Below are 125,557 nucleotides of genomic sequence, written 5' to 3'. Positions count from 1 at the left end.
CTTGGCAGTACATGTTAGTGAGATACTCTCCTAATCACCAGAAAAAATTTGGTTTCTCTCATTTGGAGATGGAGGCAGCTTTCCATCAGATCTATTTGATTACTTTAGTTTGATTTTGTTTGTCTGGTGTCTTCAGTTGAAGACACTCCAGCCATGACAATCTAAAAACAAGCATGGCATCTTTCTGTCTTAACAAATGCAGGTAAGATTACAAACAGAATCATCTGAAGCAAAGCCAAGATAAACAAATAACAATAGTGGCAGTGTGCAAGTGGGAGACAGAAATAATGAACACTTATCCTCAGTAGTTATCAGAGTTAAGGAGGCTGGAACATTTCCTTGTGTAGGAGATTCACCTGATACAGGGTTCTGTTAAATGTGTTCCCAGATATTTTGTCTTTTAACATTTGCTCTCATTGGCTGCATCCCTGTAAAATGTAAGCTTTACATTTTATTTTAACTGAGATGCTGTTAAAGTTATGTATGTGCTTTTTATTTTTTTAGCATGGTCGTGGTTTTATTTTCCTGTTTTGTTTCCCTTAAAGGAAAGGTCCTAATACATCATTCACCATCATACACTAGAGGGTTAAAATTTTGGAAACATTAATTACAACACCTTTCACTATTAGACAGGTAGGATCATCATCTTACACTCACCTGCAACGTCTTCCATAAAATATTGGCTTTATTCTGTTTCAGTGTTATTCTACTATTGGATATTCCCTTTCAAACCCTCATATAAACATACCTAACCCCCAGCACGGTCAGTCTTTGACTGCCTACAATGTGGATGACATTTAATGAACTTCCAGGAATTGTAGGCCATTATTCAACCACAACCACATCTGTAGCTGAAAGAACAGCACAGACCCTCTGAAACAAACTCAGAAACTCCTCTTACAAAAACTTTTACAGCACTGTTGTTGTTATTGGGTAACACTCAATGGAGCAATATTATATAAAAGAGCACTAATGTATTTACTGTCATTCCTGAGGTTTCATCTCACTGTCCTCCTTCCAAAAGTGTTCATAACACTGAGTTTCATGACTAAAAAGCCACCAAGAAACTCCAAGTACCATTCATGCTTTAACGAGTGAGTGAGCTAGTTCACACTGGTGGCTTTCCATTAGGGATGAGTGCTGCTCTGTCAGAACAACCAGCATAGAAATCCCTCCAAGTGTAACTTCACTGCAAGAGTCCTTAGCCCAGGATCTTTGACAGCTTGTCACCTACTTGAGACACTGTACTTCCCTTGTCTAGAAATAAAACTAAAGAGACTTTTCATAGAACAGAAGACAAAAGGACAGGCAGCCAATCAATAACATTGCTTAATAACTCACAGACCTGGGTCCCTGAAGGGTACAAAAGGCAATTCCAAAGTCAGCATGTGGTCACCCAGCACAAAGAACCCAGGAAACCTGATGACTCCCAAAGTGGCATCCTTTGTCCTCAGTTGCACCACAAGTAATCCTGGTTGGACTAGCCAGACATACACATCTTAGTCCTTGTTAAAATGCAGGTATGGAAAACAGGTATTAAAGACTGACTGAATGAAATTTGCAGGAGAGTAAGCATGACTGACTGAAATCAGTTTTGTTCAAAATAAAATCATCTTCCTCTTCTATACAATCTCAAATTTAGCTTTGCTATGTTCATTTTACATCAGTAGCTGCTCACAGATGATTTTTAAAAAAATTCAAGAAAACTTTAAAGTGTGTGCTTACAGAAGAATGTCAAAGGAGAGAGAGTTATTTAGGGAAGTGAGGACATGGCAGGCTTGCAATGGCTTGTCTTTTTGAGGCAATACTTTTTTCCTCTTTTGCCCAAGCACACTTACAATTTCTGCTGTTACACCAATAACTTCTTATTTCACAGTTCATAAAGAAGAAATAACTGTTAAAACAAGTTGGTTTCTCAAAACTAGCCCTGAGTATGAAATTACAGGAAATGTCCTAAACATTTGTGTGCAGTGACACATGCACTGCTCTACTAATATGAGCAACCTGAACAGAGAGAGAGCCAGGAAAATGAGTATTCCTGTTTACCTGTATTTGTGAGGCTTAGAAACCTGATTTCAAATATGGAACAGAAACTGCAAGGCTTAAAGCCCTGAAGATTTCAAGGCTTCTCAGAAAGTATTTTACATTGAATGGAAAGAAATCAATTGCAATAGTCAATGTTATTGTTACTACCAACAGCAGCAGTTTTAAAATGGTGGGGTATTTGGTACCAGTGACCAGTTCTTCTGTTTGTAGCCACTGGGTCATGCCAATGGTTATACTGCTAAATGCAAAGGATAAACTACTGCAGTATCATTTATAAAGATATTTGCTAAAAAAAAATTCCAAAGGGAAACATTTTTATAGGACAAAAGGTTTGACAGCAAAGTAGTGGGATGAGACTAAGACACACAACTTATAAATCATAGCACCTATCTTGCCAGTTTGCCCAGCTGAATGAATCACTACTACAGATACTAAGTTTTAGGGGAAAAAAAATGTTTAAAAAAAAGTGTTTAAGGTAAGCTGATAGAGTTCTGGATATTCTTGCTATGAAATTATTATGTTTTCAGGGACACAAAATGGATAGTATCAAAGCCATAACATGTGACCTACATATGCCCTTTCTCCTTTTTCACAGTTGCAAGTGGCTTCAGACTTTCAAAAGTAAATCCTGTCCAAAATAGTAAGCTTCTGCTGTTGAACCTGCCTCATGGTTCCAAGAGAGCTGCCACTATTCTCTTACAATGGGAAGCATTTATCTTCTTGTTAGGGAAGTTTCACTTGCCCAAAAGAAACAGACAAGGCAGTGAAACTCAACTCTCCAAAATGAAAATATAGGCTGATTTCTTTTCTTGGAAATAATCCTCAGGAAGTGCCTTTGTTTGATTGTCATGTTTCCAGTCTCTCCCCAAATCTTTTTCACTCTTACTCCAGACTAATAGATTGAGTCTAGTGTGGGACCTAAATGGATTATACTCTAATTTAGCCATAGTCATGCATTCCACACTGACCAAAACTTTCTTCCTGGAGGAACTCAAAGCAAGCACGGGCAGTGCTCATAGCTAAGCAAGATGCCAGGTCACTGGTAGTCAGAAATGTCTTCAGTCTGATTTGAAACTGAGCAAAGTTGTGTGGCTGTGAGTAAAGATGAGCTACAGAGGCAGCTCCAATGTACAATGCTGGGTTCTGCAGAACAGGTTTGGGTAGGTCAAGTTAATTCTATGCCAGTGACTAGGGAGAAAACCTCCTCCAAACCATGACACAGTGTTTGTAGCCGAGTATGCTGTGGGCAGGACCTGTTTCTTGGCACTCATATATTCCAAAGAATTCTCTTTCAGAGCCAGCATTAGACACAATTACCCACTGTGGAACACATAGTGACCTCCTAACTATCTCATTACAGCCCTTCTAAATCTGTAAGTGCCTGTCTGATCGCCCCTGCTGGAAGAAAACAGAATAAGGGAAGAGATGGAGATGCACAGTAGAGCTGCAGGAGAAAAGGGACAGTGGTGTGACAGAGCTGTGGAGAGCAACCACTGCTTCTGGGAGAGGTATTCCCTATGCCACAGTAGCTGCCCTCCTGGCAGGGTGTGCCCTGCTTGGCTGCAAGAGCAACCATCGGGACTTTCCAAAACTCTGACGCAAAAAACCCCGACGGATTTGCTGACTCCCCAGCAGCCTCTGTCCTGGCAGTTTCCTGCAGATTGCTGGAGTCTCAGCACTCCACTGCCAAGGGAGCTGGAGAATTGTGGAACTTTTCCTAAAACTTCCTAGTTATGCTAGTGTGCAGCGCTACCTGATTTCCTACTGAAAGAAGAGAAGGCCTAGCCTGGAGTCAAAGGCTCTGCTGACAGAGATGCAAGCACTTGGTCCCAGGTGAAGTCTTGCTTTAAATTCTCAGCACATATTCAGCATTGCCAAAATTCCATAGCTATTCTAGCAGTGCTGTTGCTGTGTCCAAGGTCACACAACAAACAAGATTTGGAGGCTGGAACAGTCACTTATTACACCAGCACTCACAACTGCAAAACATGGAAAAGCTAAAGGCACATTGTGATTTCTTACACAAGGTTTCTAACTGTTTTAGAGACTATTTTAAATTTCAGTGAAGTCATTGAAATACAGTGTTTATATATATGCTGATTCTTTGATTCTTGAGTATGTTGTTACTCACTATCTCCTCCCTTTTCTTCCTTGATTTGGTCCTTGATTCTCTTAAAACTTCCCTTTCCTTTATGCCACATCCTTTTTCTCTCTCTCATACTCATATCCCTCCCCTCCATCCCCAGGCCAGGCATTCCCCCAATACCTCCTTCTGATGAAATTTCCTCAGATTTCATTCTCCTCTTCCTCAGTTTTACTTGTCTTCCACTCAAATAAGTACCAAACCATCATTCTAGTTCTGTTTTCTCCATCTTTAGGTCACCTTTAGTTTCCTTCATTATTTTAATTTTCTCCTCTTGTAGGGGAATATTTCTTCCATGAATAAGATACTGGAATGTCTGGTTTTTTTATTCTTCCCCATAGCTTAACTTTCTATCTTTAATTTTTCTATTTCTCTTTTATCTCAAATTTATCAACTTTCATCTTCCTCTCCACTTCCAGCTTTGTTCCATCCCAATTCCCAATCTCCTTAATTCTGTTCCTTAGTCTTTCACAATTGTTTGGCACCTCTCTAATAACAATATTTTCTTCCATCTCAAGCAATTGTTTCCTTTGCCTTTCCATCTATTGCAGCATTTTCCTCGTGGTTACCAGCTTTCTGATATTTACAAACCCTGTGCCAGTTCATTTGATACACTCCAATCCTCTCCTTTAACATTATGGAATTCACACATCAGCTTGTTGTGCAACTTCTCTTCACCCGATTTCCAATACACTCATTTTATTCATCCACACAGCTAAATATCTTGTCCAGGCTTGTTATTTTATATCTTCTCCTGACATAATTCCTTTGTACAGGATGAACAAACGTTGTCTTGTGGGCTAAGCTGAGCAAGTGCTGAACTAACAAACAAAAATGGCATTGATAGAAAATAGATCACAAAATACTAAAAAAACATTGTCACCAATTGACTTATAGTGCATTTTCCTTACAGGATGATGTTTCAATTCTCTTTCATTTATACCACAAAAGCATACAGAAGAAACTGAATGAGTTTCAGAAAGTCATTCAAACTATGGTACCAGATTGAAAAGAGACTGGACAGTCGGACATTATATAATTTGGAGGAATATAATAACACAAGACATGATATTATAGAGAAATACAAAGTACTGAACAATAAAGTGAAGCAAAGCCTTGGGTACCTTTTAATCCTGACAATGTAAAAACCAGTGGATCTTAAATGAAGAAAGGGAATGTTTAGAACATTATTTACACAACTCATAATTAGCATGTGAAACACATTGCTCTAAGGTATGAAAAACCTATGAACTCTAATGGATTCTAAAAAGGAGGTGGCTTTTCTCTGCACACACACAAAAAAAACCACATGGCTATTTTCAGGTCAGTTCTGTAACTTCCCTCTTTTGGGAACAAGTGACCAAATGACTGAAGGTGGAACAGAATTTTCCTTCACAAGATAATGGAGAAATATTGCTGTGGGGTTTCCAGGCTTGTGAACTGGCTTGCACTGGACAGACACAGTGCTAACCTCCCTCTTTCTACACAAAATATTTTATCACTCCTTTGAAAGGAGCAGTTCTTAAGGTGAATGTGACATGCAGTCTGCAGGCTGGTGTGTCACATTAGTTGGGAAATTGGTGATGCTTCACCAGAGGACACAATGTGAAGTGTATTCACTGTGGGCAAGTCAGCACCAGCAATGGGGCAAAGCCAAGGCAAAGGAGCCTGGATCAGCTCTGGATGCAGAATGCTTCACTGCCCTGCTGAGGTGCTCACTACCCCATGCAGTTCAGCACTAGGTGCCTACAATAAGCAATGAGGGGGAAAGTGTCACTGTCACAGCTTTGACATCAAAATCAATGCCCCAAGGGCAGATCAACTGCATTCATTTGTTATCCCTGACAAATATGCATTCAGGCTATTCTTAATCTCCATGGAAAAAAAAATTAACATTTTGACAACCTACCCAGAGGGTCTAGCTAAACACTTTTCTTCACTGCAAACATTTTTATGTTTCAGTTCAGTGTCTTCAGTCAAAGACTGAAATTTTTAAGACCATGACTCCTCAGTTGGCCTCCTCTTTCTATAACCACTTTTCATCTTTTTCAAAAATAATCATATCTCTGCAGTTCTCTCTGTTTTACACTGATCCAGTGTGATCCTTCTATTTTTTTAAGCCTTTCATTCTCTGTAGTCTTGACATTATCCAGCTGAGATTAGCCCTGGGCTAATATAATGCTTCAGCTGAACAACATTAACAACAGAAAAGAGCATATTTAAAATGTCAATGCTCCAAGGCAGCTTTTAATGGCACTTCAGCCACTGCCATTCCAGTTTGATGGTGATCCATTGAAGCAATGCAGCATTTGTTTTTTTAACAAGAAGTTATGCAGTTAACTAATAGAAATCTTATGTAATCAGTGTTTCCAAAGTGTACTTATGAAAATACCCCGTGGGATCTTGTTGCAAATCCAAGTCAGCATGTGGTGATAGATGACACTTCTTTCTTCTCCTCTGATGGGCTCAGCTGACTTCTTGGCATGTCTTAGCTGGCTGTTATTCATCTAGATGCTGAGAAGTTCATCTCTTTCAGTGTTTTCCAGGAATTTGAATCAAACTAGTTGATGTCAACAGTAATTTCTCAGCTCTTTTTCATGCCTCTTGCCCCATTTTATACATAGATACTGTGCTTGCCCCTTTCTGATCTTATGAAATTTTCACCCTTCAAGTTCTTCAAGGTAAGCACTAACATTCCTGAGATTGCTTCAGTCTCTTCTCATCATTGTAGATAAGCAAGATGAAGTAATAATGAAGGGGCAAAATGCCTGTGTAAGTGTAAGGAAACAGAAGTTCCTGGATGTGGAGGGCAGAAGAAGAAAAAGACATCTGTGATCAATTTGTTAGCACTGACATGGAAAATGAAGGATTAGCCTGAAACAAAAAGAAATATTATGAAGCCATTCTGACAAATTCATTTTCTTTGCACCTATAGAATTTCCTGTATGTGCCAATGAAGATATTTTAACATTTACTGTCCTCTCTCTAGAGTCAGAAACCAGATGAGTAACCACGATCGAAACACAAATTGAGGTCATAATTTGTACTTGCCCCAAAATGAGTGTTTTATTTTATGGGGATGAAGTTTCTCTCCATGAAGGGAGAGTTACCACTCAAGATCCACTCATCAAAGCTATTAAATGCTCAGTGGTTTGTCAAGTTACTACTAGACATTCACAGCACTCATACCATTAGTATAATTCACAGAGACTCTAAGGAGGGGCTGAAACAAAAGCATTACTGTGGTGATCCCCAAAAAAGGACCAATGAGGCAAATGAAAAGTTCTGGGGTTTTTTTCCAGACTTATGAGTACACTCATAGGGAGGGGACCATATGAATTTGATTATGAATATACACTTTTATTGCATGAATACTCAACTTTGGATCATACTGGGAAGAGATATTAATTTATACTGACTCAAAAAACATCCCTTGCCGAGTGATGCATCACTGCATGTGAAATTCTGGATTCCAGGTATGCAATTAAATGCTCTGCTTTTCTAAGCATCTCATCAACCTTCTGGATAAATGGCCTGAATTGCACAAGTCCAATGTCTTAAAGCCCATGAGCTAATATAGGGTTACTAGGAAGTTTACATGACCACTGGTATGACTTACTTGTCTCACTCACCTAATGTGAATTATAATTGGTTTGAACATAAGGAGAGGCCTAAAGTTTTCCCTATAAATGCTGCAACACAGCCAGAGCTTCCAGTCTTATCATATAGGTCTACAGTTGCTCACAGCAATACAAAGTCCAAGGCACAGAGGAGCAAAGAAGCATGGCTGGTAAGTTAAAACAAAAAAAAAATCTTTTTGTTCATGTGGAATGGGAAAGTGAATAATGTACCGTGTGTTAGCTTTCTCTGTGGGGTTGTTTCGTGAAGGGCTCTGAACTGTTGAAGTACAAAACATTTTGAGAATTATGCACATGTTGTTTCAGTGTTTTTCTTTCCTGAATTTTACAAAAGACACAAACAAGCAAAATAAGAGAATCCATCCATTGCTGTACTGAAGTTAAATATTAAAAATATTATAAAATTGTAGAGTAAAAGAAGTTTTGGCAAACTGCAAACTTTATTTTAGCATGAAATTTAAGGAATCAAAGAGTAGGTCACGTATGAATGAGTCTTGTGTTAATGGAAATACTTATGCAAAGGATACACTACAGATTAAATTTCTTCCTGCAGGTCCAGAGCCAGAAATTCCATTTTAACTATTTTTTAAAATTAGTGTGAAAGGCAAAGGCACTTTAAGATGCAAACACACTTTAAGATGCAAACACAGCAAGCAGAAGTCCACCAGTGAAGTCTTAAGAGGAAGGAAATTAAACCAATACCTTTTAGTAAGATTGGACATGTACTCACTTAGGCTTGGCACTTGCTGGCACCTCTATAAAAATGTATGGAATCACAGAATAGTGTGAGTTGGAAGGGATATTTAAAAGCCATCTGCTCCAGCTCCCCTGCCATGAGCAGGGACATCTGCAACTAGATCAGGTTGCTCAGGGCCCCCTCCACCCTGACCTTGCATTTTTCCAGCAATGGGGCATTTACCACCTCCCTGAGCAACCTGTGCCAGTGCCTCCCCACCCTCTGTGTTAAAAACTTCTTTCTTGTATCTAATCTAATCAGAGTTCTTCAGTTTAAAGCCATTACCCATGTCCTATTGCAGCTGGACCTGCTAAAATTTTGTTCTAAATTTTCTTCTAGGTTTCCTTCATAAATACATAAAATGAGTCCTGAGTTTAAGATGATGTTACTTTACCAATTCTAGGCAGAGCACATGCTGTGCTGGCTTTATGTGACTTAGGCTTGCAAAGCTCAGGAAATTAATAAAAAACAACCATCCACAGATCAGGGGACTGAGTGCAGAAATTACAAGCATTGTTTTCCCCTCACGCAGTTTAAGAGAGGCACAGTTACCCCATTCTCACAGTTCTAGCAGAAATGATTGCACAAACTCTTAGAACACAAGTGTTTGTCCATGTATCTATTATTTTAAATAATTCCTATTATTGTTTGACTTTTTGCCAGCATCCCTCACAGGATCTGCTGTTTGCCTAGCCTGATGGTGGTTAATTAATGACTATCTCAGTGCAGCTGCTAAGTGTGATATCATCTATATGTTTACTTGTTTAGGAGCAGAACTGAGGCTAGGAGGGAACTGGGTCCATGCAATCGGCACAGGGCTGTAGATTTCTTCATAAATCTCCTCCTCTGAAAACAGTTTAAATGGCAAAACATAATTTAATAGGTGAAGCTGAAATATTTGGCTGAGTAGAAAAATCCTTCATTTTAACAAAAGAACTATGCAGTAAGGTGGACAGTTAAAACGTTCAATGGGAGAAAAAACACACAAACCAGTTGCTTCTGCATTGTAACACTTCCTTTTAAGCAATGATTTGCCAATAACTTAGAACATTTTAGCAGGGCTCTCTCTCAAAACTTCCCCTTGAAATTTCAGACAGCCATCTATCCTTCTCAATGGCAATTTTCTTACTGCATGAAACTCAAGAAGCATTTAATACAGCATTTAACAAACAAACAGATATTTGCTGATCAAGATCAGCACTTGCTTGTGAAATACCCAGGATCCAAGAAATACTCAAGCCCAGGCTAAGCTGGAGATGTCAGAACTGCACAAAGATGCTTCTCATGGTAGCATGCACAATTTTTTATGTAAAAATACTGTGATGGTTTGTGTACACTGAGCTGTTTTCACTCTTTCTCTTCCTCTCTCCCTACTCCTCCCATGCCCCTGACACACATCCTGTAGACAGACACACCTTTTTCCCCAGAAAATCTTTATGCATATGTGGGCCAGTCTCTAAAGAACCTGCTTCAACAGAATCCAGAAGGTGTTGCATAAAGAAAAGAGAAAACCACCTAAAAGGTTCCTATAAGTCTGCCTGATTTTTAAAGGACTTTGATAGTCTGCAGCACCACCATTGCTACTAAGGATTTAACAACTTGTAATCTCACACTGAAATAATTGTCTCAGCTTTTTTCTGTCACTTTTAAGCTTCATTACAATTAGGGCATGAGTTACACCTGCAAGCATCCTGTTTGTGCATTAGCATTGGGAGCGTCTGCCCGCAGAACGGGACAGGATTGGATTCTCAGAGACAGGAGCAGAGCAGGGCACTGATGGGAGCCTGCACAGGGCTGTTCTTGGATGATCAGTGTGCAGCAGTAACTGGAAGTTAAAACTCCCAAATAATATCTTTATTCCATTCCAATGGAAGACATAGGTGCATAACTGGGAGAGGTAGGGAAATCTATTTAAATCTCCTAGGCTGTACATAATGAGTGCTGTGTGACTGTGTGGGAGCTGTCAGGAGAGCCCAGCACAGGTTCATCCCAGCCTGTGCACTGGCAGTTTGGTTTATTCCTGTCTCCTGGTCCCATGGGAGTTTTTGAAGGTCACGTACCAGTGCATGTCACTATGATGTCACTGTCAGCCTCCCTTCTGAACAAGCCATCTCATCTAGAATGAGATCTCAGCAGGAGATCTGAGCCCAGCTAACAGGAAACCCTTCTTACACAGACAATTTGGAAGGTGATTGTGCCAAGTTCTGCTGTCTTCAAAGGATGTCTGCAGTCAGGGACTTCAGGAAGGCTTCAGGCTGCAGAAGGCTGCAAGCTTCCATTCCACATGCCCCTGCTATTAAGGCATGTGAGTGGAAGAGGGAGACAGAAAATGAGAATATGTCTTGGACAATCTGTCAGGCTCAGAAGAGATCTTGGCCAAATATTTTTCCATATGGACCTGACCATTCTCTGTATGGTGGTTGTAGACCTGAAAAAAAAGTGCTGATGTCAGTCAGTCCACACCAGTGTCCCAGGCATCCAGGTCTCTCCCTAGTGTGGGTCACAAATAAAGCAAGCTGTAGAAAACCACTTGAATTCCTGTATCTAGAATGGCAAGAGTGGGGATTACTGGTGGAATTTCTTGCTTAATTATTAAAAAATGGGATGTGATAAGAGATATAATAGCCCAGGCTTCTCAGGATACTGAATCACAGAATCAGAATCATTTAGGTTGAGAAAGACCTGTAAGATCATCAAGTCCACTGAGGCGGTCCCAGTGAGTCATGGCCACGTGCTTCCAGCATAATTCTGTAGGGATGTGTTAAAGAAGAGCTCTGCTCAGAGAGAATATAAGAGCAGATAGGCTATTATAGGTACTAATTTCCCATCCTGAACAAAAGCACAATTAATAATAGGTGACATTTCATAAAATTCAAGTATCACCGAGGATTCACAGAGAGTTGGTGTGAAAGAAAGCATTGGAAAGAAGGAAGAAAGAGTTTACTGGGGGGAATTTGTCTGTTAACAAATATGTCCTTTGCTGTTCAGTGCTGAAACTCTTAGTCCTATATGTTCATTTCTTTAACAGTTACTGAGGTGAGGGGAAAAATCTGAGTATTACTGGAAAAGGATGTTATGAATCATATGACTGGACCAGTCAGCAAAAGATGATTCTGATATAACTTCTTCTGGATATATGAAACAATATGCTAAGGTGATTCACAGCTTCAATTTTCTGAGGTCCAAAAGAGTCTTCTCTTGCTATCCACAGAGTTTCAAGCACCTGTCTGTGCAGTCCCTACATTTACAGCCACCATTCAAGCTCTGCAAACCCTCCTTGGCCAGGAAGCTGCCTGGCTCAGATGCATTGTGCTTGACTGACTGCATGTTCTGACTAGTGCTAATATTTCTTATTAATTTAACTCTCATTCTCAACCTTTGCCCATAATCTTTAATCCAAAGGTCCAGGATGTATCATACATCTGTTTTACAAACAAAGCACACCAGAGGCCTGCAAGGCAACTTAGGCAGAGCTGGGAATAAACACCAGAAGCTCACACAACAGCCACAACTTGTTCTTCCTGACATATTGTCTGCCAGCATAAATGGACTGTTGTTCTTTCTCTTTCAACAGTAACTAACCTTCCTATCAAAGAAAAATGGTTTGCTGTGTCCAGAATAGGCTGAAATCCTAAATTTATTCTGAATTTTTTTTGTTTGACATTTAACAATATTTAAAAATATGGATAGGAGAGTATGTCTTAACATCAAAAAACTCTGACCAAATTCCAAGATATTTTAAATATAAGAATCAGTATTATCACTTTAAAATCACAGTTGGGCTTATAGTTATAAAATTATGGTCACTTTAAGATTAATATAATTAATGAACAGAGAGTCAAAGTAGCAGCCTGAATTATAGCAAGTTAAAAACTTTAACAAACTCTAACTATTTATAAGAAACATTAATAAAACCTGTCTATGTATATGAAACGGGTTTAGCAAGTTCCAATTCTCGATTTTCCAAACATGATCCAAACCAGAAAACAGAACAATTTGGCTACTAAATACTGAGCCTAGCCAACTAAAATGATGAATTTGGGAATGTGCCAATCCAGCATGATGAGTATCACTGAGAGGCATCTGTAAGATGTGCATTGAGTTCATCAAAGTTTACAGGTAGTTTCATGAAAGTATCAGAATTAGTGTATCTCCTTCTTAACACAAAGTGTAGCCACCTGCAAAGCATAAGCAAAATTCACTCTCCTTGAAGTTAAGTGGAAGATTTTTGTGCATAAATTGGCTTAGCATGGTCAGAGGTGTCTTATGAAAAATAGTAGATCACCAGCTGAAAGCAGTGATACATATTTTATCACAAATCACAAATATACACAATATACAAGTCACTGTAGTGCATCCTGCAAATATGACATGGAGTGCTTGTCTATTGAACAGGGTTAAACAGCAATTATGTGATAAATGAAAAATTGGTTCTTTAAATTTGGCCCAGATTGGAACTGGGGCAGAGACAGCAGCTTGGTCATTGTTTTGTAATTACTACAATGCAGGAAGAGGAAAAAAAGCAGCTCCAAAACAATAGATTTAGGGATTAATTTAAAGAGAAAGTCCCTGTAAATACTGCTCATGACGTATTTAAAATTATTTTGCAAGGAGTTATGCTATCCCTAGAACTTTAGCATTATAACAGAAAGAAAAGCAGCTAAATGCTGAAGTTCTTGTAACTTTAAATAAATTAAGAAAGTCTTAACGAGTGGCCAGACTGTTAGGAATTACTATTGGCCAAGCTTCAGATGTTAAGTTGCAAGGAAACAAGATGAGGACGTGAGACTGAGAGAGGGAAAAAGAAATGAATGAAAAATGAATCCTCAAACCGTGCTGGTCTGCTCAAGGCTGGGGGCAAAGACAGCTACTCATGCTCCACCTCCAGAAGAAATATTGCAAACAGACTTTAGAGAAGTGAAAGGCAGCAGTCACTCCTTGAGGCAGCAGAAGTAGAGGAGGCTGTTCAGAGGAAGCTCCAGCAGCTGCAGAGGACACATTGATCAGATATGGGCCAAGGTGAGCCAGGGGAAAGCCCATCCTGTGATGCTCTTTGTTACTTTCCCACATCCATACTTGGTGTTCAGCTCTGTAATGGACACTGAGAAGTCACTACTTCTCTAAGGAGTTTTGATCCAAGAAAAAAATAGTAAGAGAAAATTCTTCCATCAAAAGTCAGGAGAAGGTTTTCCACAGGAATTGTATTTTTTCACTTATTGTGTGCATGGGCAAAGCAAGCTTACCAGAATGAGATTTGGCAGTACAGGTGTGTTTACTGATATTAAAATGTTGTATTTTGCAAATAGGAAGGGAAAATCTGCAGCAATTTGAAGCTGTCAGAAATGTGCAAATGACAGACTGGCAGATCTGATATAAGAGAAAGAAGAAAACAGAACTTTGGGAATGTATCATTGCAAAGGCTGAAGAAGGCTACAATGAGCAGAGAAGGCTGAAGCTAAGACAAAGAGGATACAAAAATTGGGAGGGTTTGGGTTTTTTTTGGCAGTTTCTTTGTTGCTGTGGTGGATTGTCTGCTCACATGCTAATATTTATAGATATAAATTACTAAACAGACCAATTTAATAATTGGTATAAATGCTTTCATGTTGCTTTTCCACCTCCTGCCTTTCTAAAGGCAAAACTCCCTGAGCCCTCAGCTCATTCTACAATGGATATGCTTCACTGCTAAGTTTCTGAGGATTTTTTTAATAGTAGGTATGTTCCTGAAATAATCATTTGTGCTTCTCACCTCAATACTGTAAAAAAACCATGTTCCTCTACATTTGGACTAACTGCATTGCTAAAACTACCAACATAGTTATTTCAAGGCTTGTCTAAACTTGATAAATTTAAGATCATGCTGTAAAAAAGTCTTTACATTAAGAAATCTGGTTGAACATAGGATAATGATTTTTTTACTCAATAATGGCACGGGGTAACAATTTTCCACTCCTAAGCACCACACTCTTACTCTTTCCTATTCTCCCTCTTTGCAGAGGAAGAAAAAAATCTTTTTCTTCTGCACTTATGCACTTCATTTAAACTATCTCCTACTGGAAATCTTTCCATAGGCTCTGGTGATGTCAGATCCAAGCCAATCTTGGATGTTTATTCTCTGACCCATGACTGAAGCCACAGGTCTCATGCAGGAGCATTCCACAGCATATTTTAGGAGTATTCTCTCTCAAATTCTGCCTTCTCTCCCACTGCCAAATGACAGCCCAGTGTCCACCAACATATTCCTGTTAGGTGCTTCCAACAGTGGCAGCTGTGTGACACAAAATTGGGCTAGAGACCACATCAAGGCTTAAAATACACAAGCGTTTTTCAGCTCAGTCAGGTTTCTTTATTTCTCATTCAGAGGCAGCAAGGCTGTGCCTCTGTTAGGGTGACACCATCTCAGAATGGTAGAATTAATTGAGTTCAGCCAGATTTTTATCTGAGTAACTCACAAATATTCAGTTCTTTCAGATTTCTCTCCTCTTAGGTGCCCTTCTGATTTTTCCTCAGTACAGGATATACTACTGCTTCTATATTTAATTATGCAGATAACCTCTAACAGCCTTTGCAAGATGAAGTCTCTTAAAAAAAATGCTCGCATATAAATTATTTCTAACTTTGGTGGAAGCCTCACATGGCTACCAGTTACCTGTAGAAAGTAATAAGCAATTCTTCAGAGTGTGTTTGTGCTCCTTCCTCTTTGGATGTACCCTCAAGCTTTTTTGCTCTTCTCATTTTTTTCATAGCTGCAACGCAGCCAAGTACCAACTGGCATCTGAAAGAAAATGCAAGAGAACACCACACAAGTAAATTTTCTAGTGAAGAACTGATTGTGAGGAGAGGACAGGCCTTCACTATCACCTTCAATGGAACAGAACGGCCTGAGCAAAACTTAATATTCATTACAGAAACAGGTATGGCCCCCAGGTTCCTTCACAGAGAGAGTAATGCTGCCCCAGGACATTATTCTGGCCCAATATGCACTACAGAGCAGCAAGAGAATAGAGCCAATGTGCTCATTCACAAAGCCATGGAGCTGTGTGAGGTGTTTGATGTGTTACTCCCACCTCAGCCAGCAGCCACAGCTTCCTTCAGCTGCCAATATACGGCACAAATTCACCTGAGGGGAGGGTTGGGAGGGTTACATCCCTGCTGGATGTTGATGACTAAATTGCTATTTCAGCATGACATGGGGAAAAAAATGTTATTTGTTTTTCTTGAAAGGTCCAAAACCCTCAAAGGCAACCAAGACCCTGGCCACATTTGATATCTCCAGCACAGTGAGCAAGGAGGGCTGGAGTGCAGTTCTGCAGTCCAGCAGTTCCAGCTCTGTGAGCATCTCCATTTCCAGCCCACAGAATGCTGTCATTGGACGCTACAGGCTGAGTGTTCAAAGTGGCACCTCCTCTCCAGCAAGTCTTGGCACTTTTGTTTTGCTTTTTAACCCTTGGTCTTCAGGTATGAATATGTCGAATTTCCTCTAAAGACCTAAGTTGCTTTTAGCCTCATTAATATTTGCAGCTTCTCCATTTGATCAATACTGTAATATAGCAGCTGAAAATTGACAACATAATGTATCAGTGACCTAAAAAGGTGTCTAACAACTTCTTAGGATCTCTGGTGCACCAAATCAGCTCTGTAGCATGTACATCCTGGAGAGCTCATTGCTCTTAAAGATAAGGTTCTGCTTTTGACAAAGCTTCCCTACTTCTGCACGAGTTTAGAATAGTGTATCTGGCATCTGTAGAACCAAGAAAAGAGTAATATTTACTATTTTCTCGGATTTGGCAGTGTCATACCTCTGTCTTCACCCAGACACCTCCCTCCCCTTTCTCTAATTGCAGAAGATCCTGAGTTTCAAGATCTGTTTACAGCAGCAAGAACAGTAAAGGGTGGAGATCTGCAAGCACCCTTATAGATGGAGAGCAAGACTCCTGAGGTTTTGTTTTGTTTTGCCTGCCATATTTATACATCTCTCTGTTTTTGGTTTCTCAGGTGATGATGTGTTCATGCCTAACAATGCTGAGTGTGAGGAATATGTGCTAGAAGAGTTTGGCATCATTTTTGCAGGCAATAAAAACCATATCAACAGCTTTGGATGGAACTTTGGCCAGGTAAATGTAGCACTGAAAAACCAGACATTGTTTTTACATGAACTGGGTCATTTGCTTTTTCCAGTTCATTGCATACATCTCTGAAGAGCAAGACTCTGGTGTTGCAATCAGCACTTGTGCCAAGCCCTGTTTCACTGATCAATATGAGGATTTATAAATTACTAGTCCCTGTTCTGCCTTGGAAGAGCAGCCAGCAGAGACATTCATATTTTTACTAACACTACAGAGCCTTACCTTAGTAAAGCACTATAGAAATGCTGAGAGGCCTCAAGCCCACAGATTCCAAGTTTTGAAAAGTTCTGTGAGTTCTGATCATTGGAGTTTGTTGTGGCCAAATTTTTATATGGCAACCCCTGGCTGAGCTCTGCAGCCAATCAATAGGTGATTAAAAAACCCCATGCAACACTGATATGGCTCTCTGCATCTTGATTTTTAGCAATCTGTGTTTCCAAAACACTGATTTATTTCTGTACCACAGTTTCAAGGAGACATCCTCAGTATTTGCCTATCCATCCTGGACAGAAGCTTGTACTACCGCCAGGATCCTGTCACGGATGTGTCTCACCGACACGACCCCAGGTACCTGGGCCGTGTCCTCAGTGCCATGGTAAGCAGCACGTTCCAAAACTGCAAATTACTAAGTGTCCTTTAAAAGCAGACAGTGAAAGTAAATATGAAGCCATTTCACAGAGAATTTCAGGCCACTGTATGCACCAGACAATATGGTGGTGAAATATGGGCTACATGGTCATTTGATCTGAGCCTGCCAGATTTATCTCCTCTGGATAGTTCTGATGCTTATCACTTTGATATCCAGCAGTCAAACTGAAAGTGTGAGACAGGGGTGGTTGAGAGACCAGCTCTCTGGAGGACTTTAGTCCAATCCCCCATTTGAAGTAGAACTGGGTACTAGATCAGCTCAGCCATGGATTTGCCAGGCTGCTTTGAAACTCTCCAAGGAAGGAGGTTTTGTGGCTTCTGTGGGTGACCAATCCAGAGCTGCCCCACCCTCCAAATGAGGAATTTGAGGAATATCTTTTGTCAAATAGGATTTTCCCAAGCTACAGCCTTCTGCTGCTACGTCTTGGTATATAAAAGAAAAAGGCTAGTTAGAACACACATTTAAATGGTTGTAAGCTGGTTTCACATTCTCCCCACCCTCCTTAACCAGACGGAGCTAAGCCAGTGTTCTCAACTTCTCCCTGTAGATTGAGTGCTGCAGGACCCTTGACCATCTTGCAGCCCTCCCTCCTGGGTCCTCTTTGGTGTCTCAACATCCCCTTGAACAAACCCAAAACTAGAGACAGGACTCCTGTAACAGCCTTGCCAGGGATAATTAAAGAGGGTTAACAACCTCCCCTTGTCACACTTGTCCCAGTGCAGCCCACTGTGAGCTTTCCCTTTTTGATGAGAGAGCACTGATGGCTCAAATTCAATATGACATTTGCTGTAACTCCCAGGGCCCTTTCAGACAGGTTGTAAACTCTTAATTTACCTCATCATAAATTTAGTGAATATCTTCTCAGGTCAACGCCAATGATGACCAAGGGGTGGTGCTAGGAAACTGGAGTGGAAAATACGAGGGTGGTAAAAATCCCACCAGCTGGACAGGAAGTGGTGAAATCCTGCAAAGCTGGAAGAAATCAGGATTCAAACCTGTAAAATATGGACAGTGTTGGGTTTTTGCAGCAGTATTGACTACAGGTATGTTGTATGTCACACACATGACTGACATTGCACATTATTAGTGCTATTAAAAGAAGCACTAATAATCCTTCCTATATGGAAGCCTTTAAAGACATTACTATGCTATATGAAACCTGCAGGAAAGTTGCTTTCTGACTGTGGTTTTCTCTTCACTCTTTAGTGCTTAGATGCCTGGGGATTCCCACCCGTACAATTACAAACTTCAGTTCTGCCCATGATGCAGATGGAAATCTCCGTGTGGATGAGTATTATGATGCAGATGGAAATCATTTGGAGAGGGGAGCTGACAGTGTGTGGTAAGGCTCAATATTTAATAGTAGAGCTTACAATGCCTATAGTGTCTCCAGGTGCAGTGCATGCATTCTAATGACAAATGCTTTATCTTCTTAAAATTGCCTTAAGAACTACTACACACAGAGAGAAGACCAATAGAAAATATTAAAAAATAATACTACAAGACTTGGTGTCTTGTAGTATTATTTTTGTGTGACTTGAGAAAGTGTGACTCTCAAGAGTGATGTGAGAAAGTCACTCTTTCTCAGTTAAACAAAAAATTGTGACACTAATTACAACAGCTAATTGAAGCCAGGGCAGGCAAAATTACACTTATGATGCCACAGATGACTGAAAAATTGCAATATTGCCCTGGATGTATCAAACAGTGGGGACTTAACCTAGTTTGAAACTATTCTTCAAAACCAATTCATGTTAAACTGTAAGATTGCAACAGAACCAATGCAGTGGCATCATTTGCAGTGAAATTAATGTAACTACTGCCTTTATTAAGCAACAAATGCAGTTCAAACACGTTTGCCTTCAGCAAAGAGCAGAAGTAGTCCCTCAGTTTTTGTCTTGTTTACTCCCCTTCTTGTTCTGGACCCTTTCTATCTGCAAGTGACATGTATAACTGCAGCAGAAGGAAACCTAAACCTGAAACTAAGGAAGTGCATGGGCTCAAAGCTTTTGGAGAAGAATGGGCTCAAGGCATTTTGTATAACGTCACAAATTTGTTTTCTGCCCTTGAACCTGTATATTTATTCCACAATGCAATTTTAAGCACCTTTCTAGTTAAAGTAGTGAGGATAAGGGTACAAGTGGTGAGTATCAGATAAGAGCTGTACAAATAAAGGCATTTAATCCATGTAACTAAGATGGCTAATTAAAGGAGGTGGACAGGAATCCATAAATACGTACTAGTAGCTCACTTTGTTCATTCTTGCACACAGGAATTTCCATGTCTGGAATGAAAGCTGGTTTACACGAAATGACTTGGGCCCCTCATACAGTGGGTGGCAAATTCTGGATGCAACTCCCCAAGAAGAAAGTGGAGGTACATAAATTTTATTTCAGGAATAATGTTGAAAATTTACAAAGTCAGTTGCTTTTAGAGAGAAGGCAAAAAGAGTAAAATAATTGTAAAAACAATTTGTCAACCTGCTCAGAAATAGTTGCAGAAGAAAATACTTCATTGGTTGCATTAGAAAAACTTCAGATCATCTGTGGATGTCAAGAAAGAAACCAGAATGCCAGGAGCAGATTTTACAGGAATTCCTATATTTCCAATGCAGGCATCAAATGCTATTGAAAGTTAAGGCATAATACAAATCAAGTGTACTTTCAGAATAAACACAAGATATATTGATGACTGAGGGTTTAATTGGATGAAAGGGCTTGAATGGGACAGCAGCACTGGGCAATTCAGGAGTCAGTGATAAATATCTGTCTAATAATCTGCTTACTGTCAAAGATCATGCTGAAATTCCTTTTCCTTGCTGCTGTAGGAATTTATCAGTGTGGTCCAGCCTCACGGCACGCCATCAAAGAAGGAGAAGTTGATCTGGACTACGATGGCCCATTCGTGTTTGCAGAAGTGAATGCAGACTGTATGTACTGGAATTATGACTCTGCAACTGGAAAAAAAACTTTGATATTCTCTAAGTCTACAGAAATTGGTGACTCCATCAGTACAAAGGCAGTTGGCAGAGATGATCGTGTAGATGTCACCAGGGATTATAAATATGAGGAGGGTAAGTAAAACCACATAGCTGCTCCATTCCCAAAAATATGTAAGCTTTCACTTAGTGCATTTATGAAATAGAAGTAAAATTTATACTTGATTTATTCAGTTCCTACATAAAAGGGGAGAAAAGGTACTGAGACAAAAAAAACAACTGCCTTGCCCCTTCTGATATGGAGTTGCTTTGTGGGACATAAATAAGTCAAGTCCGAATATCTCCAAGTAAAACACTCACTGTTCCATTTGCCTATTGCTGGCATGCACTGTCTGCCTCTGCTTAGTGAGCATTAGGCTACAGCCCAGTTATTTGTCTACAGGATTAAAGGCCTGTTGCAGAAACCTGAGCTAAATCAGCACTTAGGCCCAGGAAAAGCAACTTTTTCAAAGGGTGCAAGAGCACAGCACCTTCTCAGTCCATCAGGTCTGATCACCTCCACGTTATGCTTCTCTTTTTCCTTTGCTCATGAGCAGCTTCTGCTTTTCCTGTAAAACTGTCATTACCTCAATCCAGGAGCCTTCTCCCCTCCTGTGGAAAAGGGGAGTGAGGTGGATAGTTGGCTGCCAACCAGACTTAACCCACCACTCAGTGCCATCAGCCTTCCCCAACATCTGGGGTTTTCTCTGTGCTAGCAGATAAGAATTCACATTTCTAAATGTTATAGCCATAAAAAGGGATAGAAATGGGAAAAGAGAAACTTTAGACTTAAGATTTTATGTTTAAAAAAATGTTATTAGAAGCACAGTGATGTTACTGACTGCAGATCCAGAAAATGAGGTATGGCTGTGGGAAACAGAGTTTTAGTGTGCTTAGTTTAAGCACAGACACTATGTCCTGGCTAGTTTGTGTCTAGCAGTCATGTGAAATAAGAGATGAATGTTAACTGTTGAGAATAATTTTCATGGTTCTCCCTGACAGGCTCTGCAAAAGAAAGAGATATTTTTAAAAAAGCCCGTAAGAAGCTGGGACTTGAGGATAAATTTGATCCTACAGCACCAAAACTGAAGGAAATTGAACAGAAGCCTGACATCTCAGGAAAATTCAAGGTGGCTGGCTCTTTAGAAGTTGGCAAAGATCTCAACCTACTTCTGGTTCTTGAAAATTTACAATCTGATGCTAAGACTGTAAATGTAAATATGACTGCATGGAGCACTCTGTATACTAGAAGACGAGTTAATCAGATCTGGAAGGACTCCATATCTGTCACTCTGGCCCCAAAGGAAGGTAAATTTTCAAATACCTTTTAATCATAATGGTTTTATCAGTAAATGGGAGTTGGAGGCTGGTCAGATTGGGGGAAAAAGTTCTAACAAACTTCAATCCTAAATCCCTACCTGAAAAAGGCTGAGAAAAATATTACATTACACATACACATACAAGGCATGTTTCACACTATCATTTCCCCAGGTCTTTTCACATTTTGGAAAACGTTACTATTAGGAGCCTGGGATAACAGATATGCCAGCATCCAATGTGAGGTGAAAGATCATTGAATCACAACTGATACTGTCTTGTAGTAATCTTAGGCCTCAAGTCATGAGCAATAAGCAGAAATAATAATTCATTTCTTTAATATGTAATTTAACTTTTGGAAAGGCACCAGTAAACTCCTTGCACTCCAACTGTTGCATCTTGCAATAGGGGAAACACAAGCCAGGCAATACAGTAGTAGTGAATGGAGAAGGGATAACATTGAAGAAATCACTGTCTATCTAAAGCAAACTGATAGATTTGCATGAATTAATTTTGGCAGTGATGGCTGAAGGCCCTCCATAAAAGGAAAATACTAATGTTAGATATGAAGCTCTGTGGACTTATAAAATTGCCTACCAATTCTTTCTTCTTTTTTTTTTCCTTTCAGAAAAACAATTTCCCATTAAGATAAAGTATCCTGAATACCAGCAGCAGTTAACTACAGACAAAACAATCCAGGTCACAGCTTTATGTCATGTAGAAGATGGGATTCAAGTGCTTGTGAAAAGAAACATCACCCTGGACAATCCTGGCATTGACATACAGGTAAATGCCCTTTGCTGTAACTGTAGTGGCTGAGAAAAGGGAAAGTGACAACCTGGCCTCACAAGCATTTTCTTTGCACAGGTCCTTGGTGAAGCAAAAGTGAATAAAGAGGTGGTTGTGGAAGTGGCATTTACCAACCCTATCGACACGGAGGTGAAGGACTGCGTGCTGCAGGTGGAGGGCAGTGACCTGCTCCAAGGAGTCCTGGAGTTAAGGTGAGTACAGGAAATGTCTCCCTTCTGCTCTCAAAGATACACAAGACAGAATGTGGACATGGATGAGCTGGAGCTGAACTGTGGGATGAGACATCATCTTCTTCTTGCTGTAACCTGGGAGGCCACTCAGTGTAACATCTCATCACAAAGCACACAGTGATGAACCAGCTCTTCATCTAGGCTGGGCTCTGGCTCCATGGTTTGGGAGGTCAAATAATTGCTCTCATAATTGGACAGAACTTGTTTTCCTGCCTATCTAGCAGGACCACACATTTCCAGAAAAAAAATGCATGCTTACCCAAGCTGTAAATGTTGCTGAGGCTGTCTATCCTGCTATAGGCTAGATGGGTTGCACCTTCCTGCTCTGATCAAAGGCCAACCATAGGATACACAACTATTTCTGTCCATACTTACCTAAATTACAACATATATCAACTAGGATATTTTTTTCACTTTATTAAATGGACTGCAGGTGCCAATCTGGGTGCACAGCATTGTAAACAAATTGTATTTGTATAGAAATACATGTAAAAAGCAGATACAGGAGTGTCTCAGCTTTAGGAACAAAAATTAGTACTGCTTAGACACAGGTTGTGATCTCAAAGGGTGGGACCTCTTAAAAGCACAAACTCAGATCTGCTCCATGCTCAGCTTTTCCAGACACAGCAGAACACAGTTTGAGGAGGATAGTTTTTCCAGAACAGACTAAACCATGACAAGCAGCCTTTTCCAAAATGAAGAAGCTACAGGCACACTAAATTTCAAGCTCTGCTTTCAGAACTGTACAAAATAATTATCTTAGGAAATTAATAAACAGAATCAAAAAATTATTTGATGATGTTGAGGTAGTGATTGAGAAGACTGGAATAAAATATCTTTTTTTAACTACAGATCCCAGTTCCCTGTTATCTACTTTGGTGATTTTGCATCTTTTTTCTGCCCTTTTGCCTTCAGTATTTCATAATTGAAACAGAAAGATTAAATTTTCAGACTGTCTCTCATTTTATACAAACATGAAATTGCACAAAAATTTCAACATATCCTCATAAATGCAGTTATTTCTGGAAAATACCTGGAATATAGGAACATGCTCTTTAGCTGAATACACGGACAAACACAAACAAACAAACAAACAAACAAACAAACAAACAAACAAACACAGTAACTTAACACTGCCATTTGCACTTGAGCAATTAGGAATGGTTCATCCCATCATTTATAAGCTCTCCTGAGGGAATTTACCAACCTTGTGTTGTCTATCCCATACAATTTTATCCTCAGGCAAGACAAGACAATATGTCAGGGTAAGGGATAAACATTAACAAGTTTCCAAGAGTTACAAAACACACTGGTGTAAAACATTTTAATTTCCATTCAGAATTTCCTGCTTTGTAAACACTGAGGTTTTCTTGGTGCTATAACCCATTTTTAACCCATAATTCAAGAGTTGATATTAACATTCTTCATGGTCTCAGATTATTCTTTTGCAATGATTCAGTCATGTCTGTTCTGCATGAAATCTTATCTGACATATTATTATGTCCCCCTTTGTGGGCTTATCTGGGTTATTGCATAATGAATTTGTGAGAGCCTTTAATGTTTGGATTTGGGTCTTTAAATACTCATCAGATAGCCAAGCCATGTGTGGTCTTTTCATGGACATCTTACTTTGAAGTGATAAGAGTTCTTACTCCAGATGGAAGATGATTAGTGAAGAAACTGAAGTATGATGCATAAGCCTATTTTCAACTTATATTTTCCCTCTGTTTCCTTTTTTTAGCATACCACCACTGAAAGCTAGTGAGAAGTCCAGTACCAAGTTTAAACTTATCCCTTCTGAGGCGGGTCCCAAACATCTACTTGTTAATTTCTCCTGTGATAAATTTCCAGATATCAAGACCTTTAAGATGGTAAATGTGATTAACTAACATGAAGGTATACAAGGAAAGGTCTGTGTGTGTGTATAAACTGAACAAAATGTGATAACAAACCTTGTATAGAAAACAATGTGACAATTAGCAAAACAAATCTTCACTTCCTCTGATAAAGGGTCACAAACATCACATCATTGCAATTTACATTGTAATTTTAAATAAACTGAGGAATGGTTGATTGTTCATTCATTGTTATTAAAAAAAACATGTTATTAAAAAAAAACATTTTACCTTCTACTTAGAGACTCTTTGACTTATGTCTTTATTTGGAATTAACTCCTCCTGTCTCCAGATGCCTCTGCACACACATTCATAAACTCATTGTTACATATTGAAAGTCTTATCCAATGGACTTCCAAAGCAATGTTTCTCCTTACTGGAACTGTGATACTACAACATAGTAAGGATGACTTGCACAATTTATGTCATTTAGCTTTGTCTTCTTTGCTACAAACTCTGTCCTGACTTTTTTTTTTTTTAATTTTTTTTTTTTTTTTTTTTTTTTTTTTTAATTTTTTTTTTTTTTTTTTTTTGTAAATCACAGTGACCAAATGAGGCATAGGAAATGTTCAACAGGAGTTTGGGTGGTGTCCAGTTTGAGATCCATTCAGCAAATGCATTGGGGTAATTGCCCAGCTCAATGTACATATTTTAGCATGTTGATATATTGCACTTACTGAAAGTCTTCTTTGGGAATAAAAGACAGGGTAGTCTTAAGTGTTAGGGTATTTTGACTTGAGAAAAGTTAGGAATTCTTCACTATAGAGTATGAGTCAGGAAGTCATCTCTCAGATTCGAGTTTAGAAAAGCAAACTTCAACCCTTTATGGGAGGACTGGTACAGGCTAAATGATGGGTTCCAGTGGAGTAGGTGTAGCCCAGTGAGTGACTTGATTTATGGGCAATAACTGCAACAATAAGTCAAGCTCTGACTAAAAATTACTGTGTAGGTAAAGTGGATGGAAAGCCAAGCTGCTGCTCTGGCACTGTGGGGCCAGGAAGAAATAGAATCTTAACTCTGTGCCCCAACTTCCCCTACATTAAACAGGGTACTCTGGCTTCTCACTGTTGAGGAGCCCAGGCTCAGATTGGTTGTGAAGTTCTTCTGTTCTTGTAGTCAGCAAAATTGCTTCAGAAGGGCACCTGCAGCCACCCTGGCTTTCTGCTGCCAGTCACAGGATGTCAGTACGAGACCACACTGGGCAGAAAATGGGATGAGCTACAGAGATGCTGTGCAAGCAGCCCCCAGTAGCACCTTCTTTTTTTCCTGCTGTTCCTTAAAGCTTGCCAGAGCCAAGAGCTCTCATTGTGTAAATCACAGATTCACAGAATGGCTTGGGTTGGAAGGGACCCCAAAGATGACGTGGCTCCAATCCCCCTTTTGTGGGCAGGGACACTTTTCACTAGGCCAGGTGGTTCAGAGCCCCATCCAGCCTGGCCTTGAACACTCCCAGGGATGAGGCAGCCACAGCTCCTCTGGGCAACCTGTGCCAGGGCCTCAGCACCCTCACAGGGAAGAATTTTTTCCTGCTATCCAATCTAAACCTACTCTGTGTCATTTGAAGCCATTCCCTCTTTTTCCTGTCACTCCACACCCTTGTAACTAATCTCCCTCCATCTTTCTGGTAGGCTCCGTTCAGGTACTGGCAGGCCACAATTAGATCACCCAAAAGTCTTCTTTTTTCCAGGCTGGAGAAACCAAATTCCCAAGGATTTCCTCACAGGAGAGAAGCTCCATCCCTCTGATCATCTTGGTGGCCTCCTCTGGGCTACAGTAAACCATAGTGGAAGTTTAGCTCAAGCACAGCCTTGAGTTTGGAATGTAATATACACTTAATGATTTCTTTTTACATCTCTTGTGTGTATGAAACACCCAAACTATGCTAAAGTCAAGTGAATTGCAGGAGAAGAAATGACAGAATCCTTTAAATCGGACCTTCCCCAGCAACACTACCTGCACATGAAGTAAATGGGTCTAAGTAAAAGGCAACTCCAGTACAGACTTACAGAAGAGATTCTGCAATGAGGGTTTTTTTTGTAGAATTTATACTGCTTTCCTCTTTCTAGTAAAAAGTAGTAACAAGACAAATGTAAGGTGGATTTAGTTACTCTGGGGAATATGAACAGTAGACAAAATTATTAAGGAGATAAATGAAACCTGAAAGTTTTTCTCTGAAAGTTAGCAAATTGAACTGCAATTCCAAGACTCTGATACAAGGGAAAATAAGAGGAACGAAGTATTTTGAACCATTTTGGACGATGGGTGGGTGGAATTGAGCTAGGAAAACACCATTAGTCACTTAGGAGTCATGACTGCTGCATTCCAAAGGGATTGCAACAGCAGCTGCTGGTGCTTTGCTGTGGTGAAGGTGAGACTGGCAGGTGCCAGTTTGGGATGTAGGCCAGGCTGAGAGAGGCTCTGGTGAGCACCACTGTGGGCGTGCCTTGCACAGCAAAGGAGGTGGTTGCAGCCAAGACAGAAAAAGTGTTCTGAGACTTAATTAGGTATGTGAGCAGCAAGGAAGAAGAAAGGAAACAGTCAAATGCCAGTGGGAGCAATGTGTAACATCTGAGGCAATCACTGTAGGTACTGAACGCCTGAACTCAAGAACTGGTCGATGCGGTTTGTCACTAGGGCTGTGTGTGGAGACCGGGGAACATCAGAGGCTTGTGGCTCTTATGGTTTCCAAGGAATATGAATTAAGGAAAAGAGCAAAAGACCAACTGAAGTAGCTCTGGACAGCAATCAAACCCATTTGAGGTGATTCCCGGAACAAGCCTTGGCAGCCTGAACATCCTGGAGACTTCCAAGGGAAGGAAGAACCACTGAATTATAATGTAAGTGGAGATGTTCTGTGCCAGAGGTACTGCTAGTGGGAAAAGCTTTGGTGTTCGTCTTTGGGATAGGGCTAGCATGACTGTCATGTTAGTAAGTACTCTTAGTCTTTGTAATAGAAAACAAATTTTCTCAAAAAGGTACAAAGAAGCCTGTCTTGTAAAATCAACCTTAGGAGGAGCTGCTGGTAATTAACTTCTGCTATTTCAGTTGGTCTTTCTTTCTCTGTAACTTAAAATTCAGACTAATTTATTTTTAAGTCTTTACTGACTGCTAAAACATGACCAGTGGGGCTGCAGAATCTTAAGCAGACAATTCTCTCTTCAAAACTACATCATTTTATTACTTGTGCGCTTTTACAAAGTGATGGTACAAAACAAAAAATAAATATATTCCTAAACCCAAAAAGAAATATAGTAAGGTTATTAAAATAGACAGGCTTAAAGATTGTGCTGAAAAAAAGTACTCAAGGTTATTAGTTTGTGAGTTTTTTTGAAATAAAACTTTGGAGAAATATTAATATATAGAGCTAACTTAACAGGTAAACAGATACTTGTTACTAGTGGAAGCTTATAATTTTATTTGTCAGAGGGTATTAGAGATAATATTAGGCCAAAAAAAAAAACCTTTCTGAAACCAACCCACAGGTATTGGACAAACCCAGAAGTGATATTAACCAATGTGGAAGTTAAGTCATCAGGAAATGCTCCTTTTTCCTTCAGACAGCTTTTACGTCCCACCACGCTCCCCATTTCCTCATCCTTAAAGATAACTTATTCATGGCACACCTATTATCTTTGTAGGAAGTTCTTCTTGTCTTGGGATTCAAGAGCATGCATTTCCTCTGAGTAAATAATTTTGGTATCTCCTCCCATAATTACACCCACGTTGAGTAGGAACTCTGGCATTAGACAGACATATATTATAGGAACCAGTTAATTCGTTTGACAACTTTACAGGTATTAATAACAACTGCTAAGTACCTCTCCCTTCTCTCAAATTTCAGCTGACAGCACGAAAAGATTGCTGGGTTTGTTCTTTTTATGATTGATGTGACTTGGACATCCTTGAAGAACAAAGTAGGAGCTGTATGCAATTCTCATAAGCTGAGGGAATGGCAGGTGAGTTCTGCAAGTCATTTGCTTCCCTTCAGCAGGTATTTACTCAGGGCTGTTTCCTCAGGATTCATGCCCTGTAGGTATCTGCTCAGATTTCTTATCTGAAGGTAATTTTATATTGCAATTTGTTCTTGCACTTCATTTTCAAAGTTTTAATGTTGTTATTATTAAGACTTGTTTCAGAATAATTTTTGAGCTAAACAGAGGATATTGGGACAGGGAGGAGAAAAGAAATTTTCATTACTTCAAAAGGCATAATTTTTAAAAAGCTTTGTTAGAGATGTGTTATTCTTGGTACTAACAAAATTTGTGTAATCCATTCTAATGGAGCTGTGAGCATGAAACCTATAGATGGGAATTCAAAGATACATTAAAACCCTGCCAAAGGAAAACAGTAATGACAGTATCTCTGCTTTTTTCAAGTTTAAAATGAAGATTATTATTGAGATGGGCAATTGCAAAACACGGTTCTTTCTCATTTAATGCTGGAAAATACATTTACAAATCAGCTGTGCAGGATAAGCAGCTAACTGCAGTTTGCTGTTGCCCATATATTCATGCTAAAAATTCTCCTTTTCAGCCCATCAATATTTTCTCACATTACCCCTTTGTGGTCTTAAACTACCAGAAAAAATTGCTTTCTTGAATTTAGTTATAACACTTTTTTTTGCATAAATTAGTTTTACTTTTATCTCTTCTTCAAGGATTAGATGTAAATTGTGGTTTAATATGCAGCTATATTGTTTCAAATCTGACTAAGCATTTCACTGATAAGCTCTATAGTATAGACCTAGAAGCTTGCATAATATTGCATAGGCATTAATCCATCTTTTCCATACTTTTTTTTTTTTTTTTTTTTTTTTTTTTTTTTTTTTTTTTTTTGTTATTATTATTTTGGATTGATTTCCTTTTAAAATGATGGTGGTCCTGTGTCCCCATCCTGTCCCCACTCCCCCATCCCTAACCTCATTGCATTTATGACACTGACCTTAATAAAAATGACTTAGAAGAGCCTTCACCAAGATACTTGCCCTGAGCATTTGACAAAACTTAAAACACAGTGCTCCAGGTGTATTTATGTAGAGTGTCCCAGGGCAGATAAAAACACAGAAGATTCTTCTCAGCATTCCCAAAGACAGCATAACTGCTCAGGTTTGAGCATGGCAACAAAATGGGGAAGGGAAAACAACCTTGCAAGGAATATCATATATATATTTGCTTGCCAAAAAAGGCAGTTCAGCATTTGAAGTGTCAGGAACAACTTTGTGGGGTTTAAACCACAAACCATAATAACTGCATATGTGCAGGAGGATACAATATCAGAGAACTCCAAGTATACTGCAAGAATTCTTCTATGACATAAAGTTACTGCTGACTAGAACAGGAACTCCAGTGGCCCAGTTGTCATTTTGAACAGAGCTATATTCAGACAGATGGATTGACTTTCAAAAGCTTCAACATGTCCTCAAATACCTCTTGTTCATCCATATAAGACAGATGATCTCTCACTATGCATTTTTCCTTGCATCTAGGCCTGATGGCATCAGGATCTAAGCAGGAAAAGTCCTAATTGCCATTCCTGAAATCCTAAAAGTGTGTATATTGGAAACACAGAGGGGCTACAGGACACTTTCTTTGGTGCTGATTATGAAATGACACCAATTTGCCCTGTAAATTTAAGTCCAGTGGTAAAAGAGCATCTAACCCTGCATAGGAAGTACATAAGTACTTTGTATGAGGGCTCCTTAATAAAACCCAAGGAAAGATTTCCATTATTGACCAATAGACTTAATTTAATGGGGCATCTGCTTTGTAGTTGCACTTCCTCCCACAAAAGGTAATTGCCCTTAGTAACCTCACCATGCCACGAAACAGCAAATGAGCTCATGCCAGTTGCTTCTTCATGACTTTTCTTGTGTTTTATAGATCTGACCCCAACACACATCAGCTGGCAGCCATCAGTGAATGCAGCCAACCACCACACTGACAGATATGCCAACACTGAGCTGACTGTGAGGCGAGGCCAAGCCTTCAACATCACCCTATACTTCAACAGACCGAGGCAGAATGGGGAGAGCCTGGGATTTGTCACTGAAATAGGTAACACTCCCATAGATCAAGCCATGTTCTCAGAGAGCTATAATCTTTATTCCTTGTACTTCTCTGCTTATTCTATTTAGAGATGTGATTTTCCTGCCTGCATTTTTAGTGCTTCCCACACCCCAATACACTCAATTTCAAGTGTGAGACCACACTCTGGAATGGAAACCAGTGACTTCTTCTTTCTGGCAGGGCCATCCCCCTCGGAATCTCATCGCACAAGGGCAGTATTTAACCTCTCTGAGGCGGGGGGCAGTGGCTGGAGTGCTGCCCAAGGACCCAGTGACTCTGCAGCCGTGAACTTCACAATATCCAGCCCAGCCAATGCTGTCATTGGGAGATACAACCTCACCCTCCGGGTCACCTCAGGGAACAAGATCTTCTCCAGATACCTGGGCCAGTTTGTGTTACTCTTCAACCCTTGGTGCCCAGGTAGGTCCAATGCCTTTGCTCTTGAACACAGCTGGCCTTGCTGCTTTGCTGCCCGCACAGAGCTGCTCCCTCCCTCTGTCTCTCTTTGGGTCACCAGAGGCTGCAATCTCATCTCTGTGCTCAGAGATCTGGTTTCACTACATTAAAAAGCTGCTGCTACCACCCCACCCCCTTTGTACCCCAACAAAATGGGGTTATATCACAGACTGTTCAGAACTGAGCATGTCACTTTTTCTGTAGGCAAGGGCTTCTCTGGGCAAACTCTTCCAGTGCATCACTCCCCTCTGGTAAGGAATTTCTTCCTAACAGCTAATCTGAATCTCTCCCTTTTTAGGTTATAACGGCTCCCTCTTGTCCTATCACTCTCAGCCCATGTAAAGTGTTGCTCTCCCTCTGATTTATAAGCCTCTTTAGGCACTGGAAGGCTGCAATGGGATTTCCCTGGAGCATTCCCTTCCTCAGGCTGAACACCCCCAGCTCTCCCAGCCTGGCTCCAGAGCAGAGGGCTCCAGACCTCTGGAGGCTCTAACAGGTCCACATCTTCCTTGTTCTGAGAACCCCAGCACTGGATGCAGTGCTCCAGGTGGTGTCTCACAAAGGCAGAACGAAGGGGGAGAATCCCCTCCCTCAACCTGCTGCACCTCTGTTGGTGCAGCCCAGGGTGTGGTTGGTGTTCTGGGCTACAAGCACACACTGCTGGCTCCTGTCCAATGCTCGTGTTCTTTATTTTGGGGTCAAAATGGACATCTCTTGTTGCTCCAGCTTTTCATCTCTGCATTTCTTCTGCAACATGCTGAGGCTGCAAATTTCTAACCTCATATTTTGCAACTATGCAATAGTCTAGAAACCAAGATTAGGCTGAAAATATGACAGTCTAGTATTAAGAGAACTCTTAGCCATCCCGGTGAGTAAACAGCTTATAAAAGAAAAGTAGCCACAACCATCCACTATTTTTTTCCATGACCATATGTTAGTCAAGAGCCACTAAGAAATGCGTCAATAGGCAAGATGAAAAAAGCTGCTAATTAGCTCAGCAAGTTCTGGAAGACAGGAATAATTACACAAATATGTTCAGGAAACTCAGACCATCTCTGTGCAGTCCTGAGGGAAAAAGCCTCTCCAGAAACCCCTGAAAAATAATTTGTGTGTAACTTGTAATTGATGGAAACCACAGAGCAGGGACAGCAATATTTGACAGCTCCTGAACTGGAACATCAGCGTGGCAATGGCACTCAAGAGACCAAACTCTTCTCAGATGCAAACAGAAAAATTAAGCTGTGCCCATTACAATTTTAAACTAATGATTTTGAGGAAGAGTTCTGCAGATTTACCAGATGCAATGGCTACTGACAGATAAAAGGGAGTATCCTTAATGCTGGATGAAGGATGCTGCTGAATAAGTTCTGCAGAGTGCAACACCTCCCTGATCCTGAAAAACAGGAACAGATTCAGTTTGAGGGTATGTTACCACTATTGTAAGTGTCATAGCAGAAGGGAAATGGGAAATTTATTTTCTTGGCAAAGGATAAATGGCACATCTGGTCTGTAGAGGTGGTTCCAAGTAGGAGATTAGTCCTTAAGCTGAGGAATACAGAAAATAATTCATTAACTGTAATATCAATAAAGAACTAATTATAAGAAAACAGTCAAGACTAGAGATGAAAGAAAAAATACTGGATTGGAGAAAAGCTACTAGAGAGTGGATCCTTAAGTGCCATCTGAAAAAACACTCAGATCAAATAGTTCATCACTGACTTTGACATGCTGACTTTAAACAGCATTGTCCATGCCCAGATGGGCTGGGACAACACACAGAAATAACTGACTGACCTTACAGAGTGGCGAAGGTGAGAAGAAATAAGAAATAATGACAGGAAATAAAAGACCACACCTCTGGGGAGAAATAACAATGATTTCAGTGACAGACTTATCACCTGGAAATCACAAAGAATGTAAAAGCCTTTATTAATCAAAGAAGAAGAACCAAAGTGAAATGGCCCTGAAAAAGGAAAATGCAATCTTAAGCTGTATAAGAGAAAACAGTTAGTCAGATTTAAATGTTAATGCCATTGGATGAGATGACAAGAATTAAACCTTGTTCAGTGAAGAGTTACTAGAATAAATGAACACATTAAAAAATCTTCTGGGCCAAAAAAAAAAAATAAAAAAAAAAAATCTAGTTTAGCAAGCTATAAACGTTTATTGAGAGCATATAAACCTTGGGGAAAAAAAAAAATGTTCTTCAAGTGATTATACAAGGACATTTAGATTGCTCAGAATAATAAGCTGACAGGGCTGGAAGGATCTTAGAAAGTCATCTAGTCCCACACCAGGGCTCTAAAGCAGGTTCAGTTCAGCACTTAAGTAATTCCTGAGAGGTCTTGAATTCCTTCTTAATGACCAGCCATTAGGGAAGCTCCAGAACCTCCCCCAGCAATTCCCTCCAATAAAACACAAGCCTTTCTATTAGATCTTTATCCTATTAATTAAACAAATTTTTCTTGCGTTGACTTCACTATATAATTTCTCATCCTATGTATGATAGATACCAGGAATAGATTTTATTTCCCCCTGCCCCATCCTCTTCACAAGAATTTCTGGAATTGATTACAATGCTTACCCCATTCCTTGCCCCCATTTTCTTCCTACCTTAAATAATTCCGAGTTAATTCATACTTCAGATTTTCAGGAATGCTGAGCATTCTTAGTGCTCCTCCCGCTTTTTCCAACTGGTCTAGACCTTGAAGTGCAGTTCCTGGAATGCACATAGGTCTCCATGTCACCCCAAAACCTTAAGAATCAACAATGATGATATTATTTTTAAAAAGTTTAGACAAACAAAAAGTGTGGTTTTGTGTGAACCACAAAAATAGATTTATATCACATGATACAATTTTAAAAAACTGAAATCTTTTTATTTGCAGGAAGGGAAGGATGGGAAGTTCCTATAGGAAGGTAAAGAAGTCGATTAAATAAAATAGAAAAGCTGATCTTTTTGTATGTATTTCCTGAAATCCTGAACCTTTCAGAAAATAATCTTTAAACATTATGGAATTAAAAGCAGAGCTAAGCAGATATTGCTACCTAAACAGTGACCAAAACAACCTAAACCTCTGTGGGAAACCAATGCTTTCATAAATACTGTGCCATAAACTTGGAAAAACAATGAAGAACAATGAACTCCAAGTGAATGGCTGAGCAGGTTATGCTAATAACATTCCTGATAGGACTTTGGATCAGGCAAGCAAAGGTCTTTATTTAGAAATCTTAAAATAAAATAAACACATCTGGATAAGAGAGAAAAATGTCATATATGCAGTTCTTTTAAAATATCTGTTCCACTTCAAACCACCCTGAGGAGACAGAAAAATGTGGTGAGCTAGCCTGGACTGTTGTCTATCTTCCTCACAAAACACAGTGTCAGACGAGTCATTTAGATAAAACACAAGGCTGCACTAAAAGCAGGGGAAAAGGTTAACTAATATAATATGGATCCTTCTTTCACCCTCCCACACCTTCCCTGGCCATAAGTAATAACAGACATTACCACTGAACTGCATCTGTTCATGGAGCTATTCTAGATAGAATAACAATTCTATTTTGCAAATAGAAGTTTTCTCCTTGCTAAGCCAGGAATAAAATGTTTCTGAAAGGCTGTTGGTATTCTCAGCTTTAAGCCTGCCCTGCTTGGCTTTCAGGTGATGATGTCTACATGTCCAATGAAAACGAGAGGCAAGAATATGTTCTAAATGAAAATGGAATAATCTTTGTGGGTAATGCAAGGTACATTGAAGCAAGAGGGTGGTATTATGGACAGGTAAGTCACAAGGAATTTGTTTGGCCTCTCATTCTGTCTCCAACAGCATTTGTCTTATCATTGTTTGCTGTTTATATAATAACTGCACAAACCTGGGTCGCCTTACTTGTGGTTTGCTCACAGTGTGCCCCACTGTCCCTATCACCTTTGGGCTGGGATATCTCAGAAAGGAGGAACTACAGTAAAATCTCCTTTAGTTCTGTTTGTGAAACCATCCATTTTTCTCAAAATGCATCTTATCTGATCACAGTTTCAAGACCTCCTAAACATCTGTCTCACCATGCTTGATCTGAGCCTGTACTACCGCCAGGACCCCGCCATGGATGTGTCCCGGAGAGGAGACCCTAAATACGTGGGCCGAGTAATCAGCTCTATGGTAAGAAAAGGACAACTTAACCCCAACCCCACATGAGTGAGCAGAAAGCACCACACAGACTCAGCCACCTGCACCCTAAGCAATAGAAGGAGCTAGACAGTGCATGGCAGACAATTCATTTTGTGCATTCTGCCCCCGGCCTCTTTTTAGATCAATGGGAATGATAACGACAATGGAGTTCTCCTGGGAAAGTGGCAGGGAAGTTTCCACTCACATGAGAACCCATCCAGATGGGATGGCAGCGTGGTCATCCTCAAGAAGTGGCGTCAGGACAACTACAGACCTGTTCAGTACGGCCAGTGCTGGGTTTTTGCAGGTGTGATGTGTACAGGTAAGCTGTCAGGAGAGAGGACTGGGGTGAAATGGAGGCATCTGGGACCTCTGGTTTTATCAAAACTACAAACCAATGATTTCTGCAATAGGAACAGTGCTGTGAAGACCACAAGACCACTAACACTGAAGAATCACAAAATACTTAGACACCTTGTTCTTAAGATATTTGTAATCATTAAATTAAAGCTGTGTTGCATTTCTTGCTCTTTTTTTTTTTTTTTTTTTTTTTTTTTTTTTTTTTTTTTAATAAAATATATTTCAGTTTTGAGGTGCCTGGGAATTCCAACTCGTTTGGTTTCAAATTTTAACTCTGCTCATGATGTGGATAGAAACCTGAGTATTGATAAGTACTATGACAGCTCTGGAAGGAGTCTCAATATCAGCAAGGATTCCACATGGTAAATATTATTTCTTCCATCTCACCAACAACAATAGAGAGGATCTAGGAGAGTTAAAAACATGAACACTAGCAACTGAGTGGGCAAAATGTAATACAACCATCTAAATTAATATTGCAGACATCCATTTGGAAAACAAACAAACAACATACTTCATGATTTTCTCCCTCCCTGCCCTGAGGTCTATACTCAAAAGCAGGCAGTAAATCTGTACAGAGGTACTGTCACTTAGGAGGTTGTGTCTCAGTTTAGAGTTCAGAATATTTTTTTTAAAAGTCCACTACTCCTCTCCAATTGGAAGTTTGCATGACTCTATGTTATCATGCTTTTTAGACATTGCTTTTTGTCTCCAGGGATTATCATGTCTGGAATGAAAGCTGGTTCATTCGCCCAGACCTGGGAAGACCATACAATGGGTGGCAGGTTTTAGATGCAACTCCACAAGAACAGAGCAGAGGTAACAGCCTAAGTTCTCAGCCTGACTTAAGAGTCCTTCTCCAAACTGAGCACAACTAATAAAGTTTACCCTTTATTTTTTGGTTTCTTCCCCATTTTAGGAATTTTTCAGTGTGGCCCTGCCTCTGTCTTAGCCATCAAAGAAGGTGAAGTCGACCTGGATTACGACACTTTGTTTGTGTACTCAGAGGTGAATGCCGACTGCAACAGATGGATTGTTTACAATGATGGAACTAAGAAAAGAGTTTATTGTGATACTGAAATCATTGGCAGGTCTATCAGCACCAAAGCTGTGGGCAGCAATGGCCGGGTGGATGTTACTGCTAACTACAAATATCCTGAAGGTAGAGGAATTAGCACAAATGATCTCCTGTTGTTGCCTACTGAATCCTTGGTGCTGGGAAACTACAATGGGTAACCTGCTTAGTTTAAACATCTCTCCCTTACCTTCAGAAAATATTTCTGCCAGTGTGCTCACATTACTTTCCTAATACAGTGAGTGTTATATTTCTGGGTTTTAGCATTCCATAGCTTCCTCATTAAGGGACAATACAAAATATAATTTAGTCCCTTCCACAGAAGTGTAAAATTTAATGCATACACAAAACAGAGCTATAAAATACATTTTACTACCCAAGGCAGACAAACCCTCAGGGTTTCACTCCTCAGTGTTTTAGTGCAACCATATTTAATATAGAGGTTGGCTGTCATCAGATCAGCAGAGTATCACTTAACACTCTATTGCATGTTCTGACCAGAGAAAAAGAAATCTCATGTCTAGACAAATACAAATGCATCATATTTCATTTTAGTTATGTATTCACCTTGTAACAGTATATCTCCTGTGAAAAACCTGAACAGAGGCTTAACGAAGATACAGGGAGCTTTTAGGTATTGCATATTTCTGAATGATGCTGATACCCTGTATTGGTCTGAAAACCTTTACGCAGAGGAAGTGCGTTTGCAACAAAAGTAGAATTTTAGTCGGTTCTCTGCTTCCACCAGGATCTTCTGAGGAAAGACGAGTCTATAAAAAGGCCTTGGCTAAGATACTGGGGATAAGTGTCACAGAAGGACACACAGACTCTCCCGGGGGAAGATCTGCAGAGACAATGAGAAACCCTGGGATCGCTGGGAAATTCAAGCTGGCTGAACCTCCGGTTTTTGGCAAAGACATTAACCTAGTCCTGGTCCTCAACAACCTCTCCTCTGACCGCAAGAGCGTGAGGGTGGACATGAGTGCCTCCACCATCCTGTACACAAGGAGAGCAGTGGCAGAGATCCTGAAGGCAGCCACTTCTGTGGAGCTTGGCCCTAAACAAGGTAATTTTAAAGTCCCTAAGGAGCCAATACAGCTCTGTTGCTAGCCTCAGGAAGGCGACTGGAAGGAAGAAGCATCAGTAGCATACCTATGTCAGCTTTGTAGTGCATCTACTCATTCCACCTAGGCTACACTTACACTATAACTCCAGAAGCAGCACTATGTGTGTGTGTGTCATGGTTTCTATATGTATATATATGTGCATGTGTGTGTGTGGTGATTATTATTTAGAAACACATCTTAATCTTAACAAGTAAAAAAGTCTGATGTGTGCCTTCTGGCACTCAACGGGCAACACATGACAAGAAATCAACTTGGATCAAAAGGAAAAAGTTTACAGTGAAACTCTATCTCTCTTTTGAAGAGTCAAGACTATTGAAATTATTATAGAGATCTTTTTCATCCCCAGGGGCTGCAAAGATAAACATTTTTCCCATACACAGAAAGTTGTAGGACTACAGTGAGAGCTGACCAGGTCACTTGAAAAGGATCTCTGTGAAACTTGACCCAAACTTTCTTCTCGACTGAGGTAAAATAAAGAGCATATAAGGAGGGAATAGATTAAAATGGTTATACCTCTAATCATACGAAATGTAAAGGGTCAGGAATCCAGTGAAATGCAGATGAGCAGACTCCCTCAGCTTCAGGTCAAAATTCTCTATTCAAAACTGTAAGAGTCAAATGAGTCAAAGTAGGCAAGGATCACCAGAAGAGGGAAATACACAATCTGTCTCACAAGAAGGAAATATAAACAAACTCCACTGCCATCTTTTTTCTCTTCAGTAATTAATAAAACCCCTCACTATAACTCTTTCTCTTTAGCTAGCTTTGAAAATGTAATGGTTCCTAAATATATGTCTGAATTCTAGGGAAGCACATCCGGGTAAAGATCCCTTATACTCATTATGGAAGATATCTGACTACTGACAAAAGGATCCAAGTCACTGCTTTGTGTGAAGTCATGCGCACCAATGGGCTGAAGCTGCTGGTGGAGAAGACAATCATTTTAGAGGACACAAACATCATCATTAAGGTGAACAATAAGATGAGAATCTAGGGATAAATGCATTACTTTTAGGCTGCCATTTCAGATGTTGTTCCAAAATTCTGCCTGCTTGAATTGAGAATGCAGGGATGTGAGAGGCCAGTTCTGAACCTGGGCCTGAATCTCCCCCGTTTTTCAGAACAGCTCCATTACGTTTTTTGCCCAGTCACAAGCCACTGCCTTATGTTCCGCAGTCCTCATTTTCATCCCATGTATTGGCAAATGCTTTTATTGTCCTTAAAGAACTTTGCCAAAATACAGATTTAAACCCTTAATTCTAACCAGTGCTAGAGCCAGCTCATATTGTTTCAGCACTTTAATCCTAATCAATGATATGCCAAAAAAGAAAAAAAAACCACTCAGCAACCAAAAGATCAGACAGGTTTCATGGGACATGTCTGTGTAGCCAGGGCTCTATTTCACAGAAACGATGCACAAAACTTTGCAGACAGCTGGACAGCCCTATTGAGCTAAGCCACATCCAGCTTCAAACAGCAGGAAAGCTGATGTTTGTCAGCTAAATACCAGTGCAGCTCTACTGAGTTCTGACTCCAGGAAAGCATAAACCAGCAGGTGATCAGAAATGTGTTTTGTCCTCCAGCTGCCCCGGAGGGTTGTGGTGAACAAAGCTGTGTCTCTGGAGATCTCCTATGCCAACCCCCTCCCCGAGCCCGTGAGCCGCTGCGTGCTGCTGGTGACTCTGATGAACCAGCAGGTCAAGATAAAGTAAGTGCAAACTGCAGAAATCACCCACTGCTCCCAACATGACCAGCAGCTCGGCTAACTTCTGTTAATTTTTCAAACAGAAAGAAGAAAAAAAAACCCACACTAGACTCATCTTTTTTCTATTTTCAATTTCTGAAAGCAAAAATGTCACCAAATGTATATAGGTATATGATTCCTTAATCATGTGGTGTTTTTTCCACATAGAACTTTTTTAACAACTCAAACCTGCTAACATTCTTTTTTCCTGCAGAAGCAAATGCACGTGTCAATTTCTTGTGTCTCTCTGCAGCTTTTTCTACAGTTTGGCTTTCTGTTCTTATTTTCATATTCAGTACCTTGTACAAATACTACAAAGATAATTAGACTACAGCAAACAAGTCAGACACTCCCCTTGGCTCAGTCAAACAAAAAGTTGCTCTGTTCTCCTTTAAAGCAGGAAAAAACTTGCCTTTTCAAGACATAAGAGCAAATTGCTCTTTTTTTAAATTTTCTTTTCCTCCAGACTCAGCTGCTTTATGGATCAGCTCAGTGTTGAGTAATAGTTTGTATTTCCTAAAGCTACTTTGAGTAATAATTTGTATTTCCTAAAGCTTCTTCTATTGTAAAACAGCCTGACTTGCTGGGGCTGTGGAACTATTTGGATTTAATAATCCATAAAAACAAGGAAAACATTATTCCAGTAAAAGACTAAGCCAATTTAGGCCAAAAGGAGATATAAACCAAAGCACATGGCCATTAAAAAAATCATTATTGCCAAAATGGATGTGAACCAAGCAAGTGTTGGACAGAGCACTGACTTTTGACATCAGATTTTTTCTATTCTGAGTTTGTGCTGCCTATCCAAATTCGCATCCAGCCCTAAGATGGAGCTGTGACATTGCACCTCTCTTTTCCATAGTTCCATTTTAGCATAAAGGAATATGGTACTGTCCTTTCTCATTTCTTAGTCTACACAAAGCCTCAAACCCTAAGTAATTTTCAAAACCCACGTCTGGGTCTCAAGCAACTGCAGTTCTGTTTCTTGGTAATCTCATAAAATACAATGCAAGCCTGAACTAAATTATTTTTTTTTTCTTTTTCTATTCTTTTTATTTTCAGTTTGGCACGACTGGCACCGAGGGAGAGATCAAAAATTTATTTTGAGTTCACACCTCGGAGGGCTGGGCCCTTACAGCTGCAAGTAGACTTCTCTTGTGACAAATTTTCACATGTTAAGGGATTTGTAACAATTGCAGTAGCACCTGCATAATGTGATGGAATCAACCTTCCATTTCAGCATAAACACAGCAAGACACTCTCCTCTGTATAGGAAGAGTGGTGACAGAAAGAAACTTTGCACAAAGATTGGTGACCTCTTACATTGTAATAGAATCAAGTCTGCTTTCATGGTGCTTAATTATTTAGTCTCTAATTGTATTTCTCTTCCCTCCCACAACGACAGAAGAAAAAAATAAAACCCCTTCTTAGTAGAAATAGTTTCACAATTTTCAAATCTCATTCTGTTAAGCTTCCAGTTTTGACTTTTCCCTCATATAATTAATACAATCTCCTTTTGACCACATTCTAACTGTCAGCAATAAATAAAAATCATTCTCAACTGTATTGTTTTGTAATGATTTATTCCATGGGGGTAGCACAAGAAATCACAAGACGGAGGAAAAGGTTTTTTTTCTTCATTTCACAAGCCACTAACCTAGAAGAGTGGAACATTTCCTCCATTGTTCACCGTTCTGTATTTGTGACACCTAGAGTTCCATAAATGGGGAGGAAAAAAGCCTGGGAAGGCTGGGAAAAATGATGTTTGGGGTCCATAGCAGTATTGTATAGCCTGTGGGCACAGGCCTGTCACAGAGTGGAGAACACATAACTTAATTCCTATGCATGCAATGAGTCCCAGGCACCACAAAGCACAGGGAGGCTGTGCAATAGTGCCAGCCCAGCGAGTCACTGAGGACAAGGGACACATTTGTCTTCAAACCTTCCCCGTGCTCACTCAGGGGCAGCCCTGACCCCACTCCTGTCAGTGTGTGCAGACAGAAACCTCTTCTGTGCCTTCCCAATCCCAGCATTTCCAGGTCTCCCCTGAAGCCCACCTTTAAGGATCCCCTGTTCCTGCAGCCTCTCCAGGGCTGCTGAGACAGGTAAGGACTGACCAGGTATAGGAGCTGCCAGGTCACCCTCAGAGCAGCACGTGGGGCAATCGTGGTGTGCAAACAACTCTGCCAAGCCTCAAGAGTTATATTTGCTGTATGACTTACAAAAAGTTTAAAGCAGAATTAATAAGCCAAAAGAGAGCTGTCAGGAGTTATGGACATGGGCATTTTTGTCTGACAGTTGAGCATATCTCAGAGTCTGAAGAATCCAGATATAATCACAGATTTTTATAGAAAAAAATACACAAGAAACTATTAAAAAAAACCCCTTTACATTCCCTTTTAAAAATATATTTAAACTGCAGGCAATTAATTCACCTTTTTGGTTCTCAGCAATCTTTATATTAAAGTGGAAACAAAACAGAAAACAGAACTGAAAAAAAGACACAAGGCAAAATGTAGAGGTAAAAAATAAGAGATCATCCCTTCTCCTGACACCCCTTACTCCTCATTACAGTCCACTGAAAGTCCAGAGCAGTCTGGAATCTACTCTTGGGACAAACTGGCAGGACATGTTTTTAGATAAGCTGTTACACAGAATGAGGGAGAGGGCAGGAGGAGCAGAGAGTGCCTGTAATTACAGTGGGCAGAGCTCACACCAGAAGAGCAGCTCTGTGGCTTCCTCCAGGGCCCAACCAACCTTGCCATGCCAAACAGCCACAGAGAAACTACGTGCATGTATGATGAGCACCAAACTACAAAGGAAAATTATTAGAAGCAGAGGCAGCCATTAAACACTTCTCTTTACTTAACACAAGTCCCTGATCACAGCTGACTGCTCAACAATACCCCTTCCCTGGCAAGTTTTGCTTTTCACAGAAGAAATGCAGATTATAGGTAATCATGTCAGAAATAGGTAAGCAGAAGGAGGCATTATTACAATAATGTTGTGGCAAAGACAGAACAAATTATATGCAGTTATGTGGAAGATCTTCAGAAAGATGTCTTTAAAAAAAAGAAAAAGTGGGCAGAAAAAAGGTACTGGCGGTAACACTAATTATTATAAATCTCCTTAGATCACTCCATGTCCCACATAGCTGTGCTGTACCGTAGGTATATTAGTCTACACTTGCCCTCTGTACATACAGTCCCCAAAAACCTAAACTGACACAAACCAAACCATCTAAAATTAAGTTGCTTCTGTCTATTTAAATACATATTTCCTTCATTAGACCAAATTTTGGATGCTTTCCTCTCTATTATCATTTTTCCTCAGAATACTGATTATCATCTTGCCTCAGACATTCCCTAGATTTACATAAGGATAATTGGATTCAAGATTGTGCAATTAAAGCAGTCATCAGTGGATGCTCACGTAGGGTATCACTACAAAAACAGTAGCTACCAACCACAGGTCACACCCAGCTTGTATAAACTCCAGCCAAGTCCAGTCCTGAGCCTTTCATTACTGGTGCTGGTGGAAGAGGATTTAGAATGTCCTTGCACACTTTTGTAACCGTAACCTGAGCTACGCACAAGTGTGGAAAAGAAGAAAGAATCCTTATGGCAGGTAAGTTCATCCAGCCTGATGGCTGCAGACATCCCTCCTCCAGTCCAGATGAGCAATAATTGCTGAGGAAACAAGATAAATTATATCTAGCTGCTCTCTCAGGAACTTTGCTTCTTTAGGTTAAGTGCATTTATTGGTTTTTCTACTAGAACTGATTTTCTTTTTTCTTTTATTTACATGGGTCTTGAACCTTTTTTTTTTTCCAGTAACAAAGAAAAGTAGCATAAGAAAATCTTTTTCTATCATATCAATTAGCTGCTCTATTCAGTGTTTTTGTAGCCATCTAATTAACTATTGGCTGGTGACTGGGGCATCAAACTGCTGCAGGGAAGTCCCAGGCTCTAAGATCAAATGAAGTCTGACCTCAGCCAGGTTACTTGGTGGCCTCTGGACTCCCAAGGGGGGCTTTGCCAGCTGAGTGCTGCTTGTCTGTCTGGGATTGCACTCACTGTGCTCACTCTCATGCTGACTGCAAAGATCTCAAGTTAGACACATGGAGCATGGAATACTCACACACATACCCTACAGTGTAGCCTAAACATGTTTTCCTGTTAGAGCTTCAGCTTTCAGTCATAGGTAAAGAGAAGCCTGTGTGCACCACAGTCAGCATCTTCAGCAGTGACCACAAGGCTTTTCCTTCTGAGCATGCTCCCAATGTCTGTCCATTACAGCATGGACACTCAAACAAATTTTTGGCCAATTGTACATTGATAGAATTATAGAAAATAACTTTTCCTTACAAGCACTGAAAGAAGAAGAAGAAATTATAATATTGAAATTGAAACTGTGAAGATTAAAACAAGGATAAATTTGAGATTCATGCAGACAAAAGACTGGCATCAAGCTTTGCTGTGCTCTTGCCCCATATACAAAACTTTTCTTTCTGATCCCCTGCACATATTCTCTAGAAATGCCTGTGTAGCCATGAACTTTGCAAGGCAAATCAAACTATTCATGCAGTAAATTGTTAGAGCAAACCAGTGCTAGCCACTGCCTGCCCTCTTTATCTTTCCTACTTCTGCTCAGTTCCCCTCTTCTGTTGGACATCTGGTGCCATTCCACTCTGACAGTCTTTAGCAGCACTGCTTTAACACCAGTGGCTCACTAACATCAAGCTCAGTTGCCATTATATCCTCCATGCACGACATTTTTATTTACAAATGTGCAAAATGCTCTCAGTTTCCTGCATCCCTGCACAGCTCAAAACACGTGGTGCTCTCTGCCCACAGAGCCTGGGCATTCAGGATACACATGGATAAAATGCAGCAGGGCAAACTGACTCCCTGACCCCAAGTGCCCTTCAGAAACACCTTTAAGTCACTCTTAAATTAAAGGACTTGATATTAGGAGTGATGCTTTCCATAGGTCCCTTTCAATTAAACATGTTTAAGCCAGGAAGATGAAGTGATGATGCAAGCGACACGCTTTCCAGGCATTTCACATCATGTGACTCAAACATCACACTCCTGCCAATGGAATTTTTGTCTCCAGGTGACACATTTGAAGCAAGACCCTCAACTGAAAACACTCACACATGCTTATGTACACAGACTACAGGAAAGTCTCTTGCTCCAGGCCTTCACTGCCTGGAAATGCATATTTCTTCCAGAAAGATGAAAAATTAGTATAATTATGCCTTTATCAAGCCTTCACAGAATATAACTCCATGCTGCAAATGCAGCAGAAAACTGAAATCTGACCCTCTCTATTATTACAGTAGAACCCTGTGGATTCTCTCAGACATGAGCCCCTTTCTTGGTTCAGTGAAATGATGGAAATGTTGCTTACAGCACCATTATTCTGCACAGGGTTAACAAGCTCTAGTCAGAGCAGGAGGTTTTGTTCACCTGAAACTCCTCTGGAATATGGTACTGCGAAAGGGCACTTTGCAAACACCTGTTTTCATAGGGGAATCTGTATTTTTCTGCTTTTTTTTGTTTGTTGTTTGGCAATTTTTTAATTTATCAAGGAAAGAGAAAGCTTGAAGCTTTTGTAATCTGAGCTTCAGTGCCCCATTTTCATAATTGGGCAACCTATCATGATACAATAGAACAACCCATAGCACTGCCTCGAGATATGCCACTCCTCTGCTTGCAATCTTTTTTCAACAGAGTGTGAAATAACACCCAGCTTCAAGCTACAAGGCTGTAAATTAATTTAGATACAAGATACGTGAGAAGATAACAAGCAAGTTCCACACTGAAGATACCAACCTCCTAGCCATCATCTGTCAGGCAGTGTTTCCAGAATCAGCCTTGCATTTCCTGATGAGAGTTTTAATAATTCTATCTGTAAATCTGGAAAACATAGTGGGAACTAGAAATCACCACAGAAAACAAGCAGGAACACAAGGAATAGAACAGTGTCTTCAGACTTTAACAAAGTCTTTCCTTAATACAAAAATTTTGATTTTTTTTTTGTTTTGTTTTTTTTTTTGTTTAAATCAAAGATAAATTCTCTGAATTTTGAATTTTTGAATGTTTTTTTCTCCTTCTGAAAGAACCCTACAGAAGAGGGTTCATCCCTTAGCTGTTTGTCTAACTCCCTGGCCCTTCTTCAATTTTTAATAACAATGGATTTTTCTTTTTTCCTATAGAACATAATGCCAGCTACATATAAATATAATAAAATTAGTACATTAGACACAATGAAAAGATGTGCAAGTCTGAAGGAAAATGTTTTTAATTAACATAGCTTTGTGTCTTTCTAGCCTTAAAAATAGGAAAAGTCAACTGGCAATCCAGACTAAATAAAGCTGCACACCACACCTCTGATTACAGCAGCACAGAAGTGATCTTGAGGAGAGGACAGCCCTTCAACATCTCTCTGAACCTCAAAACTACAGTGCAATCCTGGGACAACTTCACCTTTATTGCAAGCACAGGTAATCTCCCCATGGCAGTCATCTCATATCCAGGTTATTCCAGCTCCAAAATACTTGTGCCTTACAGGTCTTTATGGCCCATTCTTGAAACATTAAGCTTTGTCCTGTTTCACTCAGGATTCCTTGTCCTTTTAGGCTTAGGAGTTCTCATTTTAAAGTTTGATTTACACCTGAAGGCAAGAGGCAGTTAATAATTCAAAGGAAGGCAGGAGCCACCCTCATTCTAAAGCCAAGGCTGTATCTCTGCTCCTAAGGACGTGCACCACTGCACGTTATCCTCATGCTGGTCCCCAAACATAATTCACACCTACCTCTCACAAACCACCACCCCCAGTTCTTCCATTCCCTCTGGCAGGACCATCTCCAGCAGAATCCCAGCAGACCAAGGCCATATTTACCCTTTCTGAGGAGGGTGACAGTGGCTGGAGTGCAACCCAGGAGCCCAGTGAGCCTCGCTGCCTGAACTTCACCATCCTCAGCCCGGCCGATGCTGTCATCGGGCGGTACAAACTCCAGCTCCAGGTCCTTGCTGGGAACAAGGTCTCTTCCAAAGTCCTGGGCCAGTTTGTGCTACTCTTCAATCCCTGGTGTCCAGGTATGCTCTGCTGTATCACATCCTTCAAGTAGCTCATTGTCTCAGCCAGGAAATCTGGGTGTCACAGTAAAGTCTGTCTGACAGTCACAGCTACAGAAAGATGGTTTTTTGCTTAACATCAAAGGATCAAGTTTTTATCCCTTCCGCAGTGTTGCAAGGCATCAAAGACCCAGACTCCTGCTTGTAGGATGAGAAATGAAAGGCAGTAAATATTCCAAATGTTCATTCTAGAATTGCTTTTCCTCTGATTTTTTCCTCTGACTTTTTTCTCTGATTCTTTCATCTGATTCTTGCATTCGGTTGTAAAACAAGTAACATGTACCAGTAAGACACTGCACTTCCTGAAGGGACAGAAACAGTCAGTTCTCCTGAAAGGAATTTCATGCTTATTTTACTCCCCCTGTAAATGGTTACAGAGGTGTAGCAGAGAGTCCTAAGCATGAATGCATGGTAGTCTCACCTGATCCTTAGAATTGCCCTCTATTTGATTTTCAGCAAAACAATTTCCTTCCAGCCATCATGTCTCATTCTGCTTGTAGATGATGATGTCTACATGGCTGATGAAAAGGAGCGGCAGGAGTATGTTCTGAATGACAGTGGGATCATATTTCAGGGAGTGGAGAAAGATATTGAAGAAGAAGCTTGGAACTATGGACAGGTAAACAGCACCACCCCTTCCAGAACTTTGAAAATAAGAGTAGTGGGCAAATAGGCTCTTGAGCAGAAAAAAAATCCTTAGTGTAAGAGTTCAATATTCCTCACTCACTTAATATTTTCTTGCAGATATGTATCTCATTTATCATTACATTACACACAGCAGCATCAGCATCATTTCCCCTGTGTGGCGTGCTCATACAGAAATAAAATAAACAAAGCATAAATTTAGTTTTCTTTTGCCTATTACAAAAACTGGTAAAACTGTACTTGTTTTTTTGACCCTTGTAGAGAGCAAAGAAAGCCACTGGGTATTGCAAAGCCAGTGCATGTAAATATTTAAGCAATCTGTTCAGTAATGGAGCAGAAGACACTAAAAGGATACCTCAAATGTACTCAACTGAAACAACTCGTGTTGGAATTTTTGAAAATCAGTTTGGCCCTCCAAGTGTAAGTGCTGCAAACAAAGCTACAGTCCATCTCCAGTCATGTAGCCATCGTGCAAGTGCCCAGACCAGCCAGAACCATTCCTGGCCACTTCATGCCCTCCAACTGCACCAGCACTTGCAGACAGCAGTTCTATTAACCCTCCTGATCCCATGGATGCTTTTACACTGATAAATGAAGCAAGGGCAGAGTTCCTTTCTGTCTCAGAGGTCAAGGGATGGGGCCATCCTTTCCTGGCCACATCCATCCAGGCATTGGGGCATTCTCTGCACCCAAGCAGTGTCTCAGTGACCCTAACCGACAATAGTTATTTGTGTGGGTTTCCTTCAGTTGAGATCACCTGATATGAGGCAGAGGCAGCCCATGAGAATAAAGCTTTCATAATAGACAGGTGCCTGAAGGGGCAGGGCAGGATGTGGGAGGGTGTGACCCCTGCTGAGCCCAACCTGAAGTGGTCTTGTCTGTGCCACTAAACCACTTAATGTCCTCATGAATGCCAGTGGCCACAGCCCCTCACTGTGCTCACAGATGTCTTTAAAATGCTATGGAGAGTTGGCAGCTTAATGGTTATGTTTTCTTCTTGGCCTGATTTTCTTTCACAGTGCAAAAAACACCTCTATTCCCAAAATCTTCCTCCCATGCTCAGAGAAGGAAACTAGGTGGGGAGTTTATCCTTGGGTTTTCTTATGAAATTAGCCTGAATTTATTGCTTACTTTGATTTCAGTTTGAAGAGGACATCCTTGATATCTCTCTGGCTATTCTGGATCGGAACCTGAACCACCGTGAGGACCCAGCTGTGGATGTGTCCAAGCGGAACAGCCCTGTCTATGTCAGCAGGGTTATCAGCGCCATGGTAAAGGGATGCAGCCCTTACAGCTGGAAATGCGCCCGCCTACAAAACCACAACCCACACTCAAGCTTGAACATTAATTCCTCAATGTTTTATAGGTGTAACCAAGCAAAAAAACAGCTACAAAATACGTAAAATGGAGATTTATGCTTCTTCCCAAAAGTTTGCTCATGACTGAAGGAATGTTTCCAAGAACTTTTGAGGAACATCGAATCTCAGATGTATTTTCCTAACAGATTTTCAGCCCATCTTTTAACTAATTTGGAAAGCCTTTGTCTATTCTGAAATTACTTGTTAAGTTTTTCAAACACCAAGAGAAGTGTGAAATATTTTGGAAAACCAGTGCTGGCTCAGCTGCATTTAATGTCTGAATTTAGCATTCTTTACTTAGGAGATATTTGCTCAGCAAAGATTTTACCATTTCCTGCAACAAATAGGTACAGCTTCTAAGCAAACACCTATCCTTACAAACACATAAATGCACAACTGGGCAGCTGAAAAGTTTTTGATTTTATAAATAATAACATGCCTCACCACATTCCTTAGCTTAGGTTCCTCCTTTATAGCTGTGATATTTTTCAGTCTTTTGAACAGCACTCACTTTAGGCATTCTCAGCTTCAACATAAAGTAAATAACTCTACTCAGGTGTACAAAATTACTATAAATACAAATAATTAAGGAAAAAAAACCAAAAAAACCTTACTGCATCCTGTACTACCACACTTGATACTTAACCTGGATTGGTAAATGTTACAATGGATGTGCACAAATATATGCAGCCACATCTAACAAGTTTGGGCAAGCTCTAAGTACTGTCTGTGCATTTGCAACAAATGCACATTCAGAAATAGATGGATTTCTCAAGGCTTCCATAAATCACTTGAGAATGTGAAGCAGCATGAATGCACAGTCTAGCAGAGTAATGACATACAAGGAGGTGTGATCAATAGATAAAACAGAGAAAATGTAAACAGGTATCAGTCAGTACATTTGGGACCACTTGTACTGAAAACAAGGCAGTTTTGAATCACCAGATTCTACAATCTGATCAGAGCTTGGTCCTGCTGTGGCCTTTGAGCAGACAAAATTCTAAGATTCAAATATTCTGTCCCACCACCCAGTGAGTTAGAACAGTGCTACCCACACAGGGTCACTTCTAACTATCTCCCTCTCTCTTCTCCTGTAAATACTTCAATTCTCTCATGAGAAGGACTCTTTCAGGTGAACAGCAACGATGAAAAGGGAGTGGTGGAAGGGAAGTGGAGCGGGAAGTTCCGCTCGGGAACAAACCCCCTGCGCTGGAGCGGCAGCGTGTCCATCCTTCGGAAGTGGTACCGGGCCCGGTACCGGCCCGTCCGCTACGGCCAGTGCTGGGTCTTTGCAGGAGTCACGTGCACAGGTACACGGGGACATGGAAATGACACCACAGAGACAGCTCACCACCAGTTCTGAGCCTGAACTTTGGGGCAATTCTGTTGAAGCTGTTTCAGTTTTGACAGGGAGAGTGAAGAATGCCTGCTCTCCATGTATGAAGGGTTAATCCTTCAGTTTACAGGTTGTAATAACACATGCCAGCTTTGTGAGCAATCAAACAAAAACCAAAGGGGTTTTCCACGCTGGGCTGGTGAAAAGAGTAAGCTTTCCTGTTCCACAGCTAGGAGTCAAAGAAAGCCAGGACTCTTCTGTCTCCTCACACTGCCAGTTTTCTACTGCTGTATCCTACCTGCTGGTGACACAACAGCAAGTCAGTTCTGAAGACCTGTAAATGGAGTTGCAAGTCAGGAAAGTAATTTCATCCTAGCAGTGTCCAGTAAGAGCTGCTCTGAGACACAAGAACCTCTTTAGGGAAAATACAAAGAAAAATTGAGATGTGTATCTCTGTAAGTGGTAAAAGAAAGAAGGAACAAACAGAAAATGGGGAAGAAAACAGGATGAAGAATCACAGATTAAAGAGAATGGGTGAACCAAACTCTTTTTAAAAAGAACATGACAGCTAAGAATGTCATGTCAGTGGAAGTGCCTTTTAAGCAATTTTGCACAATGACTGTGACTTGCATCATAGCTGGAGGGAAATTTCTGAGGGCTTGTTTCACCAATGAAAACATAACTAAACTGTCTGACCAAGAAAAAAACACTTTCTAAATGTCTGCAAAATAGGTTTACAGAGCTATTATGGTATTCTGTATTGCAGTACTGAGATGCTTGGGAATACCTACTCGTGTTATTACAAACTTCAACTCTGCCCATGACAAGAACCTAAATCTGAGTATTGATAAGTACATTGATGTGTCTGGAAACAACCTGCACTTGAGTGAAGACAGTGTGTGGTAAATATACATATTTCTTTAATATTTCTTCCTTTATATTCCCCACTGGCTCCTGAAAAACCACCCCAACCCCATGCTCCCAGTGACATAAAACTCAACACCAGACCTTTGGTTTTTATTTTTGGGAATATCCAATATTGAATTATTGACTTTGAAATGAATTATTTTCCTTTTAACATTTCTTTTTCATAACATCCCAACATTTCTCAGAGGTATAACACAAAAAGCTGGCAAAAAAAAGGGGAGTGTAAGGAGCACAGCAGCTGCTCTCTCCACAGAGGAGTTTTCATTCACTCAATTAGGATTATTTCTTGCATTTTACAAATCAGATATTCTGCATTCTACCTCGCTTACAGGAATTTCCATGTCTGGAATGAAAGCTGGTTCATTAGAAGAGACCTCGGCTCTTTTTATGATGGATGGCAGGTTCTGGATGCAACGCCCCAGGAAAAGAGCAAAGGTACCAATGTTGTAAATATAAAAAATCTGTAGACAGTGTTACTCCTAAAAATTGCCAGGGAAATTTCAGGACAATTCCCTCCTTTACATTCCCTGTAGATGTAGCATTAATTTGGGTGCACAAGAAAAACAATATCCAGATCAATCTCCAGTAGGGAGCTTTTCTGTCAGCCTCTAGATTGCTGACCAGCATAACAATTCTTCCTTTTTAAATTTCAATTCTCTGCTTCCACAAAAGCCAGCACACCTTAAGTTCACTTATCTCACCCTTGCTTGTCCTAGCTCCTCACATCACACAGTTCTTTTCCTCACTACCAGGTTTAACAAATTCAGTTTCCTGGTTCTTCTCAATGCACACCCAGCACTGTTGATCCCCATCTCTTAAGTCTGACTGTACTTCTGACTCGGCTCACATCCCTCACATCCTCTCCTTTCACCTGACAGCTCTGCATGCAGCTTTGCAGCCTTTGGTGGGTAACAATGTTTCTCATCTCTCCCTACCAGCCTCCTCTGCAGCCCCACCTTTTGACAGAAAATGGAATCTCTGGACATGCTGTTTCCACATTACACAGACATAAAAACAGTGTACTTGACCCAAATGTGTCTTTGGAGTGGCTGCCTCTCCCTCTTGCTGTCAGTATGAGGATTTATATTTGTTTTATTTCTCCCAAATGTCTTTGCAGTGAGTGCCTCTCCCTCCTGCTGTCAGCATGAGGATTTATGTTGCTCAACTTCTCCCTCTCTAATACAGGCATCTATCAGTGTGGTCCTGCCTCCACCAGAGCCATTAAAGAAGGGGATGTGAACCTGGATTATGACAGCCCATTTGTGTTTGCAGCAGTGAATGCTGACTGTGTTACTTGGATTCGCTATAGCAAGAAAAGAAAAGAGAGAGTTTATTCTGATACCAGGAAGATTGGAAAATTTATTAGCACCAAAGCAGTGGGCACCAACTCCCGTGTGGATGTCACTGCTAATTACAAATATCCAGAAGGTAAATTCTTTATTACAGTAGTTTTGCCACAGATGATCAGATGTGAAAAGAATTAAGAATTTGTTGGACTAAGCAGCAACTTAATTTCTTTACTTCTAGAGCCAAGTAATTGTGAATTTTCAGTCTTAGGGCTCCTTATCTACTGACATTGATTTAATTGAAACAATAGCCAATCTGGAGAGCTGTTTGGGGAAGATTTCTGCAAAAGGGTTTTTTTACCCTTCTCAGTTTCAGAGGAGATGGCAACTGCCCCACCTTACGCAGCACTGATCTCTCCCAGAATTACCTTTCTACTGCCCACAGCTTCTAAGAGGTGCCCATGAACATCCACCTGGAGCTGATGGGCAGGTTTTACTTTCCAGCCTTCATGGCCATGTACATTCATTTGCTTTTGTGCCAAAATTCACATTAAGGTTAGACCTCACTTTCTCCTCTTGAGTATCTTTGCCCTTCTCAGCTTCCCTAAATTTCTGAGATCAGCCATAGCCCCACTGCACTACATCCAGTACATGCACAAGATCTCTGACCATGGTATGTTCCAATGCAGGATCCTTGAAAGAAAGGCAGGTGTACAAGAAAGCACTGAAGCTGCTTGGTGTGAGAAGACCAGGAAAAAGAAGCAAAATTCCAAGACCCAGAAGACGATTTTCAAGGGCACAGCCTGCACAAACCCCTAGCATCTCAGGGAAGCTGCTCCTTGATGCATCTCCCGTGATTGGCCAGGACATCCCCCTTACCTTGACACTCAGAAACTTGATCTCAGATTTTAAGACCATAAAGGTTAAACTGAAGGCTTCAGCCATTCTCTACACTAGAAAACCCAAGGCAGAGATTTTGCAGTTGCATAGGTCTATTAATCTTGGATCTGAAGAAGGTAATTTTAATTTTATTACAGCTTTTATTACTGGACAAGGCATAGTTTTGGGTTGTGGTCAGATCACATGGAAATAAAGAATGTCTCAAGAAGAGTGGGACCTGTAAACAGTTGGAAGTCAAGGCTGTTCAGGGAAGAAAACCCCACACATATTTGCCCTTTCTTAAGCATTTGCTCTTGGGCACTAGCAAAAAGGAGACTGAGCAGGGTGATCTTTTGTCTAACCCAGCACAGCCACACTTGGAGCTGTATTATAGCATTTTTTGCTAAGAGAGAACAACTAAGAGACATACACTGGAGATCAGTGAGATGCTAGCTCCCCATAACCAAAGCATAAAGTCAGATTAAAGGGGGAAAGACAAGCCTACACTTCCACAGCAGCACACCAGCAGCCACCAACTGCAGGAGAGCTGTGACCCTGCAGAGAATGGTCTCTGCCCTGCTTTTATAGGGACAGAGCTGAAAAATGAGATGAGATGAGCACAGATGAACTGAGCTACATAACATCTTAGAACTCATTCCACAGTTCCAGCAGTAGAACTCTTTGTCTCACTATACTGAGTTCCACTGCCCTCCTCACTGGCACAGAGACTCTGATTGTGCAAGGCAGAGGCTGAACAGCTGCATCTGCAAGGGCTTTTAAACCAACCAACCAACCTTCTGACCTCTGCCCTCTTTGCAAGGAAGGAGCAACAAATCCCAGCCTCAGATAAATGAAAAAAGCATCAGCCAGTATTGCCTCATACATCCATCCTCAGATCTGTCCAGGCACCAAACTGTACCTGATGATTTAGTGTTTTATGTAAATGTAAGTCACCCATGAGCATCATTCTTTCCTGTTGGTGTCAACATCCATAAATGTGCAGCCCCAGGGTGATAAGAGTATTGCTCCTTAAAACACAGGTATCTAACAGATAGCTGGTACTCAGAAAAAAGAAAAGAGGGAAAATTTGTTTCTGTTTTCATTCCAGTGAAAGAGTTTTCTTTCAAGATATCCTACTCCCAGTACAAAAACTCTCTGATGGATGACAGGAAGATCCTAGTGACTGCCGTGTGCCAAACCAAACGGGGAGCCTCTCTTCTAGTTGAGAAGGATATTGTACTCCAGGATCCTTTTCTCACCATCAAGGTAAAAGCCAGTCCTTTCTGTGACCCTTGAGAGATGTGCTGAGAACAGCAACTAGAATTCCTACTCCATCTATTCCTCATGGGAAGGAGTATGGGAAGTGAAATCATGTCTGAGGGTGATTGGAACTTATGATAGTAATAGGCTGTATGATAGAAATGAAATTAAATACACTAAAAAAACCCAAATCTTTCCATGGTATAGCTGTGCTGGGATATTCTTGCCAGTGCTTGTTAACGTGGCACTGATAAAGTTCTCGGTGTTACAACAGTTACAAGGTAAGTTTACCTGAGGAGGGACAGGCAGAATACAGACAAACAAAGAAATCTCATCCATATTTAGACCTCCCCTTTTGTTAGAAAAGTCTGTTCAATATCTTCAATATTTAGGAAGACTGACTTTTACCAAATACACCTTCACTGACCAGCTGATAATGCCTGGGGCTGTGGGTCTCTCTATTACCAGTATTCAAAGGAAGTTCTTTAACTGTATCACAATAAGTGTCACTTTTCACCTTCTGCAACACTTCCCAAGTGATTAATTAGAACTGGAGGCTTTCTCCTTTTTCCACTTTTAACTGACTCTTGTCAAATGTTGTACATTGAATAAAAAGCAGTTCTTCGTATAAAGGAAAGATCCTGCACTGTGCTTGCCCAGGGACAGTCCTGGCTTTGCATGACCCATCACATCCACATAAACGAGCTGAACTGGTTTTGGATAGCAGATGTGAATGCTGTATAACACACTGGGATCAAATGCTATCTGTTCATCTTACTGTAAATAACACAGAGGGAGTATGGTAATGTGCAGAGTCCTTCAGGGCCTCCAGACTAGATTAGCTGTCCCAAACCACTCTGTCAGCAGCATACAAGAAAAGCAAGGTCACACACAGGAGTAAAAAGTGTGCTTTTTTGCAGGTCTAGCAATTTCTGAATACTAGGTTCTAGAGGGACTTTGTAAAAGTCTTTGTGCTGTACCATGCAAATAACAGAGTCAGTTTATGTAGGGCAGGCACCTAGATTAAATTACTTCAATTCAGTGATCAAGAAGCATTTATGTTTCTGTTGATTGAAACTTCCCTATAAATATGGAGACAGTAATAGAGAAATGCAATTGGATTGATGGACTTCTCAGTTATGTTAACTAATATTACATGATTTACAAATATATACCAGATATATAAATTCCACATTATCTCAGCCAAAATAAGGTAATGAATATGTTTACTTTCTAATTTGCATTCTTTTCCCTGAGACACCACAATTCACCTCTGTCTCACACCTCCCATGTTCTCCAATCCCAAACCTTTCATTTAGCCTAGTTAAAGCTAATTTAAGGTGCCTCCAGTAGTTAACCATATGTGCCAATACTTGTGTTCTCATTCTGTTCTCACTGCTGAGTATCATACACTGTGCTATACATGAAACCATGCACTGAACTAGTTTATAAAGGGACTAAATGGTAAATTCTACAGCAGTTTGCTGATTCTTAGCCACACTGGATAGCTCACTCAAGGCTGAACACTTGTTGCTCAAAACTATGTACATAAACTAATTCCTGACTCTTTCCTGCCCAGGTTATCATGAAATGAAAGGAGAAAAGCATTAGGAAGGCACGAGACTGATGCTGGGGCTGAGCAGAATGTTTTCTCTCTGTAGGTCCTCGGTCCAGCTGTGGTACACAAGCCTGTCAATGTGGAGGTGACATTTACCAACCCTCTGTCTGATGAGGTGACAGACTGTGTCCTGAGAGCTGAAGGCAGTGGCCTGCTCAAAGAGCAGCTCCGAATCCAGTACGTAAATGCTTCTGGCTGGTAACTTGTTCCTTTGGTGGGAGGTCTGGAGGACCAGTGGGTTTTTTAAAAAGGTTCTGTCAACCTCATGACTTTTATTTACACCAGCCTTGGACAAAATGCCACCATGCCAGTACTCTCCATACAGAAGATGGAGTTTTTTGCGCATCTTTTGCCAAGGTTTGAATTACAGAATGCTCAGGGAGTGGGGAGATGGCATACAGTCTTAAATTTGGGTACTCAGAAGAATACATAGCAAGAATTTTTCAGCTGCTTTAACTCACAAAAGCATTCTCTCTTTTAGCGTGGAAAGAATGGCCCCAACGGAGACTTCAACAGTGGAATTTGAAATCATTCCCTACAGGAGTGGCACCAGGCAGCTTCAGGTGGACTTGGTTTGCACCCACTTTTCAGACATTAAGGGATTTGTTATGCTTCATGTGGCTCCTGCTTAGTGATATAACCTGTACAAAGTTCAGTTTTGCCTGTTTATGAGGCTGTGTTCATGCATTCTTATGATTGGAAGCACAGAAATGCAGATTACTCAGCCAAAATAAAGTGGTGTAATATGAACAGGAACTAATAAAAATGTACCACAGACTACACTGTAAAGACAGTGTCACCTTTCTCATTCTCTAGGCTGTTTTATGGGCCTTCACACATACAATTACTAGTGGGAATCATTATATAATTTAACTTCAAGGAGAGGATCAAGTGTGATGGTTTGCAGCATTAGGGCCTGTAGCAATAATAGCTGCTGGATTTCCAGGGAGCATAATTTAAAATCACTGGCTTTATAAGCTTCATGGAATGCAGTGTAATTATCACAGAATAATAAAATGGTTTGAGTTGGAAAGAATCTTAAAGCTCATCTTGTTTCAGCTGCCTGTCATGGTCAGGGACACCTACCACTACCCCAGAACCCCATCCTTGACCCTTGGACACTTCTAGGGTTGGGGCAGACAACTTCTCTGGGCAGCCTGTGCCAGGGCCCCCTCAACCTCACAGGGAAGAATTTCTTCCTAATATCCAACCTAAACCTACCCTCCTCCAGCTTAAGGCCAGTCCCTTGTGTCCGAAAAGTCCCTCTCCAGCCTCCTTGAAAGCCCCTTATAGGCACTGGAAGGGGCTATAAGGTGTCCCTGAAACCTCCTCTTCTCCAGACTTATATCCACTAAAATGTTTTATTCAGTAATAGCCAAAGTGCAATCCAAGTAGCTGACATAATTAAATTCTAGAATTAAATTTGTCATTTAATCTTATTGCTAGAAGGAAAATACAGCAATAAGATATGGCAGTGCCACAACAGAACTCTTTTCTTCTGACTGGAAAAATAAGAAGCTACAAAAAAGTAGAAAAGCAGAAAAGAAGGACATCAGAAATATGTACGAAAATTCACAAGTAACAGTCACTCATCCTCATCCCACAAAGCTGCTTAGAGCAGATCATCATTCATGAGGGAGGCATTGTGCCGCCCATATCTAAATCCTAATGTGTCCATTCACTTCTTGGAAAGTTAACAAGCCAACATAGCAAAGATCTGAATGTTCCTAAGAAACAATTGGATTTTTCCTCCTGACAGACAGTACTTTCCAGCAATGCAGGACCAGCTTCCCCCAGTAAGATTGTCCCATGCACACAAACTGACCCTGTGACACAGATTAAACCGAGGACTCATTTAAATATTTCTTTGATTTAAAGCCAACAAAATCTTAAAAACATGTAAAGTCCTATTTTATTACGTCAATTACAATATTTTGCCACCCACACATATACTTACAGTGGATGTGGAAGCTTGGTAAAACTAGTCAGCCCAGAGAGACTGGAATGAAGGTTAAAAGGGACACACACACACACACACAGGAATTCAGATTTCTCCAGGCAAAGGAGAGGGGAATAGGAAGCTTTGCACCTATCAATTAAGTCTTGCAGGATCTTGGAAAGTCAGTGTATACGATCCTCCACTGGCCTCAGAAAAAGCCTTGAGGTAGTGATGGTATTTCAGAAAATCTCATTAAAACTTGCAAGAATGCAGACCGACATTACTTTTAACACACAGTACAGCCAAAACATTCAAATTCCTCTAGTGTTCCTTCTTAAATACAATCCAGGCAATTATTTGAAACAGTGTTTGTCACACAAGCTTGGAATGACCTCATCCTAATTAACTACCTGTAAAGGAAGCCTGCAGTTCAAAGGGAACCCAGCGCTGTAGGGCCCGTGCCAAGTTCCAAGCTTTGCAACACTCGCTGGGTTTTCACAGTGTCAGCATTTTCATCTGCCCTCAGCAACCACACCCAGCTCAGTTTGAGTGTGAAAATGCAGATCTGGCCAGTGCCATGCAGGAGAAACACATTCTTCCTGCACGAGAAGTGAGACAACTGTTCAATTACACTAATGATTATTACAGAGAAAAACATGTAAGTGCCCGAGGAAGGATTTAAATTGCTTTTGTCAAACCTACAATCTTTACACAGCCTTTGGTCAAAAGGCAGTGGGAGTCGGTGGAGTAAAATATGGCTAATGGTATTAATCAGTATTTTTCTTTATAAATATGCAGTTTAAATAAGAGCATGCCCAAGAGGCTGACCCATCCAGCCCTCATTCCAGTCTGATCACTCCAAAAAAATCCAATGAGCACTTGCTGATATGACACATTCATACCCTGAATTGGTCTTGAAACACACTGAAATCAGCCTTCAGGGTGGTGAATGTTTCTCCCCATCATTCTAAGTTTCTCAATTCGGATTAAAAAAAAAAAAAAAAAAAAAAAAGTCAACCAGAAATAGCCAAAGTTGCTGGTTTCAAATCACATTGTTCTGCCACCAAAGCCTCACTGCTTTACCTCTTGGTCTGTCACTATCCTGTACTGAATGTGGAGGGCATTGCCCATTGTAAAAGACAAAACCAAAGGCACAGTGTAAGCATTTCCTGTTGCAAAAAAAAGAAATTCCCCTCAAAATGAAAATTCTTATCTAATTCATGAGTATGCCACACCAAAGCTGGAAATGCAGACACAATAAAAGGGTGTAGGTAATTTTTGATCACTATATTCAGAGACAGACACAGCTATTAAAGATGCTCACAAAACAGTTTAAGCTTCTATTTTTAAAGGTAATAAAGTTCTTATGGATTTATGTTTGGATCTGTAAAACAAGTATCCCTACACACCATAAGATAATAAAGTAATATCCAGGCAGAATAGACACTTTCAAGGATCTTATGGAACACTTTTCCTCAAGATTTCTAGGAGCGTCTTAGGGATGTAGTGGATAGTGAAGTGACAAAACCAACTAAGTTAAACAAAGGCAGGTGCTGGATTCTGCACCTGGGACAGGATGTAAGTACAGCCTGGGGACAGGGGGCCCATTCTCACCAGATAGAATGCCAGTACAAACACTTGAGTACTACATGCAGAAGTCTATTTTGTGTGTTAACCTTCCCCATGGGTTTTTTTAGCCCATTTCAGCATCATGAAAGACAGAAAGGGAAGAAAAGTAGGTCTCTTCTCAGAGTTGAAGTGCATCCTATGCAGGAAATCCTACTTGCAGTTGCCAATTTGACCAAGAGATGGTACTGTGTGTATACACAGTCATTACAAGGCAGTGATGATGGGATAAATACCTCCTTGTATCTAAACCACTCTGATTTACAGGTTCAAAACTCATACTGCAAAGGTGCATTTAAGAACATTGATCATGCCAAGAAAGTCGGAAGTTTGAGCACAATCAGTTGGTTTACAATTTGCTCAGACTGATGAGCACAAATCAGTCATCACATACTGTGTTTAGTTTAGTTAGTTAGTTATGTAAAAAACAAGTTCAAGACAAATACAAAAATAACATATAATTGACACTGAAAAATGTATGCTGACAAATAGAATTTTCTGGAAGATTTCCCCAGTGTTCTTATACTTAGTGCTCCCAATTTCTGCAAATCTCATGACCTCCAGGCTTTGTAATAAAAGTCAGAGCAGTCAAGGCAGGAGCCTGCCCTTACCACAAAGAAGGGAACGATATCCTGGGGTGCCTTAGGTAAAGAATTGCCAACAGGTCAAGGGAGGTGATTCCTGCCTTTCTGCAGCACTGCTGAGGCCATACCTGGAGTGCTGTGCACAGAGCTGGGCTCATCACTACAAGGGATGAGCATCAGCTCTTGGTGACCCTGATTGAGCAGGAGCTTGGAGAAAATGACATCTGAGGTCCCTTCCAAACTCAACCACTCTGCAATTATTCTGTGAAAGCGAATCTATGCAATTAAGGCTATGCTGTAAAAACCTAAAACTAAAGAGAGTTTGTTTCTAGCTTTAATGCATATAAGCAAACAATTATGAAGTTTAATATAGAAATACTAAGAATGTATTTAGTCCAAGTCTCCAGTGCAATACTTTTAAACAATATCCATTCAGCTAAAAAATTTTAGTTGCTTCTTTTAACATATTTTTTTCATTTTTAAGTGGCTTCACTTTTCTGAGTTAGGCACAAGAGCAATGGATGTACTGACTATATTTTTTAACTCCTTGAAGGGTTTAGGATCTAAGTAGCTTGGAGTCAATGTTGGAGAGCAGCTCTCCAACACTTCCATTGGAAGTGCACTCTCTGCATTGTTTAGAGCCATATTAATATTTGCATTTCCTACTCAGGGGTCTTCAGTGCACAGCTCTTTGAAGGAATTGTCAGTGGCTGTCTCTAAATGCTTCACATCTGCTGTGGAACTTCACCTCATCTGTAGCCTGTCTTCAGTGTGGTCTGAGAGATAAAAGAGTCCCCAACATCTGCACACCAGATAAGCTGGAAAGGTGGCAACACCACGTCCCACCCCATGCAAAGAGATCAAGCAAACAACTTTGAAAGAGGACAGTTTTTAAGACAGCTGGAGGAAGGAGCCATTGCCCACCAGAGCAAGCAGAAGCTGAATATTTTCATGGTACCCAGAACCAACCATGGGCCAAGGTAAGAAAAAATAATTTTTGTTAGTTCCAAGCATTTGCCGTGTGTCAGGAAGGGACAAATTCTTTCTCCAAGACCATGTTCATGAGGCTTGTAGAAGAGCTGAGCTGGAAGGGCAGGAGCCAAGTGCTCTAAAGGCTTAGGGAGCTCAGTTTGCATGGCAGACTGCACAAAAAGGCACAGCAATCAAAAGCTGATATTGATGTCTGAGAAGCAGCAAGAGGCAGCTAAGACAGACAGGTAAGAGTTTGGAAGGAAAGATAAAGGAATCCTCAGCATAGGGAATGGGGGAGTGGGAGGAATTAAGGAGTCAGAGTGGAGAAACACCTAATCTGCTGTTTGTGTGTCCCACAGTGTGGATCAGGGCCTGACTGCAGGCAGCTCACTGTCCCAAAGTCATTCTGTATCTTCTCACACTACAGGTCTGAGCATCCAAAAATGTGATTTCATGATCCCAGAGAATAACAAAAACCACCACACAGAAGAAATCAGCACTGGAAGGCTCATAGTGAGGAGGGGACAGCCATTCACCATCACTGTGAGCTTCTCAGCTCCAATACACAACTACCTGCAGCAGATGAAAAAGACCTTCCTCATCGTACAGACAGGTAGTGCCATTACAAACCTACCAGAGCTCTGCTCCTCACACATCTGAAGAACAGAGCTGGGGGCAAAAGCCATCTCCAGAGCTGGGCAGGGATGCCCAAATTTAGACGTGAGGCCAGTGAACTCTTTTTGTAAGGCAAAGTAGAGTGTCCTGCTGCTGCAGGGTCACAACCAGATCCCTTCCAGAAGAGAAACTGCAGCACAATAACCAATACAGGTTCACTATTTCATGATTTCAAAATGCTCATGGGATCTCTTCTGGCTTTTGGGATAAGGAATGTTCAAACCTAGCTGGACTGTCACAGATTTTTCTGTTAAGAGTGTTTTCTGCTGAGACCCCTGATAAGGGCAGCAGCTTTCAGCCCCAGCTTGTTTTACCATACTGTGAGCACTGGGCTGTGACTTTTGTTACAAGACACTAAATTCCAGGAACAGCAGGTCTGTACCATTCTGGCCATTCCTGGTTTCTACAAATCTATGGAAAGCACATATCACTTTCAAACATGGAGGCCTGAGTGCAATACTGACCTTAGCAATGTTCAGTAGGCATTAAGCTGCTAAATTGTCGTGACCCTCTCACAAGGAGAGTTATGGCTTCAGAGATAGACAAGGTCCCTGCAGTCTGCACAGGTGAGGAATAAACACAATGTCTGGAATAAACACAATCAGATTTCTTTGTCTGCAGGACCACATTCTTCCAGAGCAGATGAAATCCAGACTGAATTTCCCATCTCCAGCCTGGGAGACCAGAAGCAGTGGAGTGCATCAGTGGAGGAGCAGGACCCAAGCTTCTGGACCCTGTGTTTGAACACCCCTGCCAATGCTCCCATTGGCCAGTACACTCTGCTCTTACGTGCCTCCAAATCCCCTCAATTCCTGGGCAACTTCACCCTCCTCTTCAATCCCTGGTGCCGAGGTAGGTGGTCAGAAACAGAAAGGCAGGCTGGGATCAGTCACTTCACAAAAACAACTTTGGAGCTGTGGCAGTGCCTCCATGGAGGGAGGCTGGGGCTGACTCACCCAGTGCTCCTTCCAGTCCTGCCCTGCTCCTCACAGCACCTCAGGAGAGAGGTAGGGGCTCATAAAGCTCAAGGTTTCCAGCCTTAGCACTTCTGTCCCTTCCCTGGAGTATTCCACTACAAGAGCCCTGTCCTTCGGCTAAGGGAAGAATGTTTGATTAAGTGTTTCCTACAATAGAGATTTTAGGATGAGTCAAGATTGTAATTGGTCTGGTTAAGGCCACTGTATCTTTCTTAGTAATGGAATTTATCAGCCAGGAGAGCAGAAGAGCCAGTGAGTGCAACAGCCTGGGTCCAGAGGAACTTTGTAGACAAGGAAATGGGGATGACAATGAAATTCTTCTTGCCTGTCTGATTCACAGTCTGCAGTATTTTTCAGGGCAGAATGCCAGGGACTGCCAAAGCACAGCGGAATCTGCTGATGCATGAGAGATACAAGTGCATCTAAGACCAGGAATGCTTTCTTCCTGATGCTTTTTTCCCCTCTAATCTAGATGATGTGGTGTTCTTGGCTAATGAGGCACAGCGGCAGGAGTACATTTTAAACCAAGATGGCATCATCTACCAGGGGGCTGAAAATGCAATCCTAGCCCAACCTTGGGACTTCAGTCAGGTAAGCAAGAGGTCCAGTATGTCTGTGCTCTCTTCCAGTCACCATCAGAGGAAAGGTGCATATATCTGGTGTGTACAGAATGCTCTGATTGAAAGAGTTCTATCCATCTCCATGTTCTCTTCACCCACTACTTCCTGTGCAAGAGAACAGGGACCTGTGTATGAAGTCCTATAACCCAGTACATGTAATTTTAGCTTCCTTCTCAGGCCATCCTCTGTAAAGGAATGCATTGATCTGTATCTGAGCTTTGTGTGCCTTCCTTTCATCAACAGGTATAAAAGCATTTAACAGAGCTCAATAATACTATCTCTATATAACAAGTAAAGTGAGGACAAGAAGATCTTTCTGTTTGTCCAAGGTCATCTGACACAGCCAGCAATTAGAATGGGATTCTATTGCACTTTAGTGCCAGCAGATAATAAAAGTACCTCTGTGCCAATTTAGGGAGTGCTCCAGAAAAACATCAATTTCCCTCAATCAGGGGACACAGTATCATGCTAGTACATTTCCCACCTTCAATGAAGTTGGAGGTCTGTCCTCAGCTTCCCCTGCAAGTGTCTGCCTGGAGCCCTCCTTCACAGCCCACTTACCTGAAACTATCAGCAGAAAGGAAGAAACAATCTGGAGTCACAAACCCTTGTAGGGACTCAAGAGAACAAAAGTTCATGGAGAATTTCCTGAAATGATGTGTTCTTGTTTCAGTTTGAGGAGGATATGGTTGACATCTGCTTCATACTGCTGGCTCTAGGGGAGCACTTGCAAAGAGAAAAGGATCCTGCCCAGCGCAAAAACCCCGTCCACGTCTGCCGAGCAGTTGCTGCCATGGTAAGGAGGACAGAAAGAAGCCCTGACCCGAGCAGGGGGCACCTTCTTAACCCCAGGTGAGGCCAAACCACTGACCAAAGAGGAAGCTTGCTCCAAACAACACCTCCTGCCCATCTCCAGCCTGCCCTGATACTCCCTCAGCAGACAAGTGCTGCAGGAGGTTCTTAGCAGTGAGAGTGCACTTACTGAATAAATCTCAGAGGAGACTGCTGCACCTGTTCTGCTCAGCCATGACCTTCACGCTTTGCACAAAAAGTCCTCTTGGTTTCATCTGCTTTGGGAGTAGCTTCCACAAACAGGATCATGTGGACCTACCAAAGAGAGGCAATTCTTTAACACATCTTTCTGTCCTCCTCTGCAGCTGAACTGCAACGACTTTAGAATCCTGACAGAATGTGAGCCTGGACAACACAGTCATGGGACACCCCCTTCCAAGTGGCTGGGAAGCAGCTCCATCCTCCAGCAGTGGATTGCATCAAAATTCCAGCCTGTCCGCTATGGGAGGTGCTGGGTGTTTGCTGCAGTCCTGTGTTCAGGTACAGTGCTGCTATAACCTTTAATCTTTAGGTGAGAGGCAGCTCTTTAGTTTCTTCATCAACACTTAGCATCACTGCCTTCGAGGTAAGAGTACCAGTACAACCATTCACTGAATGCACCTATGACGTCTTATTTCCTGAGGGAGCAATGCCTCTTGCAAAGCCCAAACAGCAGACGTGGTGCCATTCCTAACAGGCCTAGCACCAGAAGAGGCTCTACATCTATCACCAGAGGGCAGGATGCACAACTGATTCACAGCTCTCTCTTCTGAACAGTTCTGAGGTGCCTGGGAATTCCTACCAGGGTGGTCACTGGCTTTACGTGGGCTCACAACACCAAAAGCAGTCTGAGTGTGGATGAGTATTATGATGAAGATGGGACATTGCTTGCACAGGACAAGAGTGCTCGTGTCTGGTAAGAACATGTCCAAGCAAGAATTTGAGACAACACTTGGGAGTGGGAAATGAAACATGGGGAAAAGGAAAGAGGTAAAACAGCTGCAAGGTGATAGCTCAGCTGAGATCCTGTCTACAAGACCTGTTCTTGATAAACTGCTGCAACCCATAATCAAGAGTGCCCTATTTCTAGGGCCTACAAATGAAGAGTAATAGCCCAGTCCAGCTGAAGAAACTCCACTTGTTTCTCCACACAGAACTCTGCTCTTCTCAGTATGAACTGAACTCTGTTAAGAGAGCATTAACTGGCTGTTGTTTGGCAAAAGTTTTACTGTACCTCAGGGCTCAGTCCCTTGATATAAGCTCCTGCTGTTGCCTCTTGCAGGACCTTCCATGTTTGGAACGAATGCTGGATGGCTCGGACAGACTTGCTACCAGAGTACAGTGGGTGGCAGGCACTGGATGCCACCTGCCAGGAAAAAAGCAAAGGTAAGATATCAGAGATGGGCTTAAGCAAGAGCAGGGGGGAAGTGAAGCAGGGGGCAAATAAAGCTGTTAAATATTCCTCCATCAATCCAGTGGAAGGATGCTAAAGGACAGGAACGAACTCACCCTGTTGATGACTCATGTTTGGTTTGTGCAGCTCACGTAGCTCTAAGAGCTCTACCAATGCTTCCTAATGGCCTCCTAAACTAGATGCTTCAGCACTATAGGTCTAAACTAGGAACAGGTTTAGTTGGGAAAGCATCTGAATCTTAACTGGACCACATTTTCTCTCCAGATCTATCCTTCTGTGGGCCAGCCCCTGTTCATGCCATCAAGGAAGGGGACACACATGTTGATTATGATGTCTGCTACTTCTTTGCTGCCATCAATGCCAAGTGTCATGTCTGGATACACAAGGCAGATGACACCCTCAAGCCAGCTTTTGGTGGCACAAAATACACTGGTAACAACATCAGCACCAAGAGTGTTGGCAGTGAACGCTGTGAGGACATCACACAAAACTACAAGTATCCTGAAGGTATGGGGCTGAGCACATTCCTTGTCACTATTACAAGTGGTGAGTAAAGGACTAGAGCAGAGCCAAACTAAAGCACCAGGGTCATCCACTTCTCACTACTTCCCCTTCTTTTGAACACCTAATTCTCCCTGTCTACAGAGCCAAAGCAGAGGTCATCACCCAAACTTCATCCTGCTTAACAGCATTAAGGTCTCTGGAAGATGAGGTGTTTGTTCACCAAGTACTTTCATGTCTGGAATACCTTTACTGATTTCTGTTATCTCTACACTCTGTACATCCATCTCCCATTACTTCTGTAATACAAATATGGATAGATGAATTTCAGACTCCAGGTTTCTGAAAAGGGCTGTTGTGCTCTCAGATACTGCCTAAATCTCTATCTCAACAAGTAGCTCCCCCTTCAGAATCTGAGTGCTGTTTTCCTGGCCCAACAATTACACTCCATCTTAACCTGTGGCTTGTTGTCTCCATGGCTGCAGGAGACAACTGCAACTTCTCTACACATGAGAACATGGAATTGTGCCTTAGCTACAGCAACAAAAAAGCAGCTACCTCCTCTACTCTGAGAGATGTTAGATGTTTTAAAAACTATGACAATTATTGCCAAATAGCACCCATCAGGCACATCCAGTGAATATCCTGACAGGTGAAGCTGTCAAACTGATCCAACCAGAAGCATAAAATAGTATCTCTCAATGCCCTTAGAAACAATTATCTACAGTACTGCCAGAAGAAATCAATGCCATTTTCCTGCTGCTTCTCACTAGTAAAGAGTACCAATGTATGCACTTCCTCTTTTTTTGTGACAGGTTCTCTACAGGAAAAAAAAGTACTTGAGAAAGCCTGCAGAAATATGAAGGAACTTGAGACAACCAGCAGCAGTAGCACAGAGTTTATCTCCACTCCTTCTGTTCTGGAAGAGCCAGTCAACATTTTCATCCACCTCCAGTCAAGTAGTTCTTTGCAACTGGGACAAGATATTACACTTTCCATTGAAGTGTTTAACCACAGTGGTAGAGAAAAGACTACTCATCTGGTAGTTGGGATCCAGGCTCTGCACTATAATGGTGTGCCCATTGCCCAGCTTTGGAAGGAAGAGTTTCATTTTGACCTCCAAAGCGATTCAGGTAAGGACTCTCCTGGGTGCATTGCCAGAAAAGTCCTTAAGTGCTCTCATTTCAGAAAAATCCTCCTAGCCCTAGGTTTACAAAAGGTTGGCTGAATAATTGATTCTAGGTGATTTCCCAGTGAGATTGTGGAGTCTCCCTAATTGGAGATATTCCAGAACTAACTGAACACAATCCTGTGCCATGTACCTTGGGATGACCCTGCTTGAACAGGGAGGTTAGACCAGATGATCCACTATTGTCCATTCCAACCTCACCCATTCTGTGAAATAAAACACTTTGGCAACATCACCTTAGAGATTTTCAATCTGCAAATCCACTTGGGATTACTTAAGCATTTGGGATTACTTAAACATTTGGGATTACTTAAGCAGTTTTTAGTACAACGTTGGGCACTGAACACTCCTAGGTGTCATGCAGGAAAAGACCAGACTGCACTCATCATCTTTTATGTCACCGCTCTGTTCCAGTCAACAACCTGCAAGTCTCTGTGCCTTACACATGGTTTGGAAAAGAGCTGGGAGAGAACCACCTGCTCAGGCTGACTGCTGTGCTGAGAGATGAGGACTCCTCCTACATGTACCTGGCACAGGAAGAAATCAGCATTTGTGATTCCCTTCTTACCATTGAGGTAAGACTGGGCTGTCATTCTGCCACTGCAGTAGGGAAAAACAGCTTTCACAGTCATAAACAGGAAAACAATTCTGCTGGGTTCAGGGGCTCTCTGAGAAACTAGAGCAGAAGAAACTAAGCTGGACTTCGCCTCTTCTAGCAAATGGGAGCTCAGGCACCAAAAATATTACACACCTCCCTTTAGTCGTAGAAGAAAAGATATTCTTCTCTCAGTTTCAGCTCATTGCTTCTTTCAACAGTTCCCAGAAAACATGGTCCAGTATGAGCCAGGCACAGCAAAGATCTGCCTCCAGAACCCCCTCATGGAACCCCTGGAGCAGTGTGTGATAGCAGTCGCAGGGCAAGGGCTCATTTACAGACAAAGGAATTACAGGTAAGTGCAAACTGACTGATCCAAGAACTGTTCTTGAACAGCAAATGGAAAAGACACAATACAAGCAAGAGAAGCCCTTGCACAGGAAACACTGTCCCCCAAAATAACCAGGCAACAACATGGCAGGAAGATATCATTACAGCATGAAAGCCCCATCCTAACACATTCCATCCTTTATTTACAGATAAAGCAGATGATTTTCACACTGAAAATGAGAAAAACCAGCTAAGAAAACTTTCAACAGATGTGTAATACATAAGTTGAAGCCAATATAGCATCTGTGAAAGTTTCAACATCAAAGGCATAGACAGCAAAAGGAAAACCTCCTGCCAAGAAAAAGGATAACCAGAGAAATGCCACAAGACTTAGTCAGAAATATACATTAAATAAGACAAAGTTAGAGGTCACTGAAATGAGCTATGAAATTTAGTAATTATATGCTGTTGAGAAATCAATTACTTTTTAGTGAGCAACTTGAACATCCTTAAGTGAGTAAAACTGTACTGTTTCTGACATCTTTCTACCCATTACTCACTGTAAACAATGAAGACAGTGGTGTGTTCCCCTTCTCTACCAAAGAACCAGACAAATGTGACTTAGCCAAGAGTCACCAAAGGGGCTCCCCTTCACATGACAAACACCCCACATTTGTCTCAAGAAGCTGCATTTAGGACAAAGTCTCCTTAGATGTCTCCATGGAGAGTTTCAACTCTCCTGTCCCACCTCTCTCCCAAACTACTGTTAGATGACAATTTCACTGTGGTAGTTCAAGTAACTGCCAGCTTTCTTCTATTTCTAGTTTTTCTTTCCCTCTTTTTGGCACCACATTCCTGTCTAGCAAATGCATATCCTAGACCCAGGAAACTAAAAGCACAAAGAGGGGTGATTCCTGTATAATCCCTTCTCTCCTTTCAGGTTGGGCTCTGTGCAAGCTAAAAGCACTCAAGAGCTGCAAATCCCATTCACCCCCACCCAAGCAGGGTCCAGAAGACTCACTGCACGTCTTACCTGCCTCCAGCTCCAGAACCTGAAGAGCTACAGAACTACCAACATTGCAGCTGCCTGAGGCCCAACTCAGAATACATCCTGCTGTCCCACTTACAAGAGTAGTCTGATCATAGGCAAGCATAGATGTTAACAGTTTAATAAAAGTTGTATTTAAAACCATGTCTGATTTTGATTATTTGCACAAACTCAACTCTCTCCCATCTGCCACTATGCTCACTCTCCAGTTTTAGAAGCTGAACCTCACTGTGACAAAGATGGGCTGAATGTTCAAGCGGAAGTTGCAGTTCTCACCACACCTGTGCTGAGCCCATCAGTGCTTAGTCTTTTGCCCTACCTGTGACAAAGTAAGGGGTATCCTGAAACTTTACAGTGATGATAGATGTAGCATGTCTCAAGGGATATCTACATAGGGGGATATCTCCCCCTATAGATCTTCGACATTGGTAAAGCAGCAAACAATATTTTCTGCTGCTTTCTGAGAAAATAGAGAAAGCTCGTTCACTGCTCTCTACAATTAGACAGGAAAGAGCAGCAGTGCAGGCCATTTTATAATTATTCACTGGGCTGCTTGCAAAAGAAGAAAGTCTTTCATTCTGTATTTATATCCTTTGCCCTCTGAAGACAGATAAAGCAATGTAAATCTAGCAATATTTTATTTTTCTCTGAACCCCACAGTAGTTTTAATGTCTGAAGAATGGGGCACATTAAGATGCAGCACCCCATCATCCCAAGAATCCAAGCAAAATTACACCTTCTGCAATGGCAAAGGGCAACTTCCTGGAGAATTTCTTCCAAGTAGCAGTGAAGTTCTCTCCTACATTTTCTCATCATTTTCCAAGCAGCTGAAGAACAGCAAAGTTCACTGGAAATGCAGATGCCAGAGCCAGTGGCAGCAACATATGTAGGCACAGAAGAGTTAAAGCTGACCCTGTGTGAAGTTCTTGACTTTGTTCATGTTGTGATCTACTGCACCAGTTAGAAACTGCACCCAGCCTTCCTCTGATGGTGGACATACATGGCTTGTCCTGCAAAAGTGGAGGAAATTCATTAGGGAAGCCTCCTGGGTGTGCTGTATCTATACATCCAGGCAACACGGGGATACTGTGAAGCTCTGAATAACCACAGCAGTAAAGCAGGGCTGCTCTAGTCCCAGAGGGCTTTGAGCAGGGAAGAACCCACACTCACATCCATAGTCCCAAACCCAAAACAAGGAACCACTGTCATCCCTAGCATACTTTACTTACTCCCATCCCTTTGTGATTAGATAACATCATCATAGTTCCAAAATGCCATCATCTACTGTCTAGAAACGAGTCATATTTGACAGAAGGCAGAAGGGTATCAGCCTTCATAGCAGGGAACACACAATTATAAAACTATAGCTCATACTCACTTTGCAATCTCTAAGACTTTCTTTAATACTGAGGCCAACTTAGCAGCCTAGAAAGAAACAAAAGGGAAATAAGGTGAGCCAAATGCGAGGAAAAGTAGGGTCTGAACAGTACTGGAAAATAAAGAGGACTATAGGGATGCACAAGAGCCAAGAATGAATAAAACTGCCATGGATCCTGATGCAGAATGAAATTATCCATCACTGCCATGCTGGAAGTGTCTCCCAACCTACTCCTGGCTGTGACAGGTAAAAAAATCCTGGCTGTTTTTTAAAGCATAGACTGAAATGCTTTTTTTAAAAAAGATAAGCTATTAGAAATTAGTAATTGATATTAAAGTACAAAGTTTCAAGTGACTGATTTTAATGCAATTTGATATGAAGTAATTATTTTTTTATTAAAAAAAAAAAATCAAGCCACTGGCCAAATGCATGAAACCAGGATTAAGAATAAAAAATATCTCAGATGTGAGGAGATTTGTACTGCATTTATGATGCAAGGGATGTTTCAAAGCTCAGTCAGGTTGCCAGTGTGGCCCAGTCAAGTTTTTAATGTTCCCGAAGATGTAGACTCCACTGCTCCTCCAAGCAGCTTCCTTCAGTGCTTAAATACACTCACTGTAGGAGTTTTTAATTTCATAGATAACTTTATTTGGGTAAGACTGTGCTACCCAAGGAAAAAAGTACATCTGCGGTATTTAGGCAGCCTTAGACATCACTTTCCTGAGGTTCTATCACTGGAAATCTCTATGGATTATAGTTCAGAGCTAAAGTTTCAAGTGGCCATGCTCTTCCCTGAAGAGGTACAGATGAAGAATGTGTTACCACCTGAAGGAAGTTAAGTGTGCAAGAACAAAGGGCACTCTTCATCCCTAAGAAATTATTACTGAGGCAGTCACTAACACCCATCTCTCCCTGAAGTCACATAACCACTCCAATCTGATTTCTTCCCATTCCCTACAGCCAGGCCACTGTCCCACATGCAAATACTGAGATATGAGATATCAGAACTGCAGATACTCACATTGAGTCGCACAGCCAATGGGTTCACAGGTGGGTACATGCTCAGAGCCAGCTCATCAACACTAGAACAGAAAAGAGGGGAACAAGGAAATGTTCTGACAGCACAACTTGCAGATCCTGGTCAAAGCCTGCACCCACCCTGAACGCAGGTCAGGAACAACAGTGAGATGTCAGTTGTACCTATGGGATGCACTGCCTTCTCAGTCACCTGTGTGTCCCTTTCACTGTGGAGTGAGATGTGGTCACAGCTCCATCCCCTATGTTCCTCTCCTGACTTACACAACTCTTAACAGCTTAACAGCCTTCCTACCACACCTGTGTCCACCACCTGCTCACAGTTCCAGTATCATAAAGGTTGTTCCTACTCCTCACTCAAGACCACAAAGACAGACCAGAACTGGTCTAGAGGGAAAAGTAGCATGGGGAGAACCCTGCTTACCTTGGGCTGATCTCATTAGCAATGTCTGCCAGGTCATCCAGCTGTGCAATCTGCTCTGGAGAATCAGCTTTGCCATGGGCCTTCACTGCAGCCAAGACCTTCTTCAGACAAGCTTTAGAAGCCTTCATTAATCCCATGCAGGAGCTGAGCAGCTGCCGGTCAGCCTCTGACCAATACGTGTCTCTGTTGCCCCGAAAGCCCAGCTCTTCATCTTCCATGATGTCCCCATAGGGATCCTGCCCTTCCACCAGTGCCTGAGAATACAGAGGCACTGAAAACCCAGAGCCTAACATCAATTCCAGCAATACCCAGGAGGAAAGGAAAAGCATAATCTAGACATCATAGACATAATTAAGGGAGAAATCTCAGTTGGTTAATCATAAAACGACTGGATTAAGAAAAAATAATCCACCACTCTAACAGTGCAAACAGCAAAAATCTAGTGAATTCTTATATGATCCTAAATTGCCTTCCCCGTCCCCAATTCAGGACATGGGTTTATGGAAATCCTATACAAAGTAAACTGGGCTTGAGAATAAAAGCTCATTAAACTTCATGGATAAAACAATAATCTATATCATGTCAGAACAAATTTATATGAAAGCCTGTATGCAAAATAATTCCTGTGTTCCATCACTGAACCACCATAGAGGGTGGTTGGGCACTGGAACAGGCTCCCCAGAGAAGTGGTCACAGCTCCAAACCTGCAGAGTTCAAGGAGCATTTGGACAGCTCTTAGGCACATGATGGGATTGTTTGGGTTGTCCTGTGCAGGGCCAGGAGCTGGACTCGATGACCTTTGTGTATCCCTTCCAATTCAGAATATTCTGAGTCTATGAATCCACCACTGCAGGTTCCTCTAAGGCTTAGGAGCTTCCTTACATTTTCCATCTCCTCCACAGCATCCTTGACCACACCTAGATATGCAGCCAGAGCTGACACAACTGCTGCCTGGTTATCTGCAAAAGCAAAAGGATAAAAACTGTGGCACCCCACTGTTTCAAATCAGTTTACCACAACCTTCATGTAGACTTGTAATCATTATACAATCAAACTCTTGCAGAGCTCAGAGCTGCACTGTTGTCAGGCAAAAAATATGACCTGGTTTCCAAGCTTATACATTTCAAAACCAGTCAAGTTTTTGAGTCATTCTCCATTCAGCCACCATTGTACTAGCTGGAATGCCCTTGCAAATGCTAATATTCCAAGACAACATGTCCTAGTTCTGTTTCACTACATTTACAACACTCACCTCGTGGCAGGTTACACACTTGCTCACAGGCCTCCCACACACCCCCAGTTGATATCAGCTGTTCCTGAGATAAGCTGAAACAAAACCCTGAAGGTTAGAGTCAATAACAGCACTACAGTCAATAACCCTGCTGCAAAGATGTCACCAACCAGCTTGTCACTAGCATGCCATGTCTGTGTAAAGCCCTTGGTGCCTCCTAACAAGTATACTTCTAACTTTTTCTTGCCTTTCTCCCCAAAAATTATCACAAAATCATAGAGTCATGCTATTGAAAATTACAACCTCTCCGCTGGAGCATTGAGAATTGTGTCTGTGAGTTGGATCATCCCTTCCACTACTTCAGTGGTAGCATCTCGAACCATCTTTCGAAGAGTAGTACCTGGTTGAGATTGAGAAGGAGCAAGAATGTTGGCACAAAGTCAGAACTGACAGAAAACAAGTGCTGAAGATGAACACACAGACTGCTCTGTTTGTGTAGATACACTGTATAAATGAAGTTACAAGTATTTTGAGGAATGCGCTTCCCAGTTCCAAAAGAAGTCTGGACAAAGATTTCAACACTTCATAAATTTCAATGCTCAGTCAACTATAAACTTCCTACATTATCACTGTCCCACAGATGGAAAACTGCAGCAGCAGACAGACAAGTACTTCACTTATAAACACATCCAAAGTCCACAGAACAGGTGATAATGGGATACCATGCTAATGAAAACTTGCTGATACCAGACCTCATGAGGCTCTGAAACACTGAGTTTCTCTATATAGTGGTGGTGAAAGAACCACCATCCTGTACAGTGGTGACTGCCTTGCAGTCATTATCTCACCTTGGCCCTTGGGTAGCCAGTAGTACACTGTGGCAACTGCAAGAACTGCATTTTGGACATCCTCACTCAGCTTCTGGCAATCCTGAAAATGGAGAGGCAGAAGGATCACAGTGAATAACACACAGCTGCACCACACTTAGAAATCCTCACAAGCAGTCACTGGCTTTCCGACTGCTCTGAGAAAAAGGAAGAATAGCAATGACTAGTCTGCTTGAGAAACAAATACAGCATGAGATGAAGGCACGGTAAGCAAGCTATATGTATCTTTGCCTGATTTAGTAACAAAACACTCCCTGGTGTAATGGTCACGCATCAGGGAGCAAAAAGTAACCTAGATCATTATTCTGAACTGAAGGTCTTTTTTCTCTCCTCCAAACACCTGTATGATAAACTTTTCTCAACCAACAGCAAAAACATTGCATATTCTTTGTTAAACTTAAGGTCTCTATTCTCCGATATTCTGTCTCTATCAGAAACTAGCTGTATCTGTTAAAGAATATAAGAACATTTTTATTTAGTATGTCTCTCTACCTTACAGGAATTAAGTTCTCCGAGCAGTTCTTGGATTATATTAATATACTCTACAGAACACAGCCCATTTAGACAAATGAACCAAGAAAAACCTGAAGCTTTCACACACATTTCATGGTCTGCCAAGGCTTTCTCTCACCTCTGCAGAAGGTAGTGGAGGCCTTGAGAATGCCAGACTCAGCTTTGTAGCTTCCTGTGATGCTACTTGGAATGTCTGACCTAAAAAAAAATCCAACAAGAGCAAAAGAAGAGAAAGTAACTCAAGTAAAAGATAAAAGAACAGAGCAGCTTGATGAGCAGCAGCTCTGATCATACTATTTGCTTACCATTATACTCAAGCCATACAAACACATGAACTAAACCCCACTATAAAGGAAAATTTCCTAGTACATTTGTGCCATGCATGTTGCTTGTATCCTGTTCTCACTCAGCTGGTAGAGATAGCCAGAATCCCAGTCTGCATCCATTCATGACCTGTTCACCAGGATGTGTCAGGAGGCTTTAATAGAGACCTTTAGAAATCTTGTATGAACAGTACGATATCAGCCTTTGCTTTGCCACACCTTGGACTGTTTGATGACCAGAGTTAGGGTGGTCAGGCACTGGAATAGGCTGGCCTAGGAGGTGGTGAAGGCTGGGTATGGCACTGTTGTGGTTTAGAGTTACAGCGGTAGCGCTGGGTTAACGGTTGGACTTGATGATCTTAAAGATCTCTCTCTCTTCCAACCTTGCCGATTCCGTGACTTCATCAGTGTAGGGCACGCCCCACAGCTGGAGACCCGCCGGGCACAGCAGCCCTGCCCCGGCCCGGCCCTCCGGACACCCGGCCCTCCCGAATCCCGGCCCGGCCCGGCCCCGCCGCTCCCCGCCCGTACCTAGCGCGTCCCAGAAGCGCGGCAGCTCGAACGGCTCTCGGCCCTCGCCCGGCTCTCCCTCTGCAACGGCACAGACAGAGCTCAGCCCGCGGGGAGACGGCCAGGCTCGGCCCGACCCCCGCCCGGCCCCAGTCCCGGCCCGCACCTCGCAGCCGCGCCAGCACCGCCCACAGCGCCCCGCGCACGTCCCGCAGCGGCTCCCGCGCCTCCATCGCTGCGGGGCGGCCCCTGAGCGCCCCGCGCGTCACGTCCGCTCCGGGAGCCCGGCCTGCCCCTCCCCGCCCTACAGGGACAGCCCACAGAGACAGTCCCGCAGAGACAGCCCAGCCCCACCCTACAGAGACAGCACAGCCCCAGAGGGACCGCCCTACAGAGACAGCCCAGCCCTACAAAGAAAGCACCAGCCCACAGAGACAGCCCAGCCCCACAGGGAGAGTCCCGCCCCGCAGAGACAGCCCAGTCCCACAGAGACAGCACAGCCCGTTTCGCAGCTATATGCACTTTATTTGGAGCCAACAAGCGGGGAAAGCAGCGGGGCTGTGCCCCTGTGAGCGCATCTGTGATAAGAAGCGAAGCTCACACCGCACTATATCAGCCGCCGGAGGTCCTCGAAATTGAGCATGTTGTTGGCGATGTCGGAATAGGCTGCGTAGGTTGCCCCGTCCATCTCCGGGGCCAGGCTGTTGCTGCTGTCCAGAGTGTGGTTCGTGCCGCCGATGACTTCATGGCATTCAGGGCACGTACTCCTCTGCATTGCCCCCCCACACTCCCCAATTACATAGATATGTCCATTTCTGCACTTGAACCAGTGGCCACGGGGACAGCCAATAGCACTGACAATCTGCACCCGCTCTGCTTCAGAAATCCCCAGTACCGACACGGGCAAGACAGCATTGATCTTCTCCAGATGAGCCTTCACTGCAGCCTCATCCTCCTCTGTGAATTTCTTTGTCCCTTCCAGGATCTCACGTGCACTTTTAATCTCTTCTGCAACATCTGTGGATATCATCTTACTTACCTGGCATCTTACCAAGAGGTTCAGCAAGTAAGTCAGTCTCTGGATCTCAGACTGCAGGTCAATGAGCTCCTGTCCTGTAAAATTGATGCGTTGCTTATCCAGCCACTTCTGCACTTCATCCAGCCTCTTTGTCAGCCTCCTCCATTCCTTAACATCAATTTTGTTCATTTTATCAGTTAAGTCTGCTACACGTTTGTAGAAATTAAGCAGGTTCTCAATTAGTCCGATACTCTTTGTGGAGAGAGCAGAAGCTTTCAGTTTATTTTCCAGCATGGTATACTTCCAGGGTAGATTTCTCTTTAGAACAACATTCTGTGCCAGTGCAGCTTGCAGTCTCTGTCTGTTAGACTCAATTTCCTGTGCTGGGCCTTGGATTTTCTGTTTCACCCGTTCTATCTCCTCCACCTGCTTTTTCACACTGCTGCCATATCTCAGATTCTTTCTGATGGGAGTCTGACACAAAGGGCATACCTTCAGCTTGACAGCATCATCATCCTCATCCATATAGTGGTCAAGGCCTTGTGACTCAAAGACATGGCCACAGTCTTCAAGCTGCACAAATCGAGCATCTGGGTCATCCTCAAAGCCAAAAAAGATCTGAGTGAGTTCCTCATGGTCACAAACAAGGCACTTCTTTGGGCAGGGCTCTCCACACAATCCAACACAGGGATGACCACAGGGCAGCATCTTATCACAGGGAACATTGCAGCGAGGCCTGTTGCACGGCTCAGAGCAAAGGTTGGTACACTGGTAGTGCTGGCACTGCCACTCACATGGCTCAGCACAAGGAACACACCTTTCCCAACATTTCTTTTTGCACTTACTATGAATGCAATAGTTCTGACAGTCCTTCTGACAAGGAGGACATTCTGTAGTACAAGGCTGTTGACACTTGTGGGAGCAGATCAAGACACTCTTGCATGGGCTGTTACATGCCTTATGAAATCTTCCTTCAAAGCAAGTATGACAGGAACCTGAACATACGTGACCACATGCCAGTGTGACAGAACACTCAAAGTCACATTTCACAGTCTCCTCATGTCCCATCCTAGTGACCCAGCAAGAAACTTCCTGCTTGTGGCCACATTTCAGTGTGGCTGTAACCTGCTCAGGACACTTCACTGTGCACTGTTGCCCACAGGAATTCCTGCATGTATGTCCACAGTTTAACTTCTCCTGGCAAGGTTCTAAGCACTTAAATTTCCACTCTGGAATAAAGCATGGCACCATCTGCTTGTGGCCACACTTACGGATAGTTTTCTCTACCTTCACCATGCATTCTCCACAGCGCTCATAACATGGCTTTGGGCAGCGGTGCCCATCTGCACAAAGCACCTTTTGACAAGGCTTCAGGCACCGGTAGTTTTTGTGCTCTGGGTCATATGGGTGACATGCCCTTGTGCAAACATGTCCACAATTCAACCTGAACTCACAGGGACGAGTACAGCCTCCCTCTGGGACTCTGTTGAAGTCTTCACCTGTAGATACCTGTGTCTTGGTTTCAGGGTGGTTTTGACAGCAAAGCTCCAATGACTGGCCAATGTGACCGTTCTTCTCAAGTGTTTGAATGATCTCACTCCAGAGAGGAACCTTGCCAAGCATTCTCATGTTTCCAATACAATAGAGCCCTTTCTTAGCTCTGGATAATGCCACACATATCCGATTAGGGATCTGCAAGAACCCAGGTCTCTCCTCTTTGTTGCTTCGCACCAGTGACAGCAGAATAATATCATTCTCCTCTCCCTGGTACTTATCTACTACATGAACCTTCACACCTTCAAAGATCTTTGCTGGCATGAGCTTACGCAGACAGAAGAGCTGTCCAGTATAAGTAGTGAGAATGGTGATCTGAGAAGGTTCATAATCCTGACACAGGAAGTATTTGCACAGTTCCACTACAAAGTGGGCCTCGTGTGGGTTCTGGTGGCTTTTCCCTTCCTGGATCTCTTGTTCAGGAACCTCATGTTCCACAAAGAAGACATTAGTTGAGACACCCTGAAACAAGAGCAAGGACATCAGAGAGAGAATTCTAGTTTCTGTTGCCCCAGCCTGTTTCCATATTCCTGATTATCCACTGACAGGAGGACTTTTAAGGAGTTGACTACAGTATGCAGTTACTGTGTACTTAGGTGATTTCCTCTTAGATTTCCATAGATTATTAATCAAATTCCCATTTCAACTTATTGGTAGTATTTCAGTATACTAATATGAAATCAATTCCTGTGGGTGATTTTATTCCCCTTTTTCACAAGATGCCTCTACTGTACATTTCCAGGTTATACCAAAGAAAACATGAAGTGTTAGTAACTTCTCAAAGCATATTCATGGTGTGAACAATGTCTTGTTATGGCCCTGTGGGAAAAAGATACTACTAAGTTACCAGTGCACAGGGCTGAGCACTTGCCTAAAATATGCCTCCTCTGTTGCTGCAATAAAAACAAAGCAGCAAGGAAGATTTCTTCTTTACCAGAAAAAAACTAGGAATACTGGAACTCCAGTAGTCACTTATCAGCTCATGGTGTTTAGAGTTGATTGCTCAACTGTTCAAAAACTCAATTTGCCTTGAGTCAGCAGAAGCTTTTAATTTTTTACCTATTCACTGGAATTATTCTACCTGTAAGAAATTATTGTTCTGCCTGCCAAAACCCAGGGACTAACTTTAATAGGAAAGAACTGTTTTTGTAGATCAAACACAGGTCTCTGGTTTTCCAAGGTATCCATAGTAGCAAAGTGTCCAGTGGATTAGAATTTAATTCAGTCATCACCTACACTGTTTACTGTACCAGCTGGGAAGATTCAATTTTGATGCCTTTTGGTATCTCAAGTTTGTTTTAAGGCCAAATGGAACCACAAGATACTCTAGAATAGATTCTTGTAGGAGAAATGGGGTTAAATTTTGTGGTCTCTCAAGTTGTTGTGTGTTTTAGGTGGTATTTTTCTTGTTTGTTGGGGTTTTGGTTGGCTGGATTTTGGCTGGGGTTTATTTGCCTTTCTAACTAAAACGATTTAACTAAATCGTCTTCTACAAAGACTTGATCTGGATTTCAAGATAGAATAGAGGATCTGCCACTTTCCCAGATAGCTTATTCTAATAATTATATCTTCACTATTCATTTTCTCTTGTCTGACTTCAGCATTCTGCTATAGTTTTCAGTATGCTCCCTTCATCCAGTTAAAGAACTTGTAACTAATTAGTACTGGTTTTTCTTATGGAGACTATGATTTACATAATCTAAGCTACTGTAATGTTACTTTTGCAACTGCCTCTCCAGTCTTTCTCTGAGGGTAGTCAGTGGCTTGTGTTTCAGAGATCCAAGGCCATCAGTGTAAAAGTGTAAGCTTGGCTGGGACTTCTGGGAAAAAGTTGTGACAGAGCTGTGAGTGAGCCTGCAGAAAAGGGCTATGCAAGATATGCAAGGGAAGATTACAGAGAGATGATTGTTAAGAGTTCAAAGATGCAAGAAAAGCACCAACATAGAGATACATGAAGTCCTGGTTAAGGTGAGAAAATACAAATCAGAAAATAGGGAGTGTTAAGATGGAAACTCTACCATTAAGACACTTTTGACTAATACCCAAGGCAAGCGTTCTAATAACTTACTAAATTCTAGCTGTTTATTGAGCATGTTAGGTAATAAGTGATTACTTTCTACTTGTAAGCTGCATAGATTTTCTTTGCAGATGTTGTTTATTGGTAAAATGCCCAAATGTAGAAACCAAGGAAAAAGCATTCCAGTAATCCTGTCACCTATTTTGTGTTGGAGTTTCACATATTATGCTTTAAGTCTTTCATTTAAGATTTCTTCCTGCCTTTTAAACTCCTGCAATTTGTTTGTTCCCCCTTCCATTTTTTACTGTTTTTTAGTCATTGGTATTGGATCCATTTTTACTGGCCACCATCACTAATGCCAGAAGAACTACAAATTACTTATTTTGCACAATTCCTTGATTCAGGTATAAATTTCAATAACTGAATTTGACCTAAGAGTTTGAAATTCTTGAATACTATATTTTACAGAAACTCATTCAGCCAGTAACAGTGGACAAAAGCAACCACTTGGATGGCTGAAAACTCACTTTTATATTCTCATATTCCAGGACAGAGGGATGATTCTCCAGCTTCTCGTATATATGAGGACTGATAAGCTGGGCAATTTCAGGGCGCATGCGGTGCTGAAACACAAAACACTTTTATCAGTCTTGAGGAAGGAGCATCATTATTTCCCTGTCAATATTCTTTTGCTACACTGTACAGACAGTGGCTGAATGCAAGGCAAGGATGAATTTTCAATAAGAGATAAGAAGGGAGAACTTCCCAATCCCCACTCTCCCTCACCCCATTACTGACACCACCACCACTACCACAAGGAATGGTAGTAGCAGAGTATCTTCAAGAAAATCTCTTGGTAAGGTTGTTGTACAATAATGTTGGTTGCAGTGCAAATCTAAGCACACTCATAGATAACAAAAGCCAGCACTTCACTCTACTAAATGAGCTCTTCCAGGTGCCTTTAATACAGGACTGCTGGTGGTAGAATTAACTTCCCTGGGCAGCAAGATAGATGATTATAGCAATTTAGCAGGAAGCTGCCTGAGAAAACAGTGCTGTCTCAATCTGCAAAGTTCTGGAAGTTTCAGTTGCCACAATAAACCTTGTTCTTTACACAAAAACATGAAAACCACAGTGCTGTGAACAATATCACTAAATAACTGAAAATAGAACTCTGTGTCAGTTTGAGCTCCTACCACTCTTTTCAGAAGTTCGATAGTACATTATTTTTTTTTAGGCTGCTCTTACAGTAGAAATATAAACTTAAGTGTATTACAAACTTACAACAACCTACATACAGATGTCATGAAGTTTTCTATAGCTCTTTCTTACTTGGTACTTCAGACGGACAAAGGGGAAATCCACTTTGATCAGACGTTCAAAGAGAGAGACTTCGAGGTTGAAGTTCTTAGCCAGGTCATATACATTTGCACTAGGCTGCAACTGAAAGAGAGGGGATAGGAAGTCATGTTCTGGCACTTTTACTTTATGTTAGTAGGATTTTTCACTCTCATTTTCTGTGACTAGTAGCCCACTGAAAGAGACTGGATTCTTGCAGAAGAGCTAAATATCAAAGATACAGTCACAATCAAAGCACATGCAAAATTCTATCAGTTAAACTAAAACACCAGTCCCGCAGGAGCTTTATTCTAAAACTACAGGAGACAGAACCTGTGGTATCTGTGGAAGCTGGGGAGCAACAAGCCTTGGCAATTTTCCCACACAGTATTTGATTAGACCGTTCTTGTTCACTAAGACAACAGATAGAGATGTTAGTCATGAAAGTTACCTGCTGGTGATCTCCAATGAGGATGAGGTGCTGGCAGACTTTACTCAGAGTAGTAATGGTGTGAGCCTCAAGCACCTCTGCTGCCTCTTCTACAATGACAATTTGGGGCTCTATGAACTGCAAGATCTGTCGGTATTTTGCAGCACCTGAGCAAGGGCAGAAGATAAACCTTGTAACTACATTCAAGCAGTAAGGCAAGACTTTTCACAGAGGGGAGTAGGCTCTGTCTCAAAAAAGACTGGGGTTCTTCTCAAGATTCTCAATTTTAATACTCAACTTTTTGATTTTAAAACAGCATCATACCAGGCATGGCTTCTATATGAAGAGTTATTAAGCAAGGCAGGGGATTAGTCCTATGCCTGCCTTAGTCCTTTTTCAATGAGGATACATTCAGTGCATTGTTCTACACATGCAAATAATCCTAAACTGTCTACCCAAAGGGACATACTACAATGACCTTGGCACTACCATCTCTCCAGAAGGTGGTGTGGAAATAGCAATATAGGTACTAGCTATGCCTTACTAAGGCACGTGATGCAGTTCTGTTAGAAGAATGCTACTTGAGATAGGAGGAGTGCAAAAGGGCACAAAGGTGCTCATGCCACTAATTAACAACCCTCACAACAGCCCCATTTGCAAAGGAGTCAGAGATTAAAAAGGGTCCAGACTAATGCAGATCCTGACCCAGGCTGTAAAGCAGCACACGATACTAATCTTTCAGCAAAAAGGTTCTTTGAACATGACATAAGGAATACAATACTGGTTTGGTTCCCAACTGCTCTGCACCTGTAGTTGTCATCCCCACAATTCTGGCCTTATTGATAATGTAGAGATCTTGCTGCAGCTTGTGTCTTTTCAGTCTTTCTGCTGCTTCCTGATATTGCTCTTCATGCAGCAAAATTTCCTCTCGAATAAAACGCTGGTAAGTCTTCAGCCAAAGCCTGTGGAGAAAGTGCCATTATCACACACTGAAAGGAAAACAGAACAGTGATCCACAAGTTCTAAGTGGATTCAGTTCAAAACTTCCCCCATGTCTTTTGGGAAACAGATTCTTACAATCTGTACTTAGTCCTGAGCATTTACAAATGCAGGGCATGACATTGCTTCCCATGCAGTATAAGGAAGGTAAGAACAAGCATGTTCAAACAAGGAGCTAACAGATACAGGAAGAAACATCATGGCTTGACAGTTTGCACACTGGAATGATCTTAGGAAACACCTGCCTGACAAGCCCTGCAAAATACTTTTGTCACCTGTAAAGCCTCCAGCGGGAGCTCAGGTCAAGTTGCCACACATCCTGAATTGCATTGGCCTCTAACTCTGTCATTGTGCTCACTTTACGGAGCTCAGCTTTCATCTTCTGCTTAATTTTTCTCCTCTGGGCAGGAGTTACCTACCAAAAAAAAAACAAAAAACAAAAGAGCGGGTGTCCCAACAAGCAGTTACAGCATAAAGATTCTTTTGTATTAGCATTCCCACATTATTCTTTACATAGTCATGCTAATGCATGCAGTTACCTCCCACTGCATGGTCTCCTGTTGTGGTTGAGCTGTTTCTTCTTCCTGGTCCAGCTTCATATCCAGCATGGCTCTGGCTAGTGCACGAACAGCTAGGTCATCTTCCTCCTTCCTCCTCCATGGGCTTGCTGTCTTTTCATCCTCAATCATTCTCTCAGCTTCAATCACGTCAGCCATCTCTGGGATCTTCAAAAGCTCCTCTTCTGCTTCATGTTCCCCCTCCTCTCTTTCCTGCTGACCACCTGTGAGAGTCACCAGTCACATGCAGTAAGCCACAGCCATTCTATCAGTGCAGCAGTAAGATCACTACATGGAAATTAGGGTTAATCTTCTTTCCACTCCCTCACAGTATCACACATCATTCTGTGCCCATTAAGTAGCAGTGTCTCTTTTCACACATACACTGCTTAGGTAAACACACTTGTAGAACATGTATGTGGGGTGGGTGACTTCTTGGTGTTTGGTTTTTTTGTTTGGTTTGTTTTACCTGGATTTTCAGCTGATATATTCTCTGCAGCATTCTGAGTGAAGGCAGATATACCAAGTCCCAGCCACTCCAGAATCAATGAGTGTCCTGAACCAATGTAGAAAAGCTCATCATCCTCCTAATACAGGGAAAGTCAAATCAGCCAGGCCTTTTGCACTTCAGAGACTTAGGATGATGCCAAAGCAGCATCTTACAGCAGTGGCAACTAGGATAAGTTCCCCTGAGACACCCTCCAGAGCCAGAAAGTCCAAGCAGCCCCAGATCTTCAGAAAGGGTATCTCTCCTCCCCTTCAGTTTAAGAGGTTTTCCTTTGGGTACTTGCATTTTTATGCTGCTAAAGATCACTTAGAATCTCTGCAGTTAGCCCTGCCTGTCTCGACTACTGTCATTTCACACAGCTGTTCACTCCCTTACTTTTTTGGTAACCAAATGATGCTAAAAAGATGTATACTGGGGGAACCTCAGGCCCATTAGCAGAAAGGATGGTAAGCATGCACTGGGACTGCTTGACTCAGAAGAAAGAACAACCTCTCTTACCAGACCCGTTATCAGGCTGGCCCAGTGCTGGGGCGCCATGTGCGGTTTCAAGTAGCAGTGATTCACAACTCCGTAGGTCGTGCACTCCAACCGCTGTGCTCCTTTAAGGAGCTCCTGCTCAATCTTCTTCATCTCACTCATTATCTACTCATAACAAAGAGAAGGGTGTCACACTCAGAGAAACAAAGTTCACTAACAGCAGGAGAAAATACTGACAGAATAATTAAGAGACCAAATTCAGAGTAAAACAAGGTGAAAGGCCAGGGTGGGGGAAGTTTATTATCTCCTCCAATGCACAGGCAACTCAGTGCCAGCATCTCCCAAGAGACCTGCACATACCTCTTCACAGTCCCTGAAAAAGTACTCTTCTAAGTCAAATCTATAGTTATGCTTCAGCTCCTTCAAGGTGAATTCGTGCAGGGCTGCACTGCTACTCCTGCCCCCAATACGCACTATCCCATCATCGTGAAATGAGAGTATTCCTGTGAATGAAAGAGAACTATTAGAACTAAAGTGCCAAGCTCAGTTTTCAGCAGCAGGACAAAAGGTAGGAAAAACACTCTATGACTGCAAATCCTACAGTGGTTTGCTCTGAGTGAAGTCTTTTTTAAATCTGTATCAATGGGGCTAGAGTCACTAGAAATAATCAAACCAAAATGCAGGTTATCATGCCATACAATGAGCAAAGTAAGAGTTATATTATAACTTCTAATTACAGGTTCTAAAAACAGGTTGACCAGAGAATTTGTGGAAGAACTATTGCTTGAAGTGTTCAAGGCTAGGCTGGATAGAGCTTGGAGCAACCTGGTCTAGTGGAAGGTGCCCCTGACCATCACAGGTGGGTTGGAACTAGATGGTCTTTATGGTCCTTCCAACCCAAACCATTCTATGATTCTACCTCCATCCTGCTTGCAGGAACTCTTACCTTCTAAGAACTGATCCAGTGCATGGTTAGTGTAGCAGACTATAAGGATGGGACGCTTTGAGGAAGTGCTTTGCCACACGTGATCATTAGTCAAGAGAGCCTGAACAATCTTCAAACCCACGTAAGTCTTCCCTGCAAGACATGCTCAGAATGAGAAGAGGGTAATCCATCCTCTATGAGTGCCTTGAAACACCAAAAACAGATACAAGACTTATTTCTGGCAATCTGGCCAATCTGGACTGTACCAAGAGAACTGACTGCAGGGGTGGCTAGCTCACGAAATGTAGACAAGTAGCCTGACACTAACTTTCTGGCCTGTAGTTGAGCAAGGTCACGGCCTGAAAGAATGTTATTTTTTTGATAAATATATCTGGACACAGGGTTTCTCTCTCACTGCATCCCCCAGCCCACTCTGATACTGGCACGATACCTGACATTTGGTTGCACATAAAACATCCACATACTACTGGAATACAAGCACTGTTACATTGCTTGTTAAATTCAGGTACCATTTAAAACAACTACAGTTCATCTTGTAACATTCTTTTCACAATGGTTCATGGCTGAATGCTCCCAAAGTTCTAACATGCCATTAAGACAAGTAGGAGAGTGCTGCACAGCAAGAGGGACCATGTTCTCAAAGGCCACTGAAAACTTCTTCACCCCAATATACAAGCATAGCCAACAGTGCAGTTGGTGTTTACTTGCATATAGGTGGGCAAAGATCAGATGTGAGTATTTGAGGATATTAACTCTCTCCACAGCTCACACTAACTGATCGACTCAAGCATCAATTAGCCATAGGACTAAAGCTTTGGAGACAGTACAGCCAGCTTTCTCTGAAGTTAATCTCTCTAGATGGGGGAATCAACAAGAATTTCTTAAATTACAGAGTCTTTAAGCAAGTATTTCTCACCAGTGCCAGGAGGTCCTTGGATAATAGCCAGCTCCTTGGTGAGTGCAAGATTCAATGCCTGCATCTGAGACTCATCTAGTTTCAAAGCTTCCATTGAAAGCCATTGATCGGGATCTAGAATGCGGACACTTTTCAAGCTATCAGGGCACTCCTCTTTACATGAAGTCTTCACCAAGGGTGCAAGGTTGTAGGCAGTATCCGCTGTCAGGTATGCAGGCTTCTTCACCTGTGTATCACATTCTACAATGTACTTCTGGAATGGGATATCTTCTTCCCGCATTTTCTGCAACCCTTCTAACACATGCCTGTAGGCCTCAAAGTAGGCAGTTGTCTCTACCATGAGGAAACAGTCTGAGGGTTGAACCCGTGCCAGCAGTGGCTGACTCTCTGCATCAAAACACAGCTCCACAATCCCATTGACAAGTTCCTCAGCATCACGATTAGCAACAGTGGCAAAAAGAAATGTTTCAAAGTGATCTTGGGACATGCAGACTAGGGATCCATATAGCAATCGTTTAGAATTTTGCCATTGTACAAACCTCAGTGGTTTTGTGTCAAACTCAACTTTGTAAGAAATACCAGTTGAGGTACAACGTGGGGCAATAATCCGTACATCAAAGTAGATCCTGACATCATCAAATCTTTTCTTTCTCAAATTTCTGTCCTGTAAGTTCTCCAAAATCTCCATGATACCTTCCCTTAAAGGCCTTACAAAGTCTTCTCTCAAAAGGCGGAAGTGGGTGTCAAGATAAATACTGGTGCTTTCATATCTTCCAAAAACAAAATTGGGACGTAGAAAAGGTTTCTCATTACCATGTATCTCATCATACGTTGGATAAATGCTCATGGTACGATAGCCTTCTTCTCGCCCATCTTGAGGCTGCATAAGTGCACAGTTATCAGCCCTCAGTGTGCCTTCACGTCTCTTCTCCTGCAGATGCTGCATGAGCATCTGGACTTTATTGAGATTCTTCTCTGTCTCTTCTGTGATGTCCACACCAAAACCTCTCAGGGCATTTATGGATGCTGTCAAGACTGTCAAGAGAATGGAGACTTTCTGCACAGAGCTGGCTGGGAAAGTACTTATGAGGTGCTGAAGAAGTAAAATGATGTTGCTGATATGCTCAGGGTATGCATGGCGTGCAGCAGGAACCACTTCTGTTACCATGTCAGACACATACTGTGGCAGACAGATCTTGAGAAAGTTGGACTCCTTCACAACTCCAAGAATGTGTTGGACACCCTGTCTATCCACTTGAGAATGACATGCTTTTTGAAGCACCTGGCAAATGAGCTGAACTAAATTGTGGTTCATAGTTGTTCGGGAAAGAAGTTCCTTCAACCCCAAACTGGAAGCAAGTACGATGACAACTACTGAGGGGTCTTCCTCGCGGAGACTTTCAAGGAATTTATAGTCAATCCTTCTGCCACGCTGAGGCTGCTTACTGTGGTGGGCGCCATCTGGTCTAGCATTTTGGTAGAAATGAGGATTCTCCCGAGGTTGCATCCTCCATGTGCTACCTTCATTTTTCCATCCACTCCTCGGCCCTTTCCCTCTAGCTCCTCCCTGAGCTTGTTCACCTTGATACCTCCTTCCCCTGCCTCCATTTTCTTGCTCATTCCAGGGTCTTCTGCCCCTCTCATATGTTTGCCCACCTTGATACCTCATTCTTCTTCCCTCATTCTCCTGTTTAGTCCAGAACCCTCTGGCTTCACTGTTGGCCTGTTCACCTTGGATTCTTGGTTTATTGTTACTTGACTGACGAACCCTTGAAATGCGACTACCAATCCTCTCTTCTCTTTGCCCGAGTAGAGGAGTATAATTACTCTCTTGGAGGCTGTCCCCTAACTGAGGTGCCCAGCCTGGTACATTATTTGTTCTGTTTCTGTTCCTTCCTAGAAAGCCCGTGTCCAAATGAAGTGCATGCCCTTGAAAAAAAAAAAGCAAAAACAGAGACACTCCTTAATTATAAATCAACATGCCTCCAAAGAGAAGAATGAGCATATTGGCCTGATAGCATATTTTGAGCATTCGTCATCAAGTTAAAAAAATAATTATATTTGCACACAGACGACTTGCAAATGTGTGTCTCATTTGTAGCCCTTTTACTAACTGCTAGAGAGTGCCATGCTTAGAGTTTACTTGAGCTACAAAGACACTAAAAAACAAAACCTCTTTCCACAGAACTGAAAGCAGAAGTAAGAAGGTGAAAGATTAACTTTTCTGCACAGGACAGCATTTCTTCGGGAGTTGGTCATCAGTGAAACAATGACAGAGAGCTGACTTGAACAGGCTGTACATAGCTCCACAAAACATGGAGCTTCTGGACGCAGGCCCAGCTCTCGGAGCTGCAGGAAGCACAGCCCATAGAGCCTCTGTCAGACTGCCCACAGGTTGCTTAGGGAAGAATTGACTCCTAGCAGGAAAAAATAGCCAAGAGGCTTGTGATAATTGATAAAAGATACGTGTTAATCATAAAAGTATTGGGGTTCGTATAAAACAGAGTGCTTCAGTCTGAAATAAAGCATGACACTAAAGAAAGGAAAATATATGATTAAATCATTCTGTTTTAAATCCCCCTGTTTTGAATATTACGTTTTCTAAATAAGTTGTATCAATCGACAGCTTGCAAAACAAGGCTTTCACACAGCTCAACAGATTCTGCAAAATCAGCTTTCCTGCCTTTGTGTAATCAATTGCAGCCTATCCCTAAGACCAGACTTTCTGACTTCTGCCGTTTCTTATCTACGAAGACCAGATAGTTATCTATGGGACTTGACAAATTGTCTAGAGACTCACATTGTCCAGCGATCCCACGGGCCACCACTGCTTACCTGACAAAATTATAACAATTATTGGTGACTACAAGGAAACTATGCTATAAAAGGGAGCTGCAAACCAAAGTTCGGTGGAGCAAGGAGTGGGCTGTGACATCTCTGCCTCCCCAGCGCGCTTCTTGCTCTGTCTATATAAAATAAAGTCATCTAAATCTTGCCGAATATCGAGACTTTTGTTTCTCATTTATAACAAGCTTCTGCAACACATCATCGCATCACGGTCCCAAACAGACTCCAAGGGCAAATAAGGAAGCGGTGAAACTCAGCCTCGAGAGAAAATGTCGCTGTACCCAGGCAGGGGAGTAGCGAATCCCGCTGCACCTACAGCAGCAGCGGCACAAACTACCACCACCACATGCAGCCCTCCTGCCCTGCACTTCCCGGAGTAACCCTCACCTCTCGCTCCACCTTGGCGGCGTCGGGAGTGAGGCTCCTGCCCAGGACCCTCCATGGCCCGGCCGGGGACTGCTCCGGGTCTGTTCCAGCTCTCCGGGGCGAGGGCAGCGCTGGGCGCTGGGGACCGTGGCGCTCCTGCGGCCGAACACGGGCGATGCTGCGCTGCGTCTGCCCCGACACCCACCAGCGCTTCTCTTTCCAGTTCCCCGCAAAGTTTTACTTTCCAGTTCCCCGTAAGTCCCGCCCGGTGGGCAGAACCACCGCCCCTCGTCACCGCCGGGCAGCGCCCCCGAAACGGAGCTTCTCCTTCTCTGTCTGGCTCCCGCGGCAAGGGGAAGCGAAGGGAAGGCGAAACGAAGAGAAGCAGAGGGGAAGCGCGAAGGATGCGAAACACACTGCATCACCGCCTGTCCGGCCCTGGCACGGCTGCTTTCGGTTTCCTTTCCCGGAATTGCGGGGCGGAGGCAGCCGCGGCTCTGCCCACCGCCCAGGCCCGGCCCCCGGCCCGGTCCAGCGCACGCGTGTCCCGCGGGGTTCCGGCTCCGGGCCATGGCCACGCTGGACAGCCTGGGCCTGGTGGGCACCATCGCCGAGGGGGACGTGGTGCCCGTGGACTCCGAATCTGACGACTCCGAGGATGAGGAGGTGAGGCCGGTGCGGCGGGGCCGGGCCGCGGTCCTTGCTCACGGTCCTTGCTCACGGTCCTTGCTCACGGTCCTTGCTCACGGTGTTCCCGCAGGAGCCGCGCCGGGCGCCGGGCCCCAGGCGGCGGGGGGGACGCTCCCGCGGGGATTTCAGCGCCGAGTTCGTGTTCGGGGAGGCGGAGGCCGGCGGGGAGGATGCCTGGACGGCGGCGCTGCGGCAGCTCCGCGGCAAGGTGAGGCCTGAGCTGGGATGGAGCTGCGGTGCCCACTGCTCTCCTGAGCTCCTCTTACAGCTCTCCTGTTGTGGTTTTCTGCCTAGAAAGCAGCTACGACGCTGGATGAGAAGATTGAGAAAGTGAGACAGAAAAGAAAGCTCCAGGTCAGGGTCTTTCTCATTTCCGAAATGACTGGTATGTATTTGGCCATTCCCTCAACCACGGTGCCCTGGCTGCAGCTCATCACTTCGGCTCGGTTTGCTGCCACATGTGATGTGTTGCTGGATGGATGAGGTTGTAGAATTATTAGTGATTACAGTTATGCAAAACCGTGGATTTCTGAATGGGCTCGTAATAACAAACACAGACTCACAGAGGACTGAAGTTTCTTTTTCATCCTTTGTTTTTAAAATACTTTCACAATTTAATTTTTTTTTTTTTAGGAAAGGGAAGCTAAGCAAGCAAAAGTGAAAGATGAGGATGCAGAGGCGGAAGATGGCCAAAGCAAAAAGGAGTGTGAGGATTGTGATAGGGATGAAGAAGATGTGGAATCTGATTATTCACTGGATGATGAAAGTATTTTCACAAAAGCAGGTATCAGCAGTACACACTGAGATGGAAAATAATCTGACACAGAGTTGGCTCACTGGAGAAAAGTTTGAAGTGAAGTCTTGCTGGGAGTGGGCCAGAACCTTTCATATTTTGTTTGCCTTTTGTAACATTCCTTCCTTCAACATTTCAAATGGTAGCCATAACTGAACTCATCCCTAAACAAGGATATTTACTTGGCAGTTCTACTGCATTACATGTCTACTTGTTTCTGAGACTACTCCCTCAGTATCTGAATTGAGAGCAAAAAGTATGAAGTTACAAGGTTAAGATAATTCACAAGGTCTTGTTATGGGTTTAGCTGTGCTTACTAATTCCTGTCACATGTCTCTCTCTGCAGATAAGGTCAAAGTGAAGGAAAAGAAGAGATCAAAAAAGGGAGAAGTGGTAAGTGTGAAAAATTAGTCAAATCCCTCCAGCATTTCTTATTGAGGAATTTGTTTTGGTTAACAAATCATAGCTCAAAAACCAGCCCAGAGCCCTTTGATAGCATGTTGTCTTGCTGCATTCATTATTCCGTTTTTGTTGTTATTCCTGTTTCTAGGAAGCAGAGGGCTTTTCTGAAGATGCCTCTCAATATGATGATAACTTGTCATTCCAGGACATGAATCTTTCACGACCTTTGCTAAAGGTATTTACCTAGTTGGTTTATTACGCGTTACTCTGAAGAATGTTGTATAGCCTCCCTGACACCAATTCGAACTGTCAAATTTCTCATTGCTTTGCAACCTCTCTGACAAGGAAATAATTTGGGAGCTAGTGTGATAGTCCTTTAGGAGCTCTTATTATAGATTAATGGAAACTATGATTGCGACAATCAAAGACTGAATGTGTTAAAACCATCTTGAGCAAGAGTTGTCACAGTATGGTTGGAAGGGAGTTTGGAGGTCATCTTGTCCCTGAGCAATCCCTGCTCAAGCAGGGCCATCTAGAGTTTCTGCCCAGGAACATGTCCAGATGGCTTTGAATATCTCTGGGGCTGGAGACTGCAACCTCTCTGGGCCTCTTGTACTGGTCCTTGGTCACCCTTGAGGTGAAAAAGTGGTTCCTGGTGTTTAGAGGGAGCTAAACACATAGATTACCATATTTCAGTTTGTGCCCATTACATCTGTCTCTGGGCACCACTGAACAGAGCCTGGCTCCATACTCTTCCACCCTCCCATCAGGTGTTTATTGACAAGTTTCTCCCTGAGGCTTCTCCAGGCTGAGCAATCCCGGCTCTGTCAGACTTTCCCCAGATGTGAGGTGCTCCCAAGCCCTTCATAATCTTTGTAGCCCCTTACTTGTGTCTCTCCAGTATGTCTTTGTGTCTTTGTAGTGACGATCCCAGCTCTTGGCACAGCACTCCAGGTGTGGCCATATCAGAGACAGAGTTTAATTGTTCTTTCTCCTTTGTAGGCAATCACAGCTCTTGGCTTCAAGCAACCAACTGCAATTCAGAAGGCTTGTATCCCTGTGGGTCTTCTGGGAAAGGATATATGTGCTTGTGCTGCCACTGGGACAGGTAGGGAGTTGAGCAGGGCACTAGAAACAGAGAATTAGCTATTCACAGTAATTGGTAACTCTTCTTAATGTTTTTTTTTTTTTTTTCAGGTAAAACAGCTGCCTTCATCCTGCCTGTCCTTGAGCGCCTGATTTACAAACCTCGTCAGGCTCCCATAACACGAGTACTGGTTCTGGTGCCAACACGAGAACTGGGTATTCAGGTGCACTCCGTCACAAAACAGCTGGCACAGTTCAGCAGTGTCACAACTTGCCTGGCAGTAGGTGAGTGTTAAGTCATTTATGTGAACTGTACAGTTCATTGTAAACCACTACACAGAACTGGGAATTCTGTGCTGTAAAACTGGAGGCTGTATGGTTATTGTGCTTCTAGTATACACTGTGGTTTAAAATCATGCTTTCCAATATTGTGCTGTACTTGTTTACTGGTTTCTGAGACAGTAAATAAGGGGGCATTTCTAGTTTTGAATGTGGTTTTATCTGAGGTGCTTCCCATTCCACAATCTGCCCTGTGCAGGCAAATCCCTGTACTCTGCTGCAGTGTACTCAGGGGGTCAGCAGGCTGTATTCCCTCTCTTTCAGGTGGCCTGGATGTGAAGACTCAGGAAGCTGCTCTGCGCTCGGGGCCAGACATTCTTATTGCAACTCCTGGGCGACTGATTGATCATCTCCACAATTGCCCTTCTTTCCACCTGAGCAGTGTTGAGGTGTTGATTTTGGATGAAGCAGACAGGTAGGGTGAGCAGGACAGCAATGAAAAACATGGTAGTTTTCTGCTTTCCTTCCTCCAGGCTATCAGGCTGTCCTTGTTGTCCTGTCTTATGTAATGTTTCTTGGCCAGGCCCAGGTGAAGCTGCCTTACCTTGCTGTTTTTCTCCTGCGTAGGATGCTGGATGAATACTTTGAGGAACAGATGAAGGAAATAATCAGGCTGTGTTCCCACCACCGTCAGACAATGCTTTTCTCTGCCACCATGACTGAGGAGGTAAGACAAGCTGTTGAGAAACATACTGAGGCAGGACGTTGAATGGGAGTTTGTCAGGTCTTTTACCAAAGTCATGTGGACTTTTTTTTCTTAACCTGTTTTTGTAGGTGAAAGATTTGGCTTCTGTTTCCCTGAAAAATCCCGTCCGAATTTTTGTGAATAGCAACACAGATGTGGCGCCTTTCCTGCGGCAGGAATTTATCCGCATCAGACCCAACCGGGAGGGGGACCGGGAGGCCATTGTAACAGGTTAGTGATGAGCCAAGTCAAGCTGCCATCAGTGAGTGACTATGGAGCAGCCTTCTGAGAGGACTTTCTTTCAGCTCTGCTGACACGAACTTTCCAAGATCACGTGATGCTTTTCACCCAGACCAAGAAGCAAGCTCACCGCATGCACATCCTGCTTGGACTGATGGGCCTGCGGGTTGGGGAGCTTCATGGGAACCTCTCTCAGACACAGCGGCTGGAGTCACTCAGGTATTAGCAGGCTTAGTTAGCAAGCCTAGACTAAAAAGAACTTCCAAGTTGGCAGTTTTAGGGTGGAAGTAGATGGCTGCACTCATTGTTAATGCATTTGCTTTCTCTGCTAAGGCGCTTTAAGGATGAGCAGATTGATATCCTGGTAGCTACAGATGTGGCTGCACGTGGACTCGATATTGAAGGTGTTAAAACAGTGAGTATTTGAAATGCTGAGCTTTTTAATGAGGGCTTTCATGTTGTTTCCCTACTAACACTGTTTCTGTTACAGGTAATCAATTTTACCATGCCTAACACCATCAAACACTATATCCATCGTGTGGGTCGGACAGCCAGGGCAGGCAAGGCTGGTCGTTCAGTTTCACTTGTGGGTGAGGAAGAGCGCAAGATGCTGAAGGAGATTGTCAAGACTGCTAAAACAGCAGTGAAAGCCAGAATCCTCCCCCAAGGTATGTGGTACCTTTACTGAGGTAAAGAGCTGGAGAGAGTGCACAGGGAGTATCGTGGTAGAGGGACACTAAAGAAGGTGCTGAAAAACAAGATGGACTTCACATGAGCTGCCTCTGGTCTTCATATGGTATTGTTTTCAGATGTCATATTGAAATTTCGGGAGAAGATTGAGAATCTAGAGAAAGATATCTATGCAGTTCTCTGCTTGGAGCGTGAGGAACGTGAGATGCAGCAGTCAGAGGCCCAGGTAAGCAATTTTTTTAGTATCTGTTGTGATATAGTCCATTATGAGGTTACCCTAAGTGTACTTAACCTGCCTACTTTAGAAAGGGAAGAGTATTTTTTAGCTACCATGAGCTCATATCTTGCCTGAATTATCACAGATCAACAAGGCAAAGAAGCAGCTGGAGACAGGAAAAAAAGAGACTGGGAGTGAGAGTTTGGAGCGCAGTTGGTTCCAAACCCGTGAGGAGAGGAAAAAAGAGAAATGTGAGTCACGACGCTGTTGCCATGTTAAATTCTATAGCTGCAGCTGCCCTCTGCACTGTGCTTTATGAGGCTCTTTATTCTGTTTTTCTTTCCCTTTCTAGTGGCTAAAGCCCTGCAGGAATTTGACCTAGCATTACGAACAAAAAAGAAAAGGAAGAAATTTGTACAGGACACACAGAAAAAAGCCCAAATGACAGTGAGTTCATTTGTAGACTATCATTTGGGCAGACTATCATAGGTTTCCCTTAGCAAAGCTTCGCATCACCAAAACGTTTATTTTAACACCTTTCAGCCAGAGGAAAGGTCACAGTTCGAGATCTTGAAATCTCAAATGTATGCTGAGCGGCTGGCAAAGAGGAATCGCCGAGCAAAGAGAGCCAGAGCCTTGCCAGAAGAGGAACCAGCAGCAGCACCAGCAGGTAGAGTCTTTTGTTTTACAGCTAACTTACTTTATGTCACTTACTTTGTTAGAAATAGGTAAATTAATTAATTTGTATAGAGGGAGGCACTGATCTTTGAAGGAATTGCCGCAAGTGCTGGCCCAGGATCCATGTTTGCAGTCATTTGCCTCATGCTTAGGCTAATTCAAGAGTAGTGATGATGCTGTGGACCTCCATTTACAACCAGTGTTCTGATTATTATTTGTTAGGTCCCAAGAAGAAGAAAAAATTGTCTGTGTTTGACGAAGAGCTGACCAACACGAGCAGGAAGGCTCTGAAGCAGTACCGTGCTGGGTAAGGTCTTAGCAGGTCTACATTAGTGCAGACTGCAGTAGAAGAGAATTTGTGTGCATCTGTACTTCCTTAGGAATACTTTGATACTGGGGGAAAAGGTTCTGAAATTGGGGCAGGGTTCTTTTGAAAAGTACCTGTCCTACTGATACAATTCTGTGACATGTGACCTCTTCTCTCTCCCCTCTCTCAAAAGCCCATCCTTTGAAGATCGAAAGCGCTTGGGTATTGCCCAGCACAGGAAGGGAGGAAACTTCAAATCCAAGTCCAGGTATAGTTCTCTTTACTTTCTTGTTCAAGTTTTGGGGCTTTTTCCCTTGTGATTGTGTAAAGGCCCTTGCTAAAAGGTATGTTGGTTCTGCAGTACCTTCTTATTGCAGGTCTGATGCTGGGGGTAATCAAGGATAGGGCCTTTAATAACACATTCCTAGGTTCTACTTGGGAGACCATTTTGCCTAGAAAATGCTCAGTACTGTTCTTCATCTTTTATTGAGAATTGGGCTGATGGAATAATATCATTTCAATTATCTTCTCTTTCAGGTATAAGAGAAAGTGAAGTAAGAACTGTTACCAAATGGCTAATTTCAGACAGTGTACAGACCCTCAGTTTTGTAGTACTGCAAGGAGACAACTTCAGTATAATAGAAGTTTTTCTTCAAGTTGTGGAGTAGCTCTGGGATATTTGTCAATGACCTGCTTGAAGACTGTGAAAACATCTGTAGCAACCCATTAAATAAAAGGATTATTTTTCTTTTAAGATGTTCACTGTTTTATGGATAGCTAGAATAACTGAGAGCTGGAATATGTTACATCTTTCTAGTTCATCTAAGTAATCTTTAGGCAAAAACTGAACAAAGTTTTGCTCATATATTTCTGTGATCTCAAATAATTAATAGGTCTGAAAAAAAATTCTTGTGGTTTAGAACCCATTTCTATAATAGGAATAAAAAAGTTTTTCAAACTACCTCTCACAAAGATGGTTTCTTTAATTTTAACCATCTCCACTCTCCAAATCTGTTTTTTTACTCTTCTGAGGTGACAAAAGGGAGCAGTAAAAAGTAATGGCTGCACTCTTGACACAAACAGACCAGCACAACAGTGACTCCTAGTACTAGGTTTTCCTGCTTTATTAGAAAGGGCAAACATTACCAGCAGTAGATATAAAATATACATAGCAAAGTCTGAGAGTGGTACTGCTCAGCGTATCCCCTTCCTTGGTCTTCTCCCAGTTCAGAGGTACATCACAGAATTCTCATGGCCTTGGGGGGCGCATGCCAGGTGGAGGGGGTCCTAGGAATAAAGGAAAGAGTTGAAGAGAAAAGAAGCAGCAACACTAAACAGAAAATATGTTCTCCCCATGCTCAAAAGAGCCATATGATCCCTTTTTGGCACTTAAGACAACTAGAAGAGCTAGGGAGACACTGGAATGCATCACCCTTCACACATTATATTACAGCTTCTTAGAGCCCCATGGCAGTTGGGAAAAGCTCTGCTCACCTCTCATTCCTGGGGGTGGTGGTCTCATGCCTGGGGGGGGCATTCCCATGGGAGCCCCTCGGCCAGGTGGCATTCCCATGGGTGGGCCCATTGGTGGTCTCATGCCTGGAGGAGGTCCCATCATTCCTTAAGCCAGAGAAAAAAACAAGCATGTAAATCCAGCTGAATATTATTCAAGGCACTAACTGGGTATCAGGATATCTCCCACAATACCAGATTTTCATCAGAAAAATGTTATCACAAATTTTGCAACAAAACATGAGCTCTACAGAGTAATTCCTACCTGGAGGAGGGGCTCCTCTGCTCATGGGTGGGGGAGGACCCCCACGCCCTGGTGTGTATTGAGTTGGGGCTCCTGCTATGCTGGCAGTGGCTGCTGCAGCAGCAGCTGCAACTGTTCCACGACCCTGGGGTGTCATAACCTGTAGACAAAACAAACAGACTCAGAAAAAATTGCACCTGCTTTATCCAAATAACTGAAAAAATAACATTGAAATCCCCCTTCAGAAAACTACACCAGTCTTCTCTTAACTTACTAAATAACATTACAACCTGTAATATGATTCACTGGATACCACTTGAATTATGTGTTGCACTTTTCAACCCTCTTCTATCATACAGGACAATACCTAGGAAGATTTAGTACCAAGAAAAGCCTCACTAAGCTCAAACTTTGTGGTAACAGAAACTAAGATTACAGTTCTTCCACTATAGCAATTTCTTGCATCACACTGATACCAAAAAATAAAAGCCACATGGGTCATGGTATCTCACCTGTTGGGATGGTCCTCCCACTCCTCTGACAGGGCCAGCTAATCCTGCTGGAGCCTGTGGCATGGGAGCCCCAGCTGGAACTCCCCTCCCTGCTGCTCTCCCAACACCAGGTCCTCCAGCAGCTCCAGCAAGGGGTACCCGGGCAATTCCAGTCTGAAAACACAGCCCCCAAAAAGAAAGATTTATCAGAAGTCCTCAGATCCTACAGATGCCCACAGCCTTCCTTTGTCCAATTAAATGTCCAAGCTCACAAAGGAATTAGTGATTCCTGCAGTGAAGTTTGTTGGACCTAGTCATAACACATCTCTAAGTCTACAACAATACAATAGTAGTGTTCCCCTGCAAAGAAGCAAATTCATCAGATTTCCCTTCCTTTTTTCTTTAGCTCTCTGCTCATTCTTACATCTTTTGGAGGTGGTCCTTCAACCGTCATGGACACCAGGTTTTCCCCTCGCAGCAACACAAGACCAAGGACTCGTTTCTCTTCCCGCTCTGGCTGTTTTGAATTTTTAGGTCTGGTGAGGAAAAAAATTGCAAAACAGGAGGAAAAAATAGAATGAATGAATGAATAAATGGATGCTACTCTTTCAACTTAGGCTAATTCTCCAGAGAGGAGCACATTTTTATATGCCTCAAACTAAGCATACAGAGAAGTCTAAACTGCTACAACTGGTATCACTTGTTGGTTATTAGGAAAGAACTGAAACAAAGTGTCCCGTAAGCCTTGATAGTTTGGGGATCTGACAAACGAAACCAAACCCATGACTGCTTTTGCAGGAGCCCGCCGCACACGCTGACCCATCGCTACCCCGGCTCTCGCCCCGAGCCCCCCCCGCCGGGGAGCCGGGCTGGGGGCACCTCCCCACCGCTCACTTGATCTTGCGGAACTCGTCGCAGTCGCAGAGGATGAGGTTCATGTGCTTATCGAAGGCCTTGAACGTGCCGATGAAAACGCGCCCATCCTGCAGGATGCACCGCATGCGGTAGTCGATGTGCTGCAGCATCTTGCTGCTCTTCCCCACCGTCTGCAAGAGAGCGCCGCGTTACGGGCGGGCCGGCCCTAAGCGGGGCTCGCAGCACCGCCGCCCCTGGGCCCGGGCCCGGGCCCGCCCGGCTCACCATGTTTGCGGCTCTCCGTGCTCCCCCCGCCGCCGCCGATCGCACCGCACTCCTTCTCCCGCCGGAAGCTGCGACGCGCGGCCCCCGCCACTTCCGGCCGCGCTGCACGGGCCCCACCCGTTCCGGCGCGCCGCGGCCGCGCTTCCCGGGGCGGAGCGGGGCGGAGCGGGCCCGGGGCGGGGGCTGCGCACAGCTCCGCGGCCCCGCGCTCGCTGTGGGGGCGGAGGGAGCCGAGCGCGGCCGCGGCGCCGCCGCAGAGCCCCGCGCCACCCCGAGCGGCTGCCCTGCATGAGCTCCTGCACAGCCGGTCCCTGGCGCTCGCAGCCGCTGCCGGAGGCGGGGCACCGTGGGCACGGGGAACTGACGTGAGCCCCGCCGCGGCGGCCCCGGAGGCGAGGAGGGGCGCGGGGACGAGGGACTCTTGGCTGGCGGCGCTGACTCGGCTGCCGGAGGGGAGGTGTGCTGGGGCGGCGGGGCGGGCGGGCCGGGTCTCCGTGGTCCCCGCGGTCTCCATGGCAGCGCGGCTGGCGCATGACGCGCCCAGGGGCGGCGCCAGCCCGGCAGCGCCTCGGCGGGAGCGCGGGGCGGCCGCGGGGGAGCGCGGGCGGCGCGGGAGGGCGGGGATGGGGACGGAGATGGGATGAGGAGAAGGATGAGGAGAGAGATACGGAGTGCAGCTGTCGGCGCCGCGCCTCCCGTCTGCTGCCTCCCCGGGCGCGCTGCGGCGCCGCGCCCACCGCCCTCCGCCCAGGCTCCGCTCCGGGCTCCTCCGCCCGCCCCCGGCCCGGGCCGGCCGCAGCGGCCCCCGCTGTGCCGCGCTCCCGCCCCCGCTGCCCTGCCGGCACCGGGAGCGGCGGGGCCGGTGCTGCCTCGGGAACTGCGGTACAGCGCGGACAGTGCTTGGCACAAAAAATACCGTTTAATGCCTTAAACTGCGTTTTGAGCCGAGCTTCAGGGGTTGCCGCCTGGCTGGCGGCTTGACTGATTGAAAATAATAAAGCAGTTCTCGTTTTGCTTGTTGCTATCAGTTTCTGCCTTTGCCTAGAGATGGTCGCTGCCGTGCTGCGTTGAAATGTGCATGAGCAGTGCTTTTCAGCCGAAGTGCAGCCATGGAAGGCCTTTGGAGGAATGTAGGATTCCAGAGGCAGGGAATCTGTGCCCTTTGGTTCTCCAGTTTATCTGGAGAAGGATGTTTCTCATAGCTTTTTTTGTGTGGTAGCATAGAAAACTGCACAGCCTTTGGATTGGACTCTTCTATCTCCTACCCTTTCATGCTGCTTGGCCAAGGAATGCGTCTTCTCTGCCCACCTGTCCCATTAGTCCCTCTGCCAACGTCACTTCCAACTTTAGCTTGGCCAGTTGGTGCCATCTGGGGACTTGCTGAGGACTGCCGAAGGTGTTTTGTGACATCTACAGGTTTCAGAAGCTGCAGCTATTTGCTTGTTGACTGGGGGATTCTACCAGGCAGCTTTTCTTTTTCAGGGAGTGTTCTTTCATCCTCCTCATTTTCATTCTGTGAGCAGCACACTTTGTTCTCTATCTGTAATGAAAAGAAGATTGAGTTTGTGAATAGGGAAATCCTGTTTAAAATCCTTTAGTTGTTTTTAGCTTGTAGCTTCTCAGAATTCTTTTGAATACTGTGTTTTTAGTGGCTCTGCTGATTTTTCCTTGCCCTGCAGCTACCCCTGCACCTCTGCTTTATATGACAGATTTCACTCTGCAGAAGCAGACTGAATTAATTTTTGATGGATTTTAGCTTGGCTTCTCTCTCTCTGTATAAACTGTGAGGAATTGTTTACATGCTATTGAGAAGAATGTGCTGTGAGAGCATGCACATAAGTGACTGATAAACACAATTACACAACAACATGCTCTGTACTTCTTCAGAAGAGCTTCTCTACAATTTTATCAGCTCTATCACTGTTGCACTGCGGAATATCCATCGTAAAAGCAAACATCTTGACACCCCTCTTGTCTGCAGATGCAGAGTGAAATATTTTCAAAGCATGCTTTTGGCACACAACCTCATGTTAAGAGGCTGACCTGAAGTACCCTTTGTATTCATAGTCCAGTCTTCCTTGTTCTCTTCTGGAAAGCTCCTTCTGCTGAACCATCAATCTGTGTTGGTTCTTCAAAGCATTGTTTGTCCAAGACTGTTCTAAAGAGTTTCCTACCTTTTGAAATTTTTAATTCTTGCTTCTCTGGGTTCTCCTAGGCCAAGTAGCTTTGGTGTTCAAATCTCTGCCTTCGTAGAGATTTCTATGGTGCTGCTGTGCAAAAAAAAACCAAAAAAAAAAAACCCAACAAAACCTTGAAGATATTTTTCAGAGTCATGAAGCTCTGTTTCTTTCACTGTATATTTGCTGTGCCCTGAATACTGATTGGAATAGGGAGCATGGTTGCCAGTCATGAGTGGGTGCTCATTTATGGAAGAAATTTGGGACAGAAATAAGTGTTAAATATCATGGTGGATTACTTTGAATTTGTATGCAGCTGAGAGCTTTTTTTGGAGACACCAAGGTGGTGCAATACAATTTGGTTGGTCCCTGGTTTTGGTGGTGAGGATATCAAGGGAAGCTGCAGGTAGAGTGCATGACCTCTAGGTGCTGTGTGCCTCTGCAGTACTTTTTGGGGATGAAACAGGACATTTATATGGTTATTAAGGACATGATTTGGTGGTGGACTTGGCAGTGTTGTGCTTACAGTTGGACTTCATGGCCTAAAGGGTGTTTTCCAACGTAAATGCTCTGTGATTCCTGCAGCATTTCCCCTCATATCAGCATTTCTGTTTTAATGGGCACTTCTACTCTCTGAATGGGGCGTGTTCTGAGTGGGAGAAGACAAGTTAGAGTTTGTAGAGGCTTCTACCTCTAGTAAACTGGACATCTTTGTTTTGGCTTATAAAGTGCTGTATTTCCTTGTATTTTTCAGTAGCAACTTGCCACTTGCAATTCAAGTAAAAGACTATGACAGTACTGCAAGGGAGGCTGAAGGGAGAAGTGGTAATTAGATGCTAATTAATCATACATAAATGGGTAAATTAGTTTAAAAAGTTGCAAATTCAGTTCTTAATACTCAGGGACTAAGCTTTGAGCCTTGTCTCTTCACTGTTTGTTTGTTGTGTCTCAAACATTGAATAGGTTTAGATGTTTTCTCGTTGTGACTTGGCTCACTTGTGGGAGAGGTTATTACAGTCTGGTTACTGGGTATGTTGTGTGTGTGCTTCTGCACAGAGCTCATGTTTCTCAGGCTTTCAGTTTAGGCCATCATAACCTTTAATTGCTGGAGAACAGTGAGTGGAAATAACACACCATTTGGGAGCTGCCTGTCTGTTTCTAGATTTAATACATGGAAACTTGTATACCCTGCAGGTCTGGAGGTGTCATACAAATTGGGCTCATTGGGGAGTACTGGTTGTGTACTGGTAAATGCCCTGAGTCTGCTGCTTTTCCGAGGCCAGCTAATGTGTGCTGCTTATCTGAAAGGTTGGAGATGTTATTTTGAGCCTAACTTGACTGACAGTTTTCTGCATTAGATGTGTTTAGTCTTATAGTCATTAAATGAGTTTTAAGAAAGTACAAGCCACTCTTGGGATTGGTGCTCAAACAGAAAGAGAAGGCCAAGAGTACTGACTTGTAGCCATCTCTGTGAATTGGGGCAGGCTTTCCAGAATATGATGAAGTTCTGAATCTGGCTTGCCAGATACTTCCCAGGTGGTGGGGGGTGGTAGAGTGGACCAAGTCTGGCTCTCACAGAAGTACAGGAGGTCATGTCCAATTTTTTGGGTACAAACCACTGTGTGACAACTGACTGGAACCAAACCCTGAGCACAGGCTTGTGCTCTGAAAGGCAGATAAAGGAGTGAAAGGTAGACTTCCAGAGCAGATGCTGAGTTACCTTATTTTCCGTGATGTCTGCTCGTGTTTTGGATTTATGATGTTACAGGAAGGGAATAGGATAAAGCCAGCTGCTGCTGCTTTGCCTAAGAACCTGTTTGAGTATCCTGAGTGGATCAAGTTATCTAAGAAATTTGGATGGGGCATGAATACACACCAGAAGGGAGGCTACCTGGACATTCTCTTCCTGCTCTCACCTACAGACAGCAGTTGAGCCTGGGGAGCTGCTGCTTTAGTGGTCCTGCAGACTGAGCTGCCAGTACAGACAGTGGGTGGCAGATGGGGCTTTGCTCATCAATCACCCTTCTTCTTGTGAGTGCCCCAAAAAGCTCTGAGAAGTATTTTTCAGGTGCTGAAGCTGGGCATGCAATTTCACACCATGCTGTTTGTGTGAGGCCTTAATCCTCTGCTAATACTGGGTGTTTGTCCCTGTCAGGCCCAGGAAACCATAAGGCTGAGCTTAGGTGTTTCGAAGCTTGGCAGTGTAACAAATGAAACAGTTTTCATTTTATCCTTTCTCTTAACAGGTGTGAAGGTGTATGCTGTTGTAGAGGCACTTAGAGGAGTCTGGAGCAATGCCACCACCTTCAGACATTGTGAAAGTGGCTGTTGAATGGCCAGGTGCCAATGCCCAGCTGTTGGAAATAGATCAGGTGAGACCTGGTAACCAGATGGGGGAGGAAAGGCACCCCAGTATTGATAGTGGAATGTGGGAAGCATAGAAATGGGCAGTATTCCTTTCTGGTTGAGAGGAACATGGCTACTGAGGACTCTCTTTCTGTTCTAGAAAAGGCCTCTTGCATCCATCATCAAGGAGGTCTGTGATGGGTGAGTAGTTCTCTGCGAATCCTTGTGGAGAAAGTCTGTCCTGCTGACAAATCTTGCTGGGTTACTGTGGAAGTCTGCTGCTTGTTAATGTGCTGCTAGCACTGTCCTTGCTGCCTGCTGCTGGTTTTGGCCATGGAGTGGACTGGGGTTTAAATTGTGAAGAAAAGGATCTCCTGAAAAATGGGCCCTTCCATTTTTATTTCAGTTCTAAGTGTATGCATTTATATACCCTAGGGTCAGTTTCTCTGAGGGTTGGCCCATCCTGCTGAAGTATAGGCCTGTTCAGGTGTTCCACAGAGCTGATTTAGACTAGGCTGAAGTCCCACATTGTCCTCAAGAAGAGTTTTCTCTCCTCTTCGGGAGATCTGATTTCCCCTGCCAAAGCTTTGCTTGAAAGCTTTTTTGCAACTTGCTGGGATCAAGCTCCATTTCCTAATTGACAGCCAGAAGAAAGAGGACAAAGACACTTAATGGTTCATTCTTCTTCCTCTGCCAGGTGGTCCTTGCCAAACCCTGAGTACTACACGCTGCGTTATGCTGATGGTCCTCAGCTGTACATCACAGAGCAGGTCAGTGTGAGAGGCAGCAGTTTGCTGATATCCTGGGTGATAGTCCAGAATGTCTAGGACTACAGTCATGGGACAATACTGGCACTAATCCTTGAGGAGCAGCATCTCTGTTCTCAGCGAGATTCAGGCTCAAGTGGTGCCATTCAACAGAGGAGCTCTGCACTGCTCCCTTTGCATGCCTGTACATGTGGGGACTCAGGCACTCGAGTTCAGTACCCTCAGTAGGGTTGTGTGGCATAGGAGCCGCTTGTGCATACAGATGTGCACTGTAGATCCAGCTGGGTTCCTTCCCCCCCACTTTTCCATGGTTTAAGTTTGGGTTTTCTTTCAGACTCGCTGTGACATCAAGAATGGAACTATCCTACAGCTGGCAGTCTCCCCGGTAAATGCTTCCTCACTTCCCTCTTTCTCACTAACTCTCCATGAGTGACAGGCTGTTTCTTACCTCTTGACTTTTCTTTCTCCTTCTCCCCAAATTGCAGAGGGGTTATCTTTGTTGGCATGCACTCTTTGTTTTCCATCCTGGTTGTGGTGTGTGTCTTTCCTTTGGATGCTCTGCCCTTTTATGGGGTTTCCTGACAATAAATCCAGTCTTCAGTTTCAATGCATTTCCTAGATTAAGATGCTGTGAAACACCTGACAAATGCATTGTCAATATGAGTGCATTTACCATGTTCAGTTAAAAAGCAACAGTTCCAGCAACTGAATGCAAAAAATTAGAATAGAGACAAATTTGATAAAGAGGAGGTTGTTTCTGCTAAATTCTTGCTATTGTGCCAACCTTATTTTTATTTAAATTCTTAAACCTTTTTTTGTGCAAGTGTCTTGACATAGAGCTAAGAGTGAGCAGAACTGGGGGAAGGTACTTGGGCAAAAGGGAATTAGAGGATATCAGTGATCTGTGTCTGAGAAGTCTTACAGAATGTCTTGTGGATACACAAAATAAGATCATGCTTCTCTTTGAATCTATGAGACTGTTTATCAGTATTGTGTTTCTTTAATGGTATTGCTCCATATTTCTATACCCACCTCCACTCACCTCAGCAAGGAGGAAAAATAGGCATTTGCCCTAACATGCAAAAGAGCATTTTACCTCCTGCTTGGCTGTAACTGTTGCTGAGAGAAGCCTTTTTTTAGTCTGTCTTAGACTTGCTGACTGCACCTATTGAATGTGACTTTGCTGGTATCTCTACCCTGGCTCTGCATTCCTTGCCCACCCATGGGCTTCTGACAGAATGCTGCTGCAGGCAGGACTCAGACTGCATGTGGCTGGTCTATAACTGGCCCCATCCCTCTCTCCTGCCAGTCCAGGGCAGCTCGCCAGCTGATGGAGAGGATCCAGTCTCACAGCATGGAAGCCCGGCTGGAGGCCATGAAGGAACTGGCCAAACTTTCAGCAGATGTCACCTTTGCCACAGAGTTCATCAACATGGAAGGAATTACAGTGCTGACACGGCTTGTGGAGAGTGGCACCAAGCTTCTATCCCAGTAAGTTTCCTTTCTACCAGGATTCTGGCAGAAGGTCTTGAATAAGGGGCTAATTTTGCTTGCTGAAGTGGCATTTAGCAACTAACCTTACTGCAAATGCTAATCTGTGGAGACAAAGTCTTTCTTGTCATTTGCTAAACCTCACGAGGCTGAAGAGGAGACTGTCTAATTTGCTCTGGAAGTTTCCTCAAGCACATTCACAGTGAACTATGATGCAAATAATTCACTTGGATTTTCTGTTGCAGTTGTTATATTTCATTGAAAGTACTTTTAAAGTCTTGATAACTTACTGTAATAACATTTATAGATCTTCTTATATATTAACAACTAATACTTTTTTGGCATTTTTTGCAATCTTTCCTTCAGTCTCTTTATTCTTTCTGTCTTGTGGCTATATATTAAATTTTCCACAATTCATGCTGTGCCTTCATTTTATTTCAAGTCAGCTCCCAATATTTAGAAGACAATTAACTTCCCTTAGGTTTTTTTTCTGATGTGAAAACATGTTTGCTCCTTTGATTAGCCAAGTACTGATCCAGGTGGTTGTGAGTCTCTGGTGGCAGGACTGGGGACTTACTGCTGTTAATTTTAATTTATGCTTATAACCAGGAAAAATAAAATATATTTCTACAAAACAGTAAAATTATCTGCATAAATGCATACACTTTATTGCTCCCCCAGGTACCTAACTGTGTTTTTAGAAGAACATGGTGACATTTTTCTCTTATCCAGCTTAAGCAGATTTTTTTTTCTTGCCAGCAGATCTCTTGTAACTGAATTCTTCAATTTCTCAGTTATAGTGAGATGTTGGCTTTCACCCTGACTGCCTTCTTGGAGCTCATGGACCATGGTATTGTCTCCTGGGACATGGTCTCAATAACCTTCATCAAACAGGTGAGTTTGGGGGGATGGGGTGAGTGGATATTATTTCTTTTCATGCTTTAATACGTCTTCCAGGAAGAGCAAAAGACTCTGAGAAGCCGAGTACTGAGAGCACAGTGTGCCCCCTTCCTGAGCCCTGTCTCACTCAGCAGCACTCTCCTGGCTGGGCAGTGCTGACCTGCTGTTGGTGTGATTGCAGATTGCAGGCTATGTGAGCCAGCCCATGGTGGATGTGTCCATCCTGCAGCGCTCCCTGGCCATCCTGGAGAGCATGGTGCTCAACAGCCAGACTCTGTACCAGAAGATTGCAGAGGAGATCACTGTGGGGCAGCTCATTTCCCACCTGCAAGTGTGAGTGTCCACCCAGCAATGGTGTGATTTATACCAGTTTTACGACTACATCCTCTTACATTTGGAGCACTTAAAGATTGTATTTTTTTAAGTATTACCAATATGACATCTTACTTGAACTTTAAGATTTCTAATGGATTTTTTTAAGAAGTGAGATTCTAGAAAAATGTGTTCTGTGTTCTGGAAGCACTTGGGCACATGAGTGTTGAACAAAGATATTTACCTTAAAATAACTGCCCAAGTGTGTTCAAACTTGCATTTCACTAGAATAACTTCCCAAAGGTTTTGCATTCAGCTGTCTGTCGCTTTTACCCCTTTTTAAGTTGTCTCTACTAGAATCTAAGAGCTTATCATCTTCTGAGTTTTGTCCTGCATGCTAAGGAAGAAAACAATTGCTTTTCTTGCTTGAAGGGGTTAAAAATTCCCTTCATCTGCTTCCTCTCTTTCCAAACAACCTGGCAAATTAATATCTGTCTCTTAGAGGTGTTTGTCTTGGTCAGTTCTACTCTTCATTATAAAAAAGCAGCATGTAGTTGTTAGAGCTTTGGGTAGGTTGGGTTTTTTCTCAAGCCTTTTAATTCTGAATGTGTGGAAAAGCACTATTTGTGGATGTGATTAATACTCTTTAATCCGTGAACAGTAGTTTAACCTAGTTTAACCAAATTATAATGCAAACAAAGTATTGCATCAATGTCAGTGTGTGCTTGGAATGTTTATACATTTGAATTTGGTTAACAGAAAAGCTGAACAAGTTCTCCTGACCACTCCAGCAGCCTTGTTCTGCAAAGAGTATATGTTCTTTCAGCTTTATGACTTCTGGTTTAGTCAAACACAGATTTGGTCCTAATATTGATGCAATTTTTATATTTACATTTTACATTTACATTTTTTACCTAACATTGATGCAGTTTTTTTTAAAGCAAATTATCTTTGTTCAAGACATAAACTTGTGTGTTTAAGTGCTTCCAGAACACAAATGGTCTAAGAAAGCATCCATGCAGGAAATATTTTGGAAAGGGAGGTGGAGGGTGAGTCAGGCTTTGCTGGTGGTTTTCCTGGCAAGACCATCAGGAGGGAACAATTCATAATAGTGGATATGTTCTGGAAGAACATGACCATGGAAACAAGTCCAAAGGAGATGAGTTAGAAGAGGAGAAACTAACCTAAAAATTGTTCTGCTTTGTCAAAAAACAAGCAGTGTGATGAAAAGAGCAACAAACCCTGAAAAGGAGAGCAAAAGTGAATGACAGACTTCAGAGACCTGTGCAGCTCGGAGGCCCAAGGAGAACCTAGGATGGTGCATGGAGATTTGCATGTTTGAAGTACAGCAGACTGATCAAAATGAAAAGATGTGGAAGGGAGCAATAGAAGAAAGAATATGGTTGTTATCCAGAGATATGTCAAAGTGAGGAAAATAGGTATTTAAGCTAAAAGTAGTACTGGCTTTAGATCTTTCATAAAAAGATCCTTTATTTCTACATGTATAGTTAAATAAATTAAAAAAAAAAAAATTAAAAAAGTATATTCATTCACACAAATTCATTGAGTGATACACTGGGCTTCTGTTCCTCAGAAGAGTTTGATGCAAGAGTGCATTGGGTCTGGCTGAGATGGAGTTCACTTCCCCAGGGCAGCCCTCACAGTGCTGTGCTGTGCACTGAGAGCTGAAAAGGTGTTGATAAAGAACCCAGTGTTTTGGCTGCTGAGCAGTGCTCCAGCATCAGAGCTGTCTCTCCAATGTTTCCTCCCCTCATCCACTACCCTAGGGGATGGACAAGGTCTTGGGAGGGGACATAGCCAGGGCAGCTGACCCAAGCTGACCATATGACATCTGCTCAGCACTAAAAGCTAAGAGAAAGGAGGGATGAGGGTCATTTGCTACTATAACATTTGTCTTCCCAAGCAACTGCTGTCTGTGCTGAAGCCCTGCTTCCCAGGAAGTGGCTGGACATCACCTGCTAATGGGAAGTAGAGAATAAATCTTTTGTTTTCCTTTGTTTCCATGCCCAGCCTTTACTTATGCTTTATTAAGCTGCCTTTATATTGAATGTTTCCCATCCTGTTTTCTCCCCTGCCTTGTCCTGCTGAGGAGGGGAGGGATAGAGTGGCTTGGTAGCCAAGGTCTACCCCCCAGGAAGAGTTAGAGCATTGCAGGAAATAAACCTGTATTTTATAGAATATGAGGAGGACAGAAGAATATCATTGGCATTTAGAAGCTTAGTTTTGTGCAATTTTGAACATGACAAGTTTGGCCACATCCTGTGTATGACCTAGGAAGGGGCTAAGCACTCTTTACCTGAACAAGTTCTTCACTGAAACATTCTTTCCCCTTACTTCCATTTGTTTAGGTGGCTCCCATTGGCATAGGGGAGAAAAATAACTTGCTCCATACAAGCTTCAACCTGTATCCAATGTAGCAGACTGTAAAAACCAGGTTTTACAGAGATAGTTCCAGCATTGGAAACAAACTGTGGTGGTGCTGGGCTGCAGTCTGCTCTGTCTCCTGGATAATGGACCTATCAGTCAGAAATTTCTATCAGGTTTTTGCAAGCCTTCTGAAGAGTTGGACATCGTAAGCAGAGGTTACATGAGTCTTGCTTGTCTGTTGAAAATGCAAGACAGCTGTAATCAGTGTTCTCATGGTGCAGGTAAAGCAGCAAGCTGTAATATTCTGTATTGCCTGTTGCCTTACAAGCCTTCCTTTTTTGCTTCTGCAGCTCAAACCAAGAGATTCAGACATATGCCATTGCCTTGATCAATGCTCTCTTCCTGAAGGCACCTGAGGACAAGAGACAGGTTTGTTCTTGCCTTTTGATTTTAAACCTGAGTGATGGTTGTTGCCTGGCTGTTTATGCCTCAGAAATCATATTGTCTGGGCAAGGTAGACCTCAGACCTTGCCAAGAACTTAAGTGGCTGTTTCAGTATGGCAACAGAGGAGAAAAAGTACCATCCCATTAAAAATGTGTCCTGGAGCACACATCTATATTTAGGACATGCTCAGAAAGGATTCTGAAAGACCTTCAGAGACAAAGTAATCTTCCAGACAGTAGGGGAAGTTTTTTTTAAGTTGTTTGTGTATGAGAGAGGTAGGCTGGGTAAACTCCTTGGGGCTGTATATACTTAATAAAATAACACCCCACCTCCCTCTCCCCCAAAAAGGGACCTTTCTTAAGTCATAGACGGATACTCCTGCTGGCAAATGTGAGAAATGAAACACTGCCCTGCTCTGAGGAAACTCCCAGGATCTCAGCTACCTGCAAGACATGCATATGTGTATATTGTGTAGCTTTGCTGTGTTAAGCCTTTCTTCTCTAGTGCCCTGTTTGTGCCTTATTCCTGGACTCCAAGCTAAATCCTGTCTGCTTCTCTTTGTGCCTTTTTTTGCTTTCTGCCAGCAGGACAAGCTGCTTAACCCACTAGACCTGCCCATCACTGTAAGTAACTCAAGCCTGGGGCTGGTCATGTAGGGGACCTGTAGGCATGTTAGCTTTTCTCTAGCTGTGCCTCCTTGTATCCCAGGGATGATGCCCACAGCCTCAGAGAGTGGATGAACCTAGGGAGAAGGGTGGGAGGACTCCTGGGAATGCACTCAGACTGTGGAGGGAAGAATCAGTAGCAGGAGACACCCTGAATGGCTTACTGTGCACACAAGGTCATACAGATGGTCATAAAAGGAAACTGATACTGCAAGACTGACCAGGTGAACCAATTGTAAAACTGGAACAAGTCCTTTAGCAATCTGAATCTCCTTAAACTTACTGCAGCATGAGTTTATACCCCAAATCTCACTTGTGCTAATGACAGTTTCACATCCAGCTGCATCCTTTTAAAGATAGAGCTGTTTGTCTGTGAAGAGCAGTCACGAAACTTGATGCTGACTGGGGGCTAGAGCATAAATTCTGCCTAATTTGTGATTTCTTCCTTATGGTAATTGTAATGTAAGAATGTTTGTGGCCCTGTGCTAACTCCAGGGAAATCACCACTCTTGTTAATAGGTTGATTTGGAACTTTCTGTATTGAGATACTGGTACATTTTTTGGTTTTCTGCATGGCACAGAGAATATTCCACTTTTTTTAAGGATGTAGCACCTTCAGAGTGGAAGCTGCTGTATCAATAAATGTTATATAATTTCTAATATTAGTGGATATGCTTAATGCATTAATGTAAGAAAAATCATACTTCTCTGTTGGTAATTCAGCAAAGATAGTTGACTTCATAGCAAACAAAATTCCAAGGGATTTTTCACTCTTTTTCCCCTCCCTTGAATACAATCCAAATGACTACAAAGGGCCATGAAGTTGACTAAGGAACTTGGATTATTTTCCATATAAATAGAGCCTGAGAGATTTGGGATTGCTCAGCCTTAAGCAGAGAAGATTCAGGGAGGTCTTATGTGTTTAAATATCTGATGGAAGAGAATAAAAAAGAGGAGGGCGCCTGACTCCTCTCATTTGGGCCTACTGACAGGACAAGAGGCAGTGGGCGCCCATAAAAACCCAGGAAATTCCACGTGAAACTTGCACACCCACACAACATAAATATGAGAGTGGTCCAACACTGGAACAGGTTACCCAGAGAGGTTATGGAGCCTCTAAAACCTGGCTGGACACAGTCCTGGGCACCAGATCTGTCTGATGTTGCTTGAACCAGTAGAGTTGAACTAGGTGATCTCAAGACACCCCTTTCAGCATAAATCATTCTGTGTTCCTATGACCATCAAGCAGCAACATGGGCCTTACTGGACTCTCAGCAGAGCATAGATCCCTTAGCAGTGGTTAGACTGTGTGCACTCATGCTTCTTTCTATGCTGCTTAGAATTGTTTAATTGTCTTTGTCCTTCCCACTTTTTATCTGCTTCAGTCACTTGTTAACTCCATCCTCCATCCCAGGTACAAACTAATTCATTCAGAAAAAGGATTATTTGTGTAACATGCATGAGTAAATCCTAACAACAGAGTCTTGTCCTATTCTCAGTACTACATCTCACAAATAGTAGTAGAAAATAATGACTCAGAGGGCAGTGTGTTCTCTCTGAAAGCACCTCCTACTTCGTCTAGATGCTCCTTAGAACCTTCCACTCAAGTACTGACTCACTCTGGTTGTAACATGAGCACTGCTGAATTTGCAGCCATTATGGCTTGGCTGTCAGTCACTGTCTTGGTTCAGGAGGTTTCTGTCTGGATCAAAAGTGATAATAGGGACTCTGAACAAGATTAATGCACATATTTTACCAGACTTCTTACTCTGTCAAGAGTGTTGATATAAGCAGTTGGAAAGTCTTGGATTTCTCAGAATGTGCAGTTGATTGAGTGCAATTGTCTGAGACTCCACATCTGCTCCCAATTCTCAATCTGCACTGCAGAAGAACGTGAAGAGATCTCAGACTGTCAGTTCTTTTGGACTTCATCCAGATGATAAAATGCCCAACAGATTTTTCTTACCCAAAAGATTTTGCTTGTAGCAGCAAACTCATTATAGTCACCTTGAATGGAACTTGTGCCATTCTCCTAGCAGGGTAATGACATCACTGGTATGTTAGAAAGTGCATCTTCACAATTCTCAAGGAAAGCACAGGTTAGGTTTTCACAGATACATGTGTAATGGTTGCTGGAACTGAAGGCATCTTGCATCTGCTGTCAGTGTTTGTCGTCATGACTTGATGTTTGAGAAACCCTCCTCATCTAGAGAAGGAAGCCATGCAGTCAACAGGGAAACTGGAAGCTTTCCTCTAAGCATGAAAATGATTAGCCTGTATTTTTGTAAATTGAAATGCTGCTGCAAATTGTCCTCAAGCTGAACTTCTGAACATCTCTTTAGGAACTGGACAGAGGAAATAAATCGCGGAGAGTTTTTGAAAGGCAGGAGACCTGAAACCTGCATCCCATAGCTCTTGTTATCTTCGGTGTTTACCTTGGTATAAGAAGCTGTGAAATGCTAATTGGAGGAAGCTCTTGTAGGCAGATTTTTCCTGGGCAACACACAATATGCTCCCTGCTGCCATATTTCCTCATAGTGAAGTACCATTTGATGTCCAACATTAAGCTAAATTTGCTTCTGTGCTTTGACTCTGCTAGTGGCTTTCTCCACGCTGGTGATGGTCTGTAGGCGAGCCATCTATGAGTTGTGGTGAGATGCTATGCTAAATTGACTCTAATGCTGTAGAAAAGCACTTTGTTTTATGCCAGTGCTATCTCCAATTCATAGGCTTCTTCCATTTTCTCCTTTCTGCACAGTGTGGGCTTTTTGTTTATATTTCACTCATGTTATTTCATCTTTAAATTCCACAACAGGAAATGGCTAATGCATTTGCCCAGAAGCACCTGAGGTCTATAATCCTAAATGTAAGTATGTTCTGGAATGACAAAGTGCTTTCTAGTGTCCTCTCAATGGAGGTTTCACTTGCGCATAGTGTAAATTCTGCTGCCCTCAGGGCACTTTCAGAAAAGTGACTCTTTCAAAGGTAAAACTTGTTCTAAAGGGAGTTACCAGAATGCTGCTTTCTGCTCTTATAGACCATTATAATTATGCTTCTGATGGATATGGAGGTTGAACAACTGAATCTTCCTGCAGAGAGATGCACATGCAGTCTGGCATATGCCTAGGGCTAATGCCTCAGCTTTTATTTGCATTCTTCTAATTTCTACCCTCTCCTTTATTTTGCAGCATGTGATCAGAGGAAACCGCCCCATTAAAACAGAAATGGCACATCAGCTCTATGTGCTGCAGGTCCTGACCTTTAATCTCCTGGAAGAGAGAATGATGACCAAGATGGATCCCAATGATCAGGTGACTATTAGAGCCAAGTAAGATCTGATGGAGCAGGGTGTACAAGGGGCCTTATTCCTGAGCTCCCTAGCACTATAGAATTTGCAGTGGATGGTGCATAAAGCTTCAAACTCACTCTTCACATTGTAAACCTTGAGGTTAGGGTATGCTCATGACCATCCTACTGCATATTGTGGGACTTTGAGATGTATGTGGGCACTGAAAGTCATATACTCCTTTCTTGACCAGTGTGATGCCAGCTGTCAAATTGGTTAAAGTTTAGCTCTATGGAGGGCACATCATTTTATCCATTTCCTTGCAGTATAGGAGGAAAACTGGGCATTTTTAAGGTGTCTGTTACTCAGCTATATTGCAATTTTTAAGGAGAAAAGCCATAACATTACCTGAATGCCTAGAAATTGCTTGTAACTAAACTTGCAGCTAAAGAAAAATGCAAACAAGTATTTTGCATTACCCACTGTACTGAAACTTGCCATTTTGAAATGGATTGCCTCTTTGTGCATAGTGTTAATGACCTTTGACATCTCTCAGTTCATTGTGTGAGCTCTGAAGAGAGATGCAGGACTGTGCATTGTGTGAAAATACTGCTGTAGTGATTGAGCATGTCACCATTTCCCTGCCTTGTGTCCTTCAGGCACAGAGAGACATCATATTTGAGTTGAGAAGAATTGCATTTGATGCAGAGTCTGACAGCAACACCGTCCCTGGCAGCGGAACAGAGAAACGCAAAGCCATGTACACCAAGGACTACAAGATGCTGGGATTCACTGTATATATCTAGACTGAAAACCTTGTGAAGGCAATCTAAGCAAACTCCATTGGAGTTGTGGGGAAATAAGGAACAGAAATAGCTGTTTCCTTTACCTTACTGTGGTATCTGAGTTTACAGATTGAGTTATACTCTCACTCCTGGGGAAAATTGTTATGAACTTGCTGATGGGTTAAATGCAAGGGTTCATTAGGCATTCTCTAGAGGTGTTTCCTTACCATATGCACCTGTGCTATGAAGAACCTTGGAATCAACCTCTCCTCTAGAATGTTCAGATAGCATTGTCAGCAGGTGTTCAGAGTTACCTCTTGGATAGATGTGAGGGAGTGCTTGATGGACAGGTGATATAAAATTCACTCGGAAAAGGTACACTATTCCTGTTAGCTAATTTGTTTGGATTCTTTCTACACACTCTTTTCACAGAATCACATCAATCCAGCCATGGATTTTACACAGACTCCTCCTGGCATGCTGGCATTGGACAACATGCTTTACTTGGCCAAATTTCATCAGGACACCTATATCAGGGTATGTGAAGCTGCTGATTTTTACAGATGCCAGCACCTCAGCAGCTCTTCTTAGTGTGTGTGGCATCCTGTTCTTGTAGATTGTTCTGGAGAACAGCAGTCGAGAAGATAAACACGAGTGTCCCTTTGGGCGCAGTGCCATTGAGCTCACCAGGATGCTTTGTGAGATCCTGCAGGTTGGGGAACTCCGTAAGTACCATGTGTTACCCAGCTTTACAGGCTGCTGGGCTGATGCTTCTAGAAACTCATATTCACAAGCATTTGTTACCTTGGTCTCACTTCTGCCATGTAAGGACAGGGCAAGCTTGGAGTTAGCACTGTTATGTCCAAGTGATAATACCACTATTAAAATAAAGTAAGAAATTTTGGTGTGTGCACTCTGGTTCTCCTTAAAAACTGATACAAGCAGAAAGCTTCAACTTCCCAGAGCTTCAGGAGGGTGCTGTATAAAAAAAAATAGTCTTGAAACCATCATGAACTTGGGAAAAGTTTCTTAGCTCTGACAGTTTTAAAACAGCATTCTGAGAAAATTAACCACTGTAAGAAATTCCACCAGAGGGAGGTGGGAAACACTGCAAGCAATTATTTGAGGGGATCAGGATGAAAAGGGCATGGCAAAGTGTGGGGGCAATTGCTGTTGTCAATAAACTGTCTATGGAGTGACAAAGTATTGAACTGTCTTAATCTCTTGGAGTAAGAACTGTTGCAGAACATCAGTTGTCTGTCACTTTAGTTACTTCTAGTACCTTTTGTCCAATATGCTCACATGGTTGTGGTTTGTTTCTTTCTGAAGCCAATGAAGGCAGAAATGACTATCACCCCATGTTTTTCACCCATGACCGTGCATTTGAGGAACTGTTTGCCATTTGTATCCAGCTGTTGAACAAGACCTGGAAAGAAATGAGGGCGACAGCAGAAGATTTTAATAAGGTCAGGGTGGAGAAGAGATATTTTTGTAAAATATTTTGCAGATCAGCGCATAGTCAGTCAGCCTGTGTATTCGGTTAAAGAGTAGGGTGCAGAAGATGTAGCAGGGCATTGGTATGGGCTGTCAGGGGGGATGTCTCAGCTTTTTTGGAGTGCCCTGAGGTCCTTCATAGTTTTTCTGGATCTTGAAAGTCACTAGTATGCTCATACTCCTGGCCCTGGTTATCCCATGTCAATTCTTTGCTGCCACTGAGCTGTGTCCTGATACTCTGCTGCCAACAAGAATGTGGCTTGTTTTTCTTCCTGTCCCACCTCTTTAGGTTATGCAGGTTGTTAGGGAACAGATCACAAGGGCTCTCCCTTCTAAACCAAACTCCTTGGACCAGTTCAAGAGCAAACTGCGCAGCCTGAGCTATTCGGAGATTCTGCGGCTACGCCAGTCTGAGAGAATGAGCCAAGATGACTTCCAGTCTCCACCTATTGTGTACGTGCCTAACAAAAACCGTTGCCTCCTATTCTTGCCATTATCTCCATTTTATGCTTACTCTTCCATATTTGATTGCCAGGGAGCTGAGAGAGAAAATCCAACCGGAGATCTTGGAGCTGATAAAGCAACAGCGCCTGAACAGGCTTTGTGAGGGAAGTAGCTTTAGAAAAATTGGAAATCGCAGAAGACAAGGTAAGGGGACAGTGTCTACTATAATTTTTCATGTGAAGAACTGTAGCAAATAAGATCTAATTAATTAATCTCTCAGCAGGCACGTTGGCAGAAAGAAGAGCTGGTTACTTGGGCTGTCCATATCAGCCAGTAGTTTGGGATGGCACAGATGTGCATTTCTAAGAACACAGCCATCCTCTCATGAATAAGAAGCTGTGCTGAGGAGCTGGGCTAGGAGATGGATTGGGTGGAGAGGCTGTAACATAGTGGTTGTGAGACTTTCTGTGAATGATCTTGCTCAGCTTACTCTACTTGGTCTGTTCCAGAAAGATTCTGGTATTGTCGCCTGGCTCTGAATCACAAGGTGCTACACTATGGAGATCTGGAAGATAATGCCCAGGGGGAAGTGACCTTTGAATCTTTACAAGAAAAAAGTAAGTCCTGATTACAGGCTGTCCACTGCCTGTAATAGAGACTGTGCTGTCTAGAGGCTGAATATAATCCTAGATAAAGATGAAAGACCCAAGGCCAAAGCACGGACTAAGGGGATACCAACTTTCGGTTCTTGCCAAAATTCTTCAAATCTTGGAATTGCTTGATCTTTTTGAAAAGCCAGCTGCAGGCATGTCTTACTGGTAATGTGTTTTGGAAAGCTGCACTAACAAGCTAAAAAATCAAACAGTGTTCAGTTGCAAAGAAGAAACAAAGTTCTGTCTTTTCTGGTTAGGATTGCTTGTTTGGGAGCTTTACTTTTTCACTGTTAGTTCCAGTTGCAGACATCAAAGCCATTGTCACAGGGAAGGATTGTCCTCACATGAAGGAGAAAAGCGCACTGAAACAGAATAAGGCAAGTGCTTCCTTTTTGCTGTCATTAATATCTAGTGCTGTAGTGTTTAAGACTGAAAGTAACAGGAGTGAATGATCTGCCCCACTGCAGGTGTGTTGTGTACAAACCCCATCTCCTGTCTGAGCCCTTTCCTAGTGCTCCTTTGTGACTGCAAGGAGCTGTAAGCATGATTGTGCTGTAGTCTCTTCAGAATTGCTCACAATTACAATATGGGAAGGTGGACTGAGCTGCAGCAAGGCAGCTCTCGGGGTGGCAAGGCAGAAGGTGCTGTAATGTTTTGTTCAGTTGGTGAGTAAAATATTCTTTTCCATTTAGGAAGTGTTGGAATTGGCCTTCTCCATATTATACGATCCCGATGAGACCCTGAACTTCATTGCACCTAACAAATATGAGGTACGAAACGTAGTGATTAAGCAATATAGAATGTATAGTAATTAACTTCAGAGATTAAGAAGAGTCGGTTGCTTCTCACTGAAAATTTCAGCAGGCTGTCTCTCACAAGGTTCATTCCTAGAATATGATGGTGATCCTTACTATGAACCATCTTTTTTTTCCCTTAGTTATCTTTTTCATTTGAACAAAAGTTCCACACTAATTTCCCCTCATCTGGATTGCTACATTTTTTCCTCCTATAATGCCTAGAATAGGTTTACTTTTTTCAGTTATTGTGCCACAGTAGAAACTCTTGTCCGTACTGCAACCGTAGGCTCACATTTTCTCTAGGCTTGTAACTTCCATTGGAAATCTCTGTGGGCACTGTTTTAGGGTTGTGGGTGGGATTTTTTCCCATATTAACTGCCTCCAGTGTTTCTGGTCTTGAAGTTCATGGAGGGAAAGATCGACATAAGGTTTCATTTATGCCTGGAATTGTGAATTACCCCTTCTTTTCCACAGTACTGTATCTGGATTGATGGGCTTAATGCTCTCTTGGGGAAGGACATGTCCAGTGAGCTGACCAAGAGTGACCTGGACACGCTGCTGAGCATGGAAATGAAGCTGAGGCTCCTGGACTTGGAGAACATCCAGATCCCCGAAGCGCCGCCACCGATCCCCAAGGAGCCGAGCAGCTACGACTTCGTGTACCACTACGGCTGAGCCAGGGGCAGGGAGCCCGCTGGGGCCGTGCCGCGGGCCGGGGGCAGGGGCCCCGGCGCCGCCCGCCTTTTGTATCAGTTCCAATAATAACCAGTAGCGCTCCTCGCCGCCGCCGCCTCCGCCTCTTTCCGCCCTGCGCGGAGCGTCACCGCTGCGCGCCCGCCCCGCTCCGCCGCCGTCACTCGTTCGCTCGTTCCCCCGCCCCGCCGGCCAACGTCACCGGCGGCCCCGCTTCCCCCGGCGCCACGGCCCGCTCAGCATCGCGGCCCCGCTCCCGCCCCGCCCTGCCCCGCCGCGGCCCCGGCACCGGCATCCCCCATTCCCCGGCCCCGCTCCCTGCTCCTCGCTCCCCCGGCGCTGTGCCGGGCGCATGGCGGGGGCGGGCGGCGCGGCCCTGGGGCGGGCGGCGCTGGCGGCGCCGCTGGTGCTGCTCTACTACGGCTTCTCCATCGGCATCACCTTCTACAACAAGTGGCTGATGAAGGTGCGGGGTGGCGGGGCGGTGCGGGGCGGCGGCGGCGGGAGGGCGGCGGCGGTGACAGCGGCTGTCGGTCCCACAGAGCTTCCCGTTCCCGCTGCTGGTCACGCTGCTGCACCTGCTGCTCATCTTCGCTCTGGCGGCGCTGGCCCGCGCCGTGGTGCGGTGTCACTCCGGGCGGCCGCGGGCAGCGCTGTCCTGGGCCGACTGCCTCCGCCGGGCCGCCCCCGCAGGTACGCGGAGCACAGGGGCACGGGACATGGGCTTGGGGCACGGCAATGTGAGAGAGACATTGAGGTGTTGGAGAGCATCCAGAGGAGAGCCACGAGGATGGGTGACGGGAGTGGAAGCCTTAGGAGCAACGGCTGAGGTCACTTGGTGAAGTGGAGACTAAGCATGGAGAAGTGGAGACTAAGGGGAGACATCGTTGTGTTCTTCAACATCCTCATGAGAGAAAGCAGAGAGGCAGGCACTGATCTCTTCACTCTTTTAACCAGTGACAGGATCCAAGAAAACATGAAGCTGAATCAGGGGAAGTTTAAGTTGGATATTAGGAAAAGGTTTTCACCCAGAGGGTGGTTGAACACTAGAACAGGCTCCCCAGGGCAGTGGTCATGGCACCAACACTGAGTTCAAGAAGTATTTGGACACCACTTTCAGGCATAGGGTGGGATTCCTGCGGTGTCCTGTGCAGGGCATGGAATTGGACTCAATCATCCTGGTGGGTCCCTTCCAACTCAGCACATTCTGTGACTCTGTGAGGCTGCTCAGGGGTGCAGGTGACACTCTGGCCACTTGAAGAGCCATTTGTCTGCCTGGGGTGGTCGGGGCCAATCTGCTGGGACAGGGTGAGCTGTGGGGTGCAGCCATCACTCCGGCCCTTGTGTTACCCTACTAGGTGTAGGGCAGGTGTAGATGGTACTTACAGTTTCAGCCTTCATTGCTCATTACAAAGGTTTGTGAGAATAGGAAGAGGCTACACAGAACGAGTCTTTGAAGGAGCCACTGGCACATGAGAACAAACGAGAACCTTCTGCAGCACCTTAACAAGTTGTCTCTGCAACTAACATTTTAACTGGTATCAAGCCATGCATTGCATCTTTCTCAGGGTAGAGCTTGGTAGAGAATTCATCATTCATGGCATACAGAGCTGTACCTGAGACCAAGGAGCACAGAGCTGTAACTACTGCAATTCTTTGGCTGTGTGTTTATAGGCTCCCACAGAACAGCATCTGCTCTATGATCTCTGGCAAGGTTTGCTGTACCTTACATAGCATGCCCCATGATTTCTTGAAAAAAGCTTCCTCCACATCTGCAGCAATTTTACCTTTCAGCATGGCCTGCCCTTGGATCAGTAACACTGTTTCCTGTGGTGGGAAACTTACACAGGCGGGGAATAGACTCTACCAAAAGCTGCACCAGGGTTAAGGCTCTGTACTGATTGCTGCTCCTTCAGGCTTCTTGCAGTGGCCCTCAGACTTACATATTATCATGCTCTGATACATTCAAGAAAGACTTTATGCAAATCTGCAATCACTTTCAGTCACAGGCAGGGCACAAGTTATTTCTGGCTTTTTTGTAATGCATGTTGAGTGCAATGCTGAGACCAACTTGAGTCACAGGGAACAGGACAGAAACATGAAGAGCTGAGAATATCTGAGTTATGCTGGTTCTAAAGAAGTAACTTGAGGAAATCTTATTTTTTTCCCCTGGATCTGCTCTGCTGTCTATGTTTGTGGCCATGAAGCAGGGTTTTGTGGTGGGTTTGTTTAATGTCATAGAAGACAGTTAACTTCAGGACTTTTTCATTGATTCTTTAGCTCTGTCAACTTCCTTGGATATTGGGCTGAGTAACTGGAGCTTCCTGTATGTCACTGTCTCCCTGTGAGTAGAAACACCACATTCCCTGGGAGCCTCTAGTGGGGTTTGGAGTGTGCTTTGCCAGGGTCTGTTTCTTGATCAGGTGTTTGGTTAGTGGGGTCAGCATGCAGAGTCTGTGATAGCTTGCTGGTAGCAATGTAGAAATGAGTGATGGTTCCTAATAGTACTTTGATAGGAAAAACTATATTGAAGGAGTCTGACAGTGTATTTTGGTCCTTACAGCTACACGATGACCAAATCCTCTGCCATTCTCTTCATCCTGCTTTTTTCACTGCTCTTCAAGCTGGAGGAAATGGTAAGGGTCCCACACAATGCTTTAGGGAGGGAGGTCAGTCCCAGGGAAATAGGCAGTTGCATGCACAAGAAACATAAGCAGAGGAATGATGCAATTATGGGAGTGAATCTGAAAGGAAGAAGGTGCCTGTCTCTGTTGTGTCTGCTCTCCTGCAGAGGGTGACATTGCTGCTGGTGGTTCTGCTCATCGCTGGGGGACTCTTCATGTTCACCTACAAGTCCACACAGTTCAACACCCAGGGGTTTGTGCTGGTGCTCTGTGCCTCTTTCCTGGGGGGCATTCGCTGGACTCTCACACAGATTCTGATGCAGAAGGCTGAGCTGGGTATGTAGGATGGTAGGAGAGGGTGGTGGTGCTGGTAAGAGGGAGGGGAATAAGGAGAGGTGATAGCCCTTGCTGCAGAAACAAAACATCTCTTGGAGGACATTGGTAACCTTGGGCACGGGATATCTGTTGGTGGGTAATGAAGGTGGCTTAGTGTCTGCAGCAGCAGTGGGCATCACAAATAAGGTGTATGTCTAGAAATGGTGCTAATAAAGGCTCTGGGATCTGTGTTATTCCCTGGCTTGTTGCTGCCTGCTCTGTTATTGATTCTCCTTTTTCAGGGCTCCAGAATCCCATTGATATCATGTTTCACCTGCAGCCGCTCATGTTCCTGGGGCTCTTCCCACTCTTTGCAGTGTTTGAGGGTGCGTGAGTTAATTAGAGAAAGCAGGGATAGCTTTACAGAGTAGTTGGGAGATTGCCTAGCAGTTTGTTGTTCAAGATGATTCACTTAGATAACTGAACAGCTATGAACTTTGCAAAGTAGTTAGAGACCTGGATTTATCTTATGCTGGCAGGACATTAAAGAGGGCATAGAAGTAGTAGCCTGCCACACTTGTGGAAGTAAGGGCTGTGAAGAACTGGCTCCACATCCTCCTGATACTGGAATGTGAGCAGCCCATCCCATCAATCTTATTAAGAGGAATCCTGGGAGCTGGGAATGGATTCTGCTACTCATTGTCTTGTTCCTAGGCCTGCCTTTGTCCATATCAGAGAAGCTCTTCCGTTTCCATGAAGCAGGAATGCTGTTCTCTCTGGTAGGGAAGCTGTTCTTGGGTGGAATTCTTGCCTTTGGTCTAGGCTTTTCTGAGTTCCTCTTGGTTTCCAGAACATCTAGCCTCACCCTTTCCATTGCTGGCATTTTTAAGGTAAGGCATGGTTCCTGTGCTAATGCTAGAAGGCAAGTACTGAGTCATCCCTATTGGGCTTTATGTGGTGGGAGCTTGCTTAGATCCTTAGAAATTATCGCTTGTTATTTTTGTTCTCCTTGCACAGGAGCTTGATGCTTTGCCTTGCAGTCTCTGCAGTGAAGTCTCTTGGTCCCTGGCAGCAAAGGGCCAGAGACTAGTGGCTGTTCTGTAAAAAATACAATTAATGATCAAAGTTTGTTGGAATGTGCGATAGGCTAAAACACATTGCCCTTGTGAGCAGCAGATGGTGTGGAAGATAGGAGGGGTAAGAAGGGCAAGCTCTTGCATCACACCTGCATATGACCAAACCACTGGTTTGAGCTATCTCTGTAATCTAGTTTGGCACATCCTCCCCTCCTCAGAGGAGTCCAGCATGCATACTTTTGAGCTGAACTGTGATATATGAAATCTCTCTGATCCAGAAGTTGTAAGATTCCTCTGTAACTGAGCTATGCAGTCAGATGACTTAAAATCCCACATCCCAGTTTGACAGGTTGTTTGTTTCTAGAAACTGTTTTTAGAACTCTGTTCACATGAAAAAATGTGCTGATAGAAATTTAGCAGCCTGACATCTTGATCTAGGCTTCAGCTGTAAAATGTCTCATGCATATCTCCTCAGGTCCTGCCCTGCCACTTGTCATGTTTTTTTGTTTCCACAGGAAATCTGCATTTTATTCCTTGCCACACATTTACTGGGAGACCGCCTCAGTCTCTTGAACTGGCTGGGCTTTGCTGTCTGCCTGTTAGGAATCTCCCTTCACGTTGTTCTCAAAGCCATGAATTCCAAAGGTGATTGTTTTAAATCACGTTCTCTTTCTTTGTGGGCTTTCTCATTGCTTTAGTAGGAGCTGGGTCTGGTTCCAGCTCCTTGCCAGTGCCAGGTTTGGTGGGAGCTCCAGCAAGTTTGTCACTAAACAGGCTGTCTGCATGCAGGTGACAAAGCACTGGAGCCACACAAAGAGAGCAGCTGTGCCCCTGACCTGGAGCTGCTGCTGCGCCACCCTGAGCATGGTGAGGAAGAGGAAGAGGTTGTTGAAACCCCACAACAGCACTGACTGAACATGAAGCACAAAGCCACCTGCTCTGTTCTTACCAACCTGCCTGACAGCTGTCCAGGAGGAAGGTCCAAAAGTCTCTGTGATCACCCAAAGCAGAGCCAGGGCCTGGTGAGAGAATTCTGCTGTTCTGCTACAGGATGAATCTGTAGAGGCTGCACAAGAAACAGGCAATATCCCTTTCACAGGAACTTGGAAGACAGGCCCTGGTTCAGTGGATATAGAATGGAGAGGTGAGACAGGGAAAAGCTGTAAAAAGTCCACTAGGGGATCCTGAAGGCTGTTTACTGAGAGGGTAGACCGTGAGCTGTAGAATGAACATGGACATGTCTGGACTGCAGGCTGAGTGGTTCAGGGATGATTTTACTGCTGTTTAGGCTTTGACTTCAAAGGAGAGGGTAGATACACCTTCCCTTTTTTTTATGTTTCTGCAAATTAGGAACTCCCATCCTGTGGGATCACATGACTGAAAAAATCCCTAGAGTTGTCCCAGTGAGAAGGAACTTTTGTGCCTGGGGACCCCCATGTTCTGTGTGCATAGTAAGAAGAGAATTAAATGCTGGTATTTGGGACCAATTGAAAATTATGAACATTTCCAGATGATGTTGGTTGTAGGGAAGACAGGGATGCAAGAGTACTTCTGGTGCTACAGGCCAAGAGGAGAATGAGCAGTGTCACAGGAGATCTAACTTGAGCAATAAGCTTAATAGAAAGTGTAGGGGGTTTTGAGGGGAGGATTGTTTGTTTTTTAAATAAAGTCTTTTTCTGATTCACTTTTTTCTGTACGTTCTGTGCCTATGCTTCATCAAGCAGAGGTCATTTGTCTTCTCAACTCCTTTTCTTGTAGTCCTCCACTGACCTTGCTACTGCATGTCCATAAGGCTGGCACACAAAACACTTGCCCAGCTATCAATGATCTCTAGAATTGGGGAGATGTTCTGCAGACTCTCATATTTATGCCAGCTAAGAGAAATTACTGACTGCTCTGCCTTAATGCACCATATCCTAAGAAGACTTTTAGTACTGTGGCTTTTTGTAAGAATCTTATCTCTTTGCCCCATCTGATTGGACCATTTCATTTCAGTGCTACAGTCCAAGAAGGGGGAATAGCAAGATTTAAGATGTCATTTTTGTTTCTGCTAAGCCTCAAGTGGTGTTGGGCATGTGGCTGGTTTTTTGCATGGCAGAATTCCCACATTTTTCAAAGTTTTGTTCAGTGTTAGCTTTTGTAGTTTTTGGAGTAGAAACAACTTGACAGAGTTTCCCAAAGGGATAACAGTACAGTCTTTCTTCTGGCAGGAGCTGGGTATTAAAGTGAACTTCTCATATTCTGTTTGAGAGCCTGAGCCATTTTGAGAAAATGGTCCCTCTGTTGATCTTGCTTCTTAGTTTTCAGATGTGAAGTCTTTCTGATGACTTTAATCAAGAGCGTGTCCTGTAAAAAACTGGTTCTGAAGAAAACTTTTCTTATTAGTGATCATCTTTGATCACGTTCTGGTAACTGGCTTCATAGCAGACAGCAGGTGGTGCAGCTTCCTCATGTAAAGCTACTGAACCAGCACATCCACACCAGGCTGGAACACCAAGGGATTTTGTGCATCAAGTAGAATGTCTGGAGCTGGGCCCTAGCTGTATTTTCCAATAACTGGGACTTGTGATGCTTCCAGCAGGATTCACCCTGTTTCCCCTGCCAATAGCTGTGAGCTCCAAGCGCCAAATACTCTGTACTTGATGTGGGACAGTGGCACTTTCTGCCCATGAAATATGTTCAACAGTATCACAGCTGCCTCCTTCACTTCAATTTCTGCTCTCCTACAACTGAACCTTGGGAATCCTGCTGTTAACTCATGTCCCTGTAAATCCAAGGTAAAGGCAATTTCATTCT

The 125,557-nt window shown here is 43.0% G+C and overlaps 10 protein-coding genes across 15 annotated transcripts; 7 read left to right on the top strand and 3 right to left on the bottom strand.

Annotated features, from left to right (window-relative positions):
- The first annotated feature begins 1,386 nt into the window (after nucleotides 1-1,386).
- Nucleotides 1,387-24,810, top strand: LOC130261519 (protein-glutamine gamma-glutamyltransferase E-like). The gene is made up of 14 exons (XM_056507828.1): nucleotides 1,387-1,465; nucleotides 3,489-3,554; nucleotides 15,310-15,477; nucleotides 15,788-16,021; nucleotides 16,559-16,677; nucleotides 17,156-17,284; nucleotides 18,204-18,381; nucleotides 18,545-18,680; nucleotides 19,611-19,714; nucleotides 20,166-20,411; nucleotides 21,318-21,623; nucleotides 22,261-22,418; nucleotides 22,500-22,633; nucleotides 24,414-24,810. The coding sequence occupies exons 1-14, from the start codon at nucleotides 1,387-1,389 to the stop codon at nucleotides 24,559-24,561; spliced, it is 2,205 nt and encodes a 734-aa protein (XP_056363803.1). The 3' UTR covers nucleotides 24,562-24,810.
- Nucleotides 24,811-27,015: 2,205 nt separating this feature from the next.
- Nucleotides 27,016-41,125, top strand: LOC130261316 (protein-glutamine gamma-glutamyltransferase 6-like). The gene is made up of 14 exons (XM_056507408.1): nucleotides 27,016-27,404; nucleotides 28,409-28,523; nucleotides 30,447-30,620; nucleotides 30,813-31,052; nucleotides 34,751-34,869; nucleotides 35,120-35,245; nucleotides 35,396-35,576; nucleotides 35,841-35,976; nucleotides 36,330-36,433; nucleotides 36,534-36,776; nucleotides 37,438-37,755; nucleotides 38,623-38,786; nucleotides 39,400-39,524; nucleotides 40,623-41,125. The coding sequence occupies exons 2-14, from the start codon at nucleotides 28,517-28,519 to the stop codon at nucleotides 40,771-40,773; spliced, it is 2,088 nt and encodes a 695-aa protein (XP_056363383.1). The 5' UTR covers nucleotides 27,016-27,404; nucleotides 28,409-28,516; the 3' UTR covers nucleotides 40,774-41,125.
- Nucleotides 41,126-43,859: 2,734 nt separating this feature from the next.
- On the top strand, nucleotides 43,860-56,646 carry LOC130261518 (protein-glutamine gamma-glutamyltransferase 6-like). The gene is made up of 13 exons (XM_056507827.1): nucleotides 43,860-43,889; nucleotides 45,882-46,071; nucleotides 46,427-46,666; nucleotides 47,206-47,324; nucleotides 48,493-48,621; nucleotides 49,841-50,018; nucleotides 50,811-50,946; nucleotides 51,303-51,406; nucleotides 52,157-52,399; nucleotides 52,947-53,273; nucleotides 54,245-54,402; nucleotides 56,058-56,191; nucleotides 56,496-56,646. The coding sequence occupies exons 1-13, from the start codon at nucleotides 43,860-43,862 to the stop codon at nucleotides 56,644-56,646; spliced, it is 2,139 nt and encodes a 712-aa protein (XP_056363802.1).
- Nucleotides 56,647-61,019: 4,373 nt separating this feature from the next.
- EPB42 (erythrocyte membrane protein band 4.2) lies at nucleotides 61,020-69,590 on the top strand. Its single transcript, XM_056507395.1, has 13 exons — nucleotides 61,020-61,143; nucleotides 61,563-61,748; nucleotides 62,432-62,662; nucleotides 63,260-63,378; nucleotides 64,081-64,203; nucleotides 64,565-64,739; nucleotides 65,016-65,154; nucleotides 65,521-65,624; nucleotides 65,917-66,159; nucleotides 66,969-67,286; nucleotides 67,757-67,917; nucleotides 68,159-68,292; nucleotides 69,208-69,590. The coding sequence occupies exons 1-13, from the start codon at nucleotides 61,134-61,136 to the stop codon at nucleotides 69,356-69,358; spliced, it is 2,094 nt and encodes a 697-aa protein (XP_056363370.1). The 5' UTR covers nucleotides 61,020-61,133; the 3' UTR covers nucleotides 69,359-69,590.
- Nucleotides 69,591-69,934: 344 nt separating this feature from the next.
- Nucleotides 69,935-75,895, bottom strand: CCNDBP1 (cyclin D1 binding protein 1). Its single transcript, XM_056507396.1, has 11 exons — nucleotides 75,783-75,895; nucleotides 75,638-75,697; nucleotides 74,902-74,981; nucleotides 74,232-74,313; nucleotides 73,687-73,783; nucleotides 73,405-73,478; nucleotides 73,035-73,111; nucleotides 72,153-72,406; nucleotides 71,715-71,775; nucleotides 70,694-70,740; nucleotides 69,935-70,325 (listed from the first exon to the last, which is right to left on the bottom strand). Exons 1-11 carry the CDS (start codon nucleotides 75,847-75,849, stop codon nucleotides 70,217-70,219), a joined length of 1,008 nt encoding a protein of 335 aa, XP_056363371.1. The 5' UTR covers nucleotides 75,850-75,895; the 3' UTR covers nucleotides 69,935-70,216.
- Nucleotides 75,896-76,126: 231 nt separating this feature from the next.
- On the bottom strand, nucleotides 76,127-89,693 carry ZNFX1 (zinc finger NFX1-type containing 1). The gene is made up of 13 exons (XM_056507384.1): nucleotides 89,611-89,693; nucleotides 86,377-88,305; nucleotides 85,461-85,592; nucleotides 84,875-85,017; nucleotides 84,536-84,679; nucleotides 83,999-84,116; nucleotides 83,512-83,753; nucleotides 83,248-83,387; nucleotides 82,781-82,935; nucleotides 81,995-82,140; nucleotides 81,538-81,648; nucleotides 80,733-80,828; nucleotides 76,127-78,650 (listed from the first exon to the last, which is right to left on the bottom strand). Exons 1-13 carry the CDS (start codon nucleotides 89,663-89,665, stop codon nucleotides 76,224-76,226), a joined length of 5,838 nt encoding a protein of 1,945 aa, XP_056363359.1. The 5' UTR covers nucleotides 89,666-89,693; the 3' UTR covers nucleotides 76,127-76,223.
- Nucleotides 89,694-90,078: 385 nt separating this feature from the next.
- DDX27 (DEAD-box helicase 27) lies at nucleotides 90,079-96,470 on the top strand. The gene is made up of 21 exons (XM_056507385.1): nucleotides 90,079-90,255; nucleotides 90,350-90,487; nucleotides 90,574-90,633; nucleotides 90,913-91,063; nucleotides 91,419-91,465; nucleotides 91,623-91,709; nucleotides 92,477-92,582; nucleotides 92,672-92,845; nucleotides 93,164-93,314; nucleotides 93,467-93,566; nucleotides 93,674-93,815; nucleotides 93,890-94,043; nucleotides 94,158-94,239; nucleotides 94,315-94,492; nucleotides 94,634-94,740; nucleotides 94,877-94,982; nucleotides 95,084-95,178; nucleotides 95,275-95,401; nucleotides 95,632-95,716; nucleotides 95,910-95,984; nucleotides 96,254-96,470. Exons 1-21 carry the CDS (start codon nucleotides 90,160-90,162, stop codon nucleotides 96,267-96,269), a joined length of 2,277 nt encoding a protein of 758 aa, XP_056363360.1. The 5' UTR covers nucleotides 90,079-90,159; the 3' UTR covers nucleotides 96,270-96,470.
- A 346-nt stretch (nucleotides 96,471-96,816) lies between these two features.
- On the bottom strand, nucleotides 96,817-99,255 carry SNRPB (small nuclear ribonucleoprotein polypeptides B and B1). The gene is made up of 7 exons (XM_056507394.1): nucleotides 99,104-99,255; nucleotides 98,858-99,009; nucleotides 98,388-98,499; nucleotides 97,985-98,137; nucleotides 97,494-97,632; nucleotides 97,211-97,336; nucleotides 96,817-97,003 (listed from the first exon to the last, which is right to left on the bottom strand). The coding sequence occupies exons 1-7, from the start codon at nucleotides 99,104-99,106 to the stop codon at nucleotides 96,966-96,968; spliced, it is 723 nt and encodes a 240-aa protein (XP_056363369.1). The 5' UTR covers nucleotides 99,107-99,255; the 3' UTR covers nucleotides 96,817-96,965.
- Nucleotides 99,256-99,280: 25 nt separating this feature from the next.
- ELMO2 (engulfment and cell motility 2) lies at nucleotides 99,281-118,836 on the top strand. Of its 2 annotated transcripts, none has more exons than XM_056507387.1 (21): nucleotides 99,281-99,560; nucleotides 103,527-103,652; nucleotides 103,787-103,827; nucleotides 104,324-104,396; nucleotides 104,728-104,778; nucleotides 105,703-105,884; nucleotides 106,679-106,778; nucleotides 106,966-107,117; nucleotides 109,835-109,913; nucleotides 113,410-113,460; nucleotides 113,783-113,905; nucleotides 114,540-114,674; nucleotides 115,098-115,202; nucleotides 115,282-115,390; nucleotides 115,995-116,131; nucleotides 116,449-116,612; nucleotides 116,695-116,807; nucleotides 117,113-117,220; nucleotides 117,551-117,637; nucleotides 117,953-118,026; nucleotides 118,528-118,836. In XM_056507387.1, exons 2-21 carry the CDS (start codon nucleotides 103,575-103,577, stop codon nucleotides 118,726-118,728), a joined length of 2,163 nt encoding a protein of 720 aa, XP_056363362.1. In that variant the 5' UTR covers nucleotides 99,281-99,560; nucleotides 103,527-103,574; the 3' UTR covers nucleotides 118,729-118,836. The 2 variants fall into 2 exon arrangements, with proteins under 2 accessions (XP_056363362.1, XP_056363361.1); XM_056507386.1 differs by having other exon boundaries at nucleotides 99,283-99,560; nucleotides 117,551-117,633; nucleotides 117,949-118,026.
- A 105-nt stretch (nucleotides 118,837-118,941) lies between these two features.
- SLC35C2 (solute carrier family 35 member C2) lies at nucleotides 118,942-124,445 on the top strand. Of its 5 annotated transcripts, none has more exons than XM_056507390.1 (9): nucleotides 118,942-119,212; nucleotides 119,289-119,439; nucleotides 121,027-121,090; nucleotides 121,310-121,382; nucleotides 121,538-121,706; nucleotides 121,988-122,071; nucleotides 122,400-122,464; nucleotides 123,277-123,406; nucleotides 123,551-124,445. In XM_056507390.1, exons 1-9 carry the CDS (start codon nucleotides 119,099-119,101, stop codon nucleotides 123,670-123,672), a joined length of 972 nt encoding a protein of 323 aa, XP_056363365.1. In that variant the 5' UTR covers nucleotides 118,942-119,098; the 3' UTR covers nucleotides 123,673-124,445. The 5 variants fall into 5 exon arrangements, with proteins under 5 accessions (XP_056363365.1, XP_056363363.1, XP_056363366.1 ...); XM_056507388.1 differs by having other exon boundaries at nucleotides 122,400-122,575; XM_056507391.1 differs by lacking the exon at nucleotides 121,988-122,071.
- Nucleotides 124,446-125,557: the final 1,112 nt, after the last annotated feature.

The sequence above is a fragment of the Oenanthe melanoleuca genome, chromosome 20 (genome assembly GCF_029582105.1).
Source record: "Oenanthe melanoleuca isolate GR-GAL-2019-014 chromosome 20, OMel1.0, whole genome shotgun sequence".
NCBI lineage: Eukaryota > Metazoa > Chordata > Aves > Passeriformes > Muscicapidae > Oenanthe > Oenanthe melanoleuca.
Note: the sequence above shows the minus strand (reverse complement) of the source record. Positions and strands in the feature narration are given on the sequence as shown.

Bases quoted from the DNA above. Each gene is read 5' to 3' on its own strand.
- LOC130261519 (XM_056507828.1), top strand. From the start codon at position 1,387: ATGTGGTCACCCAGCACAAAGAACCCAGGAAACCTGATGACTCCCAAA. The intron at 19,715-20,165 runs GTACATAAATTT...TTGCTGCTGTAG, and splicing joins TCCCCAAGAAGAAAGTGGAG to GAATTTATCAGTGTGGTCCA. The intron at 21,624-22,260 runs GTAAATTTTCAA...TTTTCCTTTCAG, and splicing joins CACTCTGGCCCCAAAGGAAG to AAAAACAATTTCCCATTAAG.
- LOC130261316 (XM_056507408.1), top strand. The intron at 34,870-35,119 runs GTAAGTCACAAG...ATCTGATCACAG, and splicing joins GAGGGTGGTATTATGGACAG to TTTCAAGACCTCCTAAACAT. The intron at 36,434-36,533 runs GTAACAGCCTAA...TCCCCATTTTAG, and splicing joins TCCACAAGAACAGAGCAGAG to GAATTTTTCAGTGTGGCCCT.
- LOC130261518 (XM_056507827.1), top strand. From the start codon at position 43,860: ATGGACACTCAAACAAATTTTTGGCCAATT. The intron at 48,622-49,840 runs GTAAAGGGATGC...GGACTCTTTCAG, and splicing joins GCAGGGTTATCAGCGCCATG to GTGAACAGCAACGATGAAAA. The intron at 53,274-54,244 runs GTAATTTTAATT...TTTTCATTCCAG, and splicing joins TAATCTTGGATCTGAAGAAG to TGAAAGAGTTTTCTTTCAAG.
- EPB42 (XM_056507395.1), top strand. The intron at 64,204-64,564 runs GTAAGGAGGACA...CCTCCTCTGCAG, and splicing joins GCCGAGCAGTTGCTGCCATG to CTGAACTGCAACGACTTTAG. The intron at 65,155-65,520 runs GTAAGAACATGT...TGCCTCTTGCAG, and splicing joins GACAAGAGTGCTCGTGTCTG to GACCTTCCATGTTTGGAACG.
- CCNDBP1 (XM_056507396.1), bottom strand. From the start codon at position 75,849: ATGGAGGCGCGGGAGCCGCTGCGGGACGTGCGCGGGGCGCTGTGGGCG. The intron at 74,314-74,901 runs GTGAGAGAAAGC...CTCCATTTTCAG, and splicing joins CTCCACTACCTTCTGCAGAG to GATTGCCAGAAGCTGAGTGA. The intron at 73,479-73,686 runs GTTGTAATTTTC...GTTTTGTTTCAG, and splicing joins CTCAATGCTCCAGCGGAGAG to CTTATCTCAGGAACAGCTGA.
- ZNFX1 (XM_056507384.1), bottom strand. From the start codon at position 89,665: ATGGAGGGTCCTGGGCAGGAGCCTCACTCCCGACGCCGCCAAGGTGGA. The intron at 85,018-85,460 runs GTAAGAGTTCCT...TTTCATTCACAG, and splicing joins ACTGGATCAGTTCTTAGAAG to GAATACTCTCATTTCACGAT. The intron at 82,141-82,780 runs GTGCAGAGCAGT...GCCCTTGCTCAG, and splicing joins TGTGGGGATGACAACTACAG to GTGCTGCAAAATACCGACAG.
- DDX27 (XM_056507385.1), top strand. From the start codon at position 90,160: ATGGCCACGCTGGACAGCCTGGGCCTGGTGGGCACCATCGCCGAGGGG. The intron at 90,256-90,349 runs GTGAGGCCGGTG...GTGTTCCCGCAG, and splicing joins ACGACTCCGAGGATGAGGAG to GAGCCGCGCCGGGCGCCGGG. The intron at 95,402-95,631 runs GTAGAGTCTTTT...ATTATTTGTTAG, and splicing joins ACCAGCAGCAGCACCAGCAG to GTCCCAAGAAGAAGAAAAAA.
- SNRPB (XM_056507394.1), bottom strand. The intron at 98,500-98,857 runs GTGAGCGGTGGG...TTTCCTCACCAG, and splicing joins GACGAGTTCCGCAAGATCAA to ACCTAAAAATTCAAAACAGC. The intron at 98,138-98,387 runs GTAAGAATGAGC...CTGTGTTTTCAG, and splicing joins AAGGACCACCTCCAAAAGAT to ACTGGAATTGCCCGGGTACC.
- ELMO2 (XM_056507387.1), top strand. From the start codon at position 103,575: ATGCCACCACCTTCAGACATTGTGAAAGTGGCTGTTGAATGGCCAGGT. The intron at 104,397-104,727 runs GTCAGTGTGAGA...GTTTTCTTTCAG, and splicing joins AGCTGTACATCACAGAGCAG to ACTCGCTGTGACATCAAGAA. The intron at 113,906-114,539 runs GTGACTATTAGA...TGTGTCCTTCAG, and splicing joins AGATGGATCCCAATGATCAG to GCACAGAGAGACATCATATT.
- SLC35C2 (XM_056507388.1), top strand. From the start codon at position 119,099: ATGGCGGGGGCGGGCGGCGCGGCCCTGGGGCGGGCGGCGCTGGCGGCG. The intron at 119,213-119,288 runs GTGCGGGGTGGC...TCGGTCCCACAG, and splicing joins ACAACAAGTGGCTGATGAAG to AGCTTCCCGTTCCCGCTGCT. The intron at 121,707-121,987 runs GTATGTAGGATG...CTCCTTTTTCAG, and splicing joins GATGCAGAAGGCTGAGCTGG to GGCTCCAGAATCCCATTGAT.